This window comes from Citrus sinensis, chromosome 2, assembly GCF_022201045.2.
Source record: "Citrus sinensis cultivar Valencia sweet orange chromosome 2, DVS_A1.0, whole genome shotgun sequence".
Taxonomy (NCBI): Eukaryota; Viridiplantae; Streptophyta; class Magnoliopsida; order Sapindales; family Rutaceae; genus Citrus; species Citrus sinensis.
In genome coordinates this window covers 1,147,356-1,291,534 of record NC_068557.1, presented here as the reverse complement: position 1 = coordinate 1,291,534, position 144,179 = coordinate 1,147,356, and the positions used below count along the sequence as shown (strand labels likewise).

General features: G+C 33.9%; 10 protein-coding genes, 1 long non-coding RNA gene and 1 pseudogene across 11 annotated transcripts; 7 read left to right on the top strand and 5 right to left on the bottom strand.

The window, feature by feature from the left end:
- Positions 1-24,371: 24,371 nt before the first annotated feature.
- On the bottom strand, positions 24,372-29,586 carry LOC102631331 (putative E3 ubiquitin-protein ligase LIN). The gene is made up of 8 exons (XM_015525305.3): positions 29,442-29,586; positions 27,352-28,946; positions 26,719-27,004; positions 25,976-26,624; positions 25,721-25,865; positions 25,329-25,589; positions 24,805-25,114; positions 24,372-24,718 (listed from the first exon to the last, which is right to left on the bottom strand). Exons 2-8 carry the CDS (start codon positions 28,942-28,944, stop codon positions 24,594-24,596), a joined length of 3,369 nt encoding a protein of 1,122 aa, XP_015380791.1. The 5' UTR covers positions 28,945-28,946; positions 29,442-29,586; the 3' UTR covers positions 24,372-24,593.
- Positions 29,587-32,719: 3,133 nt separating this feature from the next.
- Positions 32,720-33,681, bottom strand: LOC127900372 (uncharacterized). The gene is made up of 2 exons (XR_008052435.1): positions 33,179-33,681; positions 32,720-33,035 (listed from the first exon to the last, which is right to left on the bottom strand). It is a non-coding gene; the product is annotated as an uncharacterized LOC127900372 (long non-coding RNA).
- Positions 33,682-36,628: 2,947 nt separating this feature from the next.
- On the top strand, positions 36,629-56,235 carry LOC102611841 (callose synthase 3). Its single transcript, XM_006492601.4, has 44 exons — positions 36,629-36,790; positions 36,918-36,962; positions 37,411-37,638; positions 38,778-38,878; positions 39,413-39,537; positions 39,659-39,752; positions 39,862-39,972; positions 40,056-40,172; positions 40,318-40,410; positions 40,614-40,705; positions 41,695-41,821; positions 42,392-42,529; positions 42,656-42,732; positions 42,813-42,906; positions 44,662-44,784; positions 44,884-45,001; positions 45,391-45,725; positions 45,874-45,926; positions 46,027-46,087; positions 46,821-46,902; positions 46,991-47,040; positions 47,139-47,225; positions 47,872-48,006; positions 48,110-48,204; positions 48,301-48,385; positions 48,459-48,616; positions 48,732-48,855; positions 48,946-49,046; positions 49,156-49,285; positions 49,364-49,515; positions 50,512-50,621; positions 50,731-50,856; positions 50,971-51,039; positions 51,195-51,378; positions 51,558-51,711; positions 52,828-52,947; positions 53,029-53,147; positions 53,231-53,314; positions 53,502-53,614; positions 53,718-53,947; positions 54,057-54,854; positions 54,946-54,996; positions 55,340-55,525; positions 55,749-56,235. Exons 3-44 carry the CDS (start codon positions 37,449-37,451, stop codon positions 55,995-55,997), a joined length of 5,841 nt encoding a protein of 1,946 aa, XP_006492664.1. The 5' UTR covers positions 36,629-36,790; positions 36,918-36,962; positions 37,411-37,448; the 3' UTR covers positions 55,998-56,235.
- A 2,126-nt stretch (positions 56,236-58,361) lies between these two features.
- On the top strand, positions 58,362-85,836 carry LOC102612131 (callose synthase 9). Its single transcript, XM_006492604.4, has 52 exons — positions 58,362-58,660; positions 59,306-59,510; positions 59,601-59,698; positions 60,388-60,551; positions 61,292-61,388; positions 61,915-62,025; positions 62,104-62,229; positions 63,427-63,516; positions 64,918-65,015; positions 65,114-65,231; positions 65,581-65,706; positions 66,106-66,182; positions 66,257-66,335; positions 68,017-68,139; positions 68,531-68,636; positions 68,803-68,926; positions 69,047-69,236; positions 69,374-69,426; positions 69,887-69,947; positions 70,096-70,177; positions 70,397-70,446; positions 71,201-71,287; positions 71,520-71,605; positions 71,712-71,736; positions 71,995-72,089; positions 72,227-72,308; positions 72,437-72,597; positions 72,682-72,802; positions 73,552-73,649; positions 73,735-73,825; positions 73,924-74,084; positions 74,160-74,269; positions 75,350-75,484; positions 76,887-76,955; positions 77,027-77,204; positions 77,458-77,572; positions 78,702-78,821; positions 79,707-79,822; positions 79,909-79,992; positions 80,085-80,197; positions 81,584-81,636; positions 81,703-81,879; positions 82,365-82,412; positions 82,796-82,954; positions 83,394-83,507; positions 83,582-83,670; positions 83,772-83,930; positions 84,009-84,111; positions 84,488-84,607; positions 84,913-84,963; positions 85,062-85,244; positions 85,372-85,836. The coding sequence occupies exons 2-52, from the start codon at positions 59,309-59,311 to the stop codon at positions 85,606-85,608; spliced, it is 5,715 nt and encodes a 1,904-aa protein (XP_006492667.1). The 5' UTR covers positions 58,362-58,660; positions 59,306-59,308; the 3' UTR covers positions 85,609-85,836.
- Positions 85,837-89,218: 3,382 nt separating this feature from the next.
- On the top strand, positions 89,219-91,389 carry LOC102613141 (uncharacterized). The gene is given in 6 exon segments (XM_006492606.4): positions 89,219-89,482; positions 89,577-90,135; positions 90,138-90,166; positions 90,169-90,246; positions 90,248-90,399; positions 90,401-91,389. Coding segments are annotated over 6 exon segments (1,296 nt in total). The 5' UTR covers positions 89,219-89,440; the 3' UTR covers positions 90,837-91,389.
- Positions 91,390-93,385: 1,996 nt separating this feature from the next.
- Positions 93,386-96,898, bottom strand: LOC102612843 (probable plastid-lipid-associated protein 12, chloroplastic). Its single transcript, XM_006492605.4, has 11 exons — positions 96,494-96,898; positions 96,348-96,401; positions 95,821-95,895; positions 95,544-95,663; positions 95,129-95,320; positions 94,854-94,937; positions 94,682-94,774; positions 94,486-94,539; positions 94,330-94,409; positions 93,784-93,891; positions 93,386-93,667 (listed from the first exon to the last, which is right to left on the bottom strand). Exons 1-11 carry the CDS (start codon positions 96,746-96,748, stop codon positions 93,580-93,582), a joined length of 1,203 nt encoding a protein of 400 aa, XP_006492668.1. The 5' UTR covers positions 96,749-96,898; the 3' UTR covers positions 93,386-93,579.
- Positions 96,899-98,571: 1,673 nt separating this feature from the next.
- LOC102606736 (peroxidase 59) lies at positions 98,572-101,482 on the top strand. The gene is made up of 4 exons (XM_006492665.3): positions 98,572-98,845; positions 99,439-99,621; positions 100,121-100,283; positions 100,735-101,482. The coding sequence occupies exons 1-4, from the start codon at positions 98,627-98,629 to the stop codon at positions 101,166-101,168; spliced, it is 999 nt and encodes a 332-aa protein (XP_006492728.2). The 5' UTR covers positions 98,572-98,626; the 3' UTR covers positions 101,169-101,482.
- Positions 101,483-106,508: 5,026 nt separating this feature from the next.
- LOC102607033 (cyclin-dependent kinase F-4-like) lies at positions 106,509-107,675 on the bottom strand. Its single transcript, XM_006492666.2, has one exon. The coding sequence runs from the start codon at positions 107,673-107,675 to the stop codon at positions 106,509-106,511; it is 1,167 nt and encodes a 388-aa protein (XP_006492729.2).
- Positions 107,676-118,539: 10,864 nt separating this feature from the next.
- LOC102614227 (peroxidase 15) lies at positions 118,540-121,377 on the top strand. Its single transcript, XM_006492609.4, has 4 exons — positions 118,540-118,816; positions 119,219-119,410; positions 119,998-120,166; positions 120,696-121,377. Exons 1-4 carry the CDS (start codon positions 118,598-118,600, stop codon positions 121,163-121,165), a joined length of 1,050 nt encoding a protein of 349 aa, XP_006492672.1. The 5' UTR covers positions 118,540-118,597; the 3' UTR covers positions 121,166-121,377.
- Positions 121,378-123,333: 1,956 nt separating this feature from the next.
- Positions 123,334-137,535, top strand: LOC102607325 (peroxidase N-like). The gene is made up of 4 exons (XM_052435252.1): positions 123,334-123,577; positions 135,291-135,473; positions 135,975-136,137; positions 136,423-137,535. The coding sequence occupies exons 1-4, from the start codon at positions 123,362-123,364 to the stop codon at positions 136,851-136,853; spliced, it is 993 nt and encodes a 330-aa protein (XP_052291212.1). The 5' UTR covers positions 123,334-123,361; the 3' UTR covers positions 136,854-137,535.
- Positions 124,252-129,400, top strand: LOC102613924 (peroxidase E5-like; annotated as a pseudogene).
- A 4,186-nt stretch (positions 137,536-141,721) lies between the features above and the next one.
- Positions 141,722-142,888, bottom strand: LOC102607622 (cyclin-dependent kinase F-4-like). The gene has a single exon (XM_006492668.2). The coding sequence runs from the start codon at positions 142,886-142,888 to the stop codon at positions 141,722-141,724; it is 1,167 nt and encodes a 388-aa protein (XP_006492731.2).
- Between the last annotated feature and the right edge of the window lie 1,291 nt (positions 142,889-144,179).

Below are 144,179 nucleotides of genomic sequence, written 5' to 3'. Positions count from 1 at the left end.
TATTTTATAATTTTATAAAATGCAGATGTTCACGCTTAAAAAAAATTATATATATACAGATACGAAGAATTAATAATTATGCAAACAAAACACACCCACACAACCATCACCTACCAAGGCCTTGAAAAACTGAGGCAAATAATTAATTATATAGACAAAACACATCTAAACAACCATCACCAACAAAGGCTTTGAAAAACTGAGGCAAATAATTCTGAGCCATTGGAAAGTTATATAAGAAATGTATGAGTCGGGACGTGATAAATTAATGATGATATTTTTCATACCTTTTTTTGTGCAATAGCACTTCAATTTTTATCCTCAAGTTTATCTGTTACAACTTTTAATGGAAGTGCCGCGATTAATTTTTATAAAAACACTTTGGATTGGTTTGAAATTTTGAAACTTGAACCTAGCACATCTGAAATCGACTACCACATGCTAGTGTTGATCAAACAATAGTGGAAAAAAAAAATATCTCTAATGGGATCAAGAAATTTTCAACCAATAACTTAAAAAGAACTTTAGTAATTTATTTATTTTTGAATCATTTTGGTTAGTAGAGAACGATAGAATAAAAGTAAAATTGTGAAACGATAAATAGTTCAAGCATTAATAGTCTTGATTATTCTTGTGCATGCATACTTAAATTTTAAACAATTCAGTATTACGGAATCTATGTAGAGTTGTAGACATATAGAAAGATTTATATGTTTCACATTTAACAACTCAGCGTCAATTAATATATAATTAGACCTTCTTCTATATTAAGAATAAACTTACATTTAACAACTCAGCGTTAATTAATATATAATTAGACCTTCTTCTATATTAAGAAGAAACTTATATTGCCACATCTGCAATTGATCAATACACTGAAAAATTTGGTAAATTGTTTTGGTATATCTGGCATTGCAAAAAAAATTAAATTCTTGCCTATATAAATCATATACAGTGAATACTTTGTTGTCTGCCGCATAAATAGTTTAAGAAAAATTTTATTTGTTTAACAAACAGTTAATGTTTTTATCAATTTTTTTGTGTGATTAATCTGAAATTTATATGGACTAAAGGGTATCTAAGGGGGCTTCTATTTTATCTTTTAGAGTGTAGAAAGCATTTGTATTCCTTTGAAAATATATCAACTAAAAATGTACTTACATCAAATTAACTTCGGGGGTAAATGTAATTACCTTTAAAGAAAAGTTAGAGACACCAAAGACTAATTAAAGAAAAAACATCGAATTCAATTTTGAGCATAAATTAAAATTAGAAGAGCCAACGTCTAAATGTATTCATTTCTTATTGGTTTAAATTAAAAGTAGAATTAACAAATTCTGGATCTATGGTTATTCACGAGTTGAATTCTACGGAGTTGATACAGATGCACAATCAATCTATCATTTCGCAGAGAATAGTGATGCTATTACATGCCTCCAAAAATTCTTATATAAAATGTCATTTTTTTTATGTTTACACACCTACACTATCAAAAATATATGTAGGATTTTTTAGGATTATTGCGGAAATATTTTGTGGAAACAAGATTGTAGATTTAATTGGGGAAAGAAAATGGGTGCTTTTAGAAGTGATTTTATGTTTCATAATATTTTGGTGGGTACATTTAGCAAAGCAGTTCTACAAAGATTTTAGAGGGGCCTTTACTAGCACCGATCTTTTGGGGATTAAGGCTCTTTTAGAGCAATAATATTTGACCCCCTCAACTCATCTCATTAGCACTTACTTTTCAAGTAAATCTATTCATTTTCAAAACAATTCTCAATTTTTTTTTCCTCTCAAATGGGAATACCACACACACACTCTCTCTCTCTCTCTCTAATTCTTGGGTCAGTTTGGGCTTGCAGTGGTTGATTAAATAAGTTGCTTTTGTTATGCAAATGAAATAAACTGCTGATTAAAAAAGTAACTTGTTGTTTGGTAAACTGTGCTGTTATGATTGCCGTGAATTTAAAAAGCAGTGTACAAGCGTTTGACAAATTTTATTACAAAATTATTGTTTTATTATGTAATGACCAAAATAGACATAATTTTAAATTACCTTTTGTTTTTAGAGTATGTTTAATAATGTTTAGACATGCCTTTCTCTTTTTAAAATACATAAAATTACATAAAGTGAAAAAAAAAAACTCAATTATATAAAATCTAATGAACTTCATAATCTGTTACACAAAATATGATAAAAATTCATATCAACACATAATTCAAATAAAAAAAAAAGTAATATACATTACATTCATATTAAACTTATTGTAATAAACACCTTGTATGTAGAAAAAATAAAATAATTGAATGTTAAAAATCAAAAGTTATGAAATTGAATGGTTAAATTTCATGTGAAATTGCTCATAGTTCAAAGAAAATTTACACAATCACATGTAAGTCTTATTAAATCTTATAATAGAAAATAAAAGTAAAATATGAAAAATATAAATTTACTAGATGAAAACTTTATAATTGTAAGGGTAGTTTGATTATGCTTATATATTAGGTGTATAGAAAAATAAGACATAATTATTTTTTTGCTAAAATATTAAGGTTATAATAGGAATTTTAAAAAGGAGTGGTGAATTATTAAATAAGCTGCTTATGAAAATCAGCCATTTACCTGCTTTTAAAAGTTGCTGTCAAAATGGAGAAAATTATAAAATGAGCAGATTTTACAAAGTTTACCAAATACTATTTTTATAAAAAATTATGAAATCAGTAACTTATTGATTCTCAACCTCAATCTCAAATGGGATCTTAATAAAAACAAGAGAAATTATCAATTATATACTCTTAAATTATCTCATTTCCTAGCTATTTGCCTATTTCTCTTAATGTAAATATAGGCACACACAGACCTCATTTCCTAGCTATTTGCCTTTTTCTCTTAATATTTTCTGTTAATTTTGATAATTTTTTTTAAAATATGATTATTACTTTACCCTTTGACGATAATAGGACCAAAAACTGACTTCAAATTAAAGACAAATAATATCTAGACCACTCATATATAATAGATGATAAATATAAATATAATATTAAAATGAATCTATAAATTATTTAATGTTAGAGCACATGATTTTGGTAATGAAGTCTTAATATTAAATAAATTTCTCAACCAATCAATATAAGAGAATAAACAACATTATTTCGCAATAGCTTTTTGCAAATTAATAGAATAATTTATCTTTATTAAAACGATATATCCGATGTAAAACCACTGTTATCATTAAAAATAGGAAAAAAAAACAGAGAAATTTGGTAGAAGTTGACGACCCATATGCTCCCAATCAGCATCAATCTTAGTTGAATATTTCTCATTATCTTACTTGTTCGATTGCTCGTGACTTCCTTCAATTTTCTCTCCAGTACTTGCCATCGACTCCTCGGTTGATGCCATGGGCTTATTTTGTGGCTGATTCGAACCATTTTCAGATCCTTTTTGCGCCTCTTCTTCAATTTCTTCAGACTTGAAAAAAGATAGGCCGCCGCCATTTTTCATCACTTCCATTTTTCTTTTCTTTGCGTGTGAACTCATGTGTCCTCCCAATGCGTTGCCAGTTGAAAACCCCACGTTACAAACAAAGCATTTGTGATCTCCTTCGAAATCAGATTGATCAGTCTCACAATCTTTTGATTTCGAATAATGAGATTTCATTGTCAGCTTATGAAGACAACATGGATTATTTTTCCTATCTTCGTTAAGCTGCCGGGATGGATTGATTTCAACTTGATCTTGAACTTCTTGTTTTGTAATTGGCTTAATAGGACAGTCATTAGTAGCTAGGGTTTCTTTATTTTTTGGCGAAATCAAACCGCTGGAAGAACTAGGGCTAAGGGAATCACCAAGATGGCTACCAAATTGCTTATCGCCATTTTGCGTAGATTCACCATTTGAGCTTGAACAAATATGTTTAGTATCTGCGGCACCACTTGGAGAAGGCGTTGGCTTAGGATTTAATATGCTTTCGCTAGGGTTTCGATCAGGGGAAGCTGATCCGGGATTCGTTTCAATGCTCGAAAAACTGTGTTTTGGTCTAACACTCGGATGAGACTTGGCTGAGTTGAGAGAGATCTCATCCACGGCTTGTTCAATTTTCACGGGAAAGTTGACACTAGTGACATTTGAAGGAATTGGTTCATTAGAACTATAATTTTGCAAGCTTGAAACGTTGTGGACGTTTAATTTTTTGTCAATTGGAGGAGGAGGATCAGAAGAGATAATTGCTTGTGGATAATTATTAGCGTTTTTCACTTGGCAATTTTGCACATCATTTATTGCCGGCGCAGATGCTTGGGTAGAAGGATGGTTGTTTGGCTTGGATGCTTCTTTGGAATTGCTATTCCTTAACCATTGATGCATCAGAGTGTTTGATATATTGGGGAGATTAAATTCCTTGCCTTTGGGCATTTCAAAATGGAACCATTCTTCTCTATATTTGTGGGGATCACTATCAATTTCATTATCCATGGAGTAAAAATTCTTTGATTTCAAGTGAAACCAAGAGAGAAGAGAGGGTGATTGTGAATGAAAAATCAATAGAAGGGTTAACTTTTTTATACAATTTACAAAGGGATAAAGACATATTAAGAGATGACAAATAGACATAATTAAGTAATGCAAATTATATTATTAATTAATGTTTTTATGACATAAGAACAAATTTTGCCATGTACAACAAGTGGATTGTGTGAACATGAGTGAATTCATATTCTTGCCTTTTTGAAATTTCAGAATTTGCGTTTGAAAAAAAAAAGCAAAAATTTAGGGAAAAAACAAGAACGTTGTTGTTGTTACCGTATATGATGAAAAAATAGTTAGAAATTATACACTTTCATAAAGAAAGAAAGTTAAATGCATTATCCTTCTGTATGTTCATATGTATGCAGTTACTTTTCTGATAGAATGATAGTTGAGAAACAGTTGAGAATTTGAACATTTTTTTTCTGTTACAATTATGAATTTATTGTCTCATAAAAGGATAACCCTTGATAGAGACTAATTAATTAAAATCTAACCATGCAAAGTTATTATCCTTATTTAACTTAGATTTATCACCATATATAAGATTGCAATGTTTTCTTCTTTCATGGAATTAATTTCCTTTTTTTAAATATTACTATCAATTTGTAAGAGCTATCAAAACTATATCAGATTTCAAAATTTAATATGTATATATATATATATAAGTTTCACCCATTGTACAATATTTCAAAGATTTATTTATATATTGATAGGTGTTGCATGATTAGCACGTTAATGATAACTAATAAAATCAACTAACATCTTATGCTTGACAAATGAATGATAAGTGATACATCATTTGGATACAAACTTCATTTTCCCATTATGTTTGTACCAAATTATGCAAGTGTAATATTATTTTTCTTAAAGATATTAAAAAGCCGAAAAAAATAATTTGTTAATTTAGCAAACCTCTACTTAAAAGAATATAAACAGTTTTTCTAATTCTGACCGTACCTATCCAAGTGAAATTGTCTGTATTTAGTTAATTCCATAAATCATAAATAACAATAACTTTCAGATAGGGCCTCAATTTAATGCTTACATGTGTTTTTCTTCCATATTTAGAATATGCTCATAAAAGTGAGAAATCAATTTGAAGGCACAATATCCTCTTTTACACTGAAACTTGAATTTGTTAGTGTATAAATGGAGTTAAAATCTATATGTGATGACAAAAGTGTCGCATGTATCACATTCTTAGCGAAAAAGAAATTGCATGTATCACTTCTTTACAAGCGTTCTTGATAGAAAAGAGGAATCTGCAGATATGACTTTTTGTTGAGTCGCTAGTTTTCAACTGGTTGTTTGTAATTTTAATTTTAATTTTTTTTTCAAGAAAGAGATTTATTGTTAAAAAAATGCTTTAAAATCTCTCCAAAAGTAGATACACTCATGATAAATTAGGTAACCAAAAACATTAAATTAGGGGTAATTTTATGCCCAATTGGAAACTTTACAATAAGTTCTTAGCATACATACCTACTTATTGGATATCATATATCAGTATTCTAAAATACGTAAACAAAAGTAAAGAAATTAACTAACAATTCGTTTGCAAAGTTATGTGTTTCCATCTATAACTCTAGCCTTCAGATTCTGTTTTATCAAGAAGTCAAAGACCATTTTGGCCTTTTTAAAAAAAATCAAAGTAAGATTCTAAAATCTGAATGCAATTACTAAATTTTTTTAGCATTAAGAAATTATTATTTTCGTTATAAAAAGGCACCCCCACGAGCCCAATTCACCTCACAATTTAACCTTTGCCACCTATCGATAAAATCCCTTTGAGTTTAGTTTCTCTTTCAAATCTCAAGTATGTCTTTCAATTTTAACTCTTTCAACTCCCAGCCCAATTTTGGGTTCAACTCTTCCCGTGCCTTGCCTAATTTTGGTTCCAATTTTCACAATGACAATGGCCAAGGTTTTGATTTTAACTACTCAAATGTTGGCCAAAACCATGTGAATTATGGCCAAAATGAGCTCATTCCTCAAAGAAACAGCCAACCTACAATAGGGGCTGGCCAGCTTGGTTTGAGCCAAAGAGTCAGTGATGTGATTAGAAGAAATAATTTTTCTCCATCATATCCTCGTAGAGTGCAAGTTCAAAGTGTCATTGATTATTATCCTGTTGAAAACCAACCTGGTGTCGCTGAAGTAGCAGTCACTGAAGTTGTGAAAACAAAGTTTCTCACTTCATCAGCTTCAACTAGAGATAGGATTTTGGCTCCAAATGATCACATGATCTCTTCTTCTCATCAGCAACCCTTTCTTCGAAATCGAAATTTTCTTTTGTCAAACCAACCAAATCAGCTATCTGATCAAAACTATGAATCTATTTACGATAGCCCAAGTTTTCTTCAAAACTGGTCACAGAATCCATTAACTACTCAAAATAATAATGAGCAGCCTTTTCATAATACTTTTCAAAACACCACTCAAAACAAATCCATGTCACCTAGTTCAACTATGTCAAGCCAAGTGAATAATTCTTTCCCTGATAATAATGATGTGCCTGCTCAGAATATTTTGAACCAAAACCCTAGACAACACCAACCAAATAATCTTCCAGTGGCCAAACATGATTGTGAAGAAATTCTTGATCCCGAGCCATTGAGTGTGCTCGCGCCTCAGAGCCAAAACCCAAGTCATGATCATGATCTAGTGGGTGATTTGATTTACGCTCCTAGAAAAATGAGTGAAGAAAGTTCTGATGACGAGGACGAAGACGAAGAGGGTGATGGCGTAATTCACAGCCTTTCGCGTAAAAAATATGGACCTTACATATGCCCTAAATGCATACAAGAGTTCCTCACATCTCAGTCGTTTGCGGCTCATGTGGCATCGGCTCACTACAGGTTTGAAACGGCAGCGGAGAGGAAGAAAAGACTAGCTGCCAAGTACAAGAAGAAAAATATTCTTCGAATGGCTCGATCAAGCAATGGATCACTCACCATTGTGCATGGTAGATCTTTCAAGAACATTGCTGATTGGAGAAGGAAGGAGAAAAGGGCTGCGGTCAAGATTGAAGATGGTGATGATCAAGTGCAGAAGCAAGGAGAGGATGGCCTTACTATAGGTGGAATAGCTGTTAAGGAGGAAGCTCTTGCTTAGGCTAATGAGTGCTAGAAGGAAGCACTTGGTTATGTCAATGAGTACTATGCTTGAATAATGATGTGTTGAACTTTGATTTTATGTTATGTTATTGTTTATGTTCTTTTAATTTTTCTTTGTTATGTGTTTTTCTTTCTCCACAGTGTTTAATGTAGATATGCTTTATGCTCTTGATTTAATAAACATATAATTCAATAGATTGAGGTGTTTGATGAATGCAATTGAAAGTTAAGTTTGAAGTTCAAATTTAAAATTAATTTAAATTTTAGTTTTGTGTTGGCGCGCGCGGGTAAGACTGTTATTAACTGTGAAAGTTTTTTATAAAGAAAATTTACATATTTAGAAATTATCGTTATTAGGCTATCACTCGTTAAGATAACGATTCATTCAATTATAGTAAAAAAGGAAATGTTCGACTAACGGTCGAATTATTTTTCATTCTAATTATTATTATCAAGAATAATCAGTTGTGATAACAATTAATATACATAAATTTGATGAATGCATATACAACAAATTTGATGAATGCACTCATAACTTGCTAAGAAATTTAATTTGTATTGAATCTAAACTTCAGTTATTATTGGCGGGCGGCTTATACCATTGTTTACTATCAGTATCTATTGTTGTGATTAAGCTATTGTTCTGCTCAGAAGAGAAAAAAAAAATACAACTGACGTTGGGATTATTATTGACTAATTATAATCTTAATCAGTTCTAAGTCCAGTTAAATAACTCATATAAACTTTTATAACGTGAAAATCAACCAAATGTACTCAATACTTGGTTTGATTTTAGTTTTAAGATCAAATTTGAAATTCAATTATCATTTGGCGCATGAGCGTATACTGTTGTTAACCATCAATATCGTATTATTAAAGTGAACTTCATTATATGCTTAGAAATGATCGTTAACTATGTCTTGTTATCATACAACAATTGTTGTTCGGGTCACAAGTGGCAAAAATTCCAATTGAGGGTGGGATATCTGTTGATTAATTGTAATATTTTAGTATTAAGTACGGTTATTACTAAAGCCAAAATAAACTCTTTTCATATAATATTACTAGGAATGAGATGAATGTCCCCAAAATTTGGCTCAAAATTCAGTAATTATTTTGCCGCACAGGCTAATTGTAATTTCTTAATAGCAACCGAAAGAACTTCAATCGGATACTCTACAACAACTAATCTAGGCTTGGCCCTATTAAATTTTAAAAACATATTTGGTAGCAAGTTACAATATATAATATGGTTTTTAGCAGTTACAGACCAGAAATGGCTTCATGGCATTCCAAGATAGCAATATAAAAATGCTTTTTAGCAGTTACAGACTAGAAATTTACTATAGAGACCTCTAATTTTTTAGCTAAGTGTGGGAAATAATTAAAACATTGCGAATTTCATAGAAATTTAGAGCTGAAATAAAATTTCTACTAAAAATTTTAGTTGAGGTTTTAAAAAAAAAAAAAATTGTAAAATCCCATTACCAGCTAATTGCTGTTGTGACAATTCATTACATCCATTTAGACAAATTCGAAGATAATTCAAACACAGTTCGATAATAAAAAGAATCACTCTTTCTATCACGCACAAGCCAACTATTTGGGGAAAAACATTATTGAAAGACACAAAATAAAAATGACAATAAAAATTCAGAAAAGAATAATTATGAATTGAAATTTAACCAAATTTTATGTATATTTTGTATAGCCCGTCTATTTTACATTTTTTTATTGAAGTGATGCTATACTTACTCTGTTAGGATATTTATTTATATTCTCAATTGATGTGCTAGTAACAGAATTTCACCATTTGGATTAGAATTAAAAAAAGTTTAGTAATTAACTATTACTTGAGCCAAATAAATAATGATATGTTATTTACTACATTAATTAAGATACGGACTAATAAATATCCTAATTAAGTATAACATTATTATTTTTATTATAACCCACTTAGATTTATGATTTTTTTTTCAAAATGGTCCTTGCCCTTGGGCCTTTTAGTTTTATTGATTCTATGTTATTTTCTATTTAATTTTATAGTTTTTGCTCTAAGGTTGTGTTGAACCAAAATATCCAATTTTTTAATATTTGTTTGTTGCTGACGATGTGAAAATGAAATTAAAGAAATTCAATGACAATTCGTTTGTATTATCTTACTATCTATTAACCTCTCCACAGATTCTCTCTTATCAAGAAATAAATGACCAACTTAAATTTATTTACTTTCAAATCTAAAACCTGGATGCTATTTTCTTCGTATTATACCCAAGTTTATGTCTGTGCATTTAAAAATGATGATTTTTCGGTACAAAAATGTAGCCTACGAACCCAGTACACCTCACAAGTCACAAATCAAGCTTTGCTCTCTATCGATTAATAAAAGCCCTTTGGGTCCTTTTTCAATCACCATAACATGTCTTTCAATTTTAGCTCTTGTGATTCCGAACTCAGTAATTTTGGCTCCAGTTCTTCACTTGCCATGCCTAATTTTGGTTTTAGTTGTCACAATGATAGCCAATATTTTGATTTGAACTGCTCAAATTTTGGCAAAACCATGTGACTTATGGCCAAAATGAGCTCATCCCTCACAGAAGCAACCAACCCACATTGGGTTTTGCCCAATTTGCTGGTTCGAGCCAAAGAGTTGGTGATGATGTGATTAGGACATATAATTTTTCTTGACAACATAGAGTGCTGGTTCAAAGTGTCATTGACTAATTTCCTGTTCAAAATCAACCTGGTGCCACTGAAGTGACACTCACTGAGGTTGTGAAAACTAAGTTTCTTTCTTCAACTTCAACCAGAGACAGGCTTTTGGCTCCAGAGATCATATGATCTCTGCTTCTCAACAGCCCATTCTTCCTAATCGAAACATGCATACGTCCACTCAACAAAATCAACTATCTAATAAGAGTCGTGAATCTCTTTCTGATAGCACAATTTTTCATCAAAACCAGCTTTCACAAAATCAGTCCTTTAAAGTTTAACCTCCCTAAAACAAATTTGTTCAAGGTGGATCATCCATTGACCGCTCGAAATCAACCTTTTAATAATATTTACCATCACAACTCGGCAAAAAATCAATCCATTTCATCGATAACAACTATGTCAAGCGGAGTGAATTGTCCATTCATTGAAACTGATTCTATTCAAAATGTTTGTCAGCAAAACCTAAAAAAAAAAAAACCAAAGTGACAAAGAAATTATTGATCAAGTTCAAAAACAAAACCCTAGTGATCATCCTGAGGTAAATAATAGTACACAAATTTCTGATGATGATGAAGAATATGAAGATGATGGTCGAATTCACAGCCTTTCACGCAAATATCGTCCTTATGCATGCCCTAAAAGAAAAATAGAGTTTCCCCATATCTCAACCATTCGCGGTTCATGTGATATCATCTTACTACAGGTTTGAAACAGCGGCTGAGAGGAAGAAAAGACTTGCTGCCAAATTCAAGAAGAGAAACCTTCGAGTGGTTCAATCAAGTATTGGACTTATCATTGTACCTAATAAGTCTTTGAAGAACATTTGCTGCTCGGAGAAAGAAGGCGAAAAGGGCTGCGAGTCATGATGACCAAGTTCAGACACAAGGCGAGCATACCGTTGCTGGATCAGCTACTGGGGAAGAGGGTCTGGTTGATGTTGAGATTAAAAGGGACCATGTGTGGCTTTAATTTATTGAGTTCTCAGTTCATCTTATGCACCCGTTCCAGCTTTTTCTTCCCTTTTTTTGGTGTTTCCTCTTTCTCTTGTATAGCTAATGTAGTTATGCTCTTGTGTTATTGGGAATTTAATAACAAAATATTTCAGTAGATAGATGCGTTTGATGAATGCACTTTGAAAAACTTGTTTGAATTTAAGTTTTAAGATTAAATTTGAAATTTAGTTATCAGTTGGCAGTGGCACAGGCAGGTAAAACCGTTTTTAACTAGAAATTTTTGTTAGTAATGAAATTTGTATATTTAGAAAAATGATCATTATTAGGCTATTAGTAATTACCATAAGGATTTTTCAGTCAGAGCGAAATGGTTTGATTTAGGGTCGGATTATCGTTAAATCTAGTAAATTAATACATCATTGACCCGAAGAATTTTTTTTTATTTAATTTTAAATTTCAAACCCACTTGTATCACCCATGAAATTTTACTTGTTCAAACAACTGGTACCCATAAGATGCATGGCAATATTAGGTAGCCAGCCGAAGTCATGCATGCTCAATGTGTAGTTTGATAAATTAGTAGATAAGAATTCAGTGCTAAACTAAGTTTCTGTTGATTACTAAATCAATGATTATTAGACAAGAGAAAAAATAATAATTTTAATCATTGATTCAATACTCAGTAAAAACTTGACTCAGTACGGAATCCTGATCTAAATTAATACACCGATAATCAAAATGAACTTTAATAAGATATTTTAGAACAACTCATTTATGGTTGACCAAATTTACATCAATTCCATTTATATGCCAATTTACCCACATATAATAATGAGTAATGTATGAAAATAGCAGTTAAAGACCAGACAATTACTCTTAACATTCCATAAATTACATTTGTTTCTTCGAAATTTAGTACTGGAAAATTATATTGTTGACAAAAATCTTAATTAATTTCTGTTCAAAATTCTCTCTTTGCCAGCTGTGTTGTAGAGGCAATTCATTGCATCCATACAAACTAGTCTATACTGACGAGAATTTTCACTGTACAATCCAATTCTCATAATCTAGGCAACTATTTTTATGCAGAAATTAAATTAAAAGACACTTAACAAATAAAACTATTGCTAAATATTGAGAAATTTCTTGAGTACTTGCTTACATAGGACTAGCGCCCCATTACATCAGACCATTGCACTTCAAAATAAGCTTAACTTTTTTATTTTTTATTTTCAAAAGATATACACGCTCAATAAAATAATTCCCTCAAAATCATGTAAACCATAGACATCAAATAGGCATTAAACCGTTGTAATTACTCCTTTACATATATTAGAAAAAAACTGCAGATTCTAGCACATCCACAGTAGTGAGCTCTTTTGGCAGTATATAGTAGTAAAAATTTCATAAGGCAAATCTTTCTCTTGCTTGCCCAAGCAACTAACATTTTAGCCAAAAACAAGTGAATGGGTTTAATTACACCAACCAAGAGAGCCAGCTGCCATTAAATGAGAGTAAAATTTCTGATAGTATTTAGAACCCAAAAACCGCCCACAAAATCAATTCTTGCAGTGAGATTGAGTCTTTTCTTTTCTCTAAATTTCCAAACACAAAATCAATATTTTTTTTTATCACCCATTAAAATGAATCATGATAATGATGATGATCTGTCCAAAGAACTTGAGTCTCTTGAAGCAATTTACAATCAAATTTCTTCAGAAGTGGCACTTCCTAATTACATGCTAGAGCTTCTTGGAGATGATCTTTCCTTGCCCAAAACTTATGAAATTTTAAACCCTTTACCGAGGAATGGTGATAATCAAAACCCTAGAGAGACTATCAACAATTCTTCTGATGAAGGAAAAAAGAAGAAAGCAAAATACGATGGCCGCACTCACAGCTTGCCCCACAAAAAAAATGGTCCTTATACTTGCCCAAAATGCAACCAAGCGTTCGCTAAATCTCAAATATATGCTGCTCATGTGTCCTCAGGTCACTACAAGTTTGAAACCCCCGAACAGAGAGCAGAAAGGCTAGCTGCCAGATACCCCAAGAGAAATACACTTCAACCTGTTGATACAAGTGAAGGACTCACCATGATGCCTGTGTCGTCATCTGCGAAGAAGAAGGGTAAACGGAGTGTGAAGAACGAGGGAGATCAAGAACAGAAGCAAAGAAGCAAACAGCCTGTGAAGGATGAGAAGCAGGCGTAACTATCTTTTTAAAGCGAGTACCATACATTTGGGTCATAAATCCCAGGAGCATTTTAGTCTATGCCAATTTTTTTTTTTCAAGAAAAAAGGGGACTGTTCTAATTTACTGTTTTTCTTTACCTGCTGCAATATATTATATGTAGTTATGTTTTGAGCTCTTGGAATATAGTAAATGTTTTTGTTATATTGATGTGTTTGATGCAACAAGAAGTTTAAAATATGGTTGATATCTTTTTGTGCGTGGTTCAAATTATTATTAACTATGTTTGATGTGTTTTTGTTTACTAATAGATCCTTTGAAAAATTAGTTTATCATTTGATATGACTGATTCAAACTGTTATTCACATTGTTTGATGATTCAAAATTTATTTTATGATTTAGTGCAAACAGTTTAAACTTTTATTAGTTGTTTTAAATATATTATGTGTTTTACATATAAATCTTTTAAAATTCAGTTAAATTTAACGCACATGTTTGAAATTATTTTTTTTTATTTTTTTTTTCCTTCCCTCAAGACAAACCACATTGGTGGCAGCCAGCCTGACCACTGACCCTCACATCCACCCCACAGTTTCAAGATTGGAATTCCAACCACCTCCAATTATAGTTTATGAGGTGTGTTTCGCAAACAAGAAATTGATTTTCTATTGCACGTTTCTGCTAATTGCTCTTCCCATCCATCAGGATTCATTGAAGTTTCTATTGTCCTATTTCTTGATTAAAAATAAGCAAGTTTTTTTATATATAGCATATCAGGGACAAACCTCTTTTGTCACAACTAGATATATCTAATTGACTAATTCTGTCTTCTTAACAACTACACGCCCTAATTGTTACTGCAAAGGAGCAATAAAGAAAGTTATACTTATACATTTTATTATATAGTTCGAATTTGATTATTCCAGTTATGATTTTACTATCAGGCAATAAAATATTATCATGATCTAATAAAATAACAAATTACACACTTGAAAAGATTGTTAAGAAATTATATGATCAATTGATGTATATATATTTGCGTCGAACTAAAATATTAAGTTAAAATAGCCCCGTGCACACAACATTACAATGTCAAAATTTCTACTACTTTGTATAATTTTAATGTTGGTGTGTTGAGATCACAATCTTTACAAATTATGCGGTAATACTTGTGATGTCTCCTTTTTCTTATTTTTCTTTTTCCTTAATAATCCAGATGGCTAAGTCTTTGTAAATTATATTCGATTCTTTATACAAAGAGTTAAGGAAGAATTCTTTAAGTCTTTGTGAAAATTATTGTCGTCTTCATTTTCGAATTGTTAGAACTTCTACACAAAACAATAAGAACTCGTCGAATGTTAATTAGATTTACCTTTTACAATCCTTGTATTTTGTTATATTATGACAAATAACTTACATATATTTCAAGACTTGCATATTTTATTTAAACTTTTCACTCAAGCTTTTTATCATTTTTCCGTTTCTATTTAGGCACCCAAAAAAAAATGTTCTAATTTGATAAACTCCGACTTGTATATTTCCTACGGAAAGATAAAGTTTATTGTTTATTTTGGAAATGCAACTAAGGAAAGCTCAACTAGATACGCTAATTAAGAACTCATTTATTTTTTTGACTAATTTAAGATCCCTTATTGGAAAATGACTCTGTACAAGTGTACATTCCAAATTTTCAATAGAAGTACAGACCAGAAATCTATGGATATGAAACCATTTTTTTAGCTAAATTTGGGAAATAATTGATTTTTGAGTTCCCTATTTCATATGGATTTCCATAAATTAATTACTGGATTTTGAAATTTTTTTTTCCAAATTTAACCCATTGCCAGCTCTGTAGTTAATTTTGAGTTAATAATCATATTGCAATCCACTGTAATGTTGAAACCGCCTCTTTTTATCAATAATAGGCTTTTCTTTGTGTAAGAATTAAATATACTACAAATAAATAACGATGATGTTTATTTCTTTTGGAAATTTTTAGATAATAATAGACAAGTCTAATTTCAAGCAGTTTCATAATATCTCTAGATTAATAAAATTCAGAGGCTTCCTCATCATAAATCGACTGATACCCTTGTCCTTAATTTCCCTGTTCTATTAAAATCAAATAAAATTTAATATCTTTCTTTCAAGTAAACAAAAGCCAATTGAAGAACCAACCCAAATATCGAATTAGCACCAGAATCTTTCTTAAAAAAAAAACTATTAATTAATTATTTGTTGTCTAGGACTTGCATCTTAATTTCCTCTTAAATGTGTTAAACAGAAAACATTAATTGTGCATTGCTTATAATTACTACTTTCCATTTATTAGAAAAGAAGCAGATTTGCTCTCATCCAAAGTAATAATGACATAGTCAAATTTGCAATTTATGAAGCCTCTTCTCGTTGCATGACCCATATTAAATTTTTGTTACCCAAAAATGATGCCCTTTGGCTTTAAAAGGGAACCACAATAACCTCTAATTTGAATCAGAAGCTTCATACATCTAATTTCTTTTCCCAAATTCTTCTTCAATCTTTCACCAAATTTCTCCAATGGGTATAAATTTTGGTCCATCTGATTTAGGTAATAGAGATGAAACCCTTTATAATGGCCTCTTGCTTTCACAAAACAACTCAAATTTACATCAAAACCCCTTGAATGGCAATGGCTTAATCAGCTCTCATCAGCTAAATCAGCTGCTGCACCACCAAAATAATCAATTCATTTCTCAAAGAATCTATCAGCCATCAAATATTGGCCTTAATGGCCACCTTGGTTTAGGCCAAGTAGTGACTGAAGTGAGAAGAACTTTTGTTACACTTACTCCAAACAGGGTTCAAGTTCATAGCTTCATTGACTATTCACCAATTCAAAATCAACTTGCCTTTCCTCCAAAGGAGGTTATAATAGGCATATCTTAAGTCACGAAACGACTCGATTTCTTGCTCCAACCTCCACTACGGAGCGTCTGCTTGCTCCAAATTATAATCTCCCCACCAAAAACCTCCTTCAAAACAGCACTGCCAGCAACCAAGGGCTTGTTGCGAATGATAAAGGCTATGTTCAAAGACTAACTGCAACTAATAGATTTGATATTCAAGGCCAATTACCCAATTTTAGAAACCAAACCCTAATTTCTACCAATTCAGTTTATCATTAAATCCCTAAAATTTATCCTTTTCTTAACCCTCATCATCAAAATCGACCACTAAACCTACGAACTCCTCGTATTATTGACCTCGATGATCATGTTGAGGCAAGTGCATATGGTGATAGAGTTGTTACAACTCTAGCCAAAGGAAAAACCCATGTTCAAGACAAAAACCCGGGGAAAAACCCAAACAACGTTCAAAACCCTAATCGGAAAGAGAATCAAGATGTTGAATATGACGGCAGGATTCATAGTCATCCTTGCAAGAAATATGGTCCCTACAAATGCCCGAAATGCAATGGCGCATTTGGCACTTCACAGGCTTTTGCAGCTCATATGAGGTCTCATTACAAGTATGAAACAAGTGCTGAGAGAAAGAGAAGACTTTCAGCAAGGTTGAAGAAGAGGAATCTTCGGCTAGTTCACTCAACCGAAGGACTTACGATGATGCCTCAGCCTTCCAATGAGCAAATGAGGGTGAAAGCTCGGAAGAGAAATGGTCATGGGGAAGCAAACACTAGCGTCGAAATTGAAGTTGAAGTGGAGAAACTGTTGAAAATTGATTAAAAAAAAAAAGAGTTGAAAAGTCAATTTGGAAGATATCATTTGAATTCAATTTGGAGATAGTCGAGAAGTTTGATAAACAATTGGAAGTGGTCAAAACTATTGAAATGGTGGCTATTGAATGTTGAAAAATTGGCTTGATTTTAGGCAAAATCTTGCCTATAAAAGGAAGCTCTCATTTGAGAGCTTGGCATCCAAATTCCAAGAGAAGCAATCCAATTGAGAGCATTCAATTGGTGAATGCAAGTGAAGCATTGAGAGCTTCCAACATGGGAGAGAAATATTCTTAAGCATGTAGTTATATTGAAGGAGCATTTGGCTCCTCAATATGGGTATTACGAGTTTGCTTTGTTAAGGGGTATTTCTCAGGACTATGTATTTGGGGCTTGGGTGAGAGAAAATTATTTCTGAGAGTGGTTGTAATAATTTTCCACATAGTGAATATTTTTCTCTGGTTGTCTTGTGACAACGGCCGTGGTTTTTCTCCGGATTTGGAGTTTTCCACGTAAATCTTGTGTTGTTTGATTGGTGTATTCTCCATTTAATTTTCTTATTAATTTGTTGCTTGATAAATTGCTTGGAGTGATCTTGGGAGGAAGTTCAATTTCCTAACAGAAACAAGCAAACAATGCTCATTCTCCAAATGTTGAGACCTCTAATAGTGACATGAAGAAAATTAAGGTGGAAATTGTTGAAGAGATTGTTTTTGGTGAAGTTTAGATTAAGATAGAACCTATGTGAAAAGAGGGCTTCAATGCGTTTTGCGTACTTGGTAGTATGGTGTTAGAGTTTTGGAATTATAATTAAGTAGAATAAGAGAGAGAGAGAGATAAAATGTTTTCTTGGAAGAGGATGGAACTCTAATAATATTGTAATTTTGTTGTTTGGAATGCAAGTTATTCTAAGAGCCCTTTGGAATTAAATATGAATTATAGTTACTAGTAAAAATATTAAATAAATCCATGATTATATTGGGTTACAATTTGAACCTTATATGGGTGAGGCTAAATGCATGAATTCTAAAATTGGGTTACTCTGAACACTCTTAATTTTATAAAATATTTTATTATGTAAATGTACTTGAATCAAATTATGAAAATACAAATATCACCCCACCTTTAAATAATTGGATATAAAACAAAAACGTATTAAGAGACAGTTTCAACTGTCGTCACTCATCTCATTTCATAACATCATGCTTGATTCTTTACCCACAATAAATTCTCAATTTTTTTTCTGGTCACAATGTCCTTCATGTAAATATGTTGCGGCACGTGCTAAGCTAGTTTGCCAACTTCATTTCCAAAACTCCAACGTCACTGTTTTGCCGTGTATCAAAAACTCATTATCTGAATGGTGATTGATATGAGCCAACCAAACTTTTTTTTTTACTTTTTTGGGAATTTTGGGGTTTTTATAATGAGTTCTTGCTAAATTACAAATTAGATTGCTTTCCTCCATGTTTTCCGACTCATTTTTTTGGCAAAATCATACGGGCATGATAGGGAAAGATGAGGGAAACAAAAGTGGGGTCATAAAGAGTACTGAGGGTAAAATTTTGATTTTTAATTTTAAAAAATAGGTGTACAAATTAATTGATTGTTTAGAATATTAAATAGAATGCATATAGCCCCACCCCATTATATAATTATATTGTTAAAAAAAAATAATTGCACAACTAAGACAGCCTAAACCGATGTTTATATTAGGGCACTTTTCTCTCTCTTGCTTATTGTCATTTAACAATATACATCTAAAGGGGGAAAGAAAAAGAGAAAACATAAGGACAATAATTTCTCTCAATTTAGTGAAAATAAATTTAAAAAATTGATAATTATTGCTTTCACATGAACTAATATGAAAGGTAACGCTACAATCTGTGGTTGTTAGATAAGAGAAAAAAATACAAATAAATAAATCTCAACCATTAATGGTGGAATTAAGATATTGGTTCATTTAAACATTTGAATGAAAACACTAGAAACTAATTAAGGTTAAAATAAACTCATTTAAGCATGAACAAAACTGAGAGTAAATTTTTACCCTTTACCATCTCAGGATTTAGACTCAAAATGATAGAACCAAATAAAGCTAATTGAAAATTATTCAGCCTAACCCCGAAGCCAATATATTCATTGGTTACTAAACAAGTATAAATGTTTGCGCTTAGACTCCTCCAGGGATTTGTCTGTGGTATACCCCAAAAATAGGGTATTTGTCTAAAAATACCCCCATACTTAAAAATTATCTGTGTATGCTTTTTTTTATGTGCAGTTACGAAATTAGCCTAATTAAAAACCTAAATCAACCAAACTACCACAACCAATTAACAAAACCCCCAATTCTCTCACGAACAGAACAACGTCTCCTTCAACCCTTCTTCTGGATTTCTCTTTCTCCATTTTACAAATCCCTGCAATTTTACAATAATTCTTCTACACGCTCTAGCCGAAACGCAGCAAAACAAGTAAATCGACGGCGCTTCTGTGCAAACCAGTAGCTGTAATTCCCCCACTCTCCTTCAGCGTCTCATCTTCCATTTTACAACAACTCTTCTACATTCTCGTCGAAACGCGGCAAAATAAGTAAAACGAGAAAAATTGAAGGTAATTTATCAATTTAATATCCGTGGAAATGTTAGGTGGGACTAAGATTTTACTTTCCATCCATGAGGAGTATATGGCCCGGTTAAGCGAATTGAGTTTTGAGTGAATTCAGATGGCAACGTGTACATTTTGTTGTTTTGTTCGTCTCCAGAATTTCATTTTTATTTAAGTGGACCACATTTGCACACACGGCAACTTTCTCTCCTTGCAAGGTTCTTGAATCTTTAATTCTTTTTGGGCAAATTACACATATAAAATGCACATCAATTTCGAATTTGGTGTCATTTCTATCGAGAAATAATCAACCCAACTTCAATACTTACAGTTGAGAACTAAGAGTAGGAGTTGTCTTGAAATTAGTTCATGAAGTTGTGATAAAGTCATTGAACAAATTAATTGCAGTTTATTTGATTAATAATGTTAGATTAGAAAAGAGAAAAAGAGGAATAACTTGTGGTTTACAAATTTGTCAGGAAAAATGTGTTACTGCCAAAATGTGTTTCTGTTACCAGTATTTTGAAATTGGGAAGTACTTCAATGCTGAAATCACAATATGAGAACTGAGATGCCTCTGTATAGTACCTACAAATACTTCAATGCTGAAATCACATAAAATAGCCATAACTAAAGTTGATTCAGGAGCTGAACAGTTCACTGTTGATACATCTCACCAATTAATTTGTTTATATTTTTTTATTGATTTCGTTTAATTAATTGTATTCTACTATGTGTAGTCTATGGTTGTGATTTGCAGCTCAATTTCCTTTTTTTAGTTGTTATTATAATCTAACCTCCAATGCAGTTGTGTAAAGAATATATAGGGTATGTACTATATATATAATGTGTTTTGAACATAATAATAAGAATGATTTCTTTTTAACAATTGATTTATATGAATTTTTTTAGTGGCGATTGTGGAGCATTTTTGTTGCGGTACTTGGAGGTCCTAGCCTATGGACTTGATGTCAATTCATATTGCCAACAAGATCATGTTACACAATTTCGACAAGCCTTGGCTGTAAAATTATTTAGGCATAGGTCATGGAAAAAAATTTTGTAGTGTCATTTTTTGGACTATGAGATGTAATAGTTATGACGAGGATGTTGTTGATATTTGATGTCATTAAAGACAATTGACAACATTAATATATTTTATTTCTTTGTTAATTATATTAATGATAGATAAGATAGTTTGTACAATCTATGTGATATATAACAGGATTGCCATATATGCATAGGGAATACACTGTAAGAAAATACACGACTGCAGTCGAGTTTACGTACAGATACACGACTGCTGTCGGGTATTTAGAAATCAACATGACAAGCTCTATGTGACAAAATACGCGACTGCAGTCGGGTATTTGCACAGATACACGACTACAGTCGGGTATTTAGAAATCAACATGACAAGCTCTCTGTGACAAAACACTCGACTGCAGTCGGGTATTTGCACAGATACACGACTGTAGTCGAGTATTTACAAATAAATATGACCAGTTCTATAATAGCCAAAATACACGATTGTACTCGGGTATGTGCACAGAATAAAAACTCTTTTCAATCATTAATTATATTGATGACACAATCAATATAGATTTTAAACATATCAAACTTCAAGTAAATGACGCTAACTACGTAAATAAGTCGTAATACAATAGAAGTTGTTTAACATTCATCATAAATTTTTGGCATATTCAACCCAAAAACTCAGTCCATATTTTATAAGCCTCTGGTCACCTCCCTTCAATATTTATTCTTATAAAGCCACACAAACACGGTTATTCATCTGCGAAACAAAAAGGTAGAAATTTATCACTAAATATGAAAGATATTAAAAAAATTAAAACAACAAAAAATAACAAGTATATAAGGTTCATAGTAGTACATGTGCTTGTTTATGTTTCATTCGGTCTAACTACGGGCTCATTGTTAGACAGTGGGATTGGTGCACTGCAAGTTAGTCGATTATGTCCTTGAGAACCACACCTACCACACTTACGGCGCAACTTCTCTTCACCTTGTGATGGTATCCTAATTTTTTGTGGCCGACCCTTTTTCCGTTTTTCCACAGGGGGCAAAACCTCATTACTTTGCACTTCTTCTGAAACCTCTCATTCTTCTTCTGTGCCAACAGGATATATTGTTTCTGCGTATGCTGCAACCCATGCTTCACTGGAATAGTAACGAGAACACATGTCATATACAGACAATGTTTCTCGATACCTACAAACAGCTAATGCATGTTCACAAGGTAGTTGATCGAGTTGAAATTCCCGACAACTGCATGTCTTGTCAAGAATGTTGACATGACCATTAAGGTCACCATCTTTAATAATAAACTCATACACATTTGGGAATGCGATGTTAACATTCTTTTGGATACTTGGTTGCCTATCAGAAATGAAAACCAAATTAGGAACTTCACCTATTGCTACTTTTAACTTCATTAGAAACCATCCCCATGATGCATCATTCTCACTGTCACCAACACCAAATGCAACAGGATAAAGTTGATTGTTACCATCAAGTGCTGTCGCAATGAACAAAGTTCCTTTAAATTTTTCCTTCAAGAACGTGCCATCAATTGCAATGACTGGCCTTATTGATGAAATAAATCCATGTATACAACCCCCAATTGCCATAAAAAAATATTTAAAGTTATTTACATTCCCCAGTGTTGAATCACTAACTGTTATCCTATCAACATCATCATGAACAATAACATTCACATTTTCCTCATTTGACCTTCTATCATTGGGTTGTGTTTCAAGAACAAATTCAAATATTGACTGATCTTCAACAACAAAATTATTTAGGCTTAAACATTCACCTTCAACATATGGCTCAACATGTTCTTCTAGACAGCTATCTGGCCCGAAATTAGGGTCCACATGAGTAATAGGGGTCACCAAAATCTGTTTTCTTTGGTAGGTAATGCAAAGAGGAATCTTCAACTCAGCTCCACTAATTGTTTCCTCTAGAAAATAATCTACATCATCATCATTCATAATTGGGACGAGCGGCATTGGATCGAATGTTTTGAGCTTGAACTTTATTTCAATATCAAATTCAGAAATATCAATACAAATAACCCGAGATACTTTTTCTATCAATTGTGCATACGTTATAGAACGAGGCACCATGATCCCTCTTGCCTCCGTACCATTAAATCTATAATGGTCGTTTTGCTCAATCAATTCACCACAAAACATAATAGGCACACGTACTGAAGTCATTTCCTGTAATAATACAACAGTTGATTATACAACAAATACAAAAATAAAATAAAACAAGATTTATAATGGAGTGTGGATCTGTCTGCCTATTTACACAACTCACGTCGTGTAATTGATAGTTTACACGACAATAGTTGTGTAACTTGCTAAAATGCACAACTACAGTTCTGTAAATAGTCAGATGATATATTTAATAAAATATAACTGTAATCTTTGTACTAACAGAATGCTAAGTGTCATAACAACTACTGTATCTTTCAAACTTGCACGATTGTTGTCGTGTAAATTTTACATACATGACAGAAGTCGTGTAAGTTGCAAAAATACATGACTCGGTAAATAATCAAACGACGTATTTCTTCTTAAAAAAATGTTGGGATCTCATACCAATTTGAACATTTTACATATATACACAATTATAGTATGTAAGTTTATACGTACACACTAGTAGTCGTGTAACTTATTAACACACACGATTATAGTCCAGCAATAGTAAAATGATATATATAGTGAAAAATATATATTTTTGAACCAATAGAATGATAAGGTGTCATAATAATTGAATTTTTTTTGCACATTTTCACGACTACAGTCGTGTAAATACATACATACACGACAACTGTCGTGTATGTCTGGTACAGAAAAAAAATTTGACAACAACTTCAGGTTTTAACGAATGTAGTTATAAAATCCATCAAATAACGGTCATATGATGCAAATGCAATGAAAATATGAGTTGCTTTAGTGTTTATCACAAACCAAACAAAACCCTAAAAATAATATAATGTCAACAAATTGAATAGATAGCCCAAAATAAAAAATAAAAAGTTTCAAATACCTTATTTATGGGATGAATAATACACCCAGCTGCAAACAAAAATCTTAGTGCATTAGCTGTTTGTGAGTGATTTCCGATTTTGAGTGTAGTGTGAGTTTTTGTTGTGTGGAGTTAAAGAGTGAAGTAAAGAGTGTTGTGAGTTGTGTGTGTTTTATATTTTTCTTTAGGGACATTTTAGACAATATACCACATAAAAAAACATATTTAGATAATTTTCAAGTATGAAGTATATTTAACTAAATACCCTACTTTTAAGGCATATTTAATTAAAAACCCCCTTAGACTCGCTGCCTTCTAAGAGCTTGGGTTGAGTCCGTTACTGTTATGGGCTTAGCCTCGGCCTACTAAGAAAAATCCAACTACGACACAGTTAAAGAATAACGGACTCGTGGTCGTTCATGTTATGGGCTTGACATCGGTCTAGTAAAATACACACACTAGCTTCCCCGGAGATTAGAAAATATCAGCTCCAATGTACATACAAATATTCAACATGGAAATGTCCAAAGCAGTACAAGATTTATAATACAAGTCTGAAATTGTCTCCTCAGGATCAAAAGGAAGCTAAGCCATTGATTTTGCTCTAGAGAAAACCTCAGAAGTTGATGATAAATTTACTCAAGAAATTCAGTCAATTATTGTTTTATGTAAAATGTTTTCTGAGTACTGTTTCTTTAACTTTCCTACGAGATTAGAGATCTTCCCGCAATGATGGCGCATAGCTCTTGCGTCGTCCATGTTACTTCAGTTAGGCTTTGTAAAGGAATCCTGATCTCCGCCGCAATTGTCTTCAACACGGCACCACATTCTGCGATAACAAATACAAATGTAATCACATGGGGGAATTCGAAGCTTGACATAAAAGTACCTTTTAATTAAGAAAAAGTTGTTAACCTGGGATTTTGCTGAAATTGAGTAATGACATTGAGGCAAGAACTTTTTGCTGAGGCTGTTCCCCATTTTGAAGTATTTCTTTCAGCTGAGAGATGACGGCTGAGAATGCCGAGAGCTGGAATTCAGCATCAGGTTGCGCGGAAAGTGCATGGCTCAACCATGCCACTGTTGTTAGGCACACACTTACCAAATCCGAGTTCCTGGAACCTAAGATCTTGGAGACAGTCTCTAGAAATGATCTTTTCCTGTTACCAAGCAATGACGCGGACAGTTTACGCAACCACTCTTCACTGGCTTGTTCTTCATCATCCTAAAGAACATGATCTGACTTCAGCTAAATTGTTTCACAGATGCGACCAAACGCAATTCATAAGAGAATTCGCTTGTAGAACTAGGCAAGTTCCATCATTTATGGTGAAAACGAAGTCTTTAGAAGGTCATAAGAGAATGATTGTGTAGAATGTTTACGCAGAACACATTTACAATGATAAAAAAGTCCTATGGTGCACAGATATTAAACATACCAAAGGAGTAGAATCATCAACGGGTAAATCATTTTCATCATTGTCGAGAGAATTCCCTTCACAGCGATCATTAAATCCTGCTGGCTTTAGGATCCAACTCTCATTCGCCACTTCTCTGGAGAAAGAGAACCGTCCACCAAGAATAAGGAGTGCTCGGCAACACTTTTCTTGAATCTTCTCATCTGTTAGGCTTTCTTCCAGCGCCACTGTAATGGCATCCACAGCTGCCTCTCTATATATACTGTACTTCCGAGGTTCTACCTGCATCATAAATTTGTCTGAGAAAAATACTTGGTTTCTGTAAGTCATCTAAATAGCAAAAATTAAACCCATGAATATTGAACGAATGAACATATTTGCAAGCTATTACTTTAAATGATCAGCTAGCATACCAGAAGATCTAAGTGCAACAGAAGTATTGAAAACAAGGGTCTTTGTTCAGGTGGGGAGCGCTGGAGATACAAAAGTAAAACATGCATTGCATTCACTAACTCTTCATTCTGCACATTTCTTAGAAGTGTCGAAACATCTCTCCTCCTGCAATGTCAAAAAATTGAATATATAGAATGATCTGGTGCACTATAATAGTCAAGGAAGCAACTAAAGAAAGTTTTGCAGCACTCATAATATGAGTAAATTTAAAAGACCTGCTCAAGCAAATCAGGTCAATCAGCAGCAACACCGTATTTGTTCTCGGCTTCACTTGCTTGCTGTGAAGCAGCTCGAGGAGAGAGTATACATTAATATTTCTTGCCATCTGGTTTCTGCATCCTGCATCTGCTTCAATACAACAGCACATGAGAGCTGCCACTCGTGCCTTCTCTTCTAACTTCCCGGACTCAAACCTGCAAATAAGAAACTGCAAGCCTCCAATAGAAATAAGGTGCTTCGCATTTGTTATTCTCTCCTGATCACTGAAAACAGTAAGAAGCTGCTCTAATATAAATATAGCTGTTTCATCGCCATTTTTTGACTCATTCATCCTTGATTTCTCCACTATTTGAAAGGCAAAAGCCAAGAGATGCATGCAATTCTCTGATTTCCAACCATCAATTACGCGCTTCAAAATAAAGTTAGTGAGTGGCAATGATGGACATGCCAAATATTTTCCTGTCACAGGACATGTTCTGTTTCCTTGTTCAATCCATTCTTTGATGGCCTCACATTCAAATGTTTGACCACTTTCCAAAGTCACTGGTTCTTCGAACAACTGTCCAGTCAAGGGACAAATGAAGTCTTGAGGAATGCTTGTCAAGAAGGATCCTTTATCAAAATATTCATCATTTTCATGCAACTCTGTGGTAGGAAAATGCAAATATGAGCAATGGAACTGATACTTTAATTTTAAATAAAATGGAAATAAGTACCTTACATGCTTTCTCTTGCTCACCTTCAAAGGAGGGTCTCAAGTTGACTGGTGCCTCGCTAGTACTCGGAGGACTAGAAATGGTAAGAGCAGTGCAACCCTCAGTTTGCTGCTGTTCGAAAGCAGATTTTGCTAGCCTCTTGAGTGTGAGCTCATTTGCTTTTGTATCTGGAGGTGTATATAGCTTAATAGTTTGAATTTTTTTACTCGTACAACAGATGTTAATGTTACTGTTTATATTTCTTTCAGCCGGATATTTCACTCCAGGCAACCTCCAGCCTTCCTCAGCTGCCAATAATAGTTCATCTTCCTGCACATATGTTAGTATGCTAAACAAATTATAGTCTAACAATTTTCCATTTGGGAAAATCGACATAAAATTCTTGCATTTGGTATATTGACACGTTTGATTCATGGTAGATATCTAAGAATTTCAGAAAGCATCTTCTGGTAAAATAGAAATTGAAAAGCAGCATTGTTACCCAAAAGAAAAAAAAAAATTACTCAAAAGTTAGTCAATTTTATATCATAACACCTCAATTTCCCCTAATCACTAAAATGTCAGCAAAGTAGAAGTGGAAACCGTACAATAAGAAAAATGAACATAGAAAGCATAAACTATATTTAAAATGGATAGGTGTGTGTGAAATTGCTTACTGGGTGGAATAGATCATCTTGGGCAATCTTAGGTGAATCATCCTCGGTATCTTGATATGTACATTTAACAATTTCGGAAGAGTATGTTAATGTTCGTTTTTCGACGGTAGAACCACCAGAGCTTCTTGCGTAATTATCAAAGTTCTCCATTTCGCCATCATCTTCAGCCGCGTCAACCCTGGGTTTACTTGCTCGTTCAAATACAGCGTCGTATAGCTTCTTACTGACCGTTGGCTGTGGGGAGAAGGCAGCAGCAGGGCTAGCTACCTCTGAAGAATTACCAAAGGAACCTTTTCGCTGATGTCTTTGAACAGACAACGATGGAATTTGGATTGTAGGTACGGAAGGATCTTCAATCCCTTCAGTGAGCCAATCCTTGTAGTAAACTGCAAACTGATAAGTGCCCGAATCCAAAATTTCATTGTATACTTTCTCAAGCAGCTTCATTTTCCTGGGCTTGTTTGACTCATCTGCTAAAGAATCAGCTTCCTGCTTATACCACGCCTTCAAATGTGCAAGATGCGGAGATATTAAATAGTCCCAAAGTTCAGGCAATAATGTTGTTCTTGCCATAAATGGTGAATCACAAAACACTTGTAAAAGGTGCTTCGCTGAGACTCGGTCCTTCTTTTGTATCTTATATATCACACTGAGGTAAAGATGAGCACAGGCTGACAGCTTAGAATTGGGAACCCCAGAAGTGGAGCCATCCTTCAAATCATTTGCACTCATCCCCGTGATCATGCTAAGCTGAAGCGAGGCCTTTTTTAATTCTTTTGAACTTGCAGATTCCTCAGCTGCTCTTTGCACAGTTTCAATTGCTTGTTCAAGACTAGCTATCACCTTGCTTTCATTACTATTACCCTCATCCTCAGGTTCGATAAAATTAAGGGAAGAGAAACACTTACGGCGAAGGGTGGCTCGAAAATCCTCATTTTTCAGAAAACTTTTGACATAGCCACTAAGGATAGATACTATGGCCTGCACAGCAACTTCATCTAGAGCAGGTTCAGAAGCTGGAGCCAAAACACTCTCATGCTTTCTATAATTTTCTTTAATACTTTTTCTGCTCATTGAACTTCGGTTATATCTATCATTACCAGGCTCATTCTCTTTCATGCTTTTCCTATTATCAACATTGCTATGCCTCGTGTCCAAATTAATGCTAACTCTCTGACTTTCTTCCCCGGAAACCTCAACAATCTCATTTTCCTGAGAAGTTTCTGAGGACTTAGCATTTGATCTTCTTCTTTCTTGTACATCAACAGATCGTCTTCCTGCAAGTCTCTCCCTGTGTTCTTTCATTGACCCGCTGTCTACTTTCTCTCTTCTAACAAGACTATCCCTCGGCCTTCTACCACTAAGATTACTAATTCTTGGGGAATCACTTTTCAAAGTATATCGCGACAGATCAGACCTTGCCCTCTCAGTCTTGATTCTGCTGCTTGATGAAGAAGCTGCTTTGTTTTTGTCACCAAAAGGGTAGACGGGCATACTCATAGCTTCTTCGCGAAAGGATGGTCTCGAGCTTGTCACCGATGATCTTCTCCCTTTAAATCCATCCGCTAATAGAAGTTCTTCCAATGATGCCATTTCTGCCAACATCCGAATCAAAATTAATCTTGTGAAAAGTGAAACCTTTCCATCATGTACAAAAACCAAATCCGTCTAGTGCTAAATTCACTATAAATAAATAAATAAAAAAAGCCATTTTTTTTTTCTATTAATAATCGAATGAAAACATTTCACCCAAGACTCCCACAATAAAACAAAATTAAAATCATATATGGTGCGAATTTAATTCTTCAGTGCTTGTATGAAAAATCTCAACTATAATCAGTAGCAGCAGCCTCTTTAGCCCAGGAACTCACACAAGGATAAATTAGACTTCACCAAAAGAAAAATAATAACCCAACAACACATTCTGAGCAACATTTTCTACCCATCCAAACATGATACATCAACCCAAAACTTAAAGAAAGCAAATGAATATAACAATAAAGAGTTACTATTAAGAACATAATTTTCAAGAAAATAAAACACAAAGCTAAAGCTTACATATACATCAAAAGAGCACCACATCTTATTACCTTATCGAGCTTTTCTTGGTTCACATGTAAAGCCTCTCCGCTTAGCTTTTGTCATCTAAATATTGATCATAAAATGGTTTTAAATTTAATTGATCTTTTCAACTCTTGGCGATAAAAACTGGGACAAAAGCAGAATGTAGGAATATTAAAGAAGAATCTTAGGAACAATAACAAGAACAAAAATGATGGTGAATATGATTGAAGAGGGGCCATTATTGGGAGGTTTAATTATTTTAGTTTTTATAAAATGGGACTGCAAAAACAAAGGAAAAAACAAATAGATAAGTGGGAATGTTGAGAGACAAAGATGGAGAGAGTTACATCAGGCAACAAGACAGGAGCTTTGGGCAGGAGTTGACAAATGAAAGTTGACAAAATTTTCGTTTTTCTAATGACTTCTTGTATGACTTCATCCATATAGGAAGTGAGAACTCTTCTTAACTAAATTAACTGAAATTTGAGTTTTGCAGGCTTTTCATTAGAGCAAGTCAATTTGTGACATCTCAATTTGACACGAATGGGACACCAAGTTAGCAAACTTGAGTTATTTAAGATAAGGGAGGCCTTAAGTTACGTTGAGCGTAACTTACAGGCCTCTCACAGTAATAGTACCACTGGTCGCTTAACGCAATTTAGCGCCAGCCTTAAGATAATAGGATTTTTTTTTTGTTTGTGTTCTATACGTGTCACTCAATTAATAATTTTCAGAAATTCGGACCTTTTTATGACATTATTCTATTCAATTGGTTATCTTATGCTAATTCATAATTGGTTTAATTTAAACTTAAATTGAGGTAAGTTTAATAATCTTTGGAAAAAATTAAAGTATAACAAATTCGTGAAATTATATCCAACTTAATCCGATTAATGGTTGTGTTGAGTCAGTGTTTTAAATTGTTGACGTGATAAAAGAGCAATAAGTCTTCATATCAAACAGAAATTATTACTCATAAACGCATATTATTACTTTTCTATTCGACATAACACGAATATGACAAGTGAATCTAGATTATCACCTTTCATAAAATCTATTTTAAATTGTTTTTACCGCCGCCCAAGTCTTTGTTGCGTTTTTTGTCTCCTTTATTATCTTCATGTCCTTATGACAAAATGAGAGAAGATGAATTGACTGGTCATCAAATTAAAGAATGTAGCACACTTTCTAAGTACTGTGAAATAATGTCTTAGTGAGAGCAAATAATATTAACAACAAAAAAGACATTTAAAAAATTCTGTAAGAAGATGATTTGAATATTTATTATCAAGTAATACTATGTCTGATAAGAGGGGGTGGTATTCAATTTTTTAACGATCAGTCCAGGACCTACAGAATACGAAAATTGAAAAATGGCTCAACATGACATTTTTGGGGGGGCGTAAAAAGATATTGATGCTTAAATTCGATGTAAAGGAAAAGTTCGCAAATTCCAGAAAAAAATAAAAACAAAATAAATAAGAAGAAGAAGAAGGATTGATGTGATTTTGGGCTAGGAGTGGCCCAAATAAGAACTGGCGGCCCAATAATGGATTGAGTGTGATTCAATTGAGTGTTATCAAATAAAAATAAAAATTGAGGGCGTTATTAGTTGCTAATAATATTTCCTCAAGTCTTAAAGAAAATATTACTTAAAAAGGAAAATTGTAAATTAAAAAAGGGAAAACACTGTAATTCTTTTTAGCAGTCCCTCTTAAATTAACACTTTTAACAAGGAAAATAAACTAATATAAGTCATGCTAATCTATAAAATTCTCAACTCGATTCTTGATCTACAACTTTTGTGCACAAACTTAGTACAGTCTCTTATCTTCCTTAATTTTTGTAAAAAATTTTTTTACTCTTTTTTTTTTGTATTACATGCCGGTTTGAATTAATTAATTAATTAACTTTGCATTAAATAATTTTCCTGGAAAAATAAGGCGTTTGGTTTGTGAGATATATAATGTGAAGATTGAAGTGCCACATTCACTCAATATTGCAACGTTTCTTGATGCTGCAAACGAAATTGAATCAAGAAATCTAAGAGTTGCTTATCTCTGTAAGCCTCTTTCTCTTTTCAATCAAATTCTAAGGGTGAAAAAAATGCAATAAAGACTTTTGTGTCTAATTAATTAATTAATTAATTAATCACATAGTTAATTTATAATAAGGGCTTATTTCGAATTTACGTATTGTACTTTGTAAAATAGAATTACTAGCTAGCTACTTATTAATTAGCATATGAATTTAGAAACTGTGTGGCAATTTTTTATTGTAGGCCGATACTTTGCCTTGGAGAAAGCATATAAGTTGGATCCAAATTCAAGTGGACATGGAATTCGGCAATTTAAAACTAGACTCCTTCAACGTCTTCGATTGGTAAACATATATATACTACTTTCTAATTTTCCACTTTTACTAATGCCCAAATTACACTTTTGAACTTTGATCCCTTATAACGCTATAATTTTTTTTTTAATCAATTGTGTCCTTATAAACTCACTAATATCTATTTTTGTCTCTCACATCCAACATTAATAAGAAACTAGGCTAATGATAACTAAACGTACCTTATTGTACGATTGACTAGCTCTTATACACCTATCGATTTGTATAATAAATTGTTGCATTTACATTCAATTACTTGTTTTTAGGCATAAAAATGTAAAAATCAAAATTCTACATCAAACCCATGTTAAATTCATATTTAATTTCTCTTACATTTTTACTAAGATGACGCTCAAAACATCATAAGTGAAGAAGTACACAGATATAGATGAAATACGTAATTTTGTGAGGAATATAAGCAAAATAAAATTTACAAGAGAGTTTATCCGTGAGTATTTCAACTTATGTAGTACAAATAAAAAGTTTTAATTTTCTTGGTTAATGTCGTTAGGGGTGGGCATGGGTTGGTTTGGGTTGGGTTTTATATCAATCCAAACCAAACCATAAAAATTTGAACTAAACTCAAACCAATCCAAATATTTTTAACCTAACCCAACCCAAACCAACCCATTTGGGTTTGGTTTGAATTTTGTAATAAAAATATTTTTTATTTTGATAAATTTAATTATATCAAAATTACAATAATTATTAATAATTATTAAATTAATATTAAAATATGAAAAAATATAGTCAAACACAAATTTATTTTTATTATTTTTTATTTTATAAGTCATGCTCATGTTCGACGTTCAGGTTTTGTAATTAAACTGCGGATATGAACTAGAATTAGAGTTGTACAATGCTAGCTATACACTTGTGATTCCAGTTCAAATATGAATTTTGTAAAATGTGGTCATCCTTACCTGAGCATCCATCATATATATAGCAAATTGAGTTGCATGTGATTAATTGATTACACAATAAGCTATCGGTGTACCTCTATATATATACATATTCCTCTATTAGAACTTTTCACAAACACCTCTCAACTCTCAAGCAACAGCAGTTACCAGCAACAGTAAGGACTTTCAAATCTCACTTGCGAAGCGTCAAGCTGCAAGCTATTAGCTGACCATCATCACTCATCATGGGAGCTGGAGATTTTTCTACAGATTTAGATTCAAATTCCAGCTCATCGAATTCGATTATAATACGCGAAGTCTGGGCGTCTAATTTGGAATCCAAATTCGAACTCATTAGCCAAGTCATCGATCAATTTAAATCATCGTCAATTCCCCATTCTCTAATTCCAAGCATACCCATTACCAAATAACTGGAAAAAAAAATGAAGCTTTTGTAAAAAAAACCTCACCTTAGATCAATAGAAAGGCTGTAATCGAAGTGGGGTCTTCAAGAGTTGATGAAAATCGACTGAGAGATTCGTGACAGCACTTTTGTTGACAGAGATTGTGGAAGATAGAGTGAGAGATTGCGGAAGATAGAGTGAGGTCAGTGAGAGTTAACAGTTCTAATGAACTGGGGAGTGATGAATGCGAGATTATGGAAGTGAAAATAATAGAATTAATTTATTTTATTTTATTTTATTTATTTTCCACTCACAGCTCACCTTGTATTTATCTAACCCATGGATAAACCATACCCAAACCATTATGAAATTGTTTTTTTTATAAAAACCCAAACCAACCCATTTTAATAATTTATCCAACCCAAACTATTTTATTTGGTTTGAGTTTGGTTAAACCCATGGGTTGTGGGTTTATGCCCACCCCTAAATGTCGTTGTAATTAAATGAATTTGCAATTGTTGTACATATATATGATATACTTACTCATTAAGTTCGTATTAATTTGCATATAGAGCCCAACTTTTGAAGAAAGACCAAACGGTTTGTGTTCTTTATGAGATTATGAAGAGAATAAATACTCTTACCGTCAAAAAATAATTCTAAGGTGTGCATATTTTGTTACAGTTAATCTTCATCATGTACATAGGATTTCGGTAGCTGTTACATTTAAACATTAATATGATGACTAGCAATTTACATTTTTGCAGATTCCTAGAGCTCAACCAGCTGAAGGATTAAGTAGAAGCAGTGTGAGAATGAGATACCCAAGTTTTTATATTATATTTTTGCACGATATTATTTTTTATTGTCAGCCAAAAATATTAGTCCTATATACTCAGGATGTTACGTTTGATTGAAATTAATTAATTTTATAGCAAGAAATATTTATATATAGATTGGGCATAGCACCTTAATATACTGAGATGATGTGACCGATCAATAAGAGTTTGTTATTTGACAGGTCTATTAGGTCATGTGGTGAAACCACTCACTTTAATATTGAGGACTCATAATTTTAAAATAAAAATTAGTGAATCGCAATATGAGACCAATTAGACTTAACAAATTAATATGTTCTTATTAGTTAAGCACATATTAACAAATTAATTATTTATTAAAAATTATAATTTTGTAAAATATATTAAAATAACTGAATTTATTTATTAAAAAAATCCCAAACTTTTAATAATTTAGGATATTTTTATTAAATCTCAAAATTTTGTAATTATTTTTATAATTATAATTTTTATTTAGATTTTTATTAAAAATAAAAATTCTAATTTTGGGATTTATTTTTTTATTAAATTTATGGGTATTTTTATAATTATAATTTTCTTATTTTTTAAAATTTTTATAAAATAAAATAGTCTTATAATTTATTTAGGAGTAAAATTATCATTTCATTTAAATTATTTAACTGTGTTAGTTAAAAATAGCTAGTTGATACAAATTTAAAAAAAAAAAGGTGTTGCAAAAAATATGTTAAAATTTTTTGATGATTGGATGAACATAAGATAAAAAAAAAAGTGGTGCAGTGATATTTTTTCTTAATAAAATAACTTAATTTACAGCTAAAAATTGAAAATATAATTTTTTAAATATATATTATGTTTTGGGTTTACAAGGGATCGAAAAATTAATTTCTTCTTAAATCTGAATCATTTATTCGAATAAAGGCCATTGAACAGAAAAAAGATATTTGAAGCAATCCATGTCTGCCACGTCACCAAAGTCTTCTTGGGAGTTGGTTCCATGCGGAAAGTAGGCCCCATGTATTTGTCCGTTTCTATCATGGTCTCCAACTCAAAAAAAGTTAGCTTAGGACGAAACAAACCGACATTCACCTCTCTATTCTCTCCCATGTGGCTACCTAATTTAAATGTCTTAATTACCCCTGTTCTTTTAACCAAATACCTAATCTGCCCAGCAACCAAAGCATTGAGAAAAAAGGCGCACCAGCCTTCACTTCATTTACTGTTCTAACCTCGAACTTTCGGTGTACTCATGTTGGGTAGTAGGGAATTTAATGAATCTTGCGGGTAAAGTAGTCATATCAAGTTGTCTAAAACGGCTACTTTTTTCGCCCAATAACGTAGCTTTGGCTCTTTATGAACCTTTTCTTTTTCCACCTTTTCGAAATTCGAATCACGTAGTAATATGACCAAAATGCCTTCATCTTTTACATGTTATTACAAGACAACCCCTGTAACATGCTGGCAGTTGTACGCAGCATTTTGTTTTGGCAAAATGTGCGTATCTTTGCCCGTATTTACCATTACAATTTACTGGCAGTTGTACGCAGACATTTCTCGAATATTTATAAGGGTTAAATTTTGAACAGTGCTTTATTAGTATTGATATAAATTAATCTCAATAATAGTTTGATTTGTAAATATCAGTTATAATCTCATGTAATATGAGTTGTAATTTGAGCAATAATCTCATGTAATAAAAAAAAAACTTGCGGAACACTTTCTTCATTTTGGTATGTGACATTAAATTGTAAAAAGGTGAAAATACATTTCCAATTACAATAAATTTGTAATTTTTTCGTGTAAAAAGAAAAACGTAAAAAAAGAAAAAAGAAAAAAATCAAAGTAAATCATTGGAAGTCATTCTTTAAGATGCATTACAAAATATTTTATGCACGAACATGTTCAATTGAGAATTACATACTCCTATAGTAGTATTTAAAAATAAAATTGAATGTCTTTCCTAAGGTATGTTTATTGACTTAAAATGGAATTAAAGATATCTCATATCTTCTGCCTATCCAATAAGTACTAAAATAATATTGTGTCTTTTTTATTTCAAGACTAAAAGGTAATATTGAAAAATATTTTTAATAGTATTTCTTGTTAATCATTCTAATTTTTTTTAATTATTCTACATATATGCGATCTTATAATTTTAAACAACTTTTCTTGTAATTTAATCAAACATATAAAATAAATATAAGAATACCTTCAATTATTTGAGAAGTACTTCATCCAATAATTAGCATAATCTTTGCACACTTTTTTTTTTTCGTCAAATACTATTTAATTAATAGAAAAACTTAGGAGCACTGGTTAATAGATAATTTTACCAAAACTTAATTTTTGGGTTTGAGTCGAATATAATAAACATGTGTTTAATCAATAAATTACTTTGAACAATATGCTGAATTTTTTTTAAAAAATAGTAAGTGATAAATATTTTAGAAGATGCTAAATCCTTCAAATCTTTTTATGAACTTTTAAACACAGATCACTTTCCCAAAAACTAACTATGAGATCTACCAACAAAGAATCAAATAAATCGAACCCGGAATCCACTCTGCCAGAGTGGCATTCTCGTCAATAACCCCCAACTCCAAGCCTCCCTCCCCAAACAAAGACCTCCAGTAGTAAAACAAGTCAAACAAATTCCTCACTCTCTCAGTAACTCCCTTTTCTTTTTTAAAAAATAATTATTTTATTTTTGTTTTTCTAATATTAGCTCCATCTCCCCTAGCCGCTATCGTTTGCTGCTTCTTTAACTTCCTTCCTTGCTAAGTAGCTTAAAGTTTCAGCACACGCTCTCTTACTTTCTCTCTCTTCTTCACTTTCTCTCCCTTAGGGTTTCTACTTTCTCTTTGTAAGCACCTCACTCACTTTCTCTTCTTTCATCTCTCTCCATTTTCTCATTTACTCCTTATTTTATTTATTTATCCATTTTTTAAAATTAAAAATGAATTTATTTTATTTATTTTTGCTTGTTGCAGATGTCAGATTCACTACAACCTTAAACTGTTCCTCTTCATCAGCTGGTAATGATAATTTATTTAACCCACATTCTCTCTTTATTCACATTTTTGTATTTTTATTTTATTTTTAAAATATCACAGTGATGTCGTTTTGATGTGTTGTTAGATGCTTACTTTCAGTTTTTTTGTTAAAATTTTTAAAATTGTCTCTGCATTGTGTATCTGATTTTTCAGCATTTTCTGTTAACCCTGTATTTGTTTATTTATTTTCTGATTTTTGATAAGAGATTTACCTAAACTTGAATCTTGAAGTTGTATATAATGAAGTTATAATTCTCTCTTTGGCTTTTGCCTTTATTCAAGTTCTCGTTGTGCTCAAATCCTGAGTTTCTATTGCTTGAAGGTTCAAGATTTTAATTGCTTTCAAAAAATCTTTTAAGTTACGTGTGATTTTGTTCATGTAATGGAGAGTTGGGACTTGTTAATGATGATTTGGTTTGAAATTTTATAGGAAAAAGGGGTGTATTCTGAGCGTGTGATTCGAGGAAAATGTCGTCGAGAGGAGGGGGCCCTGATCAGCCTCCACCGCAGAGGCGGATCATGCGGACGCAAACGGCAGGGAATCTTGGAGAGTCAATGTTTGATAGTGAGGTCGTGCCCTCATCACTTTCTGAGATTGCACCGATTCTACGTGTGGCTAATGAAGTTGAATCCAGCAATCCAAGAGTTGCTTATCTCTGTAAGCTCATGTGTCATTTGCATGTTATTGGTTATTACTTAGTTGCTATTCTTGTGGCAATTTATAGTCTTAGCTTATTCTGATATAACCTTCTGGAAAATAGGAAGTAACTACACCTTACAAATGCATTTGAACAAATAATAAATTTTAGATGCAATAACTTTTTTAACTAATTAATTGCAGTTCTTTCAATATGAGCCTGTATAAAACCAGAACCTATTAAACAACAAGTTCCACTGATTTTAGATTCTCAGAACTTATATGCTATTTGTGGTGGCCATTACAATTAGCCTATATTTTTCAGATCAATGATGATTCATTAGTATCAAACCCTATTTTACAAAGCATCATTATGCCCAAACTTGAAAAAATGCCCCATTCCATTAATTAAACTGCAATAATACAGTCAAGAAGGCCCAATTTTGGATCCATGTGATGAGTTTGTTACTGAGAATTCTAGCCTTGTATGTGAGGGAGGCCTTAATAGTATTTATTGATCCTTACCTATCTATTTAAGATACGTGATTACACTTATTTTGGGTAATTTCAGTTAACTTAGCTCACTGTAGTTTAATTAAAATAAGTTACATGTGTCTCGAGTAGAGTTCGTTTTTACATTCCTGTGGAAATTAAACTTGTTTATGATAGTGTCTATAAATCAACCCGATCTATTTCGTACCCTTTGTTTATGAAGAAAATGGATAATTTTCTATAGGATCAAACCTATGGGACTTAAGGAATGATGGAAGGGAATAAATAAAAAATAAAAAAGAAATAAAAAAAGAAAAGCGAGGGAAAAAAATAATAAAGAAATAAGTAAATAAAAATGAAGTAGAAGAACCCAGATTCCAAATGAACAAATTGAAACTGGAAAAGGATCTTTCTGATTCTCGAAGAATGTGGGGTCACTTTATTTGTTTCTCTAGGAAGCGATGACTTGAATGCATATGCTTTCTACCTTCGTATTTGTGACGAGCTAATCTTTCTCCACTTTGGCTTTTGTTTGCATGTCATCAATTGTTCTTTTTATTTGTCAATGCAGATGTACTTACGAACTTCTTAATCTTAAGTTTATTGCTGACATTTAGTTTTTTTCATTTCTGTTTATACAATTCTTATGATTTGGGGTCTGTATGCAGGCCGTTTTTATGCCTTTGAGAAAGCGCATAGGCTGGACCCCACTTCTAGTGGTCGAGGTGTTCGGCAGTTTAAAACTGCCCTCCTTCAACGTCTTGAAAGGGTATGCATTACTTTTATTATTTTTTTGTTTAGGTGTTTGAAGAACTTACTTAATATATCGTTTGAAGAATGAACTTATTTCTTACTTGGGTGCCAATCATTTTCCCTTTTTCTTATGTGCTTTATTACTTGCGGATGGTAATATAGCTTCGCTTTGTTTAAGAATTCATACATGTGCTAATAGTTTATGTGATTATATTTGAGAACTGGTGTTCGGGATTGATATGTGTCAAGATAAAAATCGTTCACAAATAGTGTCCAAAATATTGTTTAAGTTCAAATTTTGCAGGAGCACATAAAACAGATATGATGATGAATTTGTGCTGTAAGCAAGGATTGGTATGGGTAAATCCGTTTAAAGCTAGAGAGTGTGTATGCCACGAGTAAATCCTTTGTACGCCCTGAGGAAAATGTTTATCCAGTATCTGCACCTTCACTAGAACTTATCATTACTTTTGGCAATTTGTTTCTTCTTCTCATTGTTGACATATATTTTGGTTTCTGGAGGGGCTTTATTAATGTATCTGCCTTGCAGGAGAATGCTCCAACATATATGGAAAGAGGGAAAAAAAGTGATGCACGTGAAATGCAGAGTTTTTATCAACATTACTACAAAAAGTATATTCAAGCCTTGCAAAATGCTGCTGATAAAGCTGATCGGTGAGTTCTAAGGCTTTCACAATTCTCTTTACATGATAATATGATGAAATTCTTTCTGGGGATTTGATTGGGAAGTACTATTTCTCTTGTATCTGATAGTCATTGTTCTTTTAATATGCAGTGCACAGCTTACCAAGGCCTACCAAACTGCGAATGTTCTCTTTGAGGTTTTGAAGGCCGTAAATTTGACAGAGTCAATGGAAGTTGATCGTGAGGTGAAACAATCTCATATCTTTTGACAGTTAGAGTCTCTGAATGCCTTTTTACTACTACCAGATATTCTACTTACATATTTGATAGAAGTACTGACTACCGTTTATACAGATTTTGGAAGCTCAAGATAAAGTTGCAGAGAAAACACAGATCTATGTTCCTTACAATATCCTTCCTCTGGATCCTGACAGTGCAAATCAGGCAATTATGAGATATCCTGAGGTTTGCTTCCAACTTGCACCTTGTCTGTCAACTTTAGGTTTCGCTTGTTTTAGTAAAATTCAATTAATTGATCATAATTGCAGATTCAAGCAGCAGTTCTTGCTCTTCGTTACACCAGGGGTCTTCCTTGGCCCAATGAGCACAATAAAAAGAAAGACGAAGACATTCTAGATTGGCTTCAGGAAATGTTTGGGTTTCAGGTAAAATAAGTGAACAGAATTATCTGTTTTATCAATGATTCTGCAGCTTGCAAGGTTTTCTTTGAAGTTCTCTTATCAAATATGATGACAAGCACATTCCATTTTTCTTGATCTATGCTCACTGGTTAGTTTCATAATTACACAGAAAGATAATGTGGCAAATCAGAGAGAGCACCTGATCTTACTCCTTGCAAATGTGCATATCCGACAGTTTCCAAAGCCTGATCAACAACCCAAGGTTTTTCCTTTTCCTTGCTACTACATCTTAGGGATATGTTTTGTTTCTTTTTTCCCCTTAGTCCACTATGAAACAGTGAATGATGGTCAGGTGTTATTGTTGTCGTCAAGTTTCTGGTTTTCATTTGAATTTTTTTTTTCTCTATTTTGTATATGAGAGGGTTCATGTTATATGTTTTTGGCTATTTCTTTTTCTTTGTTCAGTTGGATGATAGAGCACTGACAGATGTGATGAAGAAGCTTTTCAAGAACTACAAAAGATGGTGCAAGTACTTGGATCGGAAAAGTAGTCTTTGGTAAGGCTTAATGAGCTGTTTGCTGATTCTGTTATTCGATGTTGATATAGTTTTGAGATGAATATGAGTTAAATCAACTTAGATTTGACCTAAATATTATGTGTTTGACATGATAAGGCGGATTTCATTTGGATATGATAAAAGGATGAACCAGCAGTCCATCAAAAGGGGAGTGGATACAACATAAGCTCCTGAAACAGTAGCTTGAAGGCAGTAAAAAAATATATATAACTGTCTAATAGCAGCATCCTAACTTTCTTGGATAAAAATTTTTGAAGCATCATCCCCTAAAAACTAAAGCCTATACTGATGCAACAAAGCAAGCCTGGAAATCCGATTTTTCCCTGCAAGCAGAGATCTTTCTATTCTAAATAATGCAACGAAGTAGCATTTTCACAAAACTAGGGCCATACTACCACCATCAAGAGCAGACAATTTTCAATAAAGAAAGTAACTCAAGAAGATAATGTCTCCCCTGATATAGTTGTATGCTTAAAAAGTTCAAACAACAATGTAGCTTGGAGAAATATGTGATCATACATTTTACATCATTGTGATACATAATACCCAAGGAGATTAATAAATATTATGTCTTTTTTGAAATATGAGATTGCGAGTTTTCAATGAGTATAAAGACCAAGCCAGCAGTGGATCTTGCTTGAGATATTTACCATCCAGACATCTGAGATATCTCAAGAAGGTAAAGAAGGACTATGCAACCAATTACAGAAAGACTTGAAAAAGACTTCTCAATCCAGTCTTCCCGCCTCCTCTAAAGGATTAAAAGAGAAATTACCAACCACCAACAGAAGCGTATAACACAGAGGAGACCAATCCATTAATCTAACCGGGAATGAATCCTATTTCTATACTCAAAAGCCTTGAGTTGAAACTTATTGAGAAACCTATTGGTGTCTGTCATGGAGTCAAATGATTTTATATGAACTTGTTATGCTTTTGTAACCCTTCCTGTGGCTCAAATCCTGCAGGTTACCAACCATTCAGCAAGATGTACAACAGCGTAAATTACTATACATGGGTCTTTATCTTCTTATATGGGGAGAAGCTGCAAACTTGAGATTCATGCCAGAATGCCTGTGTTATATTTACCATCATGTATGTTTCCAGATTGTGTCATCTCTTGATACTTCACCTCCTCATATATGTCAAAATGGCAATAGAAATGTGCATCAAAATGATTGCAGTGCTTTTACACTATCTTTGAAGTGGAATCCTAATTAGGAGAGATTTAACTGACAGCTGTAGTCCATCTTACTTGTGAATCTAAGAGGTTGAGACATCATGATTCTGAATTGATTTGAACTGCAGTCGCCCAGTGGTCATAGATCAAGATATTGTTAATGGTGCATTTATAACTTTTGAGAGCTCGGTTGACTCTGTTGGGATTGTTATTACAAAATTGTTTTATTCTGAATGTTTATCAAATGTTTTAATGTTAGCTTGCCAAATTGTCTATTGTAATTGATTTTAGTAGAAAATTTCAAAGGAGGTAATAGATAGGTTGGTGTTCTCAACTTGCAAAGAGCCAAAGTTGAATATGTCCTTTGGAGGCTTGTTTCAATGCTCTTGACCTCTTACTTTGTCACCTCCAGATAAATGCTCTTTTGAATATATTCTGGTTTAAGTAATGTGAAGTGCTTATGCCCTTTGCTGTTTGTATTTTAGATGGCATTTGAATTGTATGGTATGCTTGCTGGAAACGTCAGTCCCATGACTGGAGAGAATGTGAAACCAGCTTACGGAGGTGAAGATGAAGCTTTCTTGAGAAAAGTTGTTACCCCTATCTATGAAGTAATTGCCAGGGTATGCATGCGGTTTTATTTTCTCTGACAATAAAATTTTGAGCGTCTTGTATTCCTTTTTGTTTCTATTTATTGTATCATTATTCCATTTATTGGAAAGCACCATTATGAATTGGTTGCTTGACAGGAAGCTGAAAGAAGCAAACGAGGAAAATCAAAACATTCTCAATGGAGGAATTATGATGATTTAAACGAATACTTCTGGTATTAGACTTCCACTTGTTGCATTTTTCCTTTTCGGTAAATATGCTTTTAGAGATTAATTTACCATTCTTTAATTACAGGTCAGTTGATTGTTTCCGGTTAGGTTGGCCTATGCGTGCAGATGCTGATTTCTTTGGTCTACCTATTGAACAGCTCCGTTTCGAAAAAAGCGAGGTAGCAACACTTGTTAAATAAGGTCTTTTTATTTCCTTCTCTCTGTATTCACCCTGTTCAAACTCTGCCCAACCAATTAGATTTGCATTGAAGCTCCCTCCAAAAATTCATGTGCTGATAAATCTTAAAATATGATCCAAATAAATCCAGTTTTCAAGACCTTATTCATAAGCCATCACTCCCTACCTCTCCACGTGTCACATTCTAAAAACAAAGAATCTACAACCCACTTCACAATAGTAATACACCAGTACTCGGAAGCTTAAGTTGATGGGCAATGATCCATTAATGGTACATAAATTCTAAGATTCCCTGCATGTTCGTCGCCAAATTTAATTAACAAAGTTGCCATGTGGATTCAAACATATCCATACATAACTAGCGATTCTTGGTTAATTAAGTTCTAATGTCATATTGATTTACCACCAAAATTATCAGTTTAACACACTCATGAAAGAAAAAAAAAATTAATTTCGAAACTCTGCCCAACCAATTAGATTTGCATTGAAGCTCCCTCCAAAAATTCATGTGCTGATAAATCTTAAAATATGATCCAAATAAATCCAGTTTTCAAGACCTTATTCATAAGCCATCACTCCCTACCTCTCCACGTGTCACATTCTAAAAACAAAGAATCTACAACCCACTTCACAATAGTAATACACCAGTACTCGGAAGCTTAAGTTGATGGGCAATGATCCATTAATGGTACATAAATTCTAAGATTCCCTGCATGTTCGTCGCCAAATTTAATTAACAAAGTTGCCATGTGGATTCAAACATATCCATACATAACTAGCGATTCTTGGTTAATTAAGTTCTAATGTCATATTGATTTACCACCAAAATTATCAGTTTAACACACTCATGAAAGAAAAAAAAAAATAATTTCGAAACTCTGCCCAACCAATTAGATTTGCATTGAAGCTCCCTCCAAAAATTCATGTGCTGATAAATCTTAAAATATGATCCAAATAAATCCAGTTTTCAAGACCTTATTCATAAGCCATCACTCCCTACCTCTCCACGTGTCACATTCTAAAAACAAAGAATCTACAACCCACTTCACAATAGTAATACACCAGTACTCGGAAGCTTAAGTTGATGGGCAATGATCCATTAATGGTACATAAATTCTAAGATTCCCTGCATGTTCGTCGCCAAATTTAATTAACAAAGTTGCCATGTGGATTCAAACATATCCATACATAACTAGCGATTCTTGGTTAATTAAGTTCTAATGTCATATTGATTTACCACCAAAATTATCAGTTTAACACACTCATGAAAGAAAAAAAAAATTAATTTCTTCAAGAGAAACTTGGTTCTATTATTACTTTATGCTGGTGACATTGGTTTTCAACTCCATGGGTAAATCGCTGTGGAGAATTTGGCATTCTTTTATTTTGAGCAAGTACTCTCTTGTTTAGTGCCCTCTCTAATGGCTTACCTAGAATTATTTTTAAGTACTAATAAGATGCTACATAAGAAGTTAGTTTGTGCCTTTCAATGCAACTTCTCTTCCCCATCCGTTCACATAATGGTATCCAGTAGATTCCATTCATCTGTTTAATGGTAGTACTATGCTGGTGGCAAGTCAACAAATCTATTTTGGATGAATACAAACAGCTTCTTTGATGCTCTATTTTGGATGAATATAAGCAGTTTCTTTGATGCTTCTAAGTGTGTTGTTTATTAGGAATGAAGTACAGTTCCACAAAGTCATTAATTGTGATTGATTGTCTTCATGTTTAGGATAACAAACCAGCTAATAGAGATCGATGGCTGGGGAAGGTTAATTTTGTAGAGATACGCTCGTTCTGGCATATTTTCAGAAGCTTTGATCGAATGTGGAGTTTCTTCATTCTATGCTTACAGGTATCTCTTTTTGCTTTGTTGTTTTTTATTTTCCATAATTTTTCTTTTCATATGTTTAATCTCACAATTTCGTTGCTGATGGTGGTTGTTTTGTACAAGGTCATGATTATTGTTGCTTGGAATGGTTCGGGGAACCCGAGTTCAATATTTGAAGTTGATGTATTCAAGAAAGTATTGAGTGTATTCATAACTGCAGCAATACTCAAGCTTGGGCAAGGTAATCACAGACAGTATATATTTTGCTCATTGTCTTTGAGATGTTTTCTGAATTATCATCACACTGGTGTGTCCTGTATGAGTGGTATTTAAGCCTCTTTCTGTAAATTCAAGGTACCCGTTGCTCTAGTTATCAGATGGAAATTCTTATCTGCTCTATCACGCTCCCCACTTGTTGTCTTTGTTTAAATTTGTCTACAGTGGATGATCTTAAACATTCATAATCCCTTTCCCCCATTTCTATTCGTCCATATAATAGTTAAACAGCATGAACTCATGGTCTAGTTATTTTCATGCTGAATGATCGGTTAGAAACCATTATCAATCAATCAATCAATCTTACTATATATTGAACATCTTTATTAAATTGGATTTCTGTATATGATTCAGCTATCCTTGATGTGATACTCAATTGGAAAGCACGGCGAAGCATGTCATTTCATGTTAAGTTGAGATATATTTTGAAGGTTGTCTCAGCTGCTGCATGGGTGATTGTGCTACCGGTCACTTATGCCTATACATGGGAGAATCCTCCGGGGTTTGCTCAAACCATCAAAAGTTGGTTTGGCAGTACTGCAAATTCACCCTCCTTGTTCATTTTGGCTGTTGTTATCTATTTGTCACCAAATATGCTATCTGCTGTTTTATTTCTTTTCCCATTCATTCGTCGGGTGCTGGAGAGGTCCAATTACAGGATTGTAATGCTCATAATGTGGTGGTCACAGGTTTGTAGATTTTCCTTTGAACACTTATTCTCTTTATGGTTAGTCAGGCATTATGTTGAGGATATCTTGATTGAGACAGAAATGATCTGCTTATTATTGTCGTATTGTGGTTCATTTATGAGTATGCCTAATGTTTTGCGTCTTGCAGCCTAGGCTCTATGTTGGAAGGGGAATGCATGAAAGCGCATTTTCTCTCTTCAAGTGAGAATTTCAAATTTAAACTTAAATCATATGTGAAATTAATCTTGAAAATATCTTTTTGCTGCGTTTGATTTCTGATTTTCTTTCTTTGCACTTTCAGGTACACACTATTCTGGGTTCTTCTTATAATTACAAAGTTGGCTTTTAGTTACTACATTGAGGTTTGTTTTTTCATTATACTTGGAATCTCCATTGTAAATTTGAGCTAGTTATCAATAAAGGGATATAACAAGTATATAAGCTTGCTAAGACTATTAAGACTGTTGATATACCAGCAATCCAGAAGCTAAGCTGATGAGAAAATGAATCCAACAATGGGATATTTACTCTTGACACACCATTCTGATGTATGGTTGAATTCAATCAACAGACTGTCATGTGGATTCAAAAGCATACATACTTGGATATGACATATGAGTTCAGGCATATTAATAAAATCAGAACACAAGATATCCACTTAACCTGGATAATCCTAAACCCTCAAACCTTAAGCTGCCTGAAATCGTACTACACTTTCTACCTCTAACAGGCACATTTCATCAATCCAAACATACACATAAATATTGAAAAGTTGACCATGTGCTCAATTCATGTGTATTATTGTGCTTGGATTCACATGAAGAATACACTCGGTGAATTTGGCCATGCACATGAGGGAGTTTGTTAGAATTTGACTTAATGTTAGCATAAGGTTTTAGGACTATTGGTTCTTCAAAACTGACAATAGAGAACAAGGGTTGAGGTAATGCTGAAGCAAACAATCTGAGGTGCCCCAAAACTATTTTGGTTGATTTTATTCTTAAGAACTGCTACTGCAAATTTGACTACTGTGCTATTATAGCTGTGTTTCTATTCTATATTTGGCTTAACTTTAGAATCCTGTTTTGATTGCAGATAAAACCTTTGGTGGGTCCAACAAAGGACATCATGCGTGTACGGATAACCGATTTCCAGTGGCATGAATTTTTTCCTCGTGGTAATGAACATGACGATACATCATTTACTTTGTGACCTCATTCATCTTAAAGAAGGGGATGTTTATAATTTTCTTATTTACTTTGCAGCAAAGAACAATATTGGGGTTGTGATTGCTCTGTGGGCTCCGATTATTCTTGTATGAGTTCCTATTTTGTTGCTTACCCAATATCTGTTTCGTTCCACTGGTATAGTGTAAGTTCTAATATATATATATATATATGTTTCACTTTATAGGTATATTTTATGGATGCCCAGATTTGGTATGCCATATTCTCTACAATATTTGGAGGCATTTATGGTGCATTTCGTCGTCTTGGAGAGGTTAATCAAACTGCATTCCCTCTGAATTCTGAATCAAGTTTGCATTCGTTTTCTTATCATCTCTGTTAGAGCATAGTAGAGTTAAGCTTTTGGTCAAGTGGCGAATTAACATGGTACTAGAGCTAGTTTTAATGAAGAGGTCTTGTGCTGAACCTTCCCACATGATTATATTTATCTTTAATTCTGTTTTCTATCTTTACACCGGCTTGGCCCATATGGCAATACTATTTGATAATTGTGGTCCATGTGAGTGGACCTGTTGGAGCTTGATACTATTGTTTGAACTCTTACATACTAGCTTAAGCTGTAGCATTATAATCTTTCATTTTTATGTTTGCTTCTCCAATTTGATTAAGGTTATTTATTTATTCATTTATTTTGCCAATATGTTCATGAGGTCATCGGTTGTCATGTTTAGATGACAATTCACGTGCTATCTCAGTTTGTATGAAGTACTTAAAACTTATTATTGCTTATACAGAAGGCAACCAGTTTTATACATGCATTTCAAAATCCATGCCATTCAAGAAAACTTTTACCTGCAATGTGCTGTTCTATATTGAACCCTTCACATCAGCATATAGAAATTATTTTTACTTTCTTGATGTCTGTATGGTGTCGCTTAAGCATTTTTTACCCATTCCAGATTCGAACACTAGGAATGCTAAGGTCTCGCTTTCAATCACTGCCTGGTGCTTTTAATGGTTGTTTGATTCCTGAAGAGAGGAGTGAGCCAAAGAAGAAAGGATTGAGGGCCACTTTGTCTCGCAACTTTGCTGAGGTTAAAATTTTTATGCATTTTATACTGTTCATGGCTTCATTATTTAGCTGAAGAATATCATAAAATGCCATTATCTTGAATTATATGCATTGGGTTTCTGCAGATCCCGTCTAACAAAGAAAAAGAGGCTGCAAGATTTGCTCAGCTCTGGAACAAAGTAATCACTAGCTTCAGAGAGGAAGATCTTATAAGTGATAGGTGTGTGATATTTTTCTGCATCACATTGCTGATTATGGATGTTGCAAAAACTTGTAAATACCTCTTATTGTGAGCTTGATTGTTTTCTATCTTCAGGGAAATGAACCTGCTACTTGTTCCATATTGGGCTGACCGTGATTTGGGCCTTATTCAGTGGCCTCCGTTCTTACTTGCTAGCAAGGTTTGCTTCACTATAGTTTGAAAGAACGTTAAAACCTGCCTGTTGAGGCACTAACAGTCTTTCTTCTCTGTAGATACCAATAGCATTAGACATGGCTAAAGACAGTAATGGCAAGGATCGAGAACTGAAAAAGAGAATTGAGGCTGATGATTACATGTCCTGTGCTGTCAAGGAGTGTTATGCTTCATTTAGGAACATCATTAAGTTCTTGGTTCAAGGAAACGAGAAAAGGTAAGAACGTACTCAATTTGCTTTGTTGCATTTTGGTTTGTTAAGGTTGGTATGATGTCACGTCTAGCATTTTCTAACGTCACTGTGGTTTTCACTTTTTCCTTATATTATTTAGGGTTATAGATGACATATTTTCTGAAGTTGATAGACACATAGAAGCCGGTAACCTGATTAGTGAATACAAGATGAGTTCTCTTCCTAGCCTCTATGACCACTTTGTGAAGCTGATCAAATATTTGGTATGCACCAATGTATTTGTATTATGGCTATTTTCTAGTACAATTGATCTAGGTATGGCAGTGCTAAATCAGCTATTTTCATTTTTGCAGTTAGATAATAAACAGGAGGACAGGGATCAGGTTGTTATTCTATTCCAGGATATGCTGGAGGTTGTTACAAGAGATATAATGATGGAGGACCATATATCCAGGTTTTATATCTTGATGTGATTGTCTGTTTAAGCATATTTAAACTGCTCTGTTTAAGCATATTTAAACTGCAGTTCGTTTCTTATGAAGCTTTCATCTTTCTTAAAACAGTCTGGTAGAGTCAGTCCACGGCGGATCTGGGCATGAAGGGCTGGTTCCTCTTGAACAACGGTATCAGTTATTTGCATCATCTGGAGCTATCAGATTCCCTGCACCGGAGACAGAAGCTTGGAAAGAGAAGGTGGGTCCAGAACTTTCACAATGTACTTAACCCCAACTTTTATCTACATATAACCTTTTTTACCTCTTTTATGTTCAGATCAAACGGCTTTATCTGTTACTTACCACAAAAGAGTCTGCTATGGATGTACCATCCAACTTAGAAGCTAGAAGGCGCATTTCTTTCTTCTCAAATTCATTGTTTATGGACATGCCTGAAGCGCCTAAAGTTCGCAACATGCTTTCTTTCTCGTAAGCTTTCTTTCTGTTCATTTGTTTGCCCATGGCATTGCATTTAATGGGAAGTACTGATGTATCTCACTGATTCAAACAAGTTCAGCTGAGCCTCCCATCCCCCAGTTGTGCTATTTGGATTACCCTATGGTCATGGTTGCCACTTAATTTTCACATGATATTAATATCTATTAGTTTGTTGGCATCAGTAGGTTGGGGCATTCTGACACGCAGGGATTGATTTTACTTTTTCCATTATTTTCAAAATTTATATTTGTCATTGCCATTCTGTGAGCTTGATGGTAGGAAAAAGATGCTTATTGTGTTATGACCTGTGAAAGGAGTAAGATCTTAGAAATTTGCTACTGTCAATCATATATTTTGTGTGCATGTATCATAAAGGTAAATAAGACTAGTTTAATATCCTTTGCCGTGAAGTTCTGGTTGTGGACACTTTTCATGACAATTTGGATTGAAAGTTTAAGTATGTGCTAGCCATCATATGTTGTTAGTATTTATGAACTTAATAGAACTTTAATAAATTTACTATTTCTGATCCTCAACATTTTATTATTCTTAAGTCATATGCATTCATTTTTTCTATTCGTCAAAGTACTGGTCAATAATAAATAACATTAGTCACCAGAATAAAATCAGTGGAATCTTAGTCATTTTTGGTAATGAAGTTAATGAGGAGCTAGGCAACATTAATTGGTAATCAAATTATTATCTCTTGTTGCACCATGTTGACTGCACTAGCATAGAATCATTTTTTGCCAAGTCTCAATTTCACGAATTTAAAGTATGCAGCTACTGGAAACTGAAGCTGTTTTATACATGAAAATGTGTGGTGAATTATTTATCTGACAAGCCAAACTGCGCCAAATGAATATAATAATTTTTTTTTAAAAAAAAACTGGACAGATAATGACTTGATAATGATTATGCAACATCAGTATTAGCTAGTTAGTTCATGCAGTTCTTATGTTTTTATTTTTTGTTTTCTCCTGGCAGTGTTTTAACTCCCTACTACACTGAGGAAGTTCTCTTCTCCTTGCGTGACCTTGAAATCCACAATGAAGATGGTGTTTCAATCCTCTTCTATCTGCAAAAGATTTTTCCAGGTTTTTGTTTTGCTCCTATTGCTGGCCTCATTGTAGAAAATTTTTAACTCAAATTTCATCTTTGAGAAAATGTCTCCCATCAGTAAGTATTTCTCATCAATAACTTCAGATGAATGGACCAACTTTCTTGAGCGAGTTAAATGCAATAATGAAGAAGAACTTAAAGGATCTGATGAATTGGAAGAAGAACTTCGTCTCTGGGCATCATACAGGGGCCAAACTTTAACCAGGACTGGTATTTTATTTGTTTGTCTCTTTCTCTGTTTTTGTACTCGTACAACTTTGGTTAGAATTGTCTTCATAATTGTCATTTGCCTTGCAACCAACTGATACTACTTGCAAATTTCAGTAAGAGGTATGATGTACTATCGGAAAGCTTTGGAGCTTCAGGCCTTTCTAGATATGGCCAAGCATGAAGGTAATTACTCTCTATTGGAAATGGCAGAATAATTAATTGGGTGCTTATTACATTTATTAAAGTATAAGATATGTTTGTTTTATTTTCTCATTCAAATTATTGTCAGTAAATAATTGATGTTTGCATTACTTTGTCTGAATGCTGTATCTGCTTAGATTTGATGGAAGGCTATAAGGCAATAGAACTGAATTCGGATGACAAGGGGGAAAGGTCGTTGTTGACGCAATGTCAGGCAGTAGCTGATATGAAATTCACATATGTGGTTTCTTGCCAACTATATGGTATTCACAAGCGATCTGGTGATGCTCGTGCACAAGACATTCTGAAGCTGATGACAAAGTATGTGTCTGCGATTAATTACTTGTTGAGTCACTAGCTGCAGTTGCTTTTACCAGTCAATTCACTATGAACTGCCTGATTATCTGAGGATTATGATAACACATCTTGGATTAATCTGTTGTAACAGAGCAATTTTGAATTTCCTTAAATTGGTTGACACATTCGTTTTGAATTGGTAGATATCCATCACTCCGTGTTGCATACATTGATGAGGTTGAAGAACCTAGCAAAGACAGATCAAAAAAGATCAACCAAAAGGTCTATTACTCTGCTTTAGTAAAGGCTGTTCCAAAGTCAAAGGATTCGTCGATTCCAGTGCAAAATCTGGACCAGGTAAAGCTCAATCTAATATCTCATCTGAACATGACTCAAAATTTCAGTATTATTTGTGTATGCTATCCCATGTGGCAATGGTTTTTATCAATTGGAAAATCATATCTTATTATTTACGTCAATCGCGTATCAATATAATCGATAGTTTCTTGAAGCATTTACTCATTAACACAGTTCTTCTGCCTTGGAGTCGGTGTTGATTACCGCTTATCTTGCTAATTGATAAAGTTGATCCTTAATTGGCACACTCTTTATGAAACAGATATTTTGATTCTATGGGCATTAGTTATCTTTCTTTAAACTGGGTTTTGATAGCAACAGCTAAGTTTTTACTGATTGTCTTTTATTTTGCAATAATTTGCTCAACTTTGAGAGACACACCCTATTTTTACTGCAAATGACTTTGGCTTTTGTCGGTGGTGAAAGCAAGGCACTAAATAGTGCAATCCAGATTTTCTGGTATCACATGGGCACTTTAGTTGGCATAATTTCAACTGAACAAAACACTTTGCAAATGGGGATGGGAATGGGATTTTATTACATATTGTGGCCAAAAAGTGTGAGCTGAGAGGAAATGAAGCAAGACATTATTACTCTTTTGTTTTAGGTTGGTCACATCTCTAGTATAGTCTTGTCATCTCTACTTTAGCCTTTGTAATTCATAGTGCATGGGAAGTTGTTTGCACGTTATATTTACAGTCGTGACCCTTAAAATGTTACAGTTAGATGTATACATTAAACTGTGCAACATATTCTTTGAAAGTCTAAAAAATTGATGAATCATGTTGGATGTTATTTCTGTTGGTGGCATTTGAACTTGAGGGGTAGGATCTGATGAAGATTACTCTTCAGGACCTCTTTGACTGGTCAAGTGGATTGCGATATTACTTTAAGAACAAAAAATTGACGTGCATTTCTGGAATATCTGTGTATGTTGTGAGCAACTGTTAAATAATCTCAAAATTTTAAAATTCTAAATTCTAATTTTCTTGGTGGTCATTTATTCTTTAGTCAATCTTTTTGGTTGCACTTTTGGTATTTAGTTGATATTTTTAGTAGATATTGTTAATCTTTGGGATTATGACATTTTCCATTGATTTTGTGGCTCGCATACAGGTTATTTATCGCATAAAACTTCCGGGACCTGCTATATTGGGTGAGGGGAAGCCGGAAAACCAAAATCATGCTATTATATTCACACGTGGAGAAGGCTTGCAAACAATAGATATGAACCAGGTATGGTGGATTGTGTTTGTAACCAAATCCCACAATTGCATCCATCTCATAGCCTATAGTCACGTTCCTCCATTTCGACAGGATAATTACATGGAAGAAGCCTTAAAAATGAGGAATTTACTGCAAGAATTCCTTAAAAAGCATGATGGTGTTAGGTACCCTTCAATTCTTGGACTTCGAGAGCATATATTTACTGGAAGGTATGAGCCACTTTGTTGTCATCGCATTGTAATTTAGTCTTAGCCGTGATATTGATTACTGATTCTTTTGCTTGTCGATGCAGTGTTTCGTCGCTTGCTTGGTTCATGTCAAATCAGGAGACTAGTTTTGTGACTATTGGTCAGAGATTGCTAGCCAACCCTCTAAAGTAAGTTATCATTTTTTGAAAATTCCTCGATTCAAATCTTCCTTTCTATCTCTTCTTTTTCAGCATGAGCTGTAATCAGATGTATCTGGGATCTATGAACAGGGTCCCTTTGTGATAAATACATGTCATTTTCTTTCCTTTTGTTTGGGCTATAAGCTTTGACATAATTCTGTTTCCTTTTATCTAGGGTTCGGTTCCATTATGGTCATCCGGATGTATTCGATAGGCTTTTTCACCTTACTAGAGGGGGTGTAAGTAAAGCATCCAAGATTATCAACTTGAGTGAAGACATTTTTGCTGGTATGCCGGTGTCTGAAATGTATTTCTCTTGTTATGTGGTTTTTCTTTTTCTTTTTTTGGTGATCTGAACTTTCTAGTAACTTTTTGGTTTGATTGAGTGTAGGCTTCAATTCCACTCTTCGTGAAGGCAATGTTACACATCATGAATACATACAAGTTGGAAAGGGGAGGGATGTGGGTCTAAATCAGATTTCCATGTTTGAGGCCAAAATAGCTAACGGCAATGGAGAGCAGACGCTGAGTCGAGACCTGTATCGGCTTGGACACCGGTTTGACTTCTTCCGGATGTTGTCATGCTATTTTACCACAATTGGATTCTACTTTAGTACTCTGGTACATTGCATCCCCTTTTTTTTTGGGATTTTACATACTTTCATAATGTTCTAAAGAGATGGAGCACCGTTTTATGGAGCACTGTTTTCTGATTTTCTTCTTTTGGCAGATAACTGTGCTCACTGTATATGTATTCCTTTATGGCCGCCTCTATCTTGTTCTCAGTGGACTTGAAGAAGGGTTGATTACACAGCCTGCAATTCGAGACAATAAGCCTCTTCAAGTGGCCCTTGCTTCTCAATCTTTTGTTCAACTTGGATTTATGATGTCCTTGCCTATGTTGATGGAGATTGGCTTGGAAAGAGGTTTCCGAACTGCGTTAAGTGAATTTATTCTCATGCAATTGCAGTTGGCACCTGTATTTTTCACATTCTCTTTGGGGACGAAAACTCACTATTATGGAAGGACATTACTTCATGGTGGTGCAAAATACAGATCGACAGGTCGAGGATTTGTGGTCTTTCATGCCAAATTTGCTGACAACTACAGGCTTTACTCGCGTAGTCACTTTGTTAAGGGTATCGAGATGATGATATTGCTTATTGTGTACCAAATCTTTGGTCAATCTTACAGAGGTGCAGTTGCTTACATCTTAATCACAATATCTATGTGGTTTATGGTGGGAACTTGGCTTTTTGCTCCTTTCTTGTTCAATCCTTCTGGTTTTGAGTGGCAAAAGATTGTTGATGATTGGACTGATTGGAATAAGTGGATAAGTAACCGAGGAGGCATAGGTGTACCACCTGAGAAAAGTTGGGAATCATGGTGGGAGGAAGAACAGGAGCATCTCCAGCACTCTGGAAAGCGTGGTATCATAGCTGAGATAGTGTTAGCTTTAAGGTTCTTTATCTATCAGTATGGACTCGTGTACCATTTGAAAATGACAAAGCACACTAAAAGTTTTCTGGTAATATCCTGATCTCTTTTTTCTCCATTTATCGCTTAATCTTACAATTTAGATGCCATAGCCAACATCACTTTCTTTAACTTGTTGACAGGTCTACGGTGTATCATGGCTGGTGATCTTTCTTGTATTGTTTGTGATGAAGGTTAGTAGTGCTATTTTTTTAATATGAATCTTTGATATGCTTCCAATGTACTTCTGGAAAATCTTTCCCCATTCAACACTCTTAACCAATGGCATGTTGTTTTGAAATTTCTGTGGTTCGATTGCCACTCATTGACACATCAGATATTAGTTTGTGCCCGTGTGTTTGCAAATTGATTTTCTACCTCCAAGTGAAATTAATGCGTGATTCTTTTATCATAACAGATTTTGGTTATGGTTCCGTGAGAATACTCTAGTCATTCTTAAGAAATTAGTCACATTTCCTATCTACTAAAATACATATCATCTGTATGGTTATATAAATATTTCTCTTCTTTCTACAGACTGTATCTGTTGGGCGGCGAAAGTTCAGTGCAAATTTCCAACTCGTGTTCCGACTGATAAAGGGATTGATATTTTTGACTTTCATCTCCATCCTGGTCACTTTGATTGCACTTCCACACATGACAGTGCGCGACATCATTGTGTGTATTCTCGCATTCATGCCCACTGGTTGGGGAATGCTTTTGGTAAGTAATTGTTTCGGTCATCCATTCTCTTTAATGTGCTATTATAAGGCTGGACAGATTGTGACTAAACGGCCTTTAAAACTTGTGGCACTCTTCTTATTGTTTAAATCCTATTTACTTTCTTGCTAAGTGGAATATTTTTCTCTCAGATTATTTTTCTTGGGCAAGTACCAGTTCACATGCCACTTCTCATTGTTCCCCTTTTCCCCATTTGTTTTTCCAGATTGCACAAGCTTTGAAGCCTGTTATTCACCGAGCTGGATTCTGGGGATCAGTTAGGACACTTGCTCGTGGCTACGAGATTGTTATGGGTTTGCTTCTGTTCACCCCAGTTGCGTTCCTTGCTTGGTTTCCTTTTGTGTCAGAATTCCAGACTCGTATGCTCTTCAACCAAGCATTCAGCAGAGGTCTACAGATCTCTCGTATTCTTGGCGGGCAGCGGAAGGATCGTTCCTCTCGTAACAAGGAGTAAAATGAGTGATAGCGAGAGCAGAATCTGTGGTAATTTGTTAATCACTCTCGCATGTTTAAAGAGAGTTGTCCATAATTTATATTTGTATCCTCTGCGGTTGTTGTAATCATGGATGACGTCTGGGGGCTGCATTTTTGGTAATTAATTTGATTGTAAGTCCTGGCAGCCCATAGCTGTCATATTGATTGTATCAAAATTATGATTAGTAATTTTTATAATCTATTATCTTATTGAAATAGATGATTTGTCTGGAATGGTGAGTAGAATGAGCATGTTGAGTAAATACTTGCGTACAAACTTACAAAGCCGCGTACTTTGGCATTGAGGGGATTATTGGTTATGGCCTCAATTCTTTTGTTTGATTGGTGAAATGGGGAAAATGGGTTTATTAACGTATGTAGAATGAACTAATCATTAAAACTAAAAAAAAAAGAAAAAAAGGAAAGGCCTTGAGCAAGTTGAGGACTTGAAGCTACGATTAAGGGAGAAGAGCCTTTATTAAATAAATCCCGTAATCGACTCAATCATAGCATTCCCGTGTAAAATTAAGCTGTGTTTAACGATATATAAGTAAATATGTCCTATCCATGTTTCTGAAAAGGATAATGCTAGAATTGCTTCCAATTCTGGATTAGAATCAAGAGACTTGGCCTCTCAATCTCAAGAATTAAGCGGAGGTGTCTACCAAGCTATCCATTTAATGGTTCACTAATTTGAATAAAAGTTATTTGGTGCTCAAACTAATTAAAGTCGGTTTTGTTTTCAGTTCGAACGGATTCCATATCAGTGAAATTGAACAAATTCATAGATATTGATTCGGAAACTTTTAATCAGACTTTCAATTTTACAACATCGACTTGGATCGATACATTACGATTTGCACTATTCCAAAAATCGAATTGGTTTCATCATAAACTGTATTTTTCTACAAAATAGTGCATTATTAATGTTATTTTCTAGCAAACGGTTATCCAACGATGCAAACTAACACTCATTCAGGGTGTCTGACCTCATCAACTCATGCGTTTTGTCCTAGGAATTTGTTATATTAGCTTCCAAACACGTTCATTCTAATTATTTTTAAAAAAAAAAGAAAAGGAAAAAAAAACTCACATAAACCTAACTCTATTCTAGTGCTTATTCTTTGGTAATTCTCAAACCATATTATTCTCTTCAAATGATCCCGGGATAAATGGATCATAAAAGACAATACATTCAATACTAAAACAACAGACGATATAACGTCCTATAAATTTATATAACTGTAAAAGATATGCATAGATAAATACTATAAATGACAAATCGTTTTATGAAATTATTTATAGGAGCTTGCTACCTTACAGTTGCTGTAAGGTGCAACTTTCTCACCAACTTGACCGTGGATCCCATTTGAGTCTACTTTTAGTACTGTTCACATGAGAGACTATATCTTACAATAACTCTCGCCTTATTTTATAAATGACACGAGATAAACTTGAGATCAACAACTCCTAATAAGTTGGGTTAAAATAATACTTTCAAATTAGGTTTTAATCTCAAGCTCAAACTAATAGCTAATTTTAAGGTTAATGTTCAATGAATAGTTTCTCTCTTTATTTCTGTTTATGAGAAACCATCATCAAAACGGTGTGTTCAGTTGGTAAATATTAAGAATATTTTTATAGGTAAAACCTTTTAAAGTATCTACTTCGATTCTTTGTGTGCAAATATTAGATGGGTGAATTCGGCATCATCAAGCCCAAATACGATGAGAATGATTTTTTCTAATTTCCTTCAAGGCAAACTCTATCTTACATGCATGTAAGATACATGCCTCTCACATGAATAGTGTATATGTGGGACCCACACACTATTCATGTGAGAGGCATGTATCCTATCTTCCTTCAAAGTATTTATGTGCAAATCTTTTGAAGTATCCACTTTCATTCTTCATGTATAGATGAGTCAGACCCCACTTACCAATTTCTTTGTTCCCCTTTATGGTTTCTTTTGAATCTTTCATAGTTCTCTAAAGAGTAAAATATTCCTCGGTCAATATATCATCCGGAAATTCACTTTTAATTTCATTGTATAATTATGTCTTCTCACAAAAATCAAATTTCAAAACAGCTTTTTTTGATAAATTATTTAAAGGTTTCTAAACAATTAACTAACTACAAATTATCCATAAATTAATTAAAAAAAGATTTTGAGAAATTTCCTAAATTTGCCTTATAAACAAGCGCAACACGGGTCCCCAAAAAAAAAGGGTCAGCAGCAGTCACATGATTGTCACGTGCCAGAGGTTTCTTCGCCGCGTCAATTATACAAATCAAACTTTTCAAAAGGCCCTTGCCCAGTTGCCCTCCTCGTGTACGACCGGCTGTCACCGGTAAAACCGGTTACCTCTTTCCGCCTCTAGATTCCTGCTGCCACCACCTTTTCATTTTTCTCTGTTCTCTCTTTCTTCTCCGTTTCAAAATCAAATCTTAAAATCCGAAATTTTCAAAAAAAAAAAAAAAATCAAAACTGAAAACACTTTATTTCTTTATAGTTTCTTCCTCTTTCTCATTCTTCTGTCGTAATCAAATACTCAAAAAACGACGCAAGTTTTGTTAATGACCGAGTCAGCTCGCTGCCTCAACTCAGCTTCTTGAGGTTCTTTTATTTTTTTTTTGCAATCAGTAAGTTTACTTTCATTTGCATTTCAATTTGCCAATATTCAATTTTCAAGTTTAGTTGAATTTCTGCTCCGTTTGGTTGCTGAGAAATTTTTTTGGGGGGAAATGGAAAGAGAAGGAAAGTTTAGGATCTTATTTTTATTATTTGTTTTAGGTTTGCTTGATTTTGATTGCCTAGGATTTTAGATAGAACCTCATTCAGAGTTTGCTTAATCTCATTGTCATTATAGTAAGCTCGCTCTTAACTTCGCTTCTAAGTTTTTTTTTTTTTTTTTTTTGGGATTCGCAGTCAGTAAGATATTGTCATTTTTGTTTTTGTTATTGTTATTGTCTTTTTACTTTCCAATTTTATTTCCAGTTGAGTCGGCTTCGTTTAGTTGTTGACAATGTTTTGGAATGGAAATTAGAAGAAAATGAGATTTAGGAATCATGTTTTTTAGCTTTCGCTTGAATTTGATTGTCGAGGGTTTTAGCAGGCGAGCAATATTTCTTCTCATATTGTTTTGGTGATAAATTATTATTTTATTACTGTTGATCGTGAGTTGAACTTCTCTATTTTAGTCGGCAGCTAATTCGCTTAGTAAATCTCTTTTACTGAAAATAATGATTTATTTTTTGTTAAAATTTGTTGAATTTTGTGTTGTATAGAAAATGTCTCGTGTAGAGGATCTGTGGGAGCGGTTAGTGCGAGCAGCATTGAGGAGAGAAAGAACTGGGAAAGATGCACTTGGCCAGCCAGTTAGTGGGATTGCCGGATATGTTCCTTCTTCACTTGCAAACAATAGGGATATAGATGCAATTTTACGAGCTGCAGATGAAATTCAAGAGGAAGATCCCAGTGTCTCTAGAATTTGTATGATTTTCCCTTGAACAATATTTAGTATTCAATTCATAAGAATTTTCATATGTGTTACAGTGCTGATTTTTTGTTGTTCACTTTCAGTATGCGAGCATGCTTATTCGCTTGCTCAAAATCTGGATCCTAACAGTGAAGGAAGAGGTGTTTTGCAATTCAAGACTGGTTTAATGTCTGTTATCAAGGTATTTTATGGTATTTGTTTTGTATGCTAAGTTGTCATTTCAACAGTTAGAAACTAGCAATGTGCATATCTGACTATATTGTGGAAACTGTGTGCCTAGTGCAAGTTTGTGTTTATTAGCTGTTCTATATGGCTGCATAATAGTTGCTGAATTTTCTGCAAATTCAGAAGCCCTAACCTATTGTCTTTATTTGGATGGCCTAGTTGGTTAGATTTTTTGTGTTGGATCAAGAGTTTGTGGTTCAAGCCTCCTCACGCTCTCTTGGGGAGGGTGGTTTAGTTTAATTTGTGTTTGCGTATGGTCAGGTATGGGAGTGTGGTGAGAAGGAAACAAAATTGGAAACATATTTAATAGCATTTTGAACTTTTAGAATGTCTTCCATCTTTTCATTCAGTTCAAAGCTGCCAAAAAGCACTTAAACTTGTCATGATGATTTTTATATCTGTAAATGTATATGCAAGGATTCACATGTCCTCTGTGTGTATAGAGTTTGTACATGTGAGCAGGCTGCTTTTGGCATGTTTAGTTGTATTCTTAAATGTGTTCAGAAAGATATCTTAGATTTCGTTTCAGCTTTGTGCATTGATTTCAATGTATCTTTGTTTGAGTCAGTTGCTAGTTGTTTGTTTTGTCTAGTATATTGATTTATTATCATTTGTCTTTCTTTGCCCCCGGGATCAAATATTCAGCAAAAGCTAGCAAAGAGAGAGGTAGGAACCATAGATAGAAGCCAAGATGTTGCCCGCTTACAGGAGTTCTACAAGCGCTATAGAGAGAAAAACAACGTAGACAAGCTACGAGAAGAAGAAATGCTGTTAAGGGAGTCCGGTGTCTTTAGTGGACACCTTGGCGAGTATGTATATTACACAAGGAACAAAAGATATTACTCCTTTAATTGAGTTATGCATTTGTTCATCTTTTATTCTGCTTCTTCTGCTTCATTGAAAGTATGTTTCCCGGGGGCCATGGTTTTAAGTGTTAGTGCTTTCACAAATTCACAACAATACCACAAATTTTAGGAACTGATGTAAACAATATAATCATGTAATGACCATTAAAGTGAAAGTATTGGATTCTGTGGTATGGAAATTTGAATGCATAAAACGTTCAGACCTTGGGGGTTCTTTTATGTGTGATACCTGCAAGCAGGGTTCTGCAATATTTGTTTTTTGTTTTTTTAAATAATTCCTTATTGAAAAGATGAAAAATATACTTTTCGTTTAGCTTGTTATCTGCATTACTGCTTAAAATCTGGACAACATCTTCTGTTTAACAAATTCATAATGCTCTCTCTGTACTGAACAAAAGAATTCTGCCTCAAGATTTGCGGAATCAACCCAAAATCTCTTTCTCAGTCATGGAGTAAGCAAAGATAAAAACATCTGCATATTCTTTTGTGTAACCAATGCACTTTTTTATGTTAAAAATTAAGCTCTCCTATCTTCCAGCTCCAGATTGCTTGATCTTCTGGAAAAGTTCAAGGCCTGGTTTTGTAACGATAATGTGATACTTTGCGTGTTATCTGTTCTGTTCTTTTGATTGTTTTTCTCTTGTTTTCCAAACTCATTGTCTGATGTTATTTGTCAACTCTAGGTTGGAGCGGAAAACCGTGAAGAGGAAAAGAGTTTTTGCTACTCTTAAAGTGTTAGGAATGGTTCTGGAGCAGCTCACTCAGGAAATCCCGGAAGAGGTTTGATCCATAGTCTTTTAAGGCTGCTTTTCTTATGGTATCTGATGCATATTTATAAAATGGAGAATATTGTCTTTGGTATTGTTAAATTGCTAATAATGTGCATTGTACCTTGTATGATATAACCATGTCCATAAATGCTTGATGATGAATTACGGTAGTTTGAATATCCAAGTTGCTGAACTTGAATTAACTACCTGGACCTAGTGTTTTGTTATGTTCCTCTTCCTATTCCCTATAGATGGTTCTTTTCCTGACCGGAGGATTGGTATCCTAACCCTTGAAAGCTAACTTTTGTTGCCCAGCTTGTCATGTTGAATAAATTTCCTGTTGTAAGACAGAAGGCATGAAATCTCTGAACTGTGAGTCTATATTGGTGCAAACTTAGTATTATGTTCTCGAATTCATTCCGCATTACCTACAGCCTTCGTCGTGCCAACTATTATCTTGAATTGTTATATTGAATAATTATGTGATTGTAACATTTATTTATATAGCTGTTTCCTTTCTTCTTTTTTCGGTGCAGTTGAAACAAGTGATTGACTCCGATGCAGCTATGACTGATGATCTTGTTGCTTATAATATAGTCCCTCTGGATGCTCCAACTGTAGCAAATGCCATTGTATCTTTCCCTGAGGTTAGTCAATTTCCAAAGTAGGTCCCCATTTCCTGTTTTTGCTTTTGTAGTTCTCTACACATAAAAAATTCATGTCAGGTCCAAGCTGCAGTTTCAGCTTTGAAATACTTTGGAGACCTGCCAAGATTGCCCGAGGATTTTCCAATTCCGCCCTCAAGGAATATTGATATGCTCGATTTTCTTCACTTTGTATTTGGCTTTCAGGTTTGTACTCTTATCAACATGGTTTATCAGCTTAGTTTTCTGTGCTATTTGATTAGAATTCCATTGCTCTTATTTTGTTTTCTACGTTAATGCTGTGATGATTCAAACCTGTTGTTGAGGTTTCAAATTTTAGGAAGGGCTGTTTAAAATGCTTTGAAATTTTGCATTGTAGGTTTCACTGCAGAAACTTTTAATTTGAATCCAATCGTATTGACCTTGAAAGTAGGCATTTTCTCTGTGCATTGGAATAATAAATCTTGAATGTCTAGAGGTTTGACCTATCATGGTAGTTGAAGGGATCAATCCAGGCTTATCAAAAGGCACCATCAACTTCCTTGTTTGGGTCCTTGGAAACTTTAATAACTTGGGATTTATTTATTTATTCATTTCGGCTATTAAATTGTAAGTTACTAATTTGTGGGTGAGCGAACTAATTGAAACAATGTGAGTAGTGATTACAAGTGCTTACATTCTCAACAATTTTGTATTAAGGTGTTAATTCATCATTAAACAAAAATATTGTATTAAGTTGTTATTGAGTCTATTTTACCATATAGAGAAAGTGAGACAGAAAATTTGCCTCAAAAGGCTCATGACCTCTTTGATGATGAGCAGTTGTTGACCACTTTTGAATTTTTTACCAAAACAACATTGTGGCTCTAGTAACTACATTTCAACTTACAAACATTGAATGCATTATTGTATGCTTGATGCTAATTTACCTGGCCTTACCTCAATTGTTCTAGTGCCACTCTATTGAAAGTTCAAATGGGAGGAGGGCCAGGTGGGAAGAAGGTCGAGGTAGAAGGGATGAGGTAGAGGAGTGGTGGTAAGGAAAAAGGAACAGAATAACCTCATTATTCACAGGTGTTAGTTCGAGTGGTGTGGAAGAAAGAGCTCAACCCCTCTTCTTCCAGTCCCAACCATGCTCCCATTTCTTTGTTCTTAGGTTTTATTTTTCACTTCTGTTATTTATCATCACCATCATTATTGTTTTGTTGTGAATAGGATTGTTTATGAATCAAGTGATGTTGTGATTCAAGTGAAACTTATTGGTGTATGCTTTCCAATTTGTGCTTGTCGATTTGAACCACCTCGCAAATTGTCTTCTTAATAAATCACCTCTTATAGATCCTAATGTAGTCATATGGATTCTTAATTTCTTCTGTATTTACTAATAAGTTTTATGGCTCCCAGAAAGACAATGTTTCCAACCAGCGTGAACATATAGTTCTTCTCCTTGCAAATGAGCAATCTCGACTTGGTATTCCTGATGAAAATGAACCGGTGAGTCTCATTTATCTGGTTATTTGCTTCATTTTTTCTTGTTAGAAATAAATATATTTAGTATTGACATAGAAAGAGTTGTAAAGGAGGTAAACCAGCAATTTATGATCTAATTTCATAAAAGATCAATTACCAATTATGAAGTGGCAAGCGGGCTGAGATAACATACTGATTCTCTTGAATAAAGAAGATCAAATTTTCCTATCATCACTAGCATTTGACGTCCATAAATATGCTAGAAAGTAACCCTGATCCCACAAGATTTCACAGTCTTCCTTTCAGGCTTCTTCAAATATTCCCCTAATCTTGCCATCCAAATAACTATAAGGCTTCAGGTATGAAAATGAATCTTATCTATGTACTCAGAAACCCTAATGGTGTGTTTATTTTGTGGATTGGGGAATCGGAATGCGTAATGAGAATGATTGGTAATGTTTACTTGCTAAAATAGAGGTGGGAGTGAGAATGAAACATGTGGGGCTCACGTAAGGAATAGGAATTTGTGAGGGGGTAGGGAATCAAGTTCCCATTCCTTGAACTGTCCTTATTTTACCGCACCCAAATTTCATAATTTCACTTTTGTCCTCAAAAAGTCAAAATATTTTATTATTATTATATTATTATTATTATTACTTTTTAATTGTTGTTGTTGTTGTTAATAATAATAATAATAATAATAATCATGACGATGACGATGATGATTATTATTATTATTATTATAACAATAATAGTGATAATACTATTAATTAATGGTAATACAATCAATTATGATGATGATGATGATCATAATAATAGTCATTTTTTTCACTAATAATATTGATATTAATTAATTAATTAATTAATTAATTAATTAATTAATAATAATAGTAATAATAATTTTAACGATAATAATAATCATTATTGGTATTATTGTTAAATTTATTATTATTGTTGTTGTTGTTGTTAAAATTATTATTGTTCTTGTTATTTTGAATTATAATTATCACAATTATTATAATAAATAATGAAATAATCAACTAGGGTCATTTTAGTAACTTGTAACAATTCATTTTTATTACAAGACAAAGTAAGCACATTAGTGGCAATATAGCCGAGTCCGATTCCGATTCATACAGTTAAAGTAAACAATTTATTTTTATTCCCATTTTGCATTTTGATTCTAGCCCATTCCGATTCTAGCCCATTTCAATTACCGTTTATTAAACGCACTTTAAATGTTTCAAGTTCTTATATATGTTAACTGTATGATCAAAATTTTCATGACCTTTTCCTGTGTTGAAGGTAAACAACGTTTAAGCCTCATTTTCCTAATGACTCACTTAATTTTAATTAGAGGGTTTGGATAATTAACATTCTCTCCTTCAATTTCGTTAATTGTTTTATTTTCATTCTCTTTTACAGAAATTGGATGAAGCTGCGGTGCAACGAGTATTCATGAAGTCACTGGACAATTACATTAAATGGTGTGATTACTTGTGCATTCAACCTGTGTGGAGTAGGTATAGTTTTTAGCCCTTCAGATTTTTCGTGGTTGTTCAGCAAGTTTGTATGTTATTAATGGGAAATGGTGTTAAGGACTATTTCTTATCACGTTCAGTTTGGAAGCGGTTGGCAAGGAAAAGAAAATACTCTTTGTTTCTTTGTATTTGTTGATATGGGGTGAAGCTGCCAACATTAGATTTCTTCCAGAATGTTTATGCTACATATTTCATCATGTAAGTTAAATCTGAAGACTAATTTTTGTTAGTTGCACGTTTGACTTGGTTGTTGGTCCTTGTTTTGTTTTATATTGCGCTTTCAAATCTTCTAGACCTGCCTATTTGCTCTCCCAACTAATTTTTCTCACTTTCATTTTAGTGTTTCGATTTTTTCACCTTCCCTTGTGAAAAAGTGGCCAAAATTTTAGTTCTAGTACCCAGAGTTGAGATACCTGGATATCATTGTGGTCAAAATTGCTTAGCAGTGTTTTTCTTGAGAAATTTTTCCTTGCTGTTACTGAATCTAACTAAGTTCCTCTCTGCCTTTGATGTGCTTTTCCAATTTTCTTCTACAATTACACAACAGATGGCAAGGGAAATGGATGTGATTTTAGGGCAGCAGACAGCTCAGCCAGCGAATAGTTGCACTTCGGAGAACGGTGTATCTTTCCTTGATCAAGTTATCACACCTCTTTATGAGGTGGTTGCTGCAGTATGTCTCTGATCTACGTAATGGCATGCTTACTGCTCATAAAAAGGGGGGAAAAACTTATATTTCATATGCGTGCTAATTTTTCGAAGAGGAAATAAAAGCCTTATAGCTAAAGGGCGTGATTTGTTGAAAATGCATCAGCATTCTTCAATTTATTCTGTTTTATTTTATTTCATTTCCAAATTTTTGTTTTTTAATGTTACGGGAGTGGGTAATTCACAGTTCTAGGCTTATCCAAGGGATGTGTGTTGTTTATGCTGTCATTCTATGCATGTATATAACATTTGCACCTTCACCTCATTTGTGAGAAGTTTTGTCTTACGCACATATGTCAATAACTTATGTTGCATTTAATATTTATATTTGAGAAAAGTTTAACTTACATTCACCAACATACAGGAAGCTGCGAATAATGATAACGGGCGAGCCCCTCATTCTGCTTGGAGAAATTATGATGACTTCAATGAATATTTCTGGTAATACTTACGAAATTGTATTTGTTAAGGATTTTTTTTTACTATATAAACAGCTAAACTTTGTTTCCTTCCAGGTCACTTCATTGTTTTGAACTTAGTTGGCCGTGGCGAAAAAGTTCATCCTTTTTTCTAAAACCAACACCTAGGTCAAAGGTTTGCAACTATTAATTTTGCATCTGGTTTTGTTTTAGTTCTTATGTTGTATTCTCCTTAGATATGCCCTATATCTGCTCTTTCATCCCTTTACAACCCCTTTTTGATGTTTTTGGTAACTGCTGAGGAAATAATGAGCAAAGTGAAAGAATTTGATGTTTTCTGTCATCAAATGAGCTTTTTGATGGGAAATGCTCGTATAATAGATCTCTGCAATGAAACAGCAAAATGTGTTTTAATATGAATTTTTGCTGTCATTTAGTCAAGTAATTTTGTTGTCTTGATCATCCATTGAGTGCATATGTTCCTGCTAATGTACTTGTCTGTAAACTTATAAACTAAAAAATTTGATTACAGATTTATGATCCAAATACAGCTTACCGATTGCTTGTGATATAGAGATCAGTTAGATTCTGTCCCTGATTTTATTCTATATCTATGACAAACATATAATCACTATAAAGTGACACTTATGCTATTTCGTCTGAAAGACTAGTCAATGCATGCCAATGAATTTGTAGGAAATTTCAGGCCAATGGATGATGATGGTGTACCACCTATATTTAATGAGTTGAGTGATTTGAATTTTCAGTTTACTACTCAGTCCTAATCCTAGTGATATGCATGGGTGTTTTTTTTTTTTTTTTCCCCGTTAATTGCATTAAGATACATATATATGTGTGTGTGTGTGTATATATAGACACATGTTAGATGGACCATTGTGTTTTTTCCCCCCCTTAATTGCATTGAGATACATATATATGTGTTGTGTGCGTGTGTATCTTCATATTAGATGGACCATTGTTATGTATATTTTCATCTGAAAGCTATGATACTGATTGTGCATGTTTGTCATCTGGTTGCCTATGTCATATATGGACCATTTTGCATTTACTTTATTGCAGTAAGATATAAGTTTGTTGGCGCTTCATGCATCATGTTCATGTTAAATGGACCATTATGTACTTTATTTGGAAGCTACAGTCAGATTTTGCATGTTTGTCATCTGGTTGCCAAGTTATATATTTGTAAAATTGTTTTCTGTTGCTGGATATATCTAGTGCTAAATAATCTTCATTTTGGCAGTAGAGAAGTTCTCCTTATGGATTGGGTTTGGATGGTTTAGTTGTAATAGAATTCGTATTTGATTTGATTGGTTGCAATTAACAGAAGTTGAAAATGAGAGATTAAACTGAGAGGTTTAAAAGTTTCTGTATCATTAGATTCTATGTAGTTCTGGTTATCAAGCAGAAGAAAAACAAGAAATTTGTTGGATAGAGGTAGGCTTTGGCATCTCCTTGGGCTTCAATGACCAAGGATTTTGAAGATTTCTCTCTTTTCTTATTTCCTATATTTAAATTGGGAGGGTGTTATGGGTTAATTAGGATAATTTTGCATGGATTGTTTTTGGATTGGTGAGAGATGGTTTCTTTGGGCTTTGGGGCAGTTGGATGGGCTTTGTGTTGATTACTCCATCCCCTTTTTCTCTATCTCTGATTATGTTTATGGACACCTGGGCCACCTTTGTAATTTTCCTTTTTTTTTTTTGGGTCTTTTCAATAAACTAAATTCCTTCTCAAAAATAAATCGAGGAGAGTTCAGTCAGATTGATTAGTCTAAGCTTTTTGGTAGCGGGTCCTGGCATTTGTTTGCTTTATCTGTGTTTCTGTTTATCTTGCAGAATTTGCTGAATCCTGGTGGAGGTAAACGCCGCGGGAAGACTTCATTTGTAGAACATCGATCATTTCTTCATCTTTATCATAGTTTCCATCGTCTGTGGATATTTCTGGTTATGATGTTTCAGGTTTGCAATCTGTCTTAGTTGTTCATTTGAATTTCTTTTGAGGTGCAGATATAAATCCTGAACTACTTAGATAGTTTGGTATGTTTTCCGTCATCTTTCTCTTCACATTGCGACTGATTTATTCTTTTTTCTCTTTTAGTGCATGTTGTTCTCTGAGGTTTCTGGCTCCTGTAATGAACAAACCAAAGGATTGCACTAAGACATCTTTGTTTTCTCTTTTCATGCTCCTTTATTGGCTGAGTTTAGTTGTCTATGTTTGATATCTGTTGGATTGTTGGATTTCTTGATATGTCCCCTGGTTTATTTTATAATAATTATATGCTCTTGTATATGATTCATAATCACAATTTTATATATCTTTTAAGTATTTTAAATCGTGTTCCTTCATCAGGGACTGGCTATCATTGGTTTCAATGATGAAAACATTAACTCCAAGAAATTCTTAAGGGAAGTTCTGAGTCTTGGCCCTACATATGTTGTGATGAAGTTCTTTGAGAGTAGGTTCCTTTCAGTGGATTTAGTTACTGTGTTATTATTAACTGTACTAAATACTTAAGTAGTTTTATCATTTAGATATGATACTTGGCTAATATTGTTAGTGCCTTCATTTTGTGCGGCTGTAATAAATTTTTCTAACTATGAAGTGCTTGATTCTTGATCTAGGTGTATTGGATGTTCTGATGATGTATGGCGCCTATTCGACATCACGACGCCTGGCTGTGTCTCGAATTTTTCTACGGTTCATTTGGTTTAGTTTTGCTTCGGTCTTCATAACTTTTCTTTATGTGTATGTTTATTGTTCTGTCTAACTTTAATTCAGTTGATTTATTCTTTTCTTCTTGTTTTTGTGTTGCCTTTTTTGGGCATTTATATTCAAAGCCCAAAATGACTTTTGTGTTTAATGCAGGAAAGGTGTGCAGGAGGACAGTAAACCAAATGCAAGGTCAATTATTTTTAGGTTGTATGTCATTGTTATAGGCATCTATGCTGGTTTCCAGTTTTTTCTTAGTTGCCTCATGCGGATACCAGCCTGCCACCGTTTAACTAATCAATGTGATCGCTGGCCTTTGATGCGCTTTATTCACTGGATGCGCGAGGTTTCCATTTTATTATGCAGCTATAAGCTTCATACTTGCATTTCTCTGTCTTCATTTTTCCCCCTTGTGGTTGCAGTACATTGTTTTGATTTCTTAAATTTTTATATCTGATGATGTCTGATGTTGGTTCATTGAAGGAACGATATTATGTTGGACGTGGCATGTATGAGAGAAGCACGGACTTCATCAAGTAAACTCTCATCTTCTTTCTTTCAATCAATCTCAATTTGTATATGCAGTGGTGTCACTTGGGTACATTTAGTATTTCTTTTTGAAATACTACTTATTGTTGGTGGAGACCAATATAGATGGTTAGGGACATTAGTAGAAGAGAAATGATGAATGTCTGCCTGAATTTGCTGAATGAAAAAGAGAAACTGTATTTTGATGGCTGTACAAGAGCAAGAAGTTAAATTGGTTGCATGCAAAGAAGTAACTATATAACATAAATGGAAGAAAAAGAGGTTAACCTCATAAAAAATGGAAACGCAATTTGTTATTCTATCTTCTATGAATGAGAAAATGCAGATCATCTTGTCATTTGGCTTTTTTGCTTGGAGAAAAGGTTCTACTTATCCTTCTCTTTGCACTTTCGATTTTTTTTATTCGTCAAGATCTAATATGTTTTGTCATATTTACTTCTTGTGCAGGTATATGCTGTTTTGGCTTGTTATTTTGAGTGGAAAATTTTCATTTGCCTATTTTCTCCAGGTTAGTTATGTCTATTGCACTGTATGGCAATGATGTTGATTTTCTTTTTCTTTTTCTGAATTTCCTTTTTTCCCTCATTTTTGTTTTTGATACAAATTTCCCCCATTTCTTAAATATTATTATTATTATTATTTTTTGGTTTTTTCAGATAAAGCCGTTGGTGAAGCCAACAAGATATATAGTAGATATGGATGCTGTTGAGTATTCTTGGCATGATTTTGTATCTAGAAGTAAGCAACCAAACAGTTTTACCTTACATACTTTAATGAAATAAGCTAACTTTAAAATGTTGGGCATCATATTCCTCATGATGTTGAAACTTGAAATTGATAAATGATATAAGAGTCTTTTTTATACATATGAAATATTGCCTAAGATATAATGTTCATGAAATTATCATCCTATAAATGCTTCATTTAGGTTCTTATCAAATCTGTGTGTGCTTGCAGATAACCACCATGCTTTGGCAGTTGCCAGTTTATGGGCTCCAGTCATTGCAGTAAGTTGGAAAGCCTCCATATATGTGTGTGACTGTGTGTGCAGGTGTACACGTGTATGCATGTGTCTCTACGGAAAATTAAAGCTAAAAATATTGGATTAATGTAAACATTTGGCTTAAGTGTGTTTGGTTTATGTTGGATTGATGAAAAATACGCACGTCTTTATGGAAAATTATAGCTAAATATATTGGATTAATGTAACATTTAGCTCAAAAGGTATTTGGTTCATGTTGGATTGTTGAAAAATAGATCCTCAACAAGTTAATGATTCATCATGTGAGCAAACTTTTTTAATTTGATAAGACATATTGGTTTTTTACTTCAGGCATCTAATTTTTAAGTCCTTTTTCTTTTTTCTCGTTTTGAAAAAGAAGGGTGGGTGGGGTGGGGGAGTCTGTTGTGTTTGCTGATTTTAGTTGACTTTTGGTATAACTTGTTTGTAGACATGGATTCTTGTGTATTGGTGACAATATATTGATTTTGTCACAGATCTAAAAATTGTATTGTACTTTTAGAAACATTAATCCAATTTTATGTTGGTGGGTTACAGCCACAAAACTTATTTTGATGGCTTAATACTGATAGTGGTCTCATCTAGGATTTTTGGTTTTGTGAAACAGACTTTTAAAGAACATATCAGTTGGTAACTTGGTTATGTCTATGTTGTGGCCTTTTTCATATGGTGTTTACCTTCAATACCTTCCTTTGAAGAATGTTGTTCCCATCTGTATGTTCTTCCTCCTTATGCCGCAGATCTATTTGTTAGATATCTATATCTTTTACACACTCATGTCGGCTGCTTATGGCTTCTTGCTTGGGGCAAGAGATCGTCTCGGGGAGGTAGGTGTTTATTTCTGCCTCATGTGACATTGTATCTTGTTCCTTCTTTTTTCCCTCCTTGTAAACACAGCAAATGTTTTATTCATTAGTTTGTATTTCCTTCCAATGTTCATAGGTTTCTTCTTGCGGTACTTTCTGATCACGTCTTTCAACTAGTTTTGTGTTTACTTTGATAGTTTCTGTATTATTTTTTTTTTCCCCCAAAGTTTCACATTTGAGAATTGATTTCCAGATTAGATCTGTGGAAGCTGTTCACGCACTTTTTGAGGAGTTTCCTCGGGCTTTTATGGACACTCTTCATGTTCCTCTTCCTGATAGGTGGATCACTTATTATTATTGTCATTATTTACTACAATCTCACTCAATTTTGGAATCTTAATATTTCCTTTTTACTCTGCATCTGAATACATTATCTCTTCTGCAGGACCTCCCACCCTTCGTCTGGTCAGGTTGGTCATTTACAGAATTAATTTTCATATTATCAAGTTCTGAATTGATTTCCAGTGAGACAGCTAATTTTTTCTTCAATTTTGCTGGCACTTCTGCTGCTTTGTGTTCCTTTTTACCATTTAATTCAAGTGGCTATATTAGTATTATAAACAGTTCCCCTTTTTTTTCGCTCATTTTGTTTATGGGTTAGTTTTCATAGGGTTTTCTAGCATGTTGAGAAAATTATTCCGGTAACATAGTGAGCTTTTTCTCTGAAGGCTGTGGAGAAGAAAAAGTTTGATGCTGCCCGTTTCTCTCCCTTTTGGAATGAAATTATTAAAAATCTTAGGGAAGAGGATTACATAACTAACCTGTAAGTGCTAGAAATTTTCTCAAATTGTTGTTGAGAAATATCTATTTTTGTTGTTTTTCTTGGATATCTTGATGTGCTGAGATATTCTCGCTCTGTTTCCATTGTTCTGAACTCATTTTCCCATTTGGATATTCCAGAGAAATGGAGTTGCTTCTGATGCCAAAAAATTCAGGGAGTCTTCTGCTTGTGCAGTGGCCGCTTTTTCTTCTTGCCAGCAAGGTTCTTTTGCCTTCCATAGGCACTGTACTTCTTATTAAATAGTTTTCGTTGTGTAAAAAATGAGCCATAAGTTGTTATTGATTCTGCCTTTAATTTATTGAAATTTCTTTTTTCAATGATTTGTGTAGATATTTTATGCAAAAGATATTGCTGTAGAGAATAGAGATTCACAAGATGAGCTCTGGGAAAGGATTTCAAGAGATGAATATATGAAGTATGCGGTTGAGGAGTTTTACCACACCCTAAAATTTATCCTAACTGAAACTTTGGAAGCTGAAGGAAGGATGTGGTGAGTAATTAAGGTATTGGATGCTGTAAAAATCTAATGTGGACACAATATAAAAATTATGTTGATTATTGCTTACTATTTCAGGGTTGAAAGGATATATGATGACATTAATGTCAGTGTGGAGAAGAGGAGTATTCATGTTGATTTCCAGCTAACGAAGTTGCCGCTTGTTATTTCACGAGTAACTGCACTCATGGGAGTTCTGGTTCGTTTACTACTTCCTTTTTTTTCTTTTTCCCCCCATCTTACTTCTGTATTAGATATATTGAATAAAATTGTTGTCTACCTATTTAAGTTGCTTTCATTTCTTCTAAGCACCAAAGAAGAAAAGATCTGCTTTTAGAGTTATTTCCTCTCTCTCCATTTGTTTGGTGTCTTTGTTGTTATAGCTGTCATCCCCTGTTTCTTGATGGTGGATCTCTTTTGTTGATGCTTTTGGGCAGTTGCTTGTGAGTACATAAAGTTTTACATGTTAATGGTTGAAACTTTAAGATAGCTAGCAGGGTCACATGAATGTTGTTGGAATGTATGCATTCATTACCTATTTCAGCATTGTAAAAGGGGTGGATTTGTATTGTTTTTATGTACGAGATCTTTTTGTGTTTGTGTTGGCTTCTTCCTTTCATCTTTTTATATCATAAATGGGAATAACTCTTACTCTCCCTTTCCCCTCTTCCAACTCCAGAAATACTTGCCGAAGCTACTTGATTAAGCTGTGGAAACATATTTACTACTATAAGATTTCTTGTTTCCTGGTGATTAACCTGTGAATTTCAGAATATATGATATATTTAGTTGTTATGCTTCCAATCATTTGATTTGGAAGTGGCTTAAGTTGTGTGAGCATCTTAGTTGCATTTGGAAAATAACTAACTGTCCTTTTAACTCTTTTTTCTGTCCTTCATGGTATACTTCGGTTCTTATATTAATGGTTTTGAGATTCTCTGTATTCAGAAAGAGGCTGAAACGCCAGTGCTGCAAAAGGGAGCAGTTCAAGCTGTTCAAGATCTCTATGATGTTGTCCGACACGACGTCCTTTCTATTAATATGAGGTTTGATAAGCCTCAGTCTTTTTTTTTCCCTTGTTTTTGGTCCTTTATTCTTGGGAAATATGTACATTTGTCATGTATTCTCCAGGGAAAACTATGATACGTGGAATTTGTTATCTAAAGCGAGGACAGAAGGTCGTTTGTTTTCGAAGTTGAAGTGGCCCAAAGATGCTGAGCTGGTCTGTTCGGACTTCACTCCTTGTCCTTGTTTAAGCTTTTGCTGTTACATTCTGCATTCTATTCTATAGAAGATTCTGTAACTTTGATTCATTTACAGAAAGCACAAGTTAAAAGGTTGCATTCCCTATTAACGATCAAAGACTCCGCATCCAATATACCCAGAAATCTTGAGGCCAGGCGGAGGCTGGAGTTCTTCACAAATTCCCTTTTCATGGATATGCCTCCTGCAAAGCCTGCCCGTGAGATGTTGTCCTTCTGGTATACCTCTATTCTTCATGCATCCATTTTGTATTTATGCATTTGATCGATTTACCTTCATGTTTAAAAATGCAGCGTGTTCACTCCATACTATTCCGAGATTGTACTTTATAGTATGGATGAGCTTTTAAAGAAAAATGAGGATGGAATATCGATTTTGTTCTACCTTCAGAAAATATATCCAGGTATCTACTTCGTTATGTTAATGTACTTTTATGTGTGTTTGATATTTCACTTTGGTTTATATTTCTCTTTGGTATGTACCCTGTGCACAATATTTTGTTAGTTGCCATTACTTGGCTTCAAAGATATTTAAGGGTTTTTTAAGTTCGCCTGATTGGTTTTTATTTAATCATTTCTAATCTATCAAAATGTTAGTGAAGACCTTAAGACCTAGTCAGCTGTCACTGCTACGTAAGCTATCAGGTTTTACTACTATTGCTGTTAAATATTGCTGAACCTTAATTCTGAACCCTCTCAGCAGCCCTCCCTTTTTTACCCCTGGGTTTTGGATTTTGTCTGTGGCTATTATACTCTGTAGCTTCATTGGGGAGGTCATCATTTCTTCATATAGGAATGTAGCGATAGTTGAAAATGATGATTATATTTGACTGTTTTATATGTTTGTATATTGCATCTATAAATTGTTCAAATTTGTCGATATGCAAATTTGATGATGGGTTAAATTTATTTTTGCCGCTAAAAATGAACTTGATTTCAAGTGTTTTTCTCTTTTGGATGGAGAGGGGGATGGGTGGGATGCAGTCCTGTATGCTGATTGTAGTGTAAAACAGCTGTGTTTCTGCTCCCTAGCTGGGTTCCATGTGAGGTGATTCGGTTTCCTGTGCTTGTGTCTCCCACAACTTACTAACAAAATTGTTGTTGTTCTGTGAAGTGGGGCCATGTTATGATTGTCCCCTCTTCTCCTTTTTTTTTAAAAAAAATTTTATTTTACGTTTTTTTAGTATCTTTTGAACTTTATTATTCTTAGAGATCTTTTTAGATTAATTGCAATGTTACTATGTGCCACACAGCTGGCTCAACCCAACATGGAAGTTGTGGTGGGTCATGTTATGTAGAACACAAACCTGGCTGATTTGTGCTGTGTCCTGGGCTAGTTAGTGCAGTTTACGCTAGCTAAGTCTTGATTATTGCTTGCTCGTCTTGTCTGTTAACTTAGCCTAGGATGCTGAATTTTGAATGCCCTATAAATTTGTTCATTATTCTATATTTTGGCAGTATCATTATCTATATTTTTGATGCAGATGAGTGGAAGAACTTCCTTTCTCGAATTGGCCGTGACGAAAATTCGCAAGACACTGAACTTTTTGATAGTCCTAGTGATATCCTTGAACTTCGATTTTGGGCCTCATATCGCGCACAGACATTAGCCAGAACAGGTAGTTGTTCATTCTTCTCTATTTTTTTTAAGCTTATTCTTAATTTGAAATTTTGGCCATTTTTCATTCATCATACTATTTAACAAAAACTTTTCTATTTAGTATGCAGAATTAAGCGAGATCACTTTGGTATTAAATGCATCTAAGTTTTATTAGATATTTTTCAGCTGTGTTATCGAGTCTTTTGTATTTTAATTTAATCTGATATGGAGCCACGAGCTGTGATGTTCTTGTAAATAGATGTTGTGTTTCTGTTTTGTTATGCTTCTAAACTGCAGATTTTCTTTGGATGTTTTAAGGAGTGGTGGTTATTGTGGGAAGCAGCATTTTAATTTAGAATCTTTTCATAGATATATCAAGCATTGGCCTAAGATCAGGATAAGCCCTGTTTTCAGAATTAGCCTCTAATACCCTGCCGTCTGTTAGATTTAATGATAAAACCCATTACAGTATACATGTATACAAGTTTGTGTATCTATTTTAAAAATAATTCTTCATTCTCTTTTTGTTCTTTCTTCCTTCTTTTTTGCCTTTTACTTAACTGCCAGCAAGGGCCGGCACTTAGATGAAAATCAGGGGCCACAACTCAGCCACTTGAGGAAGCATGCAAAATTTCATTTCAGTTAGTAATACCAGATTTTGCAACGAACACGTCATGATGGCTTTTCAAATGGGTAATGATGTTGGGGTTTTGTTTGTGACTTTTGGTTAAATGGGGATCGATGCTTGGGTTTATGTTTTACACTGAAAGTCAGAGGATTATTTGATTTGGTTTTCGAGGAGTTTATTTTTCCGGGTTTGCTTGATTTTGGATAATGAATTGTGTTTCGGGGAGATTTGTAATTTGAAAATTATGTGTATAGGTAGCAATTGCTTCTTTATGGCAAACAACTTCTGCAATACATGAAATTGAGATATTCCTCTGGGCTTTTTTGTAGCATGCTTTGCCACTTAACCTGAACACCTAGACAGTGCTTCATCTTGACGAATCTGTTGACACTGTGTCAGAATTTGACTGACCAAGTAGTTTAACCTACATAAGAAGTTTGAATTAATCAAAGAAATGGTTGCTGTTTTCTCTGCTGTTTTCTGTTTTTATCGAGATGAAATTTGAGCTAATTGCGTGTCAGAAAGATGGGGAACAAAAAATCTTCCATGCTTACCATGTTTTATGATTTTTTAAGATATAACGATTTTGAAAAAGGAGACGAGGCACAGGTTTTTGTTTTTGTCTGCAATGTAAGAAAGTGTTGAGGATGTGGGATAAGAAATCTGGGTTTTTGTTTTTAGACTTTTCTCAGGGTTACATTTCTAAAGATGATATCATTTAGCTTCTAATATCAGTATGCTTATTTTTATATCAATGTTTATATTTTTTGGCCCTCTATACTTGTTGGTGCAGTTCGGGGGATGATGTATTATAGAAAAGCTCTTATGCTTCAGGCCTATTTAGAAAGAATGACCTCTGGAGGTTAGTGCATTCTAGCATATTTTGTTATTGTTTCTTTCAATGTCAATCATCTCATTTTCTGTCACTATCAGATACGGAAGCCGCACTTTCCAGTCTTGATGCATCTGATACTCAAGGTTTTGAGTTGTCTCGTGAAGCTCGGGCTCATGCAGATCTTAAGTTTACATATGTTGTTACAAGTCAAATTTACGGAAAACAGAAAGAGGACCAAAAACCTGAGGCTGCTGATATTGCATTGCTGATGCAAAGGTGAGTTGTTGGATTGGTTTCTGTTGACCCCCATCTGCAATCTTGGATAGCTAATTACTGATTCTGTGGTATGGAATGGATGAAATTTCTGAACGTGTTTCCATTACCAACAGCAGTCCTCTTGTTTTCACTTATCATTTCTTTTCCAATTTTAAATCTTTCTAGTTTCAATATTATTAGGTGCTGATAATTCTTTTTTTCTATTTTTTGTTATTTTACTGAAATTAATCTCTCCTTTTGACTCTGTTGTTAGAAATGAAGCTCTTCGCGTTGCTTTCATTGATGATGTTGAAACACTGAAGGATGGTAAAGTGCATAGGGAATTCTACTCAAAGCTTGTAAAGGGCGATATCAATGGGAAAGATAAGGTTGGCTTACCCAGAAATTATTCCTTTAATAATTATGCTCATTTAGCCCATTTCTGGTTTCATAAAGCTACTACTTTGTTAAGGTTTCTTCTATTCATTTGATGATTATTTGCTGAACACCAGTGACTAATTATTATGGTATTTTTTGTTGTTTTCCATGTCTCCTTTCTTTGCCTCTTCTATATGTTTTGGGAATGGAAACCCATTAGATCATTTTTTCAATAAAGTATCTGAGTGACATGTTTAATCATGTAAACTCCTTGTTTCTGTTTATAAGTTTGTTTTGTGAGACTGACACATAGGTAATGGTGTGATACAAGTGCCTATGAACATGTTAATGGTAGATCTTGTACTTGACGCTCGTTTTGTTAATTGAACACAAGTTTTACTCCTAGCCAAAGAAGAAGAGGGAGTTCATAGAATACAACAACCTATGTTCCAACATAATGAAAATGAATAGAATCTGGTAGTAGTGAATTTTGTACTTGTTGGATTTCATAGTTCCTTGACATTATGTCCTCTTTTTATGTAAATGATGTTTCTGGTACCTCAATTCCTAGTTGAATAGTGAGGACAAGCCGTTTTGAAGTCCAATGAAGATTTTTGGCTTCATAAGATATCATTGAAGTGCTAAGAATTGGTGAGCATAAAATTTGCAGATTATTAGGTTTTCCAATGCATTTATTGGGAGGTAGACCAATTTGGAAAATTCTTAAATGCCGTTGAAATGTGTTTCTTTGTTCTGTTTGTTAGATTGAAGTTTCTGTTATCTGTACTGTCTGAAGGACTGGTTATACGATCAGATTAAAATGGCCGCATTGCATTAGTTTATATTCTAAGTCATAGGATCTTGTTTCTTACTTAGTTGGATACATTTGTTAAGGATAAGTTTTGCGTTACATCTTTGTTATACCTTTCTAGACACACATAAATCTCTGGGATAGTGGACTTGTCTTCTCGACAATGTATTTTGCCTCTTGTTCATAAATATTGTCAGCTGTATGCTCTGATAAACATTTCTTCTATCAAACTGACCAAACTTACTGTTTTCTTTAAGCTAACTTTCTGCCTTGGGGATTTCTAATTGATTTCAAATTTTCTAATACCTAAATCTTTTTTGGTCTTGGAGGAAATCTACTCCATAAAATTGCCTGGAAATCCAAAACTTGGTGAAGGGAAGCCAGAGAACCAAAACCATGCAGTAATATTTACACGAGGAAATGCCATTCAAACAATTGACATGAATCAGGTTAATATTTTTTTTGAAGGCATTTACTTTATTGCTATGACTTGTAAAGTTTTCTGGCTATTAGAACTCTGATCTTTGGGTCTTGGCCTTCATGTTAAATCGGTAAATTGCTGGCTGCTGAGCCAACAGGGTAATATTAGTTTGTTATGAGTCAGTTTAGCTTCTGGAAATTTACTCACTATGTGTATTATACATTTAGTAGGCATGCCTATAAAAGATGTCGTGTGAGTTGCTGAATGTCTTGTATTTGTAACTGTTAAGTCAACACAGATCTGTTTTAGTTGATGTCATTACAGACATATTACAGTCACATGATTTTCACTCTGGTTCCATTTTTGGCATTCTGGTCTTTAGGCTCAAAGAAGGATTCTGTAGAGATTTTTAATTTAATGATCTGCTTGTATGATATCATACTGGCCTAGTTTATTGTTCCTTGTTCCTTCACCACACCTTTTTCATCCTCTGCATTGATTGGTGAATTGCAGTCATAAACATAGGCATAATGATCTTTATATGAATACATATATTTACCTTTTAAAGAATGTCTCTCATTCTTTCCAAATTTTTGACACCTTTTTGCCCTATGATGCTTATCCTACGGGATACTCTTAACAGATGGGCTGTTCACTTGCTGTACCTGCTATTATGCCCTGCCTTTTATTTTTTAATTGTACCTCACGGTTGAACGTTTATACACTTTAATGATTTTCATTCTAAAGTTTTTAGGGATTGATCTTGTCCAAATGAGATTTTGGTTTTATAATATCAGTTTGTAAAATTTGAGGTATTTTTCTGGCTGACTGGGGCTTTCGTCTCTCCTTTTTATTTCGCTTAAGTGTGCTGTGCTCATTCTGAGATTTTTGGTTTTCTGTTCTTATATTTCAGGACAATTACTTTGAGGAAGCCTTGAAGATGAGAAATCTTCTTGAAGAATTTCATGCTGATCATGGTATACGTCCTCCTACCATTCTTGGTGTCAGGGAACATGTTTTCACTGGAAGGTTTGTTTGCACTAAAGAGCTCTCAATGTTCCTCGCTACTGATTTTTGTTATCTTCACTTATGTAATTATGCTTAATGATGTGCAGTGTCTCTTCTTTAGCTTATTTTATGTCCAACCAAGAGACCAGTTTTGTTACTCTTGGTCAGCGTGTTTTGGCAAATCCGCTGAAGTAAGTCCATTTAGCAATGTGAAGTTGCTTGATTAGCTTACAAGAAACTTAAAAGTTTGTCCAATTGAAGCTGATGTATCTTTGGTGTTCAGGTGCCGTATGCATTATGGTCATCCGGATGTCTTTGATAGAGTTTTCCATATAACACGTGGCGGTATCAGCAAAGCCTCTCGTGTTATCAACATTAGCGAAGATATCTACGCTGGTATGTCTGTGAACTTGATATGAGATGTTTATTATGTATTTGGTTCATTCGTTTGTCAATTTGTTGAGCACAATTTTCTGTATTGACCATTTCACACAACTTGCTCAACATTCATTAGGAAATTATTGACTAGAATGGAGAGATGTATCAATGAGATTTCTTTTTTTTTTGACACTCTAAACACCTTCTGTTGATTTAGTTTACCACCCAAATGGATAGAGCATGACTCCATAACTTTCCCACTTTACAAAAGTTTCCATGACTTAATCATTTCTTACCATGAGTACCTAGCTAATCTTTTGAGTTTTGCTTGTTTAGTATGTCTTCAAAGTTTGTTGCATTAAAAAATAATGCAGACTTTTAAGCATGCTTTGTTGCTTAAGTTGCCAGTTTATATAAGTTTAAATTTGGAGTTATTAATGCTCCTGCGAACTTCATTTTTCACTCAGAGATATTTTGACTGAATTCTGAAGAATATTTGAATACATAAGTCGGAAAGATATGCTTGTTTTCCTTAACGGTCCTCCCCTTTCTTCCCTTCACCCCCAAAACAGGGAAAAAAAAAAATCTGAATATCCTTGTTATGTGTTTTGCTTTTACAATCAGAAACATCAACCTATATTGTGATACATTGGTCCTTAATATTATCAATAATGATTAGGATCTCAACAATTGAGTCATCTTGAGTCCCAATTGCTGTGTGGCATTCATCTATTGGATATTGAATTTCATAACTGATAAAATTAATATTCTAGTATCTGCTAGATAAATGGCACATCAGTCAGGACTCAAGTTGAGACTCAATTGTTGGGTCCCAAGCATTACTCTAATATTATTGTTATTTGTATTTTGAATGTTAAAAATAATTATATCAAATGTCAGGCATGATGTTGACGGCTTGTGATAGATAAGTGTTCGATGAAGAGGGGACAATCAGAATATTGTCTGTATATACAGTTGACAATGACTTGAATGGATTATAAAAACATACTAAGCACTGTTTAGAAAAGTAAAAGATAGAAAATCCATGTTAATCATTGACATTTACACAGATTCATATTTTTCCAGTACTCTAGAACAAACAAATTTAACAGTCTCTTAGTATTGCTTTATAACACAGTAGGAACCTCAAATAGCCAAGAAACATATGCATTCCTCTTATTATATGTTTTCTGTATGATCACTCCCAGTTTATGTAAACAGTGTACAGTTCTTTTCTGTTCCTTTCTAGTTCTTATGAGTAGTCTATTTTAAGTTGAAGAACTTTTTCAAGGGAGAAGTTGGCACATGTGCATTTCTCGTCTTTTGCATGCATGTATTATACTGATGTTTTCTGAACTGACTTGTGTTATCGTTTAATTCTAACTGTCTTGAGTAAATCTTCAGGTTTCAATACAACTCTGCGACAAGGCAATGTTACTCATCATGAGTATATTCAGGTACTCATACTCATTCTCTCTTTCTTTTACGCTTACTGGATGTCAATAATCTAATTTAATTCACAGGTCGGCAAAGGGCGGGATGTTGGGTTAAATCAGATTGCTGTATTTGAAGGGAAGGTCGCTGGTGGTAATGGTGAACAAGTTCTCAGTCGGGATGTTTACAGGCTGGGCCAGCTCTTTGATTTCTTCCGAATGATGTCGTTTTACTTTACGACTGTTGGATACTATTTTTGTACAATGGTAAAGCAACTGAAAATATACATCTACTGGCTAAGACCATTCTAAGTTGTGGGTTAAGAACTACTGGTGGGATGGGCTCGAGTAGTTGGATATAACTAGAGAAGAGAAATTGTAGCATTTTACTTTAGACGGAATCACATTTACTTAAACCGTATGTTTTGGATAGACTTTCAGTCTCTCACTGCATTTTCCATTTTTTAATATAATATTTTACTTCGGATGTGCACATGTTAACTGTAATTTGCATGCATGCTTCCCTTGTTTAAATGGATCGTTGTATGGAAGTCTAGTTCTCAGTCAGATAGTCTCCCTTTTTCTAAAATCTTCTAGTTCTCTCTTTTTCTAAAATAGATTTAGGCTGCTTATGGATTTACATGCAAATGTCAGCATTGCTTACTTGATGCTGGAAGCTGCATGATGCTGTTTTGATATGGAACATTCTTCTTAATATATAAACAATTGTTTTTCCCTTTCTGCTTGTGCAGTTGACTGTGCTGACTGTGTACGCTTTCCTCTATGGGAAGACCTATTTGGTAAGACAATTCTCTATTCTCAAATATGCTAACTTATCATCCCTGTACTGTTGTGAATTTAGTAATTTTAATTTTCTCACCAAGTAATTAATATTCTTAATATCTAATACTTTGTTGACACTTTAATGGCATGCCAATTACATCTAATTTACATGAAATTGTTGTCCACAAACTCTGTTTACAGTTATAAGTCTCCTTCTAAGCATATGAAAACATTAATAGTGATTATACACCTTTTTGCATTGCTTCCTTTTACTTGACAGTATGTTATGACGTGACAAGACAAGCTACTTCACGTTTTTTTCATTTTCCCCAAGCCTGTTCGTAAATAGTAGCTCTTTCTGTGCGCTGTGATCAGGGCGCTGACATGATTTTTGTATCAGGCATTATCCGGTGTTGGTGAAGAACTCCAAGTGAGAGCTCAAGTTACAGAGAACACTGCCCTGACTGCTGCTCTGAATACCCAGTTTCTTTTTCAAATTGGAATTTTCACCGCTGTGCCCATGGTTTTGGGCTTCATCTTGGAACAGGGTTTTTTGGCAGTAAGCTTCTGTTACATATTCATATGGAAATATTTCGACTTCATTATTGCTCATTTAAGTTCTATTTGTTGATGCTTGGTGTGGAGGATTATCCTTTATACCATTCATATATCCAAATGTAACCTTTCATATTATATCTTGTTGTATAATACATTTATATTGAGGGTTATCTTCTAAGCCATTTGGTGAGTTGAGTAATGGAAATATAAGTAAACGGTTCATGATATGCCAACTTTGAAAACTTTGTTATCATATATATTTCCTATGTACCTGCACAAGCAGATGAAAATTCTATAATTATGAAAAATGGAATTTTACATTAGAACTGCATGATATTTGTTCAGAGATGAATAGTGAGGAACTGTAGTTCCCAACTTGTTCTTTCCGAAAGTATTTATTGAGATCACTTAATGTTCCTGCTCTGCAATTCTGGCTGCAGGCTGTTGTCAATTTCATTACAATGCAGCTTCAGCTTTGCTCTGTCTTCTTTACATTCTCTCTTGGCACAAGAACACATTATTTCGGTCGGACCATTCTTCATGGTGGTGCAAGGGTAAGTGTTTTTCCTCATCCTGCTTAGCTACGTTTTGCTTTATCTGAACATAATAAACTATATTTCTTTTTCAGTATCAAGCTACTGGCCGGGGGTTTGTGGTCCGCCATATTAAATTTTCTGAGAATTACAGGCTGTACTCTCGCAGTCACTTTGTTAAAGGGTCTCTCTGTCTCTCTCTGTCTCTCTCAGCCTCTTTCTTGTTTAGAGATCTCTTCTTCTCAATTGGAAATATTATTCTAATTTAACCACTTTGTCTTTCAGATTAGAAGTTGTGCTGTTGTTGATTGTATACATAGCATATGGGTATAATGAGGGCGGTACCTTAGGCTATATTCTTCTCTCAATCAGCAGTTGGTTTATGGCTCTCTCTTGGCTGTTTGCTCCCTATTTGTTCAACCCATCTGGATTCGAGTGGCAAAAGTAAATACCACTTTTCCCTCCTCTCACCTGGGATTCTACCCCGTTCTTGTTGAGTAATTCTGTATGTCATGATTATAGGGTAGTGGAGGACTTCAGAGATTGGACCAATTGGCTTTTTTACAGAGGTGGAATTGGAGTTAAGGGAGAGGAAAGCTGGGAAGCTTGGTGGGATGAAGAACTGGTATTACTTCTGTTCTCTGACAGCTTATCATGATGGGGTCCCTTGGTTGATTGATGATGTCATTTAACAGCAATGTCAAACGAGAAGAAAGGGAGGAGAAAAGAGGCTTGTTTTTTCCTCTTTTTCCTATGTCCCTTTCTGCTTGTTATTGTTGGTATGAGAACTAGCATTGCGTGTTAGATATGTTTACCATAAGAGAAGAGTGCTTATTTCATATCCTTTCTACTTGGTGCTGCGAATGCTACTTCTAATCATTCGTGTCTGTCAGGGCTTATGCTTTCTGGGGCTTATTTCTTAGTGTTCTTCTATGTTGTGTTATATTAGAATTTATGTACTTCTATTTATGATGTGGTTCTTTTGTTTAATGTATATACAGTCACACATTCGGACATTTAGTGGGAGGATTGCTGAGACCATACTGAGCCTGAGATTTTTCATCTTTCAGTATGGCATTGTTTACAAGTTAAATATTCAGGGTTCAGATACATCACTGACGGTAAACACTCTATTCATAAATTTTTACTTATCTTTTCATCCTTCCTGAATGTGTTTTTGGGTGTAAAAGTGCCTGTGTTCTACTTGGTGATGATGTTATTTTCTGCTGTCATCTGTCTTACTTTGCTGTATCTATATGTCGGGTCAGTAGTTTTGTGGGTGCGGGTGTTTGTGCTACAAGCTGTGTAATAATAAGCATAGCCCTCTTCTCCCTTCCCCAGACTTCTCTTTTTCATTGTTCCACAAAATAAGTTGTCAATAAGACGGTGATAGCAGTTGCTTTAACGTGTTTGCATGTTTTACTAGGTCTACGGCCTGTCATGGGTTGTGTTTGCTGTGCTGATACTTCTTTTCAAGGTAAGTAGATGGTGTTGAAACCCGAAAGTTATTGGGTCTTGAATTTTCAAAATTCACTTCATTTGGCTTGTAACTTCTTCACATCTCGGCTTTAACAGGTATTCACCTTCAGCCAAAAGATATCAGTCAATTTCCAGCTCTTGTTGCGCTTTATCCAAGGTCTCTCCTTGTTGGTGGCACTTGCCGGTTTGTCGGTTGCAGTTGCTATCACAAAGCTGTCAATTCCAGATGTGTTTGCTTGCATCTTAGCATTTGTTCCAACTGGGTGGGGAATTCTTTGCGTAAGTTCTCGGCCTCAGTAATTTATTGCGATTTTTATTGACTACTACACAACTCATGCAAAAACTAAAAGGTCATGATGGATCCCTCTCTACGCCCCATTTTAACACTAAATTGTCTGGTTTCCAGATTGCATCAGCTTGGAAGCCTTTGATGAAGAAGCTGGGACTATGGAAGTCCGTCCGTTCAATTGCCCGACTATACGACGCGGGGATGGGAATGCTCATCTTCATCCCCATCGCAATGTTTTCATGGTTCCCGTTCATATCCACGTTCCAAACCCGTCTCATGTTCAACCAAGCCTTCAGTCGTGGGCTCGAAATCTCTCTCATTCTTGCTGGAAACAACCCCAACACAGAAATGTGATGAGCACATTACATTTACATCCTTAGGCACCACTGTAAAAATGTGAGTTATTTCTAATTTCCTAGGACAGTTAAGGCGTAGTATGGCGTTTTTTTTCCCCCTTCCCAACTGAGTGATTAGTACATAACACTGAATTATCATCATTGATTGTAATATATTCGAGGCTTAGTTTGGTTAAAGTTTTTAAAGTAATTCAATTAATTAATTTGAGAAATATTCTTTTTGTTCTTTCGAGGATGTTAACAAAATTGGAAAAGGAATCTCACCGATTGTGGCGTGGCATCTTGTGAAAGGTTGGCCTAGCTTTGGATTCCACTAGCTGGGATACTTTTTAAAGGCATATATGCTCAAGTTCCTCGTTTTTTCCTCTTTTTAATATTCATGTAATGTGAGGCTGTGGGCAAACTGGAGCTTTCAACCTTTTTTTATTTTTTTATTTTGGGGCAATAAACAAAAGTTTTTTTAAAAAACAAATCAAGCGTTTGACAAAATGTTTCCAGGGAAATAATACACCATTCTGGTGAGCTTTTGGTGCGCTAAAGAGCGTTTTCCTTGGATGCTGTTCTAATTGGTTATTGTCATTTCGTTTTATGTCGTATGACAATGTAAATGTCCAAATCGACGTCTTTAAATGGTGAATGGCAATAAATATTGGAAATGCTATTAAAGATTATCACGACCCATTCACATGGGTTCAATAAGGCTTGTCACATGAGTTAAACCTAAGCCACTCATTGAAAAATGGCAAAATTTTTGAAAATGTTGCGTCCTATGATCTTGAAGCTATGTTTCAGTTAGCCTTCAAAATCACAACTCACAAGGCGGATTTGTCCCAGATTGCGTAAATTTCTAGGGGAAACGCGCATGTTGATGATGTCCACCAATTTGGGCTTTTGAAAATATTCCCTCAATCGTATAGTCATAATTTTTAGGTGAAAATATCATTGTGATGATATGGCCGGAACGTTTAATCTAAGTTCATGGGATTTGCTTTCTCTCCTAACCTAATTTTTCTTAATCTTTGTTTATAGATTTTAGTTCCTCTCCTAACTTATTTTTTCTTCATCTAAGTTTATGGAATTTGGTTCCTCTCCCAACCTAATTTTTCTTAATCTTTGTTGGAGATTTTGACACATGGCATTTAAGAAATTTTAAGGCCAAATTTTAATTTATTTACAATTTTCCTTATTTGACACCAAAAACATAATGTTTTTACTTTGAGTAATGATACAGCCACAAACTCTTGTACAAACTTATTTTGTACAAACTGACGTGTCATTAATTCATTAGTTGAATGAAAATATAAATTAATAAAAACAAATCATGTGGGCCAAGTGATATTTAATTCAACCAATCTTATCATGCCACATCAGTTTGTACAAAACTGATAGAAATTGCTAACTAAAAGAAGCCAGTTCCATGTGAGTATCTTCTTTCTCATCTTTTTTTTTTTTTTTCAGGCAATAGTCTTACAAAAGAATAACAAAAAAGGCTTAAAAAAAACTAGGGTAATTTTTTCTCTTTCTTTAGTGATTTTTTTTTTTAATAATCATCTTGGGTATCGTAAATAAATATTAGAGTTAAATCGAATTTTAAGATCTTTCTCCCCTCTTTTCTTATAAATAAATTTTGAGAATCAGAAAACTAGGAAAAAGGATGCAAAGTTTTCAATTCAAAATGGTTAGATCGGCTTCTTTGCTATTAAAGGTACCGAGATCAAACAAAGAATGAAAAAGGAGAACCAAATTAAACTTTTAAAAAATAAGAATAAGGATCAGAATCTAACATTCTAACTAGCCAGAGTTTTCTTTTCTTCAAAGGTTGGCATGTCGATAATTTCATTGTTGTGGTTTTTTACTCAATTCAATTTCCACACGCCTGAAGAAGAAGTGCAGTTTTTATACGAGTTTGAGAAACGATAAACTTAGAAGCCAGAAAAGAAGTTTAAACTTCCATTAGTGTTCAATTTCAATTAACCTAAAAACGTTAGATATTGGTGTTTAAATAGGAAAAATTGTAAATAATTTAATCTTAGCCTTGCAATTTTCTGAATGCAAATTCAAATCTTTTTCAAAGATTAGGAAAAATTAAATTAGGAGAGCTGAATCAAGTTTATGACATGATAGTAAATTAAAATTGAAATGGTCACATCACGCTGTTATGATAATTTGATGGGTTGTTTCCAATAAAGATTTTCTTATTTTAAGGTAGCGTTTGTTTTTTTTTTTTAATTTAAATGAGTCTGAATTTTTTTAAAGTTTGAATGGATCTAATTACAAAAATATGAATGATATGTTTATTTTTCTTTTTAAAATATATGATATAAGTGGCATCTTGTTTATTTTCACAATAAAAAACATCTTAAATTTGGTTATTTGACATTTATATCCTTGTAAATTAATACAAAAAAAGAGGATTAGATTTTATAGTTTAAGAAATAAATTATTTTACAAAGATATTCAGATAAAAGTCACAAAAGTTTACTTTTTCTATTCAGATGTAAATGTCTTAAAATCAGACATAAGTTCCAAAAATCAAACAAGTATATTTAAAAAAAAATATCTAAAATTAATAAAATTTCAGACTTCATACATATAACAAACAATCTCTAAGACAACTTTATATCATAATTAAACTTTTTCGTCAACAAGACTTGAGTCTATCTAAATTCAAAAGATAAAAAAATATTTACCTTACTCCTTCGAATGGAAGTTCTTTGCAGGCCCATACTCCTAATTTAATTCCTCTTCTTTTCATCTTGTAACTTTATCCTTGACCATGTTTTATTCCTTAATCAATCCTCCTCGTGGACGGTTACCTAACTACAAAAGTCTCTCTCCATGAAGAAGGAATGAATTCTTTGAAGAAAGTGGAATAATTTGTTTGGGTTCATGCTGAATCTTTTGTCAAATTGTGCATCACCCAACGTGAACCTTCTTTATTCCTACACATGAGCAGATGTTTAAATCCTTTAATGTGCATTGTTTGTACATGAAAATAATTTTTATTTCAATTATGTTGAAATATATCTCTCTGCCTAAACGCATTCAAAACAAGAAACAACAATTTCATCAAGTTACTAAAATATGATTAGCTAAAAATTCATAATCTAATTACCCAAATTTTCAATCATAATATTATTATACTATGAATACCCAAAAAATAATTCATTATTGATAAGGTGAGGAGGGTTCAAGTCCTTTCGTTATTGTGAGAAATAGATAAAGAAAGATATAATGCCAAATGCTATGTTACAATTAATGTAATCATACACACTCATACAACAACCACACAAATTATGTGGGTCCATCATTTATGTGGTTGTTATTGAGTGTGTATGTTATATTAATTGTAATATAGGGGCTCCCGTATATAATTTGTAAAATTAATTTTTTTTTGTACATACACATGAAATCAAAATTAGAAAATTACAATTTGTCTAATCAACGCAACAGAACCGACCTTCTTCCGAACCGACTCCAGCTCTCCACGTGTACCCTTTGTCCTACTCCTTCTCCAACACGTAAATAAAATCACAACCGTCGATTCCCACTCCGCATCATCCAGCCGTCCATGTCGTTTCATCTCCACTATATAAAACCCCCAACGAGCCCGTAATTCGCAAACAAACAAACGAGTGAAAAAAGAAAAGAAAGAGAAAAAAAAAATTCAGAGATTTCCTCAGATCTCAAATTGAACATTTTCGAGAATCGACGAAATCAAAATAAAAAAATTAAAATAGGGTTAGGGTTTTTTGGGGAAAAAAAACACAGCATAAAAAAAATTATGAACGATCAACAATCGCAGATGATGATCAATCAAGGCTCCGATCATGAATCAGCCGCTGCCTCCGCCGCTTGCTCCGCCGCAGCAGGTAAATGATCAATCGTTGGAGAATCAACGAATTTATTACTATAACCCTAATAATAATTATTGAATCTTATAAGTCAGTCAGTCAAAATTTTCAGGTGATGAGTCAACAGCCTCCGTTGGCGGTTCAATCTCAACCGTTGATGTTGAATCGTGGCTACGGCAACACCAACAAGCAACAGCCTTGGCCTCTTTTGCAGCAAAACCCTAGTAAAATCGGTAACTTTGGTCCTTCGAAACCGAGAAATAGTAGTAATAATAGTAATAATAATTGGAAGGGAAAAAAGATTACTGATAAGAGGAATAAACAGATGGGAATGGGTGCTGGTCAGGGTAGTGCTCAGGGGTACAATCCTCCAGCTTTGCATGAATTGCAGTCCCAAAACAGACAAAAGACCAGGAAATTTTACCCTAATAAGAAGAAGTTTAATAACAATAATAATAGGTTTGCACCTTATGCCCCTCGTAACACTACATCATTTATTATTAGGGCAAAAAAGTCTGGGGGAATTGCATCATTGGTATCTCCTTGCCCGGTAACGCCAGCAGTTCTGCCCACTCCAATATTTTCGCCATCAAGGGAGGTGTTGGGTGATATGGCGAAGGAGGAGTGGGGTGTTGATGGGTATGGTTCGATGAAGGGGTTGATTAGGTTGAGATCGGCAATGAACATGAGGATGAAGATGAGACGAGGCGAATGGGTCGAGTGAGAGTGATGTGGAGGAGCATGTTGAAGTTGAGAGGAGACTGGATCATGATTTGAGTCGGTTTTGAAATGATTTATCCGAACTATAACAGTGGTGTTGGTGGAGACTATAACAACGTTTTGGAGAATAGGGTAGATGATCAGGATAGTCATATTGCTCAATTGGAGGAAGAAAATTTGACACTTAAAGAGAGGTTGTTTTTGATGGAAAGGGAATGGCTGATTGAGGAGAAGGATGCAGTTCCTTGAGAGACAAAATGATCATCATCAACATCAAAGTTGTGTAGGTGTGGAGGATGCTAATGAGGGGATTGTGGAAAGTGGGTCAGAGAATGAGAGTGAAAATGGGTCTGCTGATGTCCGTGAAAATAAGGAAGAGAACAACAACGAAGATGTTTGTATGGAGGATACCCTACCAAATGAAGCAAAGAAAGAAGAAGTCATTGTTAGGAGTGAGCTGGTTAATGATGATAGTCTTGCAAAGGAGGATGACCGGAAAAAGATTGAAGATATGGATAATGAAATGGGTCTGAGAGATGAGTCCAGGGATGGACAGAGACAAACAGTGAAAGATTTTGAAGAAGATGGAGTCAATGTGGCTGCAGAAGAAAGAGTGCAAGGAGGAATGATTAAGCATGGTGAAGAGCATTGATGGCAGGGACTAAGATGAATCTAAGTATGAACAGAAAGAAGTGACAGATATTGAAGAAGACGGAGTCAACATGGCTGTTGAAGAAATGGGTGCAAGGAGGAAGAGTGAGCATAGAGAAGAGCATTGATGGCAGGGACTAAAGTGATTGTCCTGCCTTAAGTAAGTCTCTCTCTGGCTAGATATTAATTGGAACATTTTGTGCAGCTTATGGATATATGCGCTCTATGTAAATAGTGCTTTAGTTTTCTATTTGTATTTTCTTTTGTTTTTGTTCTGTCTTACAGGGTAAGAGAGGAAGACTAGGATTGGTTCTCCATTCTTTACCCTTGTAGACTTAGGTAGTGAGTAGTCTCTAATTTCTTTGTTTCTTTTCTTTTTCGAGTTTTCTTTCTTAATCCTCTTTTTCCTAATAGGATAGACAAGTTTCTGTTGAAGGCGTATATCTGTATGTTCGCATCTCAATGAAGCCATTTGAATGTACAAGATAATTCAATGACCATTATGTACTGGGATTTCTTTTGTTTAATTCCAAAAAAACTTTAGTTCTTATTTACTTGGATTTATGGTTATGTATTTTTTTCAGCTCCTGTTTCTTCTTTCTACTATGCTATCCTCTTTTCTACATATGTTTCTGATAACACGTGGTGCTTCTGCGCTATAATTTGTTCGTCTCCTATCTATTAATTTATGCCCCTTAATTTTGTTTGTGGTAGTTGCATGAAGGAAATTGGTTAACCAGTAAGTTTTATAATCAGTTCAACTGTAATACTTTTATTATTCTATGGAGAGTGGTTTTCCTGATTTTGGTCGTACATGTAGATCTGGATATGAAACAAGTTGGGAGTGTATCGTGTATTTCAAATTGTTGGTTGATTGGTTGCTCTGCCACTTTGCTGGCTGGTAAACTTCTGATTCTGGTGGAGGTGGTTTGCTATTATTCTTATATTTTTAGATGAGACTAATTATCTGGATTTTGTCTCTGGAATCTTGAGATTAAGGGAGAATTTGAATTGTTGAAATTCAGAATGTTGGACTGGGGTCAGCTCTAGTTTTTTCTCATGTTTTGTTCTCTCTTTATCCTTGTCCTTTGATATTCAGCTAATTAAGTAGATGAAGCAGGAGTGTTTGACCCCTTCTGTCAGGAAAAAGCCAGGAACATAAGGAAGTGGGTAATCTCGGCGATGGTTCATTCCTTCTGCTTAGCTTATCAGTTCTTTGAGTTTGTTTTGGATTTGTTTGTCTACAATACCTCCGTAGATTCTCCGTATCTATTTAATTGAAAAAATGAGATGATTCTTTCTTTCTTTCTTTTGTTTTTTTTAACAAATGCTTTATCTTCAGCTTTAAAGATTCGGCTATGTTGATAAGAAAAGACTTACCTTTGAAGCATGTCACTATCAAAGCTTTCTGGCATTGTCAATCCAGTTTTGCACGTCCCGTGATTCTTGTTATTTTAATTTGTATCTTGACGCCTGATGTGTACTTGCAACCCAGTCCAGCTTTGAGATTTGCTCAAGTGACTTCATGCAGGTTGAGTGTTTGTCTGTCTGCATGATTTAGTTGGAATGAGTCTGTTGCTCCGCTATTGTGGCTTATGGGATTAATGAATAAGAGACTTATAAGAGTTGTTTTCTTGTTTGAATGTCTTTCTTCATGCTGGTTGAAATTGAAACTTCAGGCTCATATAATATTTTTCTTGTCTTAATGCCTGAGCCTGAGCCTGAGTCGTAGAAAGGTTTACCAGAACCTTGGAGTTGCTGATGGATGGGGGAAGATGTCATGCTTGATTGGAGCTGATGGTTCAGTTATTTGCCAAGTTTGGGAGTTGCAAAAACTTGAAATGAAAAACTCTAGTGTCAACTGGAGATCTCGCACATCAGCAACCTAGCAAACTTTGTTGGCAAGATGAAAAGCTTTTCAGCTTTATGCTACAAGATTGAGGTAGGTAGTTAATGTGTTGATGATGATTGATCAAGCTATTATGTGATTGCGCTCGTTACAAATGATAATAGATGGCTTGCTCTTTTCCTCCATAAACAGGTTCTAGGAACAGAAATGCACATTGACCTCTACTTTGTGCAATTATCAGCTGACTTTTCTTCTTCTTCTTCTTCTTATTATTATTAGTATAATGGCTGGTAAGATTCTGTCTTGTCTCTGTGACAAGTTATGCATATACTAATTATCAGCCATATACTAATAATAAGAGTCGTTTGTTATGCATTGGCGCAAGTGTGGTGCAGGGAAAATGTGTTTGGGCCAGTTGCTTGGTATTTGTAAGAGAGATGTGATATCCTGTGGATTAATGGTGAAAGGTCTCTATTGGCCAGTGCGATTTTGCCTGGCGTGGTAGTCTGTTAACACTTTTTGATGCAGAGTCATTTTGAATATCAGCAATGGTTTCTCAGTGTTTTCCCGGCTGGGCTCAAGGTTAATGCTTGATTGGAGGAGTAAAGTTTGCTGGAATGGTCGGTGCGGACATGTTGAAGCTAATGAGATCAATCTTTGAATTTGACGGCGTCACGAATTGTTTATATTATCGACTTGTCTTTTCTTTTTTTTTTTACCCCCATCTTCTCTTTCAACAGTTTTATTAGTGTTACACAATATGTTTCAAATTTTAAGTGCCTGGCTGAAAGTGGGGGTCACAATTTTGAACTTGCTATCATATAATTAATGAGGAAAATGTTCTGCACAAGAATGTTCAAGTGGATATTCGTTTTCAGAAAGCGATTCCTCCATTTCACTTTTGGTTGGATCCGTCCGTGCGTAGGTGCACAAACAGGATGTTGTTGTACCCTCTACTAATTCTCATCTTGTCATCGCTATACCTGCAACATTCATTCGTATATCGAACCATCGAGCATACAGCAGGCCACATATTAGTTGGCAATGCATGAAATAATCGTTATGCAGAAGATTAAAGGGAAAGCGTGTAGGATCTTACAGTAGCTGAAGGTTGATCTTGGTTTCCATTTTTATGGGATATCCAAATCCGCCGCATATGATGGCTGCATCATCCATTGTCACATTGTACGTGTTGGTGCTTGATTTCCTGTCAATGGTTCACACAATTGACATCTTTCACTTTATTATTATGAGAATAAATCCTACTACTTCCGGTCCTGGGGTTTCCGCGTTTGCAAACAAAAACCTAGGACATATCGCTCAAATCATTGGTCCGGTACTGGATGTAGCCTTTCCCCCCGGCAAGATGCCTAATATTTACAATGCTCTGGTAGTTAAGGGTAAGATAATATTAGTTCCTCTTGCAAGGTTGTTGGAGGTTGTTAAAAATACCCAGTGATGGATAATAACGTGATAACCAAGTTAACTTGAAATGTTATACTTAGGGTAGGAAAGTTGCAGAACAATTGGATAACATGTATGCATGGTTTTTGTAACTCCAGTTGTACCCTAGAATAGTTTTCAAGCTGGTAATCACTATAGTGAGACAATTATTTGGTCAGTGCTAGATAGCTGGGGAACTTACGCATATGTGCCAGTCATTGAGAATTTGAACCCAAGTAAGATGTCAACCTCAAACTTCATTTGACCATTCTTCTTGACGATCTAAAAGATCAAAAGAATGAAAAGAAGGATTATTTGACTTGGTAAAGGAGGGACTTGTAATTATTTGTACACTTGCCTGCTTGCCCATAAGACCATTGCCAGCATTCTCTATCCAGCTATCAGTCTCCATCTGCAGCATACAATGTTGTTTAATGTTCAGTGGTTATTCATTTTTGTTTCCATTTTTTTTTCTTTTTATCATGTCACTACAATCTGTTTCAAATTGGAACGCTCTTAATCGGCTAGTAACATGTAAATAAATTATCTACGACCTGTGAACTCCATAGCATCTGCCATTCTCCTTCTAAGAGTTCTCGTTCTTCTTCAGCTGTACTTTGATTTGAGGAGATAAACTCATTGATTGCCTGCATCATTGTGATATGCAAAAGGTTAGCAAAAGGAAAATATGAATGCTGGCGGTAAAACAACAGATTTCTGTCTCACTTGTTCCACTTGTGTTCCTGTGGAAATGGCTGATAGCAGTGTTTGCCTTGGTTCAGTCTTCTTTTGCAGAACAAATGTGGTGCCCTGCACTACATAGACATTACTGATATCCTTAGCATATTTAGCACTTTAAGGGGAGTTTTAAACCAAAATGGTTTGTGTATTTGTTTGGTAAATGTGCAAGTGCTTCTCTGCTTGAATTCCTAACAGAGAAGGCAAGATCAAAGCTGCTCAGGTGGTGTCATTGGTGGCAAACCAACCGAGTGCTTATTTACCTTATTTCCTCTCGATATTCGAAGGTTTCCAGAAGGCGACAAATATGTGGTGTCAAGCCAACCTTTTGCTTCATCACCAAGAAGCCGAAATGGCACTGGATAAGGGAACTTAAACGGTAAAAATTTGAAAGAAAAAGCTGCTTTATCAAACTGGAAAAGGATTCTTTTCCCGTCTTTAATTGATGCTGCTGCCTGCGGACCAAAAAAGAATGCATAATTGAAAGAACATATCCTTCGTACAAATATGAGCTTATTCAACAGCAAAGATGTAAAAATGATGAAGGAAGCACCAAGTGAATGTAAACCTTCAAATAGAGATTTCTAGCAGCTACGTTTCAGTACAAAATCATGATACTTGTAGCACATAACCAATCAAATATCATATTGCAAACTATTAAAGATGCTGCTGTTTTACCTCGACTTTCAGCTCGCCTATTGCTTCAGAGAATTTAACAATATTTGATACACGGGGGTCATTTGTCCGAAGGCTTATCTCTTGAAATACACTAAAGGTTTCAACTCCCACAAACGTTCTCTACAATCAAACACAAAGCAATCGACAAATATCAGTGGAGATAAAGAACTGCAGCTTGATCATTTCTCAGAAATAAAAACATGAAGCCTAATTTGTCATCTTCTTTGGTTTTTCCTTCATTACTCAGAATAAATTACAATTTGCATGGTCACCTAACCTGAATTGGAGATGCGGTGCCAGGTCTTGTCGTAAACATTAGTTGCCAACGACCTTCAATTAAACTAGACCCTGTCTGCAGATACTCAAACATGTAGTAGTTCCTTTAGAGAATCCACTTGACCAAAAATTTTAAGCTAAATGTAAGAGCCGAATGATAGTATTTAAGACAAGTCTTAACAGGAGCTTTCGTATGAAATATTGACTAAGACTTAAGACAATAATTTATAGATGAGCCAAAAGACAAGCAAGAAAGTGAGCAGGAAATTGAAAAAATAATTGAAATAATCTATACGTACAGGACATGACAGAGAAAATGATCGACCCAAAAGCTTAAGCTAATAGGTAAGGGCATAATAATAGTAACTATAAGTTTTTAGCAAAATCTAAAGACCAAATTGTTAATTATCACATCATTCACAAAGCCTTATCAAAATCAACAAAGATTTTGATCAATCAAGAATCAATTAACACTACGAACAATAATCCCACTAAAAAAAAAAAAATCCAAAATTGATCATAACTTACAGGATCAGGCACGCCCTGTAAGCCTTCAAGAACTTTCACTGCACATTCAACATCCTACAAAACTTCTAATTAATTCAAAATAATCCCACAAAATTAAATTCATATGCAAAAGCAAATGCATATCAATTTTACTTTATAGTTCATACATTGAGTTGCCGAGCAGAAGCTGACCGGCCTCGGCCTTGGATACCAATAAGGGCATCGATCAGTTGATTTTCTTCCCCTGTGAAAGCCAATTGCTGCTGGTCAGTGAGTGAAGATTGAGCAACAAGACCATTTGTACGATTTTGGGAGCAATTAGAGAGCTTTGAAGAGCTGAAAGCAAGAGTTGATCGACTGAATGATGATGAGCATGCGCAAAAATGGAAGTTAACATTTGTTATATGAAATTTAAGAGCCATTTTCGTGAGCAGCTATATTTTTTCCTTCAAGTACTTGATAATTTTTGGTAGTTTTGTTGTTAATAATAACGGAAAACAGACACAAACCGTTACTAGTGATCTTCCACAAATTAAGAGAATCCAGAGGAGTCTTTCGGTTTGTGACACGTGGCGCTTCAGAATGTGTTATCCTTGGTTATAGTATTGCAATTAAGAGATAAATGGGCTGGATTTAATTTGGTTAGCCTCCGGGCTTTAACAAAGCCCATTTTCAAAAACAATTCGTATTATGTTCAAGGGTGGTGTAATTCTCTTGTAAAGTATGTTTAATGAAGAAATTAGGGAATTCTTATTTATATTTTTTTAAAATTTCCCCATAATGTAACATTAGATAATGAAATCACATATCATATTGAAGGTAGGGATGAGTGATTTCTAAATTAATTTTTTAATTCATATCTCTCTCAAGATTCGAATTCAAGTGGTCAGCAAAAAAAATACTACTTGAAAACCACTCAGATCTCGAAAAGTAATAACTAACCATAATCTATTTTGGGATAAATGATGATAATTTTATTTAAGTTTACAATTAATTTAAAGTAAGGTAAGTACTTAAGTATTTGAAAGAATATTCAGAATCTTTGCAGCTAAGACATGAAACAAGCCAACCCATATTTGACATAAGAGTTCCAAACTACATGGTCATAGAGTTAATCTAGAAAGGCAGATTTTAAGGTAATGTTAACCACCCCCGGCCAAAAAAAGAACTGATAGATTTTTTGTTCCATTCTATTTTAGAAATTAATAATAGCTGAAATATTCAGCTATATGTATTTTATAATAGACATTTGTAATCAAGTCCAATAGAATTGATGTAAAGTGATCAATATTCAATTGCGAAGAGAGAACAAGCTCCTTGCAGTCAATTAAAAATATATAAGTTGAGGCACTCAATACACACACACACGCGCACACATTGAAACTTTGTTTCATTACAGCTAAATAGAAAAGCAAATTAATTAGTTACTTAAAGACAAAACGACCTAATTAACAGAATAAACATAATGGATCCAACACAGCATTCAACTGTGAGCAACAATCTATTATCAACTTTCTCAGCAATTAGCAACACTTTAATTGAATATTAAGTTTAATCTTAAGAAAGTTTAATAACTTTTACGAAACAATTATATATAATAAATTCCATCCGTAGGATTACGTCTTACTTGTCTAAGTGCCATTCACGCTTGCATAATTCACAAACTTATACCTCCTTAAAGTGGAAGCAAAAAGTGATTAGGCTTCTTCTGTACTTCAAATGATCTAATATTTAGTGCTTATAATGGTGTGTCTTGATGCATGAATTTGCACTAAGAATTTATATTATATGCAATGTGATAACTATGAACCCACAATTCTATCGATTCCATCCATCCAAGGCAATTTAAAAATCAAGTAATGCACTAGAATTACGAAATAGGAGAAGGATACTTTTATTTTTATTGAGGCAAAAGGAACGAAACTTCCGCGTTGTTTAGCAAAATTAATTGAACGACAGAAATAAATAATATTTTAAAAATTTACAAAGGACTCAAATAATTTTTTTTAAAAGACAAAAGTCTCAGTTTCTTGGTGAAAAAAAAAAAAAAAATTCTACCTGATCATCAATATGCTACAGCCGCCATACATCATCGCCACAAATCTTATTAGCTATAAATTATCAACAAGTGTACATGTTGCACATGTAATAATGGAATACAAAATCACTAAATAATGACCAAGTTTTTTGCTATAAATAGAACTTCAAGAGCTTTCTCCTAGCATATCAATCTCGTCCCTAACACTTCTCTTGTGTGGTAGCTAGGTAGCTGGCTAACTAGTTTGGTCATTGTAGAAACAATGAATAGGTCATTTACGAAGTTCGGTGGTCATTTTCTCTTCGCGATTTTCTTTGTGTTGTGTCTAGGTGTTAAGTCTCAACTAAGTACTAATTTTTACTCGAAAACGTGCCCAAATGTCCTTCAAATTGTGAGGAGAGAAGTTCAGAAAGCAATCAAAGTTGAAATGAGAATGGCAGCCTCTTTGATCCGACTTCATTTCCATGATTGCTTCGTTAATGTGAGTTTAGGCTTTGAAATGCTTATTGTAGTATCATTAGTAACGTTTTTCTTAAATCTTTAGATTGATGTGCCAAGCATATATCTTAAGTGTTCAAAAGTTACTGTAGATTGTTGGGCACCTGCCTTTAAGCTTATACTATTATTAAGTCAAAGTGGTAGTTCAGTATGATCCACAGCATATATATTTGACCTAAATGTCTCCTGCTCGAATATTTTCGAATACAAATTAAATATAATTTGCACATAATTGTATGAGTTGTTTGGATTTAATTTACGTGACATATCTCAAGAAGACTTGTAAAAAAGAACGAATGATATACCAAACTTAAAAATTATTTTTCAGTTTAATTCATGAGTCAAGACTAACATATTATAGTTTCATTTTTATTCTTTTTTGGATCAAGTGCTTATATATTCTCAGTTCAAGCAGCTTTAATCTTGCATTGCACGGCTAAAAGTATAGTATACTGTACACTAGTTTATGAATAAATAAAATTTATGTATCTTTAATTTTACTATCATTTTTTCCCTAAATTATTCATCATTTGGTAATTATAATTATCATAAACTTGATCTCCTTCTTTGTTATAGGGTTGTGATGCATCAGTGTTATTGGATGGAAGTGACAGTGAGAAGTTTGCCGCGCCTAACCGGAACTCAGCACGAGGATTTGAAGTTATTGACGCAATAAAAACTGCTGTGGAACGTCAATGCAGTGGAGTTGTATCATGCGCTGATATTTTAGCCATAGCTGCAAGAGATTCAGTGCTCTTGGTAAGTTGGTTGATTAATTGTTCTTCTCATATAGATTCCATGGGACTAAAAGAAATAGAGACATGAGAAACTTGAGACCTTGTTTGATATTGGGATTTCATATTTTTTAAGCCACAGCCACTATAGAAAAAAGTAGTAACTATAGAATAAAAGTTGATAATATATAATAAATATGATTTTCAATAATAATTTTGACAAAAACAATAGAGATATTATAAAATTTTCATCATAATAATTTGAGACAAAATTAACTTAATTTTAAAGTCACTACAACAATTGTTTACCAAATACTATAGTATTGTGTCTTAAAAGATAGATCTGAACTAAATTATCAAGTAGGGACTAAGTCATCTTAGTTCACAGGATTCTACCAATTAATAGATAAAGAATTTTCTTTTTTCATATTCTAATGATATGAGAAAATTAAAATTTTCTCTTTATATTTGAACTTTATGAGGTTAACTTTTACTTATACAAATACTATGACAATATTTTGCAGAGTGGAGGACCTACATGGAAAGTTCTGCTGGGAAGAAGAGATGGACTGGTGGCAAACCAGACAGGTGCCAATGCTCTTCCTTCACCATTTGAGGGGCTAAACATTCTCACTGCCAAGTTTGCAGCCGTGGGTCTAAATATTACAGACTTAGTGTCCTTGTCAGGTAATTTATTTGACCTCTCTATCACCATATATTTGTATCAAATCATCATAACTAATTAGCCTTCATTCGGGGTCACTTTAAATTGTAAAGTAATGACATTCTATATAAATTTGGCTCCTCTACTAGTTTAACTTATTTAAAAGATCTCGTGAGACATGTGTTTATATTATAATATTTAAAAAGTGTAGATTGAGTCAACTCATCGTTCATACCTCAAATTGTGCTCGTGTCAAACTCAATTTTTTAAAATTCGGCCATATATTACCCGTTTTTGACTATTATATTTTTACTTTTAAATTTTTTATTTATTAAAATAAGAAAATTATCGTTCATCTATCCGAAATTTTCTCAATGTTTGAAACATATCCCAAAAGTTTGCATTAGGAATCTCAGGACCCCATTTTGAACTCCCATAATGTGCGAGCTCGGTAATTTTAATGTTTATGTGCAGGTGGTGCTCATACAATTGGACTCGCAAAATGTGCCTTCTTCAGCAATAGACTATCCAACTTCTCAGGGACAGGTGCTCCAGACGCTACAATGGACACAAGCTTGGTGTCCGAATTGCGGAGCCTATGTGCTAACGGTGACGGAAACAATACGGCGCCGCTTGATCGGAACTCGATTGATCTATTTGACAACCATTACTTCCAGAACTTGATCAACAATAAGGGCCTTCTTAGTTCTGATCAAATTCTATACTCTAGTGATGAGGCCAAATCAACTACTAAGAGTCTTGTTGAAAGCTATAGCAGCAACTCAAATCTTTTCTTTGCTAATTTTGTTAATTCTATGATCAAAATGGGGAATGTAAGTCCACTCACCGGGACTAATGGTGAGATTAGGAAGAACTGCAGGGCAGTTAATTCCTTAACTGAGATATGATTTTATGCAAGAATATACTCAACTTTGCCATGGTGAAGTTATTGTATATCTAATGTCTGTGTATTTGTATGTGAGTGTGTGTGTTTTCTTTTTTCTTTTTTTTTTTCTTTTTTTGGGTGTTCCTTATGTTGGTAATTTGTAGTCTACTATGAATAAGGTTGTGATCTCAATAACATTTTTTGTCTTTTAAATTTTTAATAAAATTATTCTCCTACTTTTTCTGTCTATGATTGTTCGACACTTTTTTTTTTAATTGATTCATCTTTAATTAAATTAGAATTTCTTTAGAGTGAAACATATTTAACAAATTTGAATTCTTGTCATATTTACCTTCTATCCAATCGAATTATAATGCACGTGTTGAATGAATTCCAAGAAATATACGTGTGTCATCTCTTTCTCCTGTGTTTTTTTTTTTTTTTCCCAAAGCCAAATAGCTTCTTTTATAAGTTTTTCCTTGTTTTTCTCCTTTTTGTTTTTTGTTTTTGAACCTCTTTAGGGTACATTGAAAGAGCATAAATTATGATTTGGGTGCAAAGAAATTTAATTTTCTTTGTTAAAAAAATAAGAAAAAATATCTACCGTCCACCCGTTTTTTCTAACTTTTTCAAAAATACACAATTCTTTCTTTTTTTTTGGCTGGAATCCACCTAAAATTACATTTTGTTTCACTTTTCCACTTCCGTTTGGAATCCGTTAAGAAAACTAACGGAAACTTTAAAAAATGACCATTTTACCCCTCAAAACGGAAATTACAATTTCACCTTAAAAATTACCAAAAATAATCAGATTAAATCTAATTATTTTTCCCATTGGTCAATAAAGAAATTAATTCCACAACCATCAAATGCAGTTTTTTTTTTAAATATGTCTCTAATTAGAATGCTAAATTATAACAGTAGTATTAAAAATAGTCCAATCTCGCAAACTATCAATTAAATTTAAGATAAGTAGAGTTTTATTATTCATTGAGTTATAATCTCTAGTGGTTAAGATTTTTTTTTGTACTTCATTAACGTACCAATAATGGTATTCATCATTAAATCTGATTATTTTTAGCATTTTTTAGGTTTGGGGGTAAAATGGTCATTTTTTTAAGTTTCCGTTAGTTTTCTTAATAGATTCCAAACGGAAGTGGAAAAGTGAAACAAAATATACCTTTAGGTGGATTCCAAAAAAAAAAAGAAGGAATTGTATATTTTTGAAAAAGTTGTAAAAAACGGATGGACGGTGGATATTTTTCCAAAAAATAATAATAAAAAAAGCCAAATAGCTGATAATGTCAGAATTCAAAGTAACACTCACGGAAACAATCTTGCTGAATTAAATATGGCATTTTGCATTGCTTTAGCTAAGGTCTTTCAATCATTCTTAAAGAAGACAATCAAGACAAATCAACAGAGTCCTCAAACGGCTAGTTCATTGAGGAAATCATGGAGATAAATTGCAAATGAAAGATTACCCAATTAGTCCCTTCTTTTTTTCTTGAATAATTCATGTCATTTTAATTTTCTTTTCAATGATCACTCTGTTGTACATATAAAGGAAGTATTGTATAAATGATCAAACTAAGAAATCTTCTCTTCAAACGCTCACTCTTCAAAGCTTTTATATAATCTTGTCACTAATCGTGTGGAGCCTACCAAATCATTTCCTCACCCTCAACTTCTCCCTCCTTTCTCAGCTTCCTCTTACGAACCGAACTTGCTTTGGCTCTCACTGTCGGAAAAGCAAATGATTCTTTATTTTATTAGATCTTCTAATTTGCTTTCGTTTAAGAACAAATTTCTCTCTATAGGTTTAGATATGTGGTGGTTGTTATTATTTTTTTTCAAAGTTTTATTTTTATTTAAGTATTTAGAAATCTATAGGCACCTGTTGATTTTTTTCCCCCCAAGAAGCTCTAGTATGTATAATATGTATGGTATCAAATAGTAAAACCTACTATGATGACCTATTATTATGATGCAAGGCGTCTTAAATAAGTTGAAGAAGATCCTCTCATAATGAAACATTTGCACATTTGATAGAAGTGTCATTTAATTGAGAGAATATTCAAGACAAGATAAATCAAAATTTTTGGGCTACTATTATGATCACTAAGCCTTGGCAATCTTCAGTTTTAGATTTTCTTTCAATGATTTACCTAACTCTTATACGAGTGGACTTACACTATATTACTAGACAATTTAGTTGTGCTAAATTAGATTGGATGTGTACAAATTGAGGACAAAAATATGGCAAAAGGGCTAATAAACAAATCATTTACTTCAATTAATTTTATTGTATATATTAATATACATATGTCATTATTCAGATCCCAATTTTGTACATTTGTCCTTTGTCATTGCTTCTCGTCTGATACAAGGCATGAGGTCCACCTAAAATTCACAGGGGCTTGCTTCCGTACTTCTCGTACTATTGTGTCAAACGATTTCTCTAACGGCAAGTATAATCATTGTTCTCGACTTTCTTTTTCGTAATTTTAAACGATTTCAATAATAATGCTTAAAGCATGCATCTCATTAAATTGGAATCAATAAAGCCAACACTTTTGACTTTAGTGAAAGAGATTCCATAAAGGACAAGAGAAGTGCTATGTCTGAAGAAAGGAATTGATGTTCAATATGAATTTATTCGAATCTCTCTCTCTCTCTCGCTCTCACTCCATATATATATATATATATATAAACCAATTTATACAGTGGACTAGATCGATCATATATATCATTGTGTTTGTTCATCCACAACTAATACAGAGGTCACACAGAAAGCGATGTGAGTATTCAATTTTTTTGTCTTAACTTTTGTGTTAATTATCTAATTAATTTATACACACACTATGTTGATATATTTTTGGTGTTCTTGAAGGATTACTCCTTATCCATTCATTATAAATATATGTGTATCAATATTATCAAAATTTCTTGAAACATACACTTGGCAAGGAGCGGATAGAAAATGAGCTGAGCACCCAACTAAAATTTTTCCAAGTGAGTGTTGTTTATTTCATTATTCTTCTTTTAGCAACCGATTGAATATATGCGGATGATAGGGAGCAAGCTCAAGAGCATGTATCAATTGAAGTGGAGAAATTAGCAGATTCTTTCAGTAGGGAACTGAAGCCATTGCATCCCTTATCCGGAAAGTGTTCCATCTACAGAGTTCCTGAGACACGCGGCGTCTACATCCAAGTGATTACACTAAAAAATGATCTCAATTGGCCCGTTTCATCATGGAAAGGAACACCTAAAAGCCATGGAAGAGCACAAAAAAGGATACCTAACATACTTTCTTCAACAACTAAGGTACGCATGGCAAGTTTCTTTGCATTTATTAAGGAAAGGGAACCAAAATTGCGCAATTCTTATGCAGAAACCATTCCTCTTAATTGCAATGAGTTGGCAAAAATGGTTTTAGTGGATGCTGTCTTTCTCATTGAGCTCTTTCTTAGATATTTTGAACCTTATTTGAGAACTGACGATGATCGCATAATTGGAAAATCGAATTTGTACTTGGAAATACGGCACGACTCTCTGCTGCTAGAAAATCGGCTTCCACCATTCATTCTCAATGACCTCAATGACTTGTTTAATGTAGCCAAAACAGCAACCAATCAAAATGACTTTGTTGAGAAGTGAACAACAAATCTGGAATTGTGGTTAAATATGACATGTCAATCTTGTGTTCCAAGATTGGAAGATATGTCGGTTGAGTAGCAAAAGGGGGACGTATGACAAGCCTGGTAGATCAGCCAAGTGAATAAGTTAAGCACATGTTGAGGCACATGACTTCACGTATTCTAAACGGCAAAGAAAGGCTGCGTTTTGGATGAAGCTGCAACACGTGTTTTTGAGGCTGGTTTAAACAGCTGTTAATGCCGACCAAAATTGGTTAGCGTAAGTGGTTCGTCACTCTCACTCCTTAAGAGAGGTCAGGGGTTCAAGCCCCGCTCTCGTATGGAGTCACCACTTTGGCCAGTATTTTATCCCTTACGGGCCGATCCGATGCGAGCAGAGATTAATCTAAATTGTGGTACTGACTTAAATATGCCTCTTACAGTTGGGGCTCACTCAAAACCACCTCATGGTTCAGACAAAAAAAAAAAAAAAAAGCTGTTAATGCCGTTAATAGAAGCGGGAAAATTCTGGGTTTGTTACTAACAAACCCAGGGATGTAACACTGGCTTCTAGGGGTTGTTTCTAGAGCAATCTAGGCGTGTATATAAGGCTTCATGGTCTCGGTTTTGGCTAGCCTTAGTGTATGACAGTTTCTCAGATTGCATGTATCTTGAAAACACCAAATCAGTGAAAGTTCTTTCTCTCTTTCACAGTGGATGTAGGTCACTCGGTGGCTGAACCACTATAACTCTTGTGTGTTCGTGTGTGATTGTTTTTGCTCTTCTTTAAGCTTGCTATCTGTTGATTCGAATCTGTGGTTTCATAAAGTTTTAGTAGATCATAGTTGGTTCTTTGATTAAAGCTAATTCGAGTGGATCTTGGGGGATCAAGATCGGTTATTTGCTGATCTTGGTCCAACAGACTTGTACAGAAAAATTCCCTTTATTGCAATTACCTGTTATTGGTTCCGTGCAGATATGCTTCAATTTCTTCCAATACAGGAGAACTTGTTAGAAATCCACTTTTTCAGAGCACAGCATTTTGTTGACTTGCTTATACTCTGTCTTCCGCCATCCCAGCCGCGTGCCATAATTGAATTGAAAGATCAAAAGATACCCAGTGTAAAGTAACTTCACCAAGCCGGAGTCAAGTTTCAAACGGTGTCAAGCAAAAATCTACTTGACATTAAATTTAATCAAGGAATTCTGGAAATTCTATCTCTAACGGTATATTTTCATGACACAAAGCCTTTCTACAGGAATCTTATAGCTTTTGAGAGGATGCATGGCTACCCTTTATATTTTAATGACTGCATTATAGTGAGGTGTTACCTCGTCAGCACTCCAAACGATACGGAATTACTCATTCAAAATGAAATTATTAGGCTTGGGTACAGTGAACTACTTCCAACTATTCTTAGCAGCCTTTGTAAAGGCTGTTCAGGAAGTGGTTTATATACATACATACATGTATGTAATAATATATGTGTGTGTGTATATATGTATGTATGTATGTATGTATATATGTATGTGTGTATGTATGTGCGCGCGCGTGTGTATGTATTTGCTTATGGACTTACACTCATTGAATTCAACGTAACAGGTAATAGGGAAGTTGAGGAGATGAATATCGATGCATTGAATAATCTTTGACAGTACAATTAGTACGTACGTGGTTAGGTTTCTAAGTACAAATACAATAACCAGCCTTAACGTTTTCTTCAAAATCCGGGAGGCCTCGACATCATCAGCTGCTGCAATGGTTGCATGCGGGAAGCCAAAATCTCAGTTGTAGTCGCGTGACCAGTTTTATAAATCATGGAGGTTGCCGATTTGGCAGAGTTGATGATCCATTGATCATTGTTAGTTCTTTGCATCTCACATTTGAAGCACGGACATAATTGCCCATCATTCGGTACCTCAGAATATGTCAAAGAACGTCCTTGCATTGTGACTGTGGCAGTAGGGAACGCAACGGCTTCAAAATTATTGCAAAGAAGAGGCACCGATCGAGGAACAAAATGGCAACTCCGGAAGAAAGGATGTTCCAAAGCTTCCGCAGCCGTAGGCCTCATGTGTGGATTCCAGGAACAAAGCCATGAAATCAAGCTGATGGATTCTCGACTAGCTGATGGTAACAACTCACGCAGATTCACACCACCCATCTGCGGGAACTTCCAGTTGAGATTGCTGGCGAGTTGAATTCCAAGAGGCCAAGAATTCTCGGTGGGCCTTCCAATCACTTGGCAGATTCTGTAAATTTGATCAGCTGAATTTTTTCCCGGAAAAAGAATCCTGAAACTCAACATCTCGAACATAATAGCACCCATCGCCCACATATCCACTTCAGGTCCATATATCTCGGATAAAAGTAACACTTCAGGAGCTCGATACCAGCGAGTTGTAACATAATCAGTGCACGGCAGACTGGAATCAATTTCCTTCACCATTCCAAGATCCCCTATCTTGATCACACCTTTCGAAACAAGCAAGTTGGAAGGCTTTAGGTCACGGTGAAAATAACCCTGTCGGTGCATGTAATGGAGACCTTGAAACACTTGGAAACACAAGTTTCTGACTTCATCTTCAGAGAAATTTTGACCCGCTCTTTCTTTCATAAGTTTTAGAAGATCAGATTCCATGTACTCGAACACAATGAATACGTCTTCGTGTTCTTTGACAAGATTCCTCAATTTGACAATGTTGGGATGATTATTCATCTTCCTTAAACATTTAACTTCTTTCAGGTTCCTGCTCTCGTCCAAAGAAAAAATCTTCTTCTTCAATTTCTTGACAGCAACAAATTCACCACTCTTTTTATCAAGAGCCTGAAACACGTCGCCGTAACTCCCTGACCCAAGCTCCCTGATCTTTTCGTATTGCTCCATTTTTTTTTCAGTGCGATATATGGAACCAAATTTTTTTTCTGCACGGGTACTTATAATGTGACAATAACTTGCCGTACTGAATTAGGGAATAGTTTCCTATTCCCATTATATATTTATGTAATAACAATTACCCTAATTGAATAGGAAACTAATAAAAATTGCCTTATGTAATAACAATTACCCTAATTGAATAGGAAACTAATAACAATTGCCTTAATTGAATAGGAAACTAGTTTCCTAAATGAAATTAAAACTGTAGTAAGAAAAGGAAACGCGTACCAGAACCGCACTAGGAAAAGGTTATATTAGTAACTTTACATATATAATTAATTATCTAAGTACATCAAATTTTTTTAATATAACCAGATAGGCTTGTTAATTTACAAACTACTGTAATATAAGTTACGTAAATACATCAAATTAACCAAATAGGCCATTACGAATTTCACAGTTTCCCCCTTTTTTTATTTTCTTTTTGTGTTGCCAGTGTTCGCTAAAAGAAGAGACTGCCAAAACCAATAATGAGAAATGTAGGTAAAAAAATGTTACCATAAGAGTTCATGCATGATTTCATTTGATCCAATTAATGAACATATTGAGAAGTAAAATTAGGCAAATCTTTATTGCAGTCTTATTACATACTTATTCAAGAAATCACAGAAAACACAAAACCTGCACACTTATAAATAGAAACACATAATCCAATGTTTTTTTTTGTACGAAATTAGGATATGTAATGTCTCACGGTGCTCGGAAGGATGTAAATGATCAGCTTATCAGGAATTGCATCCTTAGATTAGCAATTTGGGTGGACTTAAGTCCATACCAAGATCAAAACCGCAAAGCCCGAAGCTTGAAAAAAAAAATTATGATTTTTGTTCAAAATGTCATTTATATTATTCAACATTGTTTATTTTATATTGTTGTTTTATAAATATCCTCCTATTTTACTTTCTGTGTCACTTGACATATACGATGACAATCTATCTTTATTATTTTTTAATACCATTAATGATAATGTTGAAATATAGGTGATGAAAGAGAGGATTTGGGGCGAACTTTTATTCGTTAATATCAAATATTTGCCAATTGGATTTTTTCAGAATCCGACTCTTCAATTCCACGACTGCTCTTATACAATCCTCATCCCCGGGAAAAATGAGAGATCTTGGAGAATTGGACTAAGAAGTTTTCACTTGTCAGTTCATAAATTTGAAGGGAGTCTATTCAGTCTAATATCAATTAAGGAAGAAGATGATGTATCGAACAAACAGGCCAAGATTCTCTTCTGAGAAAATATGATAAGGGTGCTTTGTTTCATGCCGTCGGATTCATATTTTGGCAAAAAAAAAAAAAATGTTTCAAAGGTTTCGACAAACTAATGAAAATAAAATCATAGCGCACTTGGTAATGACGATCCTCGCATTTTTACCAAATTCTGACATTTAGGGACTCGAAATTTTTACTTATATATGGTAGTTTTGTAACTATAGGAAACTGAGAATTTTTATATCTTAGTAACAAAATTCGGATTTGGTGTTAATTTTTTTGTCCAATAGCTTCTATCTTTTTCCAAGTATTCATAAAGGAAATACAATGGAATAGGAGGAATGTATCGTGAAATTACAAATCATAAATTGGGACTTTAAAAATAACAATGATTACAGTTAAAACAATGATATACCAATTAAAATAGTAATTACAACAATGAGATAACATCATAAAATATGACATAAAAATAGAATACAAATTAAGGCCTTAATGTAGGGTGGGCAAAAAAGTTAGGGTCGGCCTAGCTTAGGCCCGTGGACTTTAGGCTCTACTTGCTTCGTGATACCATGGATATGGGCAAAAAAATTTAAAAACTACTGTGAATGGGCTTAGTTAATGGTTTACAAAAAAAGTATGGGCTTTATAATTTATAAATTGAAAATATATAAATTATAAATATTATTTGTGGTTTATTATATTGTGTTGCTAGTATTTTATGTATTTGACCATTTATCTATTACGTATTGGATAATCATTATTAATTTAAATATTTTTTTTAACTTTTAGCTTTATTAAAAGTTAATGGAAGCATGCTTGGACTGTCCAAGTTTAGATAGACTTTTGGAGGGTGTGGACCTATTACTAATAACATGGACTTAGGTCTGAGCTTGAAAAAGCTCTGTCCAAACCCATAATTTGCCATCCCTACCTGCATAATACTATAGCTTCATTAAAATGGATTCGCCTCTTGCTATCAAGTGCTTTAGGATTTGAACAACATTTGTTTTCCTGCAAACAATGGTAATGAATAACTCTGGCGCTCCAAGAGGTTATTGTACAGTGTCTAAACTTTATGAAAATTGGATATATGATAGAGGTATTGAAGTTCTTCTCTTCTTATTCTTCTATCGTAATTTCTCTTATATTGTTCCTAGCCACTTTCTTGAAATGAAGATGAATGTCAATACATAGAATTCTATGAGAGGCATTTTTATCCACAAATTTGACTACTTAAATTTTGTAATTGGTGTATTTAATTCCTTATTAAGTACCGTAGCTAATTAAAAGTATAATTGTTGCTCGTTAAACCTTTTATTTAATTCTTAAATTAAATTTAAAATGTAACCGCGGTTTCATTAACCACATATTAAATTCTGGATTTAATCTCATATTAAAATATAAATTTAATTGGCTATTATAAATTCCGAATTAATGGCAGTTACAAGTGATATATTCTGGAATTGATTTTGTAATTAATTTTAAATTTAACACTACTACAATTTTTTGTAACTCCAACTCTTACTCACTGCAATTAATGGTGTAATTTGTGTGTTGTCATTCACCCTATCTTCGTTTTGAGTATAAAAGTACATCTTATTACTTTTCACTTACACAAAGTAGATCCATTCAAAATTATGCTTTAAAATAGTAATTTATTATGATCCTTTTCCAACCATATTTGTATGTCAAAGCATTTGATCATTTTACATTCAAAACCAATATAGCGAGCTAATGTAAAATAAAAAAAAATTATAAGTACAATATAACGTTGATAGTGTGTAGTTTATGTAATATTTAATTGAAAACACAATAAACTAGTTAGGGTTGGCAAAACGAATAAACAAATTGTATTTAAATCGAATTGTAAACAAATTGGGTCAAAATTCTGCTAATTCGGATTCGATTAATTTATTAAACGAATTGAAATCTTAGTATTCGGATTCAATTCATTTATTAAATGAATATTTGGTTTGATTTGTTTAATTCAAAATTAATAAACAAATCAAATCGAATCTAGATTCGTTTACAATTTGTTTATCCTATAAGGAATTGAATTGAATATGAATTTATTTACAAAAATATAATTAATAAACAAAAATTAAGTAAAATAAAATATAAAAAGACCATAAATTTAACATCCTACAAAATACAAACTCATTATCATTTATAATTACTATATTAGCCTTCAGACTTTAAATAGTTTAATTAAATGAACTTAAACGATTGATCATATTCGATTCGTTTATAACTCATTTACTAAACGAGTTAACGAATTAATGTCCTCAAACCCAGACTAGACCCGTTTAATTAGCGAATCTAATCGAATTCACCTACTTATTAAACGAATCAATTTTTTTCAAATCCAAACCCATTTAGTTTGCATCAAATCAAATCAAATAAATGAATCCTAACCCAAATTGCCACCCCCTAAAACTAGTTTTACAATATTCTTAATGGCACCAAAATCATATTATTTTTTACTTCGTCAGAGGAGACAGTGCCTTAATTGGGCCGGATAACTTGATCGTTTCACATTTGCATCTCTTCCCCTCAATTTTGTGTTGTTGCCATTGATTGAAATTTCTTGCTTCGTTCGGGTATCCACGCATGTAATTACTTCTTTTAAAAGATCCTTATAACCATTTTTAATTTAGCAATGTGAGGAACCCTGAATCTGCCACATCAAGTTAATATGTTACTCCTGTATGTTAAAGTACGTTTAACTTGATGTGACTTCTAAAGAAAATCGTCACATTAGTTCGGGTTAACATTCTAAACTTTTATTGCCTTCTCGTATTCGGTTTTCGGGTAACTTATTCCATTTGGCAAACCAGCTTGCAAAGAGTTTTCAGCTGCACGATGGGTAACGTTAATTAAAGGCAAAGAAAAAGTGTTAATTAAGCGTAGCTTTCGACTTCATGTTCGTTAATATCAAATCTAAACAACGGATGTGCTCGATCAACTTACAAAACAACTATTGATAAATTGAAATTCACTAAAATTTGATACAAATTCAAGGATCAACGATGCCAAATAGGTTACTATTTGATCCATTTCATCGAAAGCTTGACGTCATGAAGAGCAAAGCACCCCCATTATCATCGGAGAGCAGATATAATTTTCTCATATCATGTCAGAATCCTCATCTGTCTATTTGACACATCGATCTTCTCCCTTGACAGGAATTAGACTCTCTTTAAATTTATAAACCGAAAAAGAAAAACTTCTTAGTCCAAGATCTCTCAATTCCTGGGTACCACTTATCAGGATCACACAACAACAGCTGTTCACTTGGAGAGCCTGATTTTACACAAAAAAAGAAAAAAAGAAAAAAAACATCATTCTTCCTAAGCCCAAGTGTGGTTCATATAATATCACCTTTTGATCATCACAAAAGGTGATCCAACAATACTGAATGGGCACTAAATCTCTTGGAACACCTCATTGCCATGTCAAATGAAATAATCATTAGGCACATAGTTACTATTATCACTCAAATTCGATAAACAGTAAAAAGTCCATCCAAGCTTTTGCACGGCGAATTAAAAGAGTTATCAAAATGATTTGATTCGAAGCATATTAATTCCTTCCAAGAGTTAGTACTTAGGTTTTATATACTGTACAAAGTGAGAATTCATGCAAATGCAAGCACGCATCATTTGTGCTTTTGTAGCGAAATAAGTTAATCGAAACCAACTTGTAGTCATTGCGTCTGGGATTCAATCAAATCCAACACGAGTGCAGTAAATGTTCGTTTTCGGTGGACCTGTAGCTCTATAACGTGGGAGAATTCCGTAATCTATAGTTGTGAGATTGATAAGTAATTTTCAGTTCAGAAAGGGAAGTAAGAGAAACAGAGAAGGAATATGAATTGATTAGAAGGAAAAAGACATTTTTATTCTCCCCGGTACAAGTTCAATAAGGCCTCTTAAATAGACTTGTACACATACCAAGAGATTGAAAACTACAAAAGAGGAAAATTGCTTGAAAATAGGAACATGAACAACTAAAATGGAAACGTCCACAACCGCCATTGAATACATGCAGCCACTACTCTATTTTATTCTACCATATCAGAGATTTCGTTAAGCAAAGTGATCTTAATGTTGCGAACCGCCCAAGTTGCTAGCCCAATTATCCACAATTCCAGGCCAAGAGCCCAAGACAAGGTCAAGGGTGCTAGCTTGGCCCGATTCCGGAAATTTCTAGGCAACTCTAGCACACTCAAGCTTGTACATATCTAAAATTCTCTACACATTTCTAACTTATGTAAATATCTAGAATTCTAGGTGACTTGGTATAATTCTCTAGAATTGTAGAGCTTGGCAAGCCTCCCGTATAAATAGGGCATGACATTAGGCATTTGAGCTACAAGCTTAGAGTAAGCAATTCAAGCATTCTTGTAAGCTCTCTTGTAATCTCTCTTGTGAGTAATACAATTTCACTCTTTTGGCTCCATTGCTCTCTTCTCTCTAACTCTTCGAAAACCTCTAAGCTTAGCTAGTTGAAAAGCTCAAATGCTTACTTAGCAACCTTCGGCAAGAGTTGTCTAAGTACCGCATGGGTTCGTTGCGCAAAACACTTACCTCGTGACATTAAGCTCCAAATATACTAATAGAGAAGATGGACCCCAGGGACAGGCCTGGGGAGATGCTCATCAAGATATTGCAATGATAAGTCTATCAATGTATCATCAGGAAACATAAAAAAAAAAAAAAATTCTAGGATAATCATATGAATCACCATTTTCAATTATCTAAATGAAAAATTAGACGGGTTTTGACCTTTTTTAGGTGTTTTGTAATGAAACTTAGGTTTCCTGTACATTAAGCAATACCAAGATTTACAAACAAACTCAAATCGCCAAAGAGATTTTACAAAGAATTTCAATCACCAAATCTTCATTATAATGCAAATCTTTTCTAATCAAATTTAATTAAAATAATGGAATACTAAAATGAATATCAAGCTGATTTCTCACGTTCATTAGCAAGATTGAAATTAATGAGAATGCATAATCGTGGACTGGCAAATTCGGAGAACGTTGACGATTGGAAAGCATTAAGAGCTTTTAGTTTAGTCCAATAATTATTAGCTTTTTTTGGGTAAACACTCTTTTTATTCTTTTAGGTTTCGGCTAATTATGCAATTAGCTTATGAATTTTTAAAAATTATTCAAACCATCCTTATTTATGTTGAAATTCACTCAACGCACTTTTCACTTGAAGTAGGTAATTAGACTTGTCTGTTCTTGTTGGAATTTAAGAGTAAATCAGACAAAACTACTTAGGTAGAATTGCATTAAGGATGAAATTTATTATAAAATTAAATTTTAAAAATCTGTTTTTCACCGACCTTTTTAAAATTCTTAAAATATAAGTACCTTGTACACTTGGCTCACATAAAGATATAAATAAATCACAAGATTGATTAATTTAAATCATGAAAAAGTAAAAGTCCAAAGGGAGATATATTCCACGCATATACCGTGCCGCATCGTTATTTCTAACTTATTAAAATTTTAAATTCAAACCGAATGATTGAAATCATCATCTAAAATCAAACAAATCTCATGCATGCACCAACCGAAGCCACTTTCCAGGTGTAAAATGGGCTAGTCAACTCATGCAATTATCAACAATATATCCTCTTTCTTTGCATCATCTATTTCTTTGGCATTTAATTTCTATCATTTTCTTACCGTCCAAACAGGCGCATGCTTCCAGATAGGTGTAAAGATATCTTCTCCCCACCTAACTTTATTAGCACAATCACGTTACATAAGAAAATAGTAAACATTGTTGGGTAATTGGTCTTTATTTAATTTGAAAAGAGCTATTTGCATTTCTTTATTAATAAGAGTTTCCAAGCATTGAAGATTTGCCTGTATTTGAGTGAGCAAAAGATATACAGCTTAGTCATCAGATTACAAAACAGGTTAACTAATTTATTGACAACAACTAACTAAGATCTTGTCATTTGACAAACTTTTAGTTTTAAGATCATTTAGGAATATTAGCACAATAATTGTAATCTAAGCCAAAAAGAAAAAAGACATATTTTGGTGACATAATGGCCACATATAATTTACTCACATCTCAACGCTCTATATAACAAGATAACCAGAAAATCCTGAAATTGTTTGCCTATGGATAGAGATATTAGATAGTCTGTGTTTTATTTTCTTGACGTAGGGTCATATGAACAATGAATTATAGACAAAGATTGAAAGAAACATATATTTTAAATTATAATCGAAAATCTTCCATACAATATTATTTAAACAGATTATTTACTTATCAGTTCCTTAAATTTTAGGTAACGTCGTAATCATATTCATATTATATTATATACACTTCATGAACACGCGTTATTCAATCGTCTCAAATTATTGAAGTTTTAGTAAGAACATATAATTTTTATGTTTTTTTTTTCTTTTTCCCTTTTATTTCAATTAGGAGTATTCATTATGGAAATGTAAAGGTAATTCAGATTTGTTCATACAAGTGAATTCAGAATATTTACGAGTCTCCACATACAAAAGCATGAAAAACGCTATAGTTTTATTAGTTACAGATCAGTCATGAGATATGCTCCGATCCCCATCACTCCTTGTCACGTGTAAGTCGAACATTTTCTTTTAGTTCTTATCATATAAAAAGATAGTCTAAACTCACTTATATATGAGTATGACTGTTTATGGGTTTAAAGTTTAAGATGTGAGAATTGATCAATTACATTTAATTAATTATCCCAAAGTTCTTTCAAAAGTAGTTTTGGGATAATTTTTCTATTTTTGGCAGATATTAGATATTGTCATCATCACTAAACTAAACACCATTTTCCATTTAAATAGGAAAACACAAAAAGGAAAGATAGAATAACGCCAGAATAAAATTCGGTGAGTTGTTGAAGGATTTATGGAAAGTGACAGAAATTGTGTTTTAACTTTTTAACTTTTTACTTTTTTGAAGAAAAGTTGAAAGCTTAAGCAGCACAAATTAATGTTGCTTTTACGATTTTGTACTTGCTGCGTAACATTTTCTTTCTTCAAATATTATATTAAACATACCGGAATAAAATTCGGTGAGTTGTTGAAGGATTTATGGAAAATGACAGAAATAGTGTTTTTACTTTTTACTTTTTACTTTTTTGAAGAAAAGTTGAAAGCTTAAACACCACCAATTAATGTTGCTTTTACGATTTTGTACTTGTTGCATAACATTTTCTTTCTTCAACTATAATATTAAACATATTTCTTTATTGAAAAATTCTTTAGATTGTGCGTTCAAATCAGTTCAATTATTAATTCTCTTAACTTAAAATAAAAGATCCGGGAATCAGAAGCCAGTTTGATATTTATTATTTAGATTACAATTTTTAAAATACTTTATCAGTGGCGAGATTTGAAATCACAAATAAACATCAATTTTCATTGTTTAAAGCCAATACGGAAAAAATTAACAGCATAACATTCTCAAAAAAAAAAAAAAAAGAGCAAAAACATATCATTTTCAGAATGTCATTCATCACGTTATTAATTATTTAACACTACTTGTGCTTCAATCAATTAATTATCTATAAACTGACAAAATAATAATTCAATATAAAGAAAAAAGGATAAAAGTCTACGAGGTTGAAATGAAAGGTTTCGACTTTCGAGTATGTGGAATCCACAAGCCACATACAGTGGACATTCGCATGGCATGGACTAAATCCAACATTATAATTTATATGTTGAATTCTTGAAACCTAATTAAGTCGATCGGAATTTAAGTTGATTTATTTTTTTTCACAAACAAATGAAATTTTGGATATTACAAATGGGGAGCTATTGTTCTTCAATTTCTCACCCTTAGTCACCAGAAAACTACAGTAGAGGCCAATTGCGTTTTTTTTTTGCACAAAGTTTGGCCAAAAAACACTTTCACTTTTAGTGTGGTTCTGGTTTGAACCTCTTATTTTTTTTTGGGTTTACTGATATTTCCAGTCCTGCTTTTTAGAAATAGCACCCCAATTATAATTGCACCCATGCCAATCCTTGAAAACATATTATTTTGTAAGCCCCCCTGAATCAATTATTACCCTTGCAGGCAGGCAAATAGATTTTTCATTTCTACACATTCTTCGGCAGCATACGTGCCTAACGTTTTTTTCCCTTTAGTTAGTAGTAAAACTTCATTTTTGATAATCTACATGACTCATTAAAGTTGAAGCGGGAGTCAGAAGCAATCATGACGAACTTACATAATGCCTAAAAATGGTGCACTTCTTGCTTTGTAGCTCAATAAAGTTTCAATGGCATCAAAATGGACGTACATAAACTACTCTGCCAATATTGCCATGCCATGAATCATTTTATTTAAAAGAAAGACATGTCCATATATAAATGACATACATTGCAGCATCTAATTGCACAAACAGTAGTTTCTGAATCAAAATGCATTTTAGTTTTTTCGCCAATTCTTTGAGAACACACGGCTGGGGAGAACATGTACATACATAATAGAAAATACTATATATATATTAACTGTAAAATCTTAAACTTTTCTTGCCTAATAAAACAAATTTTTCATCAGTTATGAAACCAGCTCAGCAGTATATAAAAATAATTTTAAAATTGAAATTGGATATTCATCTTAATTTTCCATCCATAAAACTATATACTCATAATTCAGCGAATTATTCCTTGAAAGTTATAAGGAAAGCAAGAAGATAAATATTGTATTTTCTTAAACTGACAAATCTAATTCTTTCGTAGAAAATTCCCATTCATTCTCTTTGGTTAAACATATATGATTTAAGGATAAGTGGAGCTGTGCAGGAGTTTCGAATAATTTATTTTAAGGATAAAATCGTAATTATAAAAATATAAAGAGATAGGGTGCTGTTACATAAAAAGTGCAGTGAAAATTGGGATAAATGTTCTTTTGACCTTTAAGGTTTGAGACAATTATCTATCTAGTCTTTGTATTTTAAAAAAAATTATTTTAAAAATATATGTCTTAGTCAAAATTATTTACTTAATTATTCTCCTTTTTTACCTTAACATGTCAGATTTATTTGAATTTTAAGTTACATGCAAGATAAAAAAAAATATTTTACCCACTTTAAAAATTAGATCCAATAGTGAGATGAATTATATAAGCTCATCTTTTTAATATCCATGTTGTATTACATTTTCTTTTGTTTAATAAGGAAAATGAAAGAAAAGGTTCTTATGGAGACAAGAAATCTCATCCACTAAATAACAATCTTTGCCCTATATTATTATTAGAACTCGGGTGACCACAGATACAAAGTGCATTCACAATCAACCGAGCTACACATGACATACTTCTGGAATACTGAGATGCAAATAATTAATGATCGTTACCACCTCAAAGTATGTGGAGAAAAATATGCTTTCACCAAACTATAGTGAGAAAATCGATAATGTAATTATCTCACCATATAAGTTAAGCTTTTGTTTTCAAACAGTAGACTTTTACAATACAATGTGAAACTTCTTAGTTTGGTTGGCTATAAATAAAGAGGCGCGTATATAGAAGACGTTGCCAAGTTCTACTCCTGTTTAATTTGGTTGGCTATAAATAAAGAGGCGCGTACATAGAAGGCTCAGAAATAACTCTCATTCTCATCATTGCAAAATGGCTTCTCTTCGTTATCTTATTGCAGCTGCTCTTGTAGTTGCATTTGTGCTTGAGGGATCATCACCAGCCCAAGCTCAACTTTCTCCCTTTTTTTATTCTTCCACATGCCCTAATGTAACCAACATAATTCGGGAGGTGCTTCAGAATGCTTTCTTGTCCGATATTCGTATCGGTGCCAGCCTCATCAGGCTTCATTTCCATGACTGTTTTGTTAATGTAATCAATCTCCACTCTTTGATTTTTCTTCTTCTTCAATTAATATTTTAAAACACGAGTTAAAGTCCTCTCCTAATATGAATTCTGCTTACTATTTTTTAAAAATCTTGTGTAACAAGTCTATTATTAGTAATATATGATTGAAATATAACCACGTACACTTATATCCTTACCTTCTAATAATCACAATTAAGCTCAGGAAAAGCTTACGTCATGAGGGAATCATGGTCTTCAAAACTTATATTACAATAAGGCAATTTGTATATATGTATGTTTATTCAAAAAAGAAAATGCACAAGTTTGCATTATTTTTCTTAATCGTAAGATAAGAAGAATCTACCTAATTATTAAATTAACGATACAACAGCAGTTGATCACAACAAGTTTTTGATGTTATTTCAGGGCTGTGATGCATCGATTTTGCTGGACAATACTACTACCATAGACAGTGAGAAATTTGCTGCGCCAAATAATAATTCGGCGAGGGGTTTTGAAGTTGTTGATGACATGAAAGCTGCGGTTGAAAGGGCCTGTCCAGGCGTTGTTTCCTGTGCTGATATTCTTACTATTGCAGCTGAAGAATCTGTTGCTCTGGTATGTGTGAATTTCTATTAACAAGTCCTCATCTTTCTCGACTACATATTTTATGCTTAAAAGTGATTAAATTACTATGGTATCAGAGTGTAAGTTTGACTTTACATTCGTGTTGGAATTTTCAGACCCTGAGTACTTTAACTAAATGAATCCACATGCTTAGTTTTGAGCGGCAACAGTCCATCGAAATTACCATGTTGACTTCGTGATAGCACCTGGTCAAAGTTTACCGTATGAAAAGGGAAGGCTTTTCCTTCACCCCCACCCCCCCCCCCCCCCAAAAAAAAAACACAAAAAAAAAGGTGATGCGATTCATCGAGGACACGTCAGTTTTACGTGCTGGGTTCCAGTATATATTTTGAAAAAAAAAAAAAATCTTCTTTATATGATACAGTCTGGTTGAACCGTTCACTCAAAATTATAACGTCGGGAAACTGCTAATTTTGGGTGCAACAAGACCCATATAAATATTAGCCAAATAGAGTCGGAAAGATTAATTGCATGTGTATTTCTAATTTTAGTTAAATTTGTTTATTATGCATCTCTCAAGTGATGCTTTTGACTAATGATCGTGGTTTTGGTAACAGTCAGGGGGTCCTGCATGGACAAATCTATTGGGAAGAAGAGACAGCAGAACAGCAAACAGGACTCTTGCAAATGAAAATCTTCCAGGACCGAACAATAGTCTTGAGAGGCTCAAAGATAGATTCAGAAATGTTGGCCTCAACGACAATTTTGATCTTGTTGCACTCTCCGGTAATATTTGCTTTTACGCCCTTTGACTTGAGTACAAACAGACCTTGGAGTCTTTTGGGATAAAGCAGTATTGGAGCCAGAATTAGAAACCTGGATGTGGAAAATTTTTTAATGCCAATACTGAGTCTTGAAATCTTAGAGATAGTTTAAATGTTGAATATCTTATTTAAAAAGAAAAAATAAATTTTGATAAGGATGAGAAATCTCATCCACTAAATATCAATTTTTTTCTCATTATTACTCTTACTAAGACGACCACCGACACAAAGCACATTCATACTCTACAGCACCTAGGAGGCTTGACTGAATATCCTAATGATGCGAAGAAACTGTGTTTTTTAAAGTTTGACATTGGTGATTAGGAATATGTTAAAACGTTTGACAAATTTACTCCCCTTAATCACATCATGAAATTTGAATTGCTTCCCAAAAAGAAAAGTGAGAACCACCATAATGAAACTCAGTTATTATCCTTAATTTGTATGAATTTGAGTAAAAATAACAAAGATCGGCTATGCATGTTTTTCAGGAGCTCACACATTTGGAAGGGCTCAGTGCCGAACTTTTAGCGATAGATTATTCAATTTCAACAACACTGGCAATCCAGACCCAACACTTAACACAACCCTCTTACAGCAACTTAGGCAACTATGCCCACAAGGTGGAAACGGCAGCGTTCTAACTAATCTTGATGTCACAACACCTGATTTGTTTGACAACAAATACTTCTTCAATCTTCAAATCAGCAAGGGCCTTCTGCAGAGTGATCAAGAGTTGTTTTCGACTCCCGGTGCCGATACCACTGCCATTGTCAATGTCTTTAGTAGCAACCAGGCTGCTTTCTTTAAAAGCTTTGTGATTTCAATGATAAGAATGGGGAATTTGAAACCATTGACAGGCAATCAAGGGGAGATTAGATCGAACTGCAGGAGGGTCAACGGAAACAGTAATATAGAAACCAGATCATCGTCAGAGGGTGATTTGATCAGCTCTTTCTAAATAAGCTAGTTTGCAGCACATGTGAGAGATAGAGTTTGTGGGTAACAAACTCGTGAATTTACTCCTATGTTTTGCCTGAAACATGCTTTTTTATTTTCAATAAACTAAGGTTGTGTTTGTGTATTCACATCCTTGCTTTCTATGTATCAGAAATCCTTGTCATACAGTATGTGTGTATTTTTTTTCCTATGTCATCGGTACGCATTGTCATCTGAGTCACTTTCCAGTTTTTAGTGATCCATTTTATCCTCCAGCTTTAAAATATTAACCGGAAAAAAACCTTATTCTTACATATTTCTTTCTATTTCTACTTTTTGTCAAATATCCGTAGTTTGACAAAATAGTAGGGAAGAATCTTTTATTTTCAAAAATACTCATACATAGCTTTTTTTATGGGATAACAAAACTTATTTTTAGACAAATTTTAAAAATCCATTTGACAATTTTTGGGGTCTGTGTGTACCAAAAAAGAGCCTATATAATTTCTAAAACCAATAGAATCTCCGTACTATTTCACTAAACCATTTCGCAAGGCAAACACTAACTGACAACTGCTGTAAGTTACAGCACTCACAAAAATATGCATGAACAGTAATAAATGGTGGGTCCCATGTAATTTTTGTGTGTGCTGTAACTTACAGCTGGCTGTAAGTTAGGGGCTCCCATTTCGCAATTATTATGATCCTTTTTCCCCATAAAAGAAAGGGAAATTTGTAACCTACCCCCAAATAAATTGACGTTTTGCACTCTGCACCCACTAAAATTGACATGTTGCACCGTGTCCCCAATTCCGTTAGTTTTTAAGTTATTTTAAACAGCTCCGTTTGATTTTTTATCTAATGACAAAAATGCCCCTTTAAGTTTGATTACACAAAAACGCCCCTTCTTCTTCTCCATTTCTAACGAGCTTATATGTACATTGTCACCATTTTATTTTTCTCCAAAAAAATCTTATCAGGTTATATAAAATACACAGCTGCCAAAAAAAATTTAACAAACAAATACAAAGAAATCTGAAGATAAAGAATAATTAATAAAAAATAAACAAATTAAAAAGACCACAACACATTCAACGATTACAATTAAATTCAGTCCCTTCCACAACCATTTTCATCACCACTGATTCCTTATCCGCCACCATATTCTTCAACCCAATCAGAAAAATTACCCATGAATCATTAATTGACGCATTTGATTTTGATTACTTGATTTAGGGTTTCAAAATACAAGCCCCTAAATCATAATTCAAAACAACCCAAATAATAACTAATGAAACCCCAAAATCCATAATACTAAGCCTTAAAGGAACTAAGCGGTGGCGGCCAAAGGAAGCAGCTGACGCTCCAGACTGGCGCGGTGGCAATCGCGGTGGTTGATGTTTTATAATAGAGCAAAAGAAGAAAAGAAAATGGAGAAGAAGAAGAAGAGAAGTAATGGAGAAGAAAAAGGAGAAGAAACAGTGAAGAAGATGAAGAAAAAGAAATGGAGAAGAAGAAGAAGATAAGTAATGGAAAAGAAAAATGAGAAGAAACAGAGAAGAAGATGACGAAAAAGAAATGGAGAAGAAGGAGAAGAAACAAAGAAGAAGAAGAAAAAATGGAGAAGACGGAGAAGAAATAAAAAGAAAAAGGAAAGGACGAAATAAAGAGAAGCAAAAAATAAAAAGAGTTTCTATTAAAATTGATTTAAGGCTTTAACTTCCGATTTTAACCCTGTACCGTTAAACTTAACTGAATACATAACGAAATTGGGGGCGCGGTGCAACAAGTCAATTTTATTGGGTACGAGGTGCAAAATATCAATTTATTTGGGGGTAGGTTACAAATTTCCCTAAAAGAAAACATTAGTAGCAACAGTTATCTTTTTCATGATCATTAATAAAATCATTTTTTACCCATTTCAAAAGTCATCCAGCCATTTCTTAATTATTTAACTCCCACTTGAGGTTTCAATTAATCAAGACCTCATTTGAAATTAAAGTAAGACCGATTTACCTTTTAAAAAACAACATTAAATTATTTAGAAAATATTTACTGCTATTTTTAAAACCTCATTTGAAATTAAACTTCGAGGTTGCTGCAAAGTTCTAATCCTAATCTGGTTTGTTTGGTTATAAATAAAGAGGCATTTCTCTTTGTTTTCCAAGTCCTAAGACTAATTATTCTCTTAATAGAGAAGTAGTAACTCTTAGACAAAATGGCTTCACTTCGTTATCTTCTTGCAGCAGCTCTTGTTGTTGCTTTTGTGCTTGAGGGATCACCATCTCAAGCTCAACTTTCTCCCTCTTTTTATTCTTCCACATGCCCTAATGTATTGAACATTATCGAGGATGTGCTTAAGAAAGCTTTCTCGTCCGATATCCGCATCGGTGCCAGCCTCATCAGGCTTCATTTCCATGACTGTTTTGTTGATGTAAGCAATCTCTGCTCTCTCATTTTTCATCTTCTTTACGTTATCAAGCTCTCTGTCTATTTACTTATTGATATAACATAGTTTCAAGCATGTCAATGAACAGTATCTTTATAATTTTTTGTGTCATTAAACAAAATATAGAGTTTTCATTAAGAGTTTGAATATATCATTTTAATTTCAACAACTTCCAAAACCATTTTCATATATCTTTTTTTTTTTCTCTTTTTCTTTTCTCTTTACGACAAATTTTTCCTCTCTAATTCGATGTACCGAGGACCATGTAATTCTTTGTTTATAAATAAATTTTAATATGGGGTTTTCATGTACTAGAAATTTAAATCTAGCAAAGATTTGGTCCAAAACAGGAATTCAAATCCACCTCATGGCCTCATCCCTGCTCAGTGCTTTTAATGATCATGGGTCCAATATTAATGGTGTATGGTTGAAAAAAAATCACACTTGTTTTATATTCTTCCAACCGAAAAATTTAAATCAACAGGAAATCCTAGTCTTAAAAACATATGTAATAATAAGACAATTTAAATAAGAAGAGTTTGCATTATTTATTTAATTTTTTTGAATTCATGTCCATAAGATAAGAAGGAATCTATCTACTTGTTAAAATAACAATATAATGGACTGTTAACATAGCAAGTTGTTAACTAATACTATTTTTTCCGGGGTGTGATGCATCGATTTTGCTGGACAGCACTAAAAACATAGACAGCGAGAAATTTGCTGCGCCAAATAATAATTCGGCGAGGGGTTTCGAAGTTATTGATAACATGAAAGCTGCCGTTGAAAAGGCATGTCCAAGGGTTGTTTCCTGCGCTGATATTCTTACTATTGCGGCTGAACGATCCGTTGCTTTGGTATGAATTTCTTTTACCAACTCCTCTTCCTTATTAATATTTTATGCTTAGAAGTAAATTAATACTAGAAAATAGAACCGTGCGTGGCTTTGAAAGACAAAATTTAATATTATTCTTTTTTCTTACTTTGTACTTGATAAAACTGATAAAAAATATGAATTGATTTTTTTTAAAGATGAGGCGACCTTATAAAACTAATGTTATTTATGAAAATTAATTATTTTTTTGTTAACTTTAAAAATATATATTAATGTGTATAGTGTAAGTGTATAGACCTTATAACTTTTGTAGTTGTTGGGAAATTCTAAATTATATTCAACTTGCTAATCTGTTAGAACTTTTATATCTCTTTTTTTTTTCCAACCAACTCCAAAAAATCTCAATATCACCCACACCACATAAACTTCTGACCACATCTATAATATTATGGAAAAATAACATAAACATGTTAAAAGATAAGGATCAATAATTTCTAATATACACTTAAAGATTAACAAACATTAATAATTAAAAAAATACCTGAGAGGATTGTGTTATCATTCACACGTATATCAATCAAATTCGTAGATATGAATTGGAATCCATTGATTGGAATCTTAACGGTTTCTTTTATAACCAATAAAATAATATTATACTGATTTGAAAGTGATTTGTACTCGCCTATAGTTGAAACAACTTTCAAATTCTTGACATTGTATAAAGAACCCTCACTTAACATGTGCCTAAACATTGTCACTAAATTTTTCCTAATTATTGCATGCATTAGATTTTCCTAAAAAAAAAATGCTACATTAAGTGTAAAAAAATTGGAAAAAAAATAGAGAAAACAATGGGAGAAGGAAATTTTATACAACATTTTCATCAATAAAAATCATGTTCACACTAATCAATTCTACATTCTTCTTGGTATTAACATACTCCCACATCCTACAAAGCCTAACACTTATCATCCAATTATCTTTATCATTTTTCAACTCATGAAGAAAAGAGTGCTCCACGAAGCACACAATACTAAAAATTTAAATAAGTCAAAAAATAAAAACACATGAATATTTCTAAAGAGGATGTTGGTTAAATAATAAAAAAAATCTCAAACATAATAAATCTTAAATACTTAATGTTTATAGAATTTGAAGAAGTCAAAAGGCACCAAACAAAAGGTTGCATAATTAAATATGAGATTATGACATTAAAATTAAGCCCTAAAATCATTGGTGAAGGAAGATGAATGAACATTCATTCCTATATTAATTAGTTGATATATTTTAAGCCACTAAAGTTTAGTTGTTGGCTTAATAAAATAAATGAATGTTTCGAGACTTATAATTAATTATTATTAACAGTAACATATTGTTGAATTTAAATAAAAAGAGGAAGAGACATGTAATCTTTTGTAATCTAATAATTATTTTTTATTTTTAATATTTTGTAATGTAATTATTTTTTAATCTCAACCAATATATTAGATAATGAAAATATAAAAAGATAAGAAATAACGATGCCACAAATATTAAATACTTAATGTTTATAAAGTTTGAAGAAGTCAAAAAACACTAAACAAAAAGTTGCATAATTAAATATAGGATTATGACATTAAAATTAGGCTCTAATGACATTGCTGAGAGAAGATAAAGGAACATTCCTTCCTATATTAATTAATTAATGTATTTTAAGCCATTAAAGTTTAATTGTTGGTATAATAAAATAAATGAATGTTTCAAGACTTATAATTAATTATTATTAATGGTTACATATTGTTGAATTTAAACAGAAAGAGGAAGAGACATGTAATCTTTTGTAATCTAATAATTATTTTCTATTTTTAATATTTTGTAATGTAATTATTTTTTTAATTTCAACTAGTATATTAGATAATAGAGAATATAAGAAGATGAGAAATAGTGATGTCACATTACCTGTTGTAGTCTCAACTTTATATATATACTAGGAAATAAAACCGCACTTCGCGCGGTTTTGAAAAAAAAATTAATATTTTCTAATTAATTTTTCTTGTGAATGCGTTGAATAATCTCTAAGTGCTATACCCTTTTTCATTGTACTTTTAACTGTTTTTCTTCAACAAATATTGGATGTATTCATTGAAAAAGAAAATTAAAACTTAGATAATAACCAATAAGATTAGTGAAGTCAAACTGTTAATTAATTCTTATGATAAAACAATAACTAAAAAAATGTATAGTCATAGTTTTCTTGATTATATTCAACTTACTACTTTGTTAGAACTTTTATATCTCTTTTTCTCCAACCAGCTCCAACGATCTCATATCACTCACACCACATAAAATTTCGACAACATCTGTAATATTATAGAAAAATAACATAAACATGTCAAAACATAAGGATCAATAATTTCCAATATACACTTAAAGATTAACAAACATTAATAATTAAAAGAAATACCTAAGAGGATTGTGTTATCATTCACACGTAAATCAATCAAATTCGGAGATACAAATTGAAATCCATTGATCAGAATCTTGACAGTTCCTCTACTAACCTCCTAAGCAAAGTTATAACCAAGAAAATAATCTTATACTAATTTGAAAGTAGTTTGTATCCGCTTGTAGTTGAAACAACTTTAAAATTCTTGACACTGTACAAAGAACCCTTACTTAACATATGCCTAAACCTTGTCACTAAATTTTTCCTAATTGTTGCATGCATTAGATTTTCCTATAAAAAAAAGTTACAATAAGTGTAAAATAATTGGGAAAAAAAAGGAAAATAATAGGAGAATGAATTTTTTATACAAGCTTTTCATCAATAAAAATTATGTCCACACTAATCAATTCTCCATTCTTCTTAGTAGTAACAGACTCCCACTTCCTACAAAGGCTAACCCTTATCATTCAACTAAAAATTCAAATAAATCAACAATAAAAACAAAAGAATCTTTTCTAAAGAGGATGTTGGTTAAATAATAAAAAAAAAACTTAAACATAACAAATCTTAAATACTTAGTCTTTAGAGAGTTTGAAGAAGCTAAAAGTCACTAAATAAAAGGTTGCATAATTAAATATATGATTATGACATTAAAATTAGGTTCTAATACTGGCATTGTTGATGGAAGATGAAAGAGACTTCCTATATTAATTAGTTGATGTAATTTAAGCCATGAAAGTTTAATTGCTGGCATAATAAAGGAAATGAATGTTTCAAGGCTTATAATTAATTATTTTAATGGTTACATATTGTTGAATATATTAGATAATAAAGAATATAAAAAGATGAGGAATAGTGATACTACATAAGCTCTTCTAGTCTTAACTATATATATATATATATATATATATATATATATGGGTATCAAAATAAGTGAACAGAATAATGGTAAATCTTTGCAGTATTAATGTAATTTTTAATTATTTTTTCAATTAATAACAACCCCTATAAATTAAACATGTTTTTATATTATTTTTCAATTAATTAAATAACCCGTAAGTTCAACTTTACCCTTAGAAGAATACATTAATTAAATAATTATTCACATAGAACAATGTGCAAGATCTGAGTCCACATGTTTAGCCTTTGATTTAAGTGAAGAGATTCATAGTTGGACCCATCATTATTAAATTGGGACGACGCAATGGACTCCATTATTTAAAAGGTTCGGCTACAGTGCAACTGTGATACTGTGCTACAGTTACATTCAGCCGTTGGATCCACTTAGATGAGTGGAGTCTATTAGAATTTAATGGCTGGATGCAACAGTAGCACGGTACCATATTTGCACCACAATTTTTCCCTTATTTAAAAGGGGTGACTTATTGACTATGGTGCATCAGCTACACTGTGTGGTACCAAAATTGCTACACATATGTCAATATAGTGATTATTAAGGGATAAATTGTTACTGACAGTGAGACACTTTTTACTGCGCTGGTGCATCGTAGCAAGTCCTTAGTTTTAAACTTAAAAGTTTTCTTCTTTTGTTATACGACAAAGTTTTGATTCAACGGCTAGCAAATTAAATAGTCCGCCCCAAACGCACATCTCTTAAGATTATTGTTGATTTTGAGTGAATGGCTTTTGGTTACAGTCAGGGGGTCCGTCATGGGCAGTTCCATTGGGAAGAAGGGACAGCAGAACAGCAAACAGAGCTCTTGCAAATCAGAAACTTCCAGGACCATCTGATACTCTTGATGTGCTCAAATCTAGTTTTAGAAATGTTGGCTGCAATGACAATTTTGATCTTGTTGCACTCTCCGGTAATTATTAATTGCTTCTGCATCCTTTTAATTACTTGAGTAAAGTTATGGGAGTAGACTTTTAAAAGTCAAAAGAGCATGGTACTAGCAACGCACGCTCAAAAATTAATTTAAGAAATGAGTGTTATGCCTTAAATTTATGTATACTTAACTCAAAATTGGGCATGCATGTTTTTCAGGAGCTCACACGTTTGGTAGGGCTCAGTGCCGATTTTTCAGGGGCAGATTATACGATTTCAACAACACTGGCAAGCCAGACCCGACACTGGACAGAACCCTGTTAAAGCAACTGAGGGAACTATGCCCACAAGGTGGAAACGGCGGCGTTCTTGCTAATTTTGATGTCAAAACACCTGATGTTTTCGACAACAAATACTTCTCCAATCTTAGACTCCGCAAAGGCCTTCTGCAGAGTGATCAAGAGTTGTTTTCGACTCCTGGTGCCGATACCGCTGCCATTGTCGAGGACTTTGGGAGGAACCAGAATGCTTTCTTTAAAAACTTTGTGACCTCAATGATAAGAATGGGCAATTTGAAACCACTGCAGGAAATCAAGGGGAGATTAGATTGAACTGCAGGAGGGTCAATGGAAACAGTAATATTGCAACAAGATAATCATCATCGGAGGGTGATTTGGTCAGCTCTTTCTAATAAGCTAGCTTGCGGCATATGCGAGAGAGTTTTTGTGCTTAACAAACTCGAATTTAATCTTCGCTTTGTTTGAAACATGTTATGTATTTTCAAATAAATTAACTACCAAACTTGAGTTTAATCTAATTTTCTTGTCTGAAACATGTTATGTATTTTCAAATAAATTAATTAAACTTGTGTTTTTGTGTTCACGTCCTGCTTCTATACGCATAAAAAAGCCTGGTACAGTAAATTCTCTATATAGTCATATTGTTGAGACCGGATAAATTTATTCTTATAAAGAGGTTATAACTCAATAAAAGTATAGTACAAAAATTATTGTCTTTACTTAATTATCACTAATGCAAGTGATATAGGGGTAAATTATGTCATGTATTAATAAATTAATAATTATTTAATGTAACATGACATATATTTTTGAAATATTATTATTATGTGAAAGTAAGTTTATTAAGTTGGGACCTATAAAAAAATATAACTTATTACAATGTGAAATTTATTTTTAATTATAACTGGTCGCAAGTTGGGGCCACGATTTTTTATTACTATAAAGAAATTATTCATATACAAAGTATTTCTATTTGGAGGTTTTACTGTATTATTGTTTATTATTTGTTCTTTCAACATCATCAATGTCACGTTTTAACCAATAAAAATTATGCATATATGTGGCTTGTGCCGTAGGCTTGCTGCTAAAAATTAATATTAGATCGGGCAGAAAAATTTATGAATTTAAATTTATTTGTCGAATGATACTCTTGTTCTCTTAGAAATTCTTTTATCTCTCTTATTATTTTTTTTCGTTTCGTCCTTGAAATTTAATAAAATCAGTTTTCTCTTGAACTTAATTACGCTACTTTTATCTTTTATAATCTAAGAGAACATAGATGAATTTATCTGTTAAGGAATTTACCTTACATCAGTTAATTAAAATAGTTACAATTCTAAAATTAAATTTTTATATGAATTACAAAACAATCACTAGCTATAGGCATAATATGTAGAAGCCATAGGGAAAATGATATTTCGGTAAATAATAATTAAAATTCCGAAGGATTTTGATTTGTGGAATCCACACGCTAAAAGAATAATATTAATCAGAGGCCAAGGCCCCGCTACCGCCACCAAACAAAGGCACCATTTCATGAATTATTAACTTTAAGTGGCTTAGATTCAACCACTCGTGGGTGAGGAGAGTTTTAGTTTCATTTCTGTAAAGACTAAAAATAAATAAATAAAACGGCTGGGAGGACCGGTACGGCTTCAAAATTTTGTGGTGAAACATACGCTTTTACTATATCTTAGGGAAAACATTAATTATGTAATTATTTCATTATATCATTTTACGTTTTCTGTTTTGCATTTTACATTTTCCTTTTCACCGAAATAAAAAATGGGTTCATAATTTGCAGCCACCAAATAAGTTCACATTTAAGACTAAACTATTAATTTTGAAAAAATAGATGTGCTTGTTTGTTTCTGGGGCGCCTATAGAAGGCCCAAAACGTGTCTTGCTAATTAAGTTGTGGATCACCCCTTATAAACCCAACATCTCTCTTGTACTATGCCGATGTGAGATTTGCTTAGGGTGTTATATACACCCCCTCTTGGGGACTCAGCGTCCTTACTGAGGTTTGCCCCACCATCGCTCAAGAGGAAACATGGAGCCGCTCTTATACCATAATGTCATAACCCAACCCAGACCTGATAAGATATTATCCGCTTTGGATCTTAACAAGGCCCACATGAGTTTGTTTTCTGGGGCGCCCATACACCCCAAAATGCGTATTGCCAATTAAGGTGTGGATCACCTCTTATAAACCCAACATCTCTCCCGTGCTTTACCGATGTAGGATTTTCCTAGGGTGTTACATACACCGCCTTGGGGACTCAGCGTCCTCGCTAAGGTTTGCCCCACCATCGCTCAAGAGGACACGCAGAGCCGCTCTGATACCATAATGTGATGACTCAACCTAGACCTGACAAGATATTGTCCACTTTGGGCCTTAATAAGGCCTGCACGATTTTGTTTCTGGGGCACCCATACACCCCAAAATGCGTCTTACCAATTAAGGTGTGGATCACCTTTTATAATCCCAGTATCTCTCCCATGCTTTGCCGATATGGGATTTGCCTAGAGTGTTACATACACCCCCATTGGGGACTCAGCGTCCTCACTGAGGTTTGCCCCACCATTGCTTAAGAGGACATGCAGAGCCGTTCTGATACCATAATGTCATGACCCAACCCAGACTTGGCAAGATATTGTCTGCGTTGGACCTTAACAAGCCCGCACATGTTTGTTTCTACGGCGCCCATACACCCCAAAACGCATCTTGCCAATTAACGTGTGGATCATCCTTTATAAACCCATTATCTCTCATGTGCTTTGCCGATGTGGGATTTGTCTAGGGTGTTACAGGTAAGAAGTTTGAACACAAGGTTACTTTTAGAACATTGAATGCAACAATTATTTCTGAAAGGTTTTAAATGTTATGGATACAGAGGAATTAATTCGTAAGTGTAAAGTGATAGCTATCAAAGAGAAAGAAAAAAATAGAGTAACTTTGGAAGTGATAATGAAAGAAAAAAGAGAGAAGCTTTTGGTTGGCTGGTTGATGGGCAAGATACTTCTTACGAGAGGAGTTCATAAGGAGGGGTTGAATATGGCATTACTGCAAGTTTAAAGGACAATTAAAGAAGTTATGATAGAGAGCTTGGGTGCTCTTTATGTTCAAGTTTGCAGATGAAGCTGATAAAAGAAGGGTGATTGCAGGAGGCCTTTGGCACTTCGATAGGGCCTTAATTGTCCTTACAGAACCGAAAAGAATTGGGGAGATCACAAAACAGTCTTTCACTCATGCAGAATTCTGGGTGCAGATTCGAAATGTCTCGGTTGCTGTATGGAAAGATATTTTCTCCAAGAATTAGGGCGAGAAGATTGAAATAGTAGAGGAGGTTGAAACAGAAGAATATAGTGAATATATTGGGGAATTTGTAAGAATTATAATTTCGATCAATATGAATAAGCCATTAGAAAAGATCTTACAAGAGGATGAAGTAGATATTCCAATGCATGTAGATTATGAATGATTGCCTGACTTTTATTTCTACTGTGGAGTTATTGGCCATTAATTCAAGGAGTGTGCTAAGTATCAGGGCCAACGAAAAGAGGAACTTCCATATGAGATGTGGATTAAGGTAGTTACAGTGGGAGGACGCTCAAGGAAGCACCATATCAAGGAGAAATGGAATAGGGATAATGGCAAATCAGTGAGTAATGCGGCAAACTCAAAACACCACGACTGCTCACAACAACCTCAGCAGAGTCAAAGTAACCCGATTGACAAAACCAAATCAAGACTCGATCAGGAAGAAATGGGTCAAAATTATGAATTAGCTATAGGTGATGAGGTGGAACGAGTATGTGAGAAACATTTAATGAATGGTGTATTGGAAATAACAATGGCACAACAAGCAGGCGGCAAAACGCAGCATGAGATAGAGGGAAACGCAAGAGGACCTGGAAATATGGGAATTCAGGCGAGAAATAAAAATGTTAAAAACAAGCGAGAAATTTTGGAGGTAACACCAATTAAAGTTTATAAGGAGATACTGTGCTAAGAAGGCGCGAATGAAGCAAAGACAGGAAATTAGTCTCGAAGAGCTCCAATGAGGCCCAATAGAAGGAAATGGAAATTACAAGTTCGAAACACAAACTCCAATGGTGGAAACAAATATGGGTTAGGGGCGTTAAAAAGGCCAAGTTGTGAGCTAACTGAGCCAAGTTCAAAACAAAAGAAGATGAAAGTGACTAGCCTACCCAAATTAGAAACAAAGCAATATCAGCTAAATTCACCAGTGGCAAAACTCAATTTGAGCTGGGAACTGTTGGCAATTAAGGGAATAGAAATTGCAGACTCAAACATAGAAGAGATATCGGTGGAGGCTGGCGATCAAGAATGCTAGAAGCCATGAAAATCCTCAGCTGGAATGTTTAGGGTTTAGGGAATTCCCGGATGTTCCTAGCAATGCAACAAATTCTCCAAATTCATAGACCTCAACTTGTGTTTTTGAGTGAGACAAAGTTGCAATCTATGCAAATGGATACGATTCGTAGTAAGCTAAATTTTGATAGCTGTTTTGCTGTGGATAGTAGTGGAAGGGGAAGAGGTCTTGCAATGCTTTGGAACTTTGAAATTTGTGTGCATATTAAGTCATTTAGCAAGCACCACATTGATGCTGAACAACAAATGGGCAATGAAAAGCAAATGCGATGTACAGAGGTGTATGGACATCCGGAGATGCAGCAAAAAAAGCACACATGGACATTGTTGAGACGGCTATTAGGTTTATCTTCCACACCTTAGTTATGTTTCGGTGATTTTAATGAAATTTTACACCTATATAAGATGAATGGTGGCAATGATAGAAATCCAAACCAAATTAGTGACTTCAGAAAAGCCTTGAGAGATTGGAATCTAAAGGATGTGGGCTACATGAGATATCTATTTACATAGGATAATGTAATATTTGGCCCTGACTTTGTGGAAGAAAGATTAGACAGATTTTTATGCAATGAGGCTTGAAGTGAGAGATTTATTGAATATGTAGCTGCTAATCTCGAGAGTTGGATATTCGATCACAACCCAGTGTTGATGGATGTTCAGGATAGAGGTAATGACTTGAATTATCAAAGAAGGAGAACTTCACGAATCCATTATTAAGATATGTGGAGTTCATATGACACCTGTAAAAGTATAATTGAAGAAGAATGGCATAAACATGGATGCTGGAACATTGATGATCCCATACATTTATCCCAGAAGGCGACTAAAGATTCCATGGCTACTTTGACTTTGTGTAGTAAGGAAGAATTTAAAGGGAGAGAAAATAAACTGAAGAAGTTGAAAAAACAGTTGTAGAGCTTAAAGGAAAAAAAGGTGCAGTATGAATTTGAGGATGAAATTAAATGGGTGGAGAGACATATTCATAACATATTGGCCGATGAAGAGATTTTCTGGAAACAGCAATCGAGAGCGGATCGGCTTAAAGAGGGGGATAAGAACACTAAGTTTCTCCATCATAAAGCCTTATCGCGGAAGAAAAAGAATAGAATATGGGGAATTGAAGATGAAACAAGAAGATGGATTGAGAATGTGGAAGAAATGGAGTATGAGTTTTGCACTTATTTCACAAATCTGTTCACCACATCCAGACCGAGCTAGAACCAAATAGCAGCAGCTCTTTCAAGGATAACACTAAGGCTCTCAAATGACATGAACGAGAAATTGGACAAGCCTTTCTCAACAGAGGCAGTTGTTGAAGCCTTAGCACAGATGTGTCCAACAAAGACTCTAGGGCCTGATGGGTTGCTAGCAGTCTTTTATAAAAAAACATTGGAAAACGATTAAATCCGGAGTTATCACTACTTGATGTGCCAAGCATATATCTTAAGTGTTCAAAAGTTACTGTAGATTGTTGGGCACCTGCCTTTAAGCTTTCACTAATATTAAGTCAAATTGGCAGTTCAGTATGATCCACAGCATATATATTTGACCTAAATGTCTCCTGCTCGAATATTTTCGAATACAAATTAAATATAATTTGCACATAATTGTATGAGTTGTTTGGATTTAATTCACGTGACATATCTAAAGAAGACTTGTGAAAAAGAATGAATGATATACCAAACTCAAAAATGATTTTTTAGTTTAATTCATGAGTCAAGACTAACATATTATAGTTTCATTTTTATTCTTTTTTGGATCAAGTACTTATATATTCTCAGTTCAAGCAGCTTTAATCTTGCATTGCACGGCTAAAAGTATAGTATACTGTACACTAGTTTATGAATAAATAAAATGTATGTATCATTAATTTTACTATCATTTTTTCCGTAAATTATTCATCATTTGGTAATTATAATTATTATAAACTTGATCTCCTTCTTTGTTATAGGGTTGTGATGCATCAGTGTTATTGGATGGAAGTGACAGTGAGAAGTTTGCCGCGCCTAACCGGAACTCAGCACGAGGATTTGAAGTTATTGACGCAATAAAAACTGCCGTGGAAGGTCAATGCAGTGGAGTTGTATCATGTGCTGATATTTTAGCCATAGCTGCAAGAGATTCAGTGCTCTTGGTAAGTTGGTTGATTAATTGTTCTTCTCATATAGATTCCATGGGACTAAAAGAAATAGAGACGTGAGAAACTTGAGACCTTGTTTGATATTGGGATTTCATATTTTTTAAGCCACAGCTACTATAGAAAAAAGTAGCAACTATAGAATAAAGGTTGATAATGTATAGTAAATATAGTTTTCAATAATAATTTTGACAAAAACAATAGAGATATTATAAAATTTTCATCATAATAATTTGAGACAAAATTATCTTAATTTTAAAGTCACTAGAACAATTGTTTACCAAATACTTTAGTATTGTGTCTTAAAAGATAGAACTGTTGAACTAAATTATCAAGCAGGGACTAAGTCATCTTAGTTCACAGGATTCTACCAATTAATAGATAAAGATTTTTTTTTTTCATATTCTAATGGTATGAGAAAATTAAAATTTTCTCTTTATATTTGAACTTTATGAGGTTAACTTTTACTTATACAAATACTATGACAATATTTTGCAGAGTGGAGGACCTACATGGAAAGTTCTGCTGGGAAGAAGAGATGGACTGGTGGCAAACCAGACAGGTGCTAATGCTCTTCCTTCACCGTTTGAGGGGCTAAACATTCTCACTGCCAAGTTTGCAGCCGTGGGTCTAAATATTAAAGACCTAGTGTCCTTGTCAGGTAATTTATTTGACCTCTCTATCACCATATATTTGTATCAACTCATAACTAATTAGCCTTCGTTCGGGATCACTTTAAATCGTAAAGTAATGACATTCTATATAAATTTGGCTCCTCTACTAGTTTAACTTATTTAAAATTATTAAAATAAGAAAATTATCATTTATCTATCCGAAATTTTCTCAATGTTTGAAAAATATCCCAAAAGTTTGCATTAGGAATCCCAGGACCCCTTTTTGAACTCCCATAATGTGCGAGCTTGGTAATTTTAATGTTTATGTGCAGGTGCTCATACAATTGGATTCGCAAAATGTGCCTTCTTCAGCAATAGACTATCCAACTTCTCAGGAACAGGTGCTCCAGACGCTACAATGGACACAAGCTTGGTGTCCGAATTGCAGAGCCTATGTGCGAACGGGGACGGAAACAATACGACGCCGCTTGATCGGAACTCGATTGATCTATTTGACAACCATTACTTCCAGAACTTGATCAACAATAAGGGCCTTCTTAGTTCTGATCAAATTCTATACTCTAGTGATGAGGCCAAATCAACTACTGAGAGTCTTGTTGAAAGCTATAGCAGCAACTCAAATCTTTTCTTTGCTAATTTTGTTAATTCTATGATCAAAATGGGGAATGTAAGTCCACTCACTGGGACTAATGGTGAGATTAGGAAGAACTGCAGGGCAGTTAATTCCTTAACTGAGATATGATTTTATGCAAGAATATACTCAACTTTGCCATGGTGAAGTTACTGTATATCTAATGTCTGTGTATTTGTATGTGAGTGCGTGTGTTTTCTTTCTTTTTTTTCTTTTTCTTTTTTTGGGTGTTCGTTATGCTGGTAATATGTAGTCTACTATGAATAAGGTTGTGATCTCAATAACATTTTTTGTCTTTTAAATTTTTAATAAAATTATTCTCCTACTTTTTCTGTCTATGATTGTTCGACACTTTTTTTTAATTGATTCATCTTTAATTAAATTATAATTCCTTTAGAGTGAAACATATTTAACAAATTTGAATTCTTGTCATATTTACCTTTTATCCAATCGAATTATAATGCACGTGTTGAATGAATTCCAAGAAATATACGTGTGGCATCTCTTTCTCCTGTTTTTTTTTTTTTGGTTTTGACCACGAGGTATCTTGGGGAGGGCCCCAACTGTGAGAGGCATTTTTAAGCCCGTACCACAACCCAGACTAGAAGTCCCCGCTCGAATCGAGAGGCACAGGTTCTCCCAACAAAGGTGACTTCCCTGCGACTCGAACTGGGGAGCAAACCCAGTCAATTCTCCTGTTTTTTTTTCCCAAAGCGAAATAACTTCTTTCATAAGTTTTTCCTTGTTTTTCTCCTTTTCGTTTTTTTGTTTTTGTTTTTTTTGTTTTTTAACCTCTTTAGGGTACATTGAAAGAGCATAAATTATGATTTGGGTGCAAAGAAATTTAATTTTCTTTGTTAAAAAAATAATAATAAAAAAGTCAAATAGCTGATAACGTCAGAATTCAAAGTAACACTCACGGAAACAATCTTGCTAAATCAAATATGGCATTTTGCATTGCTTTAGCTAAGGTCTTTCAATCATTCTTAAAGCAGACAATCAAGGCAAATCAACAGAGTCCTCAAACGGCTAGTTCATTGAGGAAATCATGGAGATAAATTGCAAATGAAAGATTACCCAATTAGTCCCTTCTTTTTTTCCAGAATAATTCATGTTATTTTAATTTTCTTTTCAATGATCACTCTCTTGTATATATAAAGGAAGTATTGTATAAATGATCAAACTAAGAAATCTTCTCTTCAAACACTCACTCTTCAAAGCTTTTATATAATCTTGTCACAAATCATGTGGAGCCTGCCAAATCATTTCCTCACCCTCAACTTCTCCCTCCTTTCTCAGCTTCCTCTTACGAACCGAACTTGCTTTGGCTCTCACTGTCGGAAAAGCAAATGATTCTTTATTTTATTAGATCTTCTAATTTGCTTTCGTTTAAGGACAAATTTCTCTCGATCGGTTTAGATATGTGGTGGTTGTTATTATTTTTTTCAAAGTTTTATTTTTATTTAAGTATTTAGAAATCTATAGGCACCTGTTGATTTTTTTTCCCCCAAGAAGCTCTAGTATGTATAATATGTATGATATCAAATGGCAAAACCTACTATGATGACCTATTATTACGATGCAAGGCGTCTTAAATAAGCTGAAGAAGATCCTCTCATAATGAAGCATTTGCACATTTGATAGAGGTGTCATTTAATTGAGAGAATATTCAAGACAGGATAAATCAAAATTTTTGGGCTACTATTATGATTGCTAAGCCTTGGCAATCTTCAGTTTTAGATTTTCTTTCAATGATTTACCTAACTCTTATACGAGTGGACTCACACTATATTACTAGACAATTTAGTTGTGCTAAATTAGATTGTATGTGTACAAATTGAGGACAAAAATATGGCAAAAGGGCTAATAAACAAATCATTTACTTCAATTAATTTTATTGTATATATTAATATACATATGTCATTATTCAGATCCCAATTTTGTACATTTGTCCTTTGTCATTGCTTCTTGTCTGATACAAGGCATGAGGTCCACCTAAAATTCACAGGGGCTTGCTTCCGTACTTCTCGTACTATTGTGTCAAACGATTTCTCTAACGGCAAGTATAATCATTGTTCTCGACTTTCTTTTTCGTAATTTTAAACGATTTCAATAATAATGCTTAAAGCACGCATCTCATTAAATTGGAATCAATAAGCCAACACTTTTGACTTTAGTGAAAGAGATTCCATAAAGGACAAGAGAAGTGCTATGTCTGAAGAAAGGAATTGATGTTCAATATGAATTTATTCGAATCTCTCTCTCTCTCTCGCTCTCACTCCATATGTATATATATATATATATATAAACCAATTTATACAGTGGACTAGATCGATCATATATATCATTGTGTTTGTTCATCCACAACTAATACAGAGGTCACACAGAAAGCGATGTGAGTATTCAATTTTTTTGTCTTAACTTTTGTGTTAATTATCTAATTAATTTATACACACATTACGTTGATATATTTTTTGTGTTCTTGAAGGATTACTCCTTATCCATTCATTATAAATATATGTGTATCAATATTATCAAAATTTCTTGAAACATACACTTGGCAAGGAGCGGATAGAAAATGAGCTGAGCACCCAACTAAAATTTTTCCAAGCGAGTGTTGTTTATTTCATTATTCTTCTTTTAGCAACCGATTGAATATATGCGGATGATAGGGAGCAAGCTCAAGAGCATGTATCAATTGAAGTGGAGAAATTAGCAGATTCTTTCAGTAGGGAACTGAAGCCATTGCATCCCTTATCCGGAAAGTGTTCCATCTACAGAGTTCCTGAGACACGCGGCGTCTACATCCAAGTGATTACACTAAAAAATGATCTCAATTGGCCCGTTTCATCATGGAAAGGAACAGCTAAAAGCCATGGAAGAGCACAAAAAAGGATACCTAACATACTTTCTTCAACAACTAAGGTACGCATGGCAAGTTTCTTTGCATTTATTAAGGAAAGGGAAGCAAAATTGCGCAATTCTTATGCAGAAACCATTCCTCTTAATTGCAATGAGTTGGCAAAAATGGTTTTAGTGGATGCTGTCTTTCTCATTGAGCTCTTTCTTAGATATTTTGAACCTTATTTGAGAACTGACGATGATCGCATAATTGGAAAATCGAATTTGTACTTGGAAATACGGCACGACTCTCTGCTGCTACAAAATCGGCTTCCACCATTCATTCTCAATGACCTCAATGACTTGTTTAATGTTAGCCAAAACAGCAACCAATCAAAATGACTTTGTTGAGAAGTGAACCACAAATCTGGAATTGTGGTTAAATATGACATGTCAATCTTGTGTTCCAAGATTGGAAGATATGTCGGTTGAGTAGCAAAAGGGAGACTTATGACAAGCCTGGTAGATCAGCCAAGTGAATAAGTTAAGCACATGTTGAGGCACATGACTTCACGTATTCTAAACGGCAAAGAAAGGTTGCGTTTTGGATGAAGCTGCAACACGTGTTTTTTAGGCTGGTTTAAACAACTGTTAGTGCCAACCAAAGTTGGTTGGTGTGAGTGGTCTGTCACTCTCACTTCTTAAGAAAGGTCAGGGGTTCAAACCCCGCTCTCGTATGAAGTCACCATTTTGGCTAGTATTTTACTCCTTACAAGCTAATCCAGTGCGAGCGGAGATTAATCTGGATTGTGGTACTAGCTTAAAGATGCCTCCTACAGTTGGGCTCACTCAAAACCACCTCGTAGTTCAGACAAAAAAGAAAAAACAACTGTTAATGCCATTAATAGAAGCGGGAAAATTCTGGGTTTGTTACTAACAAACCCAGGGATGTAACACTGGCTTCTGGGGGTTGTTTCTAGAGCAATCTAGGCGTGTATATAAGGCTTCATGGTCTCGGTTTTGGCTAGCCTTAGTGTATGACAGTTTCTCAGATTGCTTGTATCTTGAAAACACCAAATCAGTGAAAGTTCTTTCTCTCTTTTACAGTGGATGTAGGTCACCTGGTGGCTGAACCATTATAACTCTTCTGTGTTCGTGTGTGATTGTTTTTGCTCTTCTTTAAGCTTGCTATCTGTTGATTCGAATCTGTGGTTTCATAAAGTTTTAGTAGATCATAGTTGGTTCTTTGATTAAAGCTAAGTCGAGTGGATCTTGGGGGATCAAGATCGGTTATTTGCTGATCTTGGTCCAACAGACTTGTACCGAAAAATTCCCTTTATTGCAATTACCTGTTATTGGTTCCGTGCAGATATGCTTCAATTTCTTCCAATACAGGAGAACTTGTTAGAAATCCACTTTTTCAGAGCACAGCATTTTGTTGACTTGATTATACTCTGTCTTCCGCCATCCCAGCCGCGTGCCATAATTGAATTGAAAGATCAAAAGATACCCAGTGTAAAGTAACTTCACCAAGCCGGAGTCAAGTTTCAAACGGAGTCAAGCAAAAATCTACTTGACATTAAATTTAATCAAGGAATTCTGGAAATTCTATCTCTAACGGTATATTTTCATAAGACAAAGCCTTTCTACAGGAATCTTATAGCTTTTGAGAGGATGCATGGCTACCCTTTATATTTTAATGACTGCATTATAGTGAGGTGTTACCTCATCAGCACTCCAAACGATACGGAATTACTCATTCAAAATGAAATTATTAGCTTGGGTACAGTGAACTACTTCCAACTATTCTTAGCAGCCTTTGTAAAGGCTGTTCAGGTAGTGGTTTATATACATACATACATGTATGTAATAATATATGTGTGTGTGTGTGTGTGTGTGTATGTATGTATGTATGTATGTATATATATATGTGTGTGTGTGTATTTATGTGTGTATGTATGCGCGCGCGCGCGTGTATGTATATTCTTATGGACTTACACTCATTGAATTCAACGTAACAGGTAATAGGGAAGTTGAGGAGATGAATATCGATGCATTGAATAATCTTTGACAGTACAATTAGTACGTACGTGGTTAGGTTCTAACTACAAATACAATAACCAGCCTTAACGTTTTCTTCAAAATCCGGGAGGCCTCGACATCATCAGCTGCTGCAATGGTTGCATGCGGGAAGCCAAAATCTCAGTTGTAGTCGCGTGACCAGTTTTATAAATCATGGAGGTTGCCGATTTGGCAGAGTTGATGATCATGTGATCATTGTTAGTTCTTTGCATCTCACATTTGAAGCACGAACATAATTGCCCATCATTCGGTACCTCAGAATATGTCAAAGAACGTCCTTGCATTGTGACTGTGGCAGTAGGGAACGCAACGGCTTCAAAATTATTGCAAAGAAGAGGCACCGATCGAGGAACAAAATGGCAACTCCGGAAGAAAGGATGTTCCAAAGCTTCCGCAGCCGTAGGCCTCATGTGTGGATTCCAGGAACAAAGCCGTGAAATCAAGCTGATGGATTCTCGACTAGCTGATGGTGACAACTCACGCAGATTCACACCACCCATCTGCGGGAACTTCCAGTCGAGATTGCTCGCGAGTTGAATTCCAAGAGGCCAAGAATCCTCGGTGGGGCTACCAATCACTTGGCAGATTTTGTAAATTTGATCAGCTGAATTTTTTCCCGGAAAAAGAATCCTGAAACTCAACATCTCGAACATAATAGCACCCATCGCCCACATATCCACTTCAGGTCCATATATCTCGGATAAAAGTAACACTTCAGGAGCTCGATACCAGCGAGTTGTAACATAATCAGTGCACGGCAGACTGGAATCAATTTCCTTCACCATTCCAAGATCCCCTATCTTGATCACACCTTTCGAAACAAGCAAGTTGGAAGGCTTTAGGTCACGGTGAAAATAACCCTGTCCGTGCATGTAATGGAGACCTTGAAACACTTGGAAACACAAGTTTCTGACTTCATCTTCAGAGAAATTTTGACCCGCTCTTTCTTTCATAAGTTTTAGAAGATCAGATTCCATGTACTCGAACACAATGAATACGTCTTCGTGTTCTTTGACAAGATTCCTCAATTTGACAATGTTGGGATGATTATTCATCTTCCTTAAACATTTAACTTCTTTCAAGTTCCTGCTCTCGTCCAAAGAAAAAATCTTCTTCTTCAATTTCTTGACAGCAACAAATTCACCACTCTTTTTATCAAGAGCCTGAAACACGTCGCCGTAACTCCCCGACCCAAGCTCCCTGATCTTTTCGTATTGCTCCATTTTTTTTCAGTGCGATATATGGAACCAAATTTTTTTCTGTACGGATATTTATAATGTGACAATAACTTGCCGTACTGAATTAGGGAATAGTTTCCTATTCCCATTATATATATATATATGTAATAACAATTACCCTAATTGAATAGGAAACTAGTTTCGCAAATGAAATTAAAACTGTAGTAGGAAACGCGTACCAGAACCGCATTAGGAAAAGGTTATATTAGTAATTTTACATATATTATTAATTATCTAAGTACATTAATTTTTTTTTAATTTAACCAGATAGGCTGGTTAATTTAGAAACTACTGTAATATAAGTTACGTAAATACATCAAATTAACCAAATAGGCGATTATGAATTTAACAGTTTCCCCCTTTTTTTAATTTTCTTGTTGTGTTGCCGGTGTTCGCTAAAAGAAGAGACTGCCAAAACCAATAATGAGAAATGTTGGTCAAAAAATGTTATCATAAGAGTTCATGCATGATTTCATTTGATCCAATTAATGAACATATTGAGAAGTAAAATTGGGAAAATCTTTTATTGCAGTCTTATTACATACTTATTCAAGAAATCACAGAAAACACAAAACCTGCACACTTATAAATAGAAACACACAATCCAATGTTTTTTGTACGAAATTAGGATATGTAATATCTCACAGTGCTTGGAAGGATGTAAATGATCAGCTCATAAGGAATTGCATCCTTTGATTAGCAATTTGGGTGGACTTAAGCCCATACCAAGATCAAAACCGCAAATGTCATTTATGATTTTTGTTCCAAATGTCATTTATATTATTCAACATTGTTCATTTTATATTGTTGTTTTATCAATATCCTCCTATTTTTATTTTCTGTGTCACTTGACATATACGATGACAATCTATCTTTATTATTTTTTAATACCATTAATGCTAATGTTGAAATATAGGTAGGGATGGCAATGGGGAGGGGAGGGGAGGGGACCAATCTCCCTGTACCCATTGTCGATATTTTGCGTATGTCCCCGTTCCCTTCCCGTCCCCATCAGAATTACTTAAGAGAATCTTCATCCCCTCCCCGAATAATAATAGGGGATCCCCGAAGGTCCCCGATCCCCGAATAACTAATACATTTTTTTGTTTTCGATTTGAGTTAATCATATTAAAATAAAAAATTTAAATAAAAGTAAAGTTCGAAAAATATCTTACATTAATATCCATTACAAAAGTCACAAACATTAAATTAGTAAGTAACGCAGCATGCAAGGGATACAAACTTCTTTTACAAACTATCATGAATAAATTAATAG

Bases quoted from the DNA above. Each gene is read 5' to 3' on its own strand.
- LOC102607325 (XM_052435252.1), top strand. From the start codon at position 123,362: ATGGCTTCACTTCGTTATCTTCTTGCAGCAGCTCTTGTTGTTGCTTTT. The intron at 123,578-135,290 runs GTAAGCAATCTC...TCTTTGTTATAG, and splicing joins TCCATGACTGTTTTGTTGAT to GGTTGTGATGCATCAGTGTT. The intron at 136,138-136,422 runs GTAATTTATTTG...GTTTATGTGCAG, and splicing joins AGACCTAGTGTCCTTGTCAG to GTGCTCATACAATTGGATTC.
- LOC102606736 (XM_006492665.3), top strand. From the start codon at position 98,627: ATGAATAGGTCATTTACGAAGTTCGGTGGTCATTTTCTCTTCGCGATT. The intron at 98,846-99,438 runs GTGAGTTTAGGC...TCTTTGTTATAG, and splicing joins TCCATGATTGCTTCGTTAAT to GGTTGTGATGCATCAGTGTT. The intron at 99,622-100,120 runs GTAAGTTGGTTG...AATATTTTGCAG, and splicing joins CAAGAGATTCAGTGCTCTTG to AGTGGAGGACCTACATGGAA.
- LOC102611841 (XM_006492601.4), top strand. From the start codon at position 37,449: ATGTCGTCGAGAGGAGGGGGCCCTGATCAGCCTCCACCGCAGAGGCGG. The intron at 37,639-38,777 runs GTAAGCTCATGT...GTCTGTATGCAG, and splicing joins TCCAAGAGTTGCTTATCTCT to GCCGTTTTTATGCCTTTGAG. The intron at 45,002-45,390 runs GTAATCACAGAC...TATATGATTCAG, and splicing joins AATACTCAAGCTTGGGCAAG to CTATCCTTGATGTGATACTC.
- LOC102614227 (XM_006492609.4), top strand. From the start codon at position 118,598: ATGGCTTCTCTTCGTTATCTTATTGCAGCTGCTCTTGTAGTTGCATTT. The intron at 118,817-119,218 runs GTAATCAATCTC...ATGTTATTTCAG, and splicing joins TCCATGACTGTTTTGTTAAT to GGCTGTGATGCATCGATTTT. The intron at 119,411-119,997 runs GTATGTGTGAAT...TTTTGGTAACAG, and splicing joins CTGAAGAATCTGTTGCTCTG to TCAGGGGGTCCTGCATGGAC.
- LOC102607622 (XM_006492668.2), bottom strand. From the start codon at position 142,888: ATGGAGCAATACGAAAAGATCAGGGAGCTTGGGTCGGGGAGTTACGGC.
- LOC102631331 (XM_015525305.3), bottom strand. From the start codon at position 28,944: ATGGCATCATTGGAAGAACTTCTATTAGCGGATGGATTTAAAGGGAGA. The intron at 26,625-26,718 runs GTGAGCAAGAGA...TTCCTACCACAG, and splicing joins CTTGAGACCCTCCTTTGAAG to AGTTGCATGAAAATGATGAA. The intron at 24,719-24,804 runs GTTAACAACTTT...TTGTTATCGCAG, and splicing joins CAATTTCAGCAAAATCCCAG to AATGTGGTGCCGTGTTGAAG.
- LOC102612131 (XM_006492604.4), top strand. From the start codon at position 59,309: ATGTCTCGTGTAGAGGATCTGTGGGAGCGGTTAGTGCGAGCAGCATTG. The intron at 73,650-73,734 runs GTTTGATAAGCC...TGTATTCTCCAG, and splicing joins GTCCTTTCTATTAATATGAG to GGAAAACTATGATACGTGGA. The intron at 84,964-85,061 runs GTAAGTAGATGG...CGGCTTTAACAG, and splicing joins TGCTGATACTTCTTTTCAAG to GTATTCACCTTCAGCCAAAA.
- LOC102612843 (XM_006492605.4), bottom strand. From the start codon at position 96,748: ATGGCTCTTAAATTTCATATAACAAATGTTAACTTCCATTTTTGCGCA. The intron at 95,896-96,347 runs GTAAGTTATGAT...GAGTATCTGCAG, and splicing joins TACAGGGCGTGCCTGATCCT to ACAGGGTCTAGTTTAATTGA. The intron at 95,664-95,820 runs GTTAGGTGACCA...GTTTGATTGTAG, and splicing joins GCACCGCATCTCCAATTCAG to AGAACGTTTGTGGGAGTTGA.
- LOC102607033 (XM_006492666.2), bottom strand. From the start codon at position 107,675: ATGGAGCAATACGAAAAGATCAGGGAGCTTGGGTCAGGGAGTTACGGC.